At 48.5% G+C, this 144179-nt stretch overlaps 3 protein-coding genes across 5 annotated transcripts in view; 2 read left to right on the forward strand and 1 right to left on the reverse strand.

The window, feature by feature from the left end:
* Positions 1-11849: 11849 nt before the first annotated feature.
* LOC121271110 lies at positions 11850-22940 on the forward strand. Of its 2 annotated transcripts, none has more exons than XM_041176874.1 (3): positions 11850-11962; positions 21739-21898; positions 22042-22940. In XM_041176874.1, exons 1-3 carry the CDS (start codon positions 11903-11905, stop codon positions 22881-22883), a joined length of 1062 nt encoding a protein of 353 aa, XP_041032808.1. In that variant the 5' UTR covers positions 11850-11902; the 3' UTR covers positions 22884-22940. The 2 variants fall into 2 exon arrangements, with proteins under 2 accessions (XP_041032808.1, XP_041032807.1); XM_041176873.1 differs by having other exon boundaries at positions 11852-12133.
* Positions 22941-27213: 4273 nt separating this feature from the next.
* On the reverse strand, positions 27214-108011 carry LOC121271096 (tectonic-3-like). Of its 2 annotated transcripts, XM_041176839.1 has the most exons (15): positions 107546-108011; positions 106547-106667; positions 99034-99149; positions 95120-95238; positions 90107-90136; positions 87704-87809; positions 81358-81476; positions 80716-80742; positions 76328-76408; positions 65942-66067; positions 58846-58937; positions 57129-57230; positions 54311-54467; positions 52567-52704; positions 27214-30929 (listed from the first exon to the last, which is right to left on the reverse strand). In XM_041176839.1, exons 1-15 carry the CDS (start codon positions 108006-108008, stop codon positions 30711-30713), a joined length of 2016 nt encoding a protein of 671 aa, XP_041032773.1. In that variant the 5' UTR covers positions 108009-108011; the 3' UTR covers positions 27214-30710. The 2 variants fall into 2 exon arrangements, with proteins under 2 accessions (XP_041032773.1, XP_041032774.1); XM_041176840.1 differs by lacking the exons at positions 87704-87809; positions 95120-95238.
* A 34957-nt stretch (positions 108012-142968) lies between these two features.
* Positions 142969-144179, forward strand: part of LOC121271090 — a 4470-nt gene continuing 3259 nt past the window's right edge. Inside the window, exon 1 of the mRNA XM_041176833.1 lies at positions 142969-143234. Coding sequence (XP_041032767.1) covers positions 143004-143234 — 231 coding nt within the window. The 5' untranslated portion in view covers positions 142969-143003. The remainder of the gene's footprint in view (positions 143235-144179) is intronic.

A 144179-nucleotide genomic window follows, 5' to 3' on the forward strand; every position in this document is an offset into this window, starting at 1 on the left:
GGAGATTACCAAGATCAAGTGGATTGATAGCAGCTACCAATTGTCTGACTGCTTCAGGAAAAGAGGAGTGAACTCCAGGGAGTTATTGGAGATGCTCAAATGTCTTTTCCTCGTAAGACAAAAAAAAGGGATATTCTTTCGTGTGGACATTTTATATGTGCTTTTTTTTAAGGTGGATTTATTGAATGGAAAAATATATCAATAATTGTGTTATGGAAAAGAAAGTCCATCTTTTTTTTGATAAACTTAAGGGTTACTTTCATCTTCAGAGGGGAATCTGTTGGGGGAGGAAACAGTTAACTCAAGTTCAATTGGTACTTTTCAGATAACTAGCTAAGTACCCATTTCAATGTATAAAAAAGAAAACAGGTGAGACAAGTTCTTGGTAGAGTTTCATGGACCAAAAATCATGGAAAAAGCCAGTCCTAGTCTTTATCTTTATTTCAAGCAGGTATTGTGACTTTATCAGAGTGCAGCCTGCTCCCTGGTTGGCTCCAGAACGTGCTGACCTAAGAAATTATCCCTAAAACATTCTATGAATTCGTCATCTATGCTACCTTTGCCAAGCTGGTTGTTCCCGTCTATATATAGAATAACCACCCCCCCTCCCCCCACCCACCCCATGATAATCGTCGTATCGTTCTGGCAAGCTCCCACTATTTCTTCTTTGATACCCTGTCCTACCATGTGATTACTCCCACAAACAACTTCTTGCTTTTATTATTTCTCATCTCTCCTCAAACCGCATCTATACCCTGGTTTCCGGCACTTAGGCCATCCCTATTGTGCTAATTTATATTGTTTTTAATTAATATGTCTTCCTTAATCAATTAACTTGACTCACATGTGAGTGATGAAGCCTAATAGAGGAATTAACTGTAACTTTATTATCCTATGCATTAGTTGTCACGTTGTCTACATATATATATATATAAAATAAAACATTCATTCATAGGACGTGGGCATCGCTGGAGAATCTGGTAGTGAGTTACCTTCTCGAACTGCTGCAGCCAAGTGGTGTCCATATACCCATGGTTGTGTTGGGAAAGGAGTTCCAAGACTTTGAACCAGGGTCATGAAAAGGGGAGGGCATAGAGGTAGAGGATATTGTTACTTATCACTTATCATGCCAAGCCTGAATGCTGTCTAGGACCGCTGCATGCGGGCATGGACTGCTTCACATTCTGAGGAGTTGCAAATAGTACGGAACACCGTGCAATCGATATTGACCATCTCCACTACTGGCCTTATGGTGGAGGGAAGGTCATTGAGTAAGCAGCTGAAGTTGCTTGGACCGAGGACAAGACCCTGAGGGACACCTCCAGTGATGCCCTGGGGCTGAGAAAATTGGCGTCCAACAACTAGAAGCAGCTTCCTTGTACTAGGGATGACACCAGCACCCAACACCACCCCCCCCAACCTCCGAATCACATTGACTCCAGTTTTGCTTGGGCTCCTCAATGCCGCACTTTCAAATTCTCCCTTGATGTCAAAGATGGTCACTCTCGCCTCACCTGTGGAACTCAACTCTTGAAATCCATATTCAAACCAAGGCTGTAATGAGGTCAGGAGCCAATGGCCTGATGGAACCCAAACAGAGCATCGTCCATACACCACTCCTTCAGCCACATCTTTAGCTCCCTAATCTTATCCCTTTGCCAATTTGCATGTGGGTAAGGGGATAATCGAGAGATTACAATGCTCCTGTACGAGCTGTTCTAGCTACCTGCCACCAGACTCTCTCCGAATGCTCACAGATAACAAGTACATCATACCTGTTGGTTAGGGTCAGTTTCCTCAGATTCTTATTCCTTACCTTGCATGGGTTGCCTCTAACCTGTGCATTGTTGGTCACACCAACTCCAGCCTGGACCTGCATCTCTCTATGAGGTGTGACTGAGTGCGGAATAAACTGTCCAGATGTTGCTCCCCATCTCTTATGGGGAGTCAGAATCTGCCTCTCACAGTCCAGCTCAACAACTGAGCCAGAGAAACTCAGATGGCAACACCTACTGGAGACATGCTCGTTTAGGAAGCTGTGCTGGTCACAAATTTCCACATACATCAGGTCAGACATAAAACTTGATTTGTCATTTTTTTAGTTTACATTATTATATTATTTCCATCAAATTCATTGTGTTATTTCTTTTTCTATTTGCCCAAGTATTAAGGCAGAAATTTTAAACGCACATTCTCTAAAGTTTACATGAACCACTTTGAGTATTGAAGGTAAAAGAGAAACACCTCCTTTCCACTCTGTACTGAATTCCCACTCTCACCAAATTCCCAACGTGTAAACTCTCTTCACACTGCACTCTTCTCACAACCACACTTGTGTGTTTACTTTGTGCATTTTCCCTTAGTCACAACAGCTCTCTCCCCATCTCTCCCCTCCTCTCTTCCCCTCTCCATTTCCCTTTTCCCCTCTCTCCCTTCCAGCCCCCCGAATTCCCTCTCAACCTCACTCCCCTCCCCCAATCGATCCATGTTCTCTACCTCACCCCAACCCCTTCACTCCTTCTCTCTCCACCCACCTCAATCTCTCTCTCCCCCACCACATTCTCAAAACCTCTCGCCCTCTCTCCCCCCACTCGCCTCTTCTTTTCTCTCCCAACCCCAATCCCTCCCTCTCTCCCCAGCCCCTCCTTCCCCCCTCTCTCTCAGCACCATTGTCCCACTCATTGTCCCCACCATCCTCTCTCCCTCTCTCTTCTCACCATGTTCTCCCTTCCTCCCTCTCGCCCCCACCTCCTCATCCGTCCCTGTCTCCACCCTCTCACCCCCACCCCCTCCCTCACACTCGCAAACACCCCGCTCACTCCCCACCCCATCTCTCTCCCCACCACCTCCCTTCCCCACCCCAGCCATCTTTCTCCCTACCCCATCCCTCTTTCCCTGCCCTATCCCGCCTCACCAGCCCCTCCCTCTCTTTCTCTCTCCATCCCCTTCTATTCTCTTTCTCCCTCCTCACACCTGCCTTTCACTCTCTCTCCCCAACCCACTCTATTCCTCTCCACAGGCCCTTCCCTCTTTCTCTAGATCTCTCCTACCCTCACCCTCTGTCTCTCTCCCTGTGCCTCTCACACAGACGTCTCCCTCGCTCTTGTCACCCTGTCCCTCCATCTCTCCTGCCACCCTATCCCTCCCTCTCTCCATCTATCTCTTCACTCCCTCACTATCTGCCCCTCTTTCTCTCTACCACCACTCCCTTCCCACTCTCCCCACTCCCTTTCCTTTCTCTCCCCCACTTACCACACCCTCCCCCTTCTTCCCATCGCCTTCCTCTCTCTCTACACCCCTCCCTCTCTCTCTTTCTTTCTTCCCACTTCCCAAACACCTTCTCCCTCTCTCTCTTTCCTTCTCTCCCATTTCTCCCTCTCTCTCTTTTTCTCACAGCCCTCCCTCACTCTCTCTCCCACCCTTTCACGTTCCTGCTTGCTCTGACACCATCTCTCCCTCTCTCCCCACTGGCATCCCACTTTCTCTCTCCAACCCTGCCTCTCTTTCGCTCCCCAATGCCTCTCCCTCTCTCCCCAACCTGACTTTCACTGTCTCCCCACCCACATCCTCTCTCTCTCCCAACCCCTTATTCACTCTCCCTCTCTCCCCACACCCCTCCCCATCCCTCTCTCTCTCTCCGACCGACTCCCTCTCTCTCTCCACACACTTCCTCCATTTCTCTCTCCACACTACATCTTTCTCACTCGCCCTCTCCCCCAACCATCCTGCTCTCCCTTTCTCCCCACACCCTCCCTCTCTCTCCACCTACCCCTTCTCCCTCTGTACTCAACTCCCTCTGGCTTCCTCTCTACCCAACTCCCAAACTCTTAATCACTCTCCCACCCCTTTGCTCTCCCTCTGCTAACCCTCCCTCCCACTCTAACTACTCCATCAGCTCTACCTTTCCTCAACCACTCACTCTCTTACCAGCCCCTCCTTCTGCCAACCCTCCTTCCCTCTCTACCCACCCCTCCCACCTTATCTCTCCCCAACCCCTCTCTACCTCTCTGTCCACCCCCAACCCCTCTCACCTCATTCCCCTCCCTCCCTCTCTCTATCCCCCTTCTCTCTCCCCTCATCCTCTCTCACCACTCTCCTTCCCTTTCTCTTCCCTAGCCCTTGCACTCTTTACACCCCCTCCCTCTCTCCACCCCTCCTCCTCTCCCATCCACCTCTCCCCCCAACTCTCCTCCTTATCTCTATTTCCGCACTCCCTCCCTATCTCTCACCACACCTCCACCCTTTTTCATCATACCCTCCCTCTCTTTCTACCCTTTTCTCTCCCGTCTGCACCACTCCGTCACCCCACTCCATCTCTCTCTCTCCGCACTGCATCCCTCTTTCTCCTCACCAATCTCTCTATCTCCCAGAACCTCTCTCCACCCTTTACCCCTGTCTCTCGCTTACCACCTTTCCCTTTCTCCTGTTTTCTTGATACACTCCTCCCTCCATCTCTCTCTCCTCACCCCCTCCCTCAGTACCCCCACTTTCTCTTTCTCTCTCTCTTTCCCCCACAACCTTCCTCTCACTCACCACTCAAACTCTTTCTCTCGCCCCACACCCTTCCCATCTCTCTCTTTTTCCTCTCTCGCACCCCCACCCTCTCTTGCCAACCCCTTCCCCTTGCTCTCCCTCTCTACGGCCCCCACACCCCAGCCCTGGCCACACTCCTTCTTCTATTTCCCAACTACTCCCCTTCTCTCTACAGTGATAGGCGCAGGCTTGGCGGGCTGAAGGGCCTGTTCCTATGCTGTACTTTTCTTTGTTCTTGTACCTCCAACTGTTGCCCTTTCTCCCCACCCTGCTCTCTCTTTCACGTCATTCTCTCCCTCGGTCTCCACCCTTCCCTGTCTTCTCTCTATCCACCCTCCTGTCCCACTCTGTCTCTCTAACTCCCCCACTTCATTTTCCCTGCTCACACACCCCTTTTCTCTTTCTCTGCACATGCTCCCTCTCACAACCCCCCCCAGTCTCTTCCCGGACTCCTCCCTCTCTCGCTCCCACCCTGTCCATGCCGTGGTCTCTCTCACCCATTCCTCCTTCTCTCACTCTCTCTCTCCTCCAACCCCCTCATCTCTCTCTCCCCAACCCTTCCACTCTCTCTCTCCATCCCTCCCGCTCTTTCATGAGCCCCTGCCTCACGACACACCCCACCCTACATCTCCTTCTCTCTGCACCCCCTCCGGCTCTCTCCATCCCCACCCCATGCCCTAACAACCCCACTCCCTCTTACTCTCTACCCTCTCCCTTGCTTGCCACACTCCACCCTCCATCTCCCTCACTCTCCAACCTCTCCTCTCTCTCTCCACAACTTCACTCCCTTTCTGTCCATCCTTTCCCTTGCTCTCCACCACCTCCTGCTGTCTACCCCTCACTCCACCCCTTTCCCTCTCTCTCTCTCCCCCATCTTTATATCTCACTCACCCACTGTCCTCTCCCTCCCCTTCACTGTCCCCACCCTTCTTTCTCTCCCCACTCTCTGCCTTGTCCCACCCCTCCTCTCTCTCCCACCCCTTCTCCCTTCACAATCCCTCTCTCTTCCCAAACCCCTCCTTCTCCATTCTACCCTCTTCATCCCTTCCCACCACCCTCCCTCTCACTCCCCCTCCCCAACCCCCTCACTCCCTCTCCATCTGTCAACCTTCCCTCCATCCCTCTCTACCCACTGCTTCCACCATATATCTCGTCACACCCCTCCATCTCTTCTGTCCCCACACCCTCCCTCTTCCACTACTCTCTGCCCATTCTCCCCACCCCCCATATATCTCCCCAAAAGCACACTCTCCCCAACCGCTTTCTCCCCACTCCTTTCTCTCCCTACTGCCCTCCCTCTCTGTATCTCTCCCCGTCCCTTCATTCTTTCTCCCCACCCATCTCTCTGACTACACCCCTGCCCTCTCTCCCCACTCACACCCTCTTTCCCTCCACCCTCTGTCTCGCTCACCAGCCCTCTCCCTCTCTCTACCCTCTCTCTCTCCACCCCTTCACTTTCACTTCCCTGCCTTTTCTTTCTCTACCCCCACTCCCTCTCTACTCTTCCCAAACCCTCCCCTCTCTCTCCACCCCATTCTCTCTCGCCCATCCCTTCCCTCTGTCTCCACCCTCCTCTCCCACTCTCCCCACATCCACCCTCTCTCTCTCTCCCTACTTCCTCCATCCCTTCCCACGCTCTCTCTCCACTCTCCTCACTCTCTCTCTAACCCCTCTCTATCACTCTCTCTCGACTCCTAACTCCACCCTCTCTCTCCATTCTCTTCCCTGTCTCCCCACCCCACTCCTCTCTCAGCTCACACTGTCCCACTCTCTCTCCACCCCCTCTCCCTATCTTTCCCCACACCCGTCTCTCCCTCCTTATCTCTCTCTGGAGTCTTTCCCTCTCTCTCCCCATCCCGTCTCCCTCTCTGCTCACCCACTCGCTCTTTCTCTCCCAAACCTTTTTTCTCTCCTGCTCAGATCCCACCCACACCCTCTCCCTCTCTCTCTCCCTTCACACACCCACCATCCTCTTGCTCTCCACCCTCTTTCACTCTCTGCCCACTCACCTACCTCTCCCCACCATGACCCCTATCTCAGCCATGTCCCTCTCTCTCCCTACTCAACTCACTCCCTCTCCCTAGTCAACACAATCCCTCTCCCCAACCAACTCCTTCTCTCTCCCCACCCAACTCCCTCTTTCTCTCCACCACAACCCCTTCTCTCTCTGCCAACACCGTCCCGCCCCCTCATTCTCCACCCCCTCCCCGTCTCTCTCCTCCCGCTCATTCTCTCTACCCCCTCCCTCCCTCTCTCCACCCCATTCCTATCTGTCTATCCCCACTGATCTCCCAGTTTCTCCCATCCCCCCTCCCCATTCCACTTCCCTCTCTCCCCTAACCCTCCTTCTTTCCACCTTCTCTCTCTCTCTCCACTCTCTCCCCACTCCCTTCCTTCTCTCCGCACATCCACTTGCCTCTCCCCATCCCTGTCTTTCCCCACCCCTCTGCCCCCACTCTCCTCTTCCTCTCACCCCCACACCTTCTCTCTCCTCCCCAACTCTTCCCTCTCTCCCCTCACACGTGTCTCTCTCTCTCCCCACCCTGTCTCTCTCCCTCTCCACCCTCTTCTCTCTGCCCTATACCCCCTCCCTTTCTTCCCACTCCCTCTCACACAACCCTCACTCTCACTCTTTCCAACTCCATCACTCTCTCTCCATTCCACCCCTCCCTGTCACTCCGTCTCACTCCCCACCCCGCTCCCCCTTCTCATTTCATCACTTTCTCCACTACCCTCCCAATGTCCCCACTCAATCCCTCTCTCCCCACACTCTCTTTCAATCCACCTCCCCGCAACTCCCCCACCTCTCCCTCCCCCCACCATCCACCTTCTCTCTCTCGGCACCCTGTCCCTCTCTCTGCTCATCCCCTCCCCCTCTCTGCCCACCCCCTCGCTCTCTCTTTCTCTCTCCACTCCCATTTCTCTCCCTCTTAGTCCCCAACCACTCCTTCACCCTCTACCCACCCCCTCCCTCACTCTCTCCACCTTCCCTACCTCTTTTGCCCCAACTCCTTCCCTCTCTCCCCCACCACATCCCTCTCTCTCCCCAACCCCCTCCCTGCCCCACACCCCCTCACAAATCTGCACTTCCCTCCCTCTTTCGCCCCACACCCCACTATCTCACCCACCCCCACACCTCTCCTCCTCTTTCTGCCTCCCACACTACTCCCTCTTCCTCTCCCCCTCCCTCCCTCTCCCCCACCTGTCTCTTCCTCTCCCCCACACCCCCTCTCTCTCCCCCACACTCTCCCTCTCACCCACACCTTCTCTCCCCATACCCTCCTTCTCACCCCCACACCCTCCCTCTCACCCACACCCTCCCTCTCACCCACACCCTCCCTCTCTATCCCCCCACCCACTTTCCCTCTCTCTCCCCAATCCCTCCCTCTCTCTCCCCCACACCCTCTCCCACCCACTCTCCTCTATCATCCCCTCTCCCTCTCTCTCCCACCTTCTCCCTCTCCCAGCCCCTCCCAAACCCTCTCCCACCCCTTCTCCCTCTCTTCCTACCCCATCCCCTCCCTCCTCTCTCCCCCAACACCTCTCCCTCTCTCCCCTCCCCACCCTCCCTCTCTCCACCCCTCCCTATCTGTCTATCCATCCCCACTGATCTCCCAGTCTCTCCCATCCCCCCTCCCCATTCCACTTCCCCCTCTCCCCTAACCCTCCCTCTCTCCACCCTTTCTCTCTCTCTCCACTTTCTCCCCACTCTCTTCCTTCTCTCCACACATCCCCTTCTTTCTCTCCACACATCCCCTTGCCTCACCCCATCCCTGTCTTTCCCCCACCCCTCTCTCTTCCCCCACCCTCCTCGTCCTCTCTATCCTCTACACCTTCTCTCTCTCCGTCCCAAATCTTCTCTCCCTCCTCACACCTCTCTGTCTCTCTCCCTCCCCACCCCATCTTTCTCTCACTCTCCCCACTCTCTTCTCTCTCTCCCTCTCTCATCCCCTTACCCCCCTCATTTTCTTCCCATTCCACAACCCTCACTCACACTCTCTCTCCTACCCCACCGCTCTCTCTCCATTCCACCCCTACCTGCCTCTCCATCTCTCTCCCCATCCCGCTCCCCGTTCTCCTCTCATCTCTCTCCCCAATACCCTCCCAATCTCCCCACCCAGTCCCTCTCTCCCTACACTCTCTTTCCATCAACCAATCTCCCCATCTCTTCCTTCCCCTCTCTCTCTCCACACTCCCTCCCCCCTCCAGCTTCTCTCTTTCTCTCTGCATCCTGTACCTCTCTCTGCTCATCCCCTCCCCCTCTCCGCCTATGTCCTCACTCTCTCTCTCTGCAGCACCACTTCTCTCCCACTTAGTCCCCTCCCACTCCCTCACAATGTACTCAGCCCCTCCCTCACTCTCTCCACCCTCTCTACCTCTTTCGCCCCAACTCCTTCCCTCTCTCCGCCATCACATCCCTCTCTCCCCAACACCCTCCCCATACCCCCCCTGCCGCATCCCCACACTTCTCTCCCTATTTCACCAACCCACTCCTCCTCCTCTCTCGCCCACCACATCCCTCCACCTCTCTCACCTCCCACACCCATCTACCTCACCCAACCCCACACCCCTCCTCCTCTCTCCCTCTTTCCCCACCCCTCTACCTCTCTGCCCCAACCCTCTCCCCATCCCTCTACCTCTCCCAGCCAACTGTCTCTCTCCATCTCCCCCACCCCCATCCCTATCCATCTCCACTCTCTCCATTCCTACCCCCTTCCTGTCTCTGCCTCACTCTCTCCATCCCTCTCTCTTCTCCGTCCCGCTTTTGCACTCTCTCCATCCCCCTCTCTCCACACCGTCCCTCTCTCTGTTCACCCCCTTCTCTCTCTCTCCACTTCCATTTATCTCCCTCTTAATCCCCTCCCGCTCCCTCTCCCCCTCCGTCCCCAGCCCCCTCTATCCCCTATCCCCCAACACCCTCGACTTCTCTCTCTCCCCCGCACCCTTCCCCCTCTTTAACCCAAACCCCTCCCCTTCTCTCACCTGCACACCCCTCCCCACCACACCGTCGCCCTCTCTCTCCCCCTCCCCTTCTGCCTCTCACTCCTCACTCTGTCTCTCTCTTGCTTCCCCCCCCTCTGTATCTCTCCCTCCTCCACCCATTCTCTCTATCTCTATCCTCCAGCCTTTCTCTTTGTCTATCTCATCTCCTCCACCCTCCCTCTCTCTGTCCATCTCTCTCTCCTCCACTGTCTATCTCTCCCTCCTCCAGCCCTCTCTCTCTATCTCTCTCCTCCAGCCCTCTCTCTGTCTATCACTCCCTCCTCCACCATCTCTCTGTCCATCTCTCTCCTCCACCCTCTCTCTGTCTATCACTCCCTCCTCCACCATCTCTCTGTCCATCTCTCTCCTCCACCCTCTCTCTGTCTATCTCTCCCTCCTCCACCCTCTCTCTCAGTCGATCTCTCCCTTCTCCACTGTCTCTCTCTCTTCCACCCTCTCTCTGTCTATCTCACTTTCCTCCACCCTCCCTCTCTCTATCTCCCTCTCCTCCAGCCCTCTCTATCTCCCTCTCGTCCAGCCCTCCCTATCTCCCTCTCGTCCAGCCCTCCCTCTCTGTCTCCCTCTCCTCCAGCCCTCCCTCTCTGTCTATCTCTCTCTCCGCCAGCCCTCCCTCTCTATCTCCCTCTCTTCTCCAGCCCCTGCTCTATCTCTCTCCTCCAGCCCTCTCTCTCTATCTCTTTTCCAGCCGTCTCTCTCGTTCTATCACTCTCTACTCCAGCCCCCTCCATCTCTCCCTCCTCCACCCTCTCTCTCTCTATCTCTCTCATCTCCACCCTCTCTCTCTATCTCTCTCCTCCACCCTCTCTGTCTATCTCTCTCTCCTCCACCCTCTCTGTCTGTCTATCTCTCTCTCCTCCACCCTCTCTGTCTGTCTATCTCTCTCTCCTCCACCCTCTCTGTCTGTCTATCTCTCTCTCCTCCACCCTCTGTCTGTCTATCTCTCTCTCCTCCACCCTCTCTGTCTGTCTATCTCTCTCCTCCACCCTCTCTCCCTCTCCTCCAGCCCTGTCTATCTCTCTATCCTCAAAACTTATTTCTCCTCCAGCCCTCTCTCTCTCCAGCCGCCCTCTCTGTCTATCTCTCTCCTCAAGACCTATCTCTCCTCCACCATCTCTCTCTCTCTCCTCCACCCTCTCTCCCTGTCTATATCCCTCTCTCCTCCACCCTGTCTGTCCATTTCTCTCTCCTCCATCCTCTCTGTCTGTCTATCTCTTTCTCCTCCATCCTCTCTGTCTGTCTATCTCTTTCTCCTCCATCCTCTCTGTCTGTCTATCTCTTTCTCCTCCATCCTCTCTGTCTGTCTATCTCTTTCTCCTCCATCCTCTCTGTCTGTCTATCTCTCTCTCCTCCACCCTTTCTCTCTGCCTATCTCTCTCTCTCGTCCACCCTCTCTCTGTCTAGCTCTCTCTCTCCTCCAGCACTGCCTCTTCCCCCACCACCTGATCTGTCTCCTCCAACACCCTTTCTCTGCCCTCAACCCCTTCGCTTTCCCAGCACCCTCCCTTTCTCTCACTCCCAGCACCCCCTCTCTATCACCACCCCCTCTCTCTCACCCCCCAACTCTCTCTCTTGCTCCCCTCTCTCTCTCTCACCCTTCCGCTCTCTAACCTGCACCCTCATCTTTCTCTCCCACACACCTCTCGCTGAGCCCTCTCTCTCTCTCACCCCGAAACCCCTCTTTCTCTTCCGCACCCCTCTCTCTCCAACAACCCCCTCACCTCCCCAGTACCTTACCGCCCTCTCTCTCCCCTACCCCCCTCTATCCCCTACCCCCCCACTGTCCCCTACCTCTCTCCCCCTCACCCCCCTTCTCCCTTCCCCACCCTCTATCTCCAACCCCTCCCTCACCCTCTCTCACCATCACCTTCCCACACTTTCCCTTTTTTCCTTCCCCGACCCCAAAATGAGATTGCTCCCGATCCCAGCTACAGGAACCTATGGGGACTGGGGCAGGGGTGCGGGTTGAAGGCTCCGAATCTCATCCGATAACTCCCGCTCCCGAATTCCCTCCGTGTCCCGAGTCGCCCCATCTCGGCGGGGAGAAGGCAGCCGATCCGCTGCGGCTGTCAATTTCACGGCGGGCGGGCGGGACGTGGGCGGGTCCGTGCCGCTCGCGCCGTCGCTCATTGGCTGCGCCCGTCCTGACGTGTGGCCTTTGTGCCTGATTGGCCGGCACGCGGCGAGCCTCCGGCTGGCAGCGGCCAATGGCAAGCGGCGCTGTGGGCGCCGCGTTCGGCACGCCGGCCTGGGGAAGGCGGGAGTTCCGGCCGGATCAATTTCCGGCGCGCCCCACGCCCATTTCAAGCGCGATCTTAACGCCGCTGCAGGTATTGTCTTGGAACCCGGGCCGAGTGAAGGGGCGGGGATGGTGGAACCCAGGGCTCCCCGCTTCAGTGATGCTGCACTCAAGGTGCTGGTGGAGCAGGTGAGAGCCCACAAGGAGGTCCTTTTCCCCTCGGATGGCAGGAAGATGCCCAGGCAGACCCTGCGCCAGGCCTGGAGGGAGGTGGCACTCTATGTCAACCTCAAAAGTATCACCCCCAGAACCTGGCTGCAGTGCCGCAAGAAGTTCAACGACCTCACCCGCACGGCCAGGGTGAGTACGATGTGCGGCAGGCGCTGTGCCGTCAATTTTAACTCGACGCACTGGAATCACATGGGAAAATGTGAACTTGTCCACTTTGGCAGGAAGAATTAAGTGAGTGCAGAACTCTTGAGGTACTGAGGGATCCGGGTGTTCTGGTGCATGAATCACAAAAAGCTAGTATGCAGGTACAGCAACTGATTAGGAAGGCAAATGTCATTCATTGCTAGGCGAATGCAATATAAAAGTTGGGATGTGTTGCCAACGGAGGGTTACCTTATGAGGCGAGGTTGGATCTGTATCCATTGGAGTTTAGAAGAATGAGAGTGATCTTATTGAAACATGAAGAGCTTGAGGGGACTTGACAGGGTGGATGCTGAAAGGATGTTTCCCCTTGTGGGGACAAGTTTTAAAAATAAGGGGTCTCCCGTTTAAGATGGAGATGAAGAAAATGTCTTTCTCTCAGAGGGTCACGAGTCTGTGGAACTCTCTTTCCCAGAAAGTAGTGGAGGCAGGATCATTGAATATTTTTAAGGCAGAATTAGATAGATTCTTGAGTGACAAAGGAGTCAAAGGCTATAAGGGGTCGACAGGAAAGTGAAATTGAGGTTACAATCAGATCAGCCATGATCTTATTGAATGGTGGAGCAGGCTAGAGGGGCCGAGTGGCCTACTCATGCTCCTAATTCATATATCCGTATGCTACAGTACTGATGGAGACCAATTGGCCATCGGGTTTGCCCCGGCTCTCCGAGCAAGCAATCCATTCCCCTGCCTTCTCCCCGTAAACCTGCACACTCTTCCCTTTTCAGATAACTGTCTTTTGAATTCCCTTTTGAATGTCTCGATCGAACCTGCCTCCACCACAATCCCAGGCAGTGCATTCCAGACAACCACTCGCTGTGCATTAAAGTTATTTTCAGTTTTGCTTCTCTTGCCGATTACTATAAATCTGTGCCCTCTCATTCTAAATCCTCTCATGCATGGGAACAGTTTCCCCCTATCTACTCTGTCCAGATCCCTCGAGATTTTGAATCTCTATCAAATCTCCTCTCAGCCTTCTTTTCTCCAAGGAGAACTGTCCTAACTGCTCCAATCTATCGTCATAACTGAAGTTCTTAAATCCTGGAACCATTCTTGTGACTAGCTTCTGTGCTCTCTCCAATGCATTCACATGCACTAACAGAATGACATTGAAAAGATAGCACAGAATCAGACAACCCGCCCCAATAAGGCCATGCTGGCATCTCACACCACTTGATCCTCCTTTCAGTGTATCCTCCTCTAACCTCTATTTCCTTTTCCATCATTTGTTTACTGCGCTTCCCCTTAAATGTGTCTATACAATTTGCTTCGACCTCTCCTTGTGGCCATGAGTTCCACATTCTCACCACCATCTGGGTTTCTTCTGAACTCCCCCCTGGGTTTCTCAGTGACTACATTGATGGCGTCTCATCTTGCTCTTTCCCATAAGTGGAAACCCTCTCATGTATCTACTCTGTCAAAAATGGTCACAATTTTAAACACTTCTTATAGGTCACTTCTCAGCCTTTGCTTTTCAAGAGAGAAGAGATCCAAGCCTATGCATTGTTTCCCAATACCTATAACCTTGTAGCCCTGCTATCATCTTGTAAATTCTGTTTGTACCTTTTCCAGTGTCTCTAGACTGTTAACGGAATCCAAGCTGGTTAGTGAAGCCTAGACCAAGACACACAGCTTTTCTTTATCGAGAGTTTATAGACTTGTTTGGTCTCCAGCTCTCCTCCATTCCATGTTGTGTCCCAATTATCCCCTATTTATATCCTCTTTCAAATCAATAAAACAAACTAGTTAATTAATTAATTAAAAGCTCCTTCAAGGGGTGTCCCCTATTTATCGACTCTTTTTAGGGAAACAAAATATCCTCCTTTAATATGCACTTGAAGACAATTCATGCTCATCACCTGTTTCGCTTAACTTTAACAATGTAATTGATATCATATGAACAAACCTTAATGTAATAACAAACCTCAACCATGTAATTGACATGAACAAACTTTAACAATGTAATTGACCATACATACAGACACGCGAATTAGGAGCAGGAGGAGGTCTCAGCTTCTTGAGCCTCTCTGCCATTCAATAAGATCATGGCTGATCTGATGGTAACCTCCTCCTACCCCATTGCTTACCAAGAAACTGTGTACCTCTGCCTTAAAATGATTCCAAGACTCTGCTTCCACCGCCTTTTCAGGAAGAGTTCCAAAGACTTGCAACCTTCAGAGAAAAAGATTCTCCTCGTCTCTGTTAAATGAGTGACTCATTTTTAATCAGTGACCCCTAGTTCTAGATTCTGCCACAAGAGGAAACATCCTCTCCACATAAGACATTGACATGTACACTTTCTATAATATAGAGAGCAGAACTGTACACAGAGCTCCCAAGTACGGCCTAACCAAGCTAGCATGTTCAAGGCTAAAGGTAGGAAGCAGGTCTTCACATATAGGGCAGTGAAATTTAGAACACTCTCCCTGCCCACAGAAATCGGTTAAGGCTGAGGGTCAATTCAATATTTCAAAACTGAGATTGATAGATTATCGTTGGGCAAAGGTATTGAGGGTTACGGAACAGAGGCAGGTAGATAGACTTAAGATACAGATCAGCCTTGATCTAGTTGAATGGCGGACAGACTTGAGGGGCCGTTGAGGGGCTCCTATAAGAACTCCCCATCCTCACTCATAGGAACAGGAGTAGGTCACATAAACCCTCGAGCCCATTCTGGCATTCACCTAGATCAAGGCTAATCGGCGACCTAACTCCATTTACTCATTTATCCCTTAGACATTTGTTAACCAAATATGTCATCGATCTCAGTTTTAAAACTAACAATTAATCTAGCTTCAACTGACCTTTGCAGAAGAGTTCTACCAACCTTTGCATGAAGAGGTATTTCTTAATATCTTTCCTCAAATAGTCTAGCTCTAATTTTTTAGATCATACTCCCCAACCAGGAGAAATAGTTTAGAACCATAGAAAAGGTACAGCACAGAAGGAGGCCATTCAGCCCATCTTGTCCATGCCAGCCTGAGGACACCCAGGTACCCTTTCTAATCCCACCTTCCTGCACCCGGCCCATCGCATTGCAGCTTACAGCACTTTAGGTGCAGATCCAGGTACTTTTTAAAAGAGTTTAGAGTTTCTGCCTCTACCACCAACTTGGGCAGCGAATTCCAGACACTCACTACCCTGTGTGTAAAAAACTTCTTCCTCGTGTTTCTCTATCTACCCTACATGTTCCCCTTTAATATCTTGAAAACTTTGATCAAATCAACTGGAACCTTCTAAATTCCAGAAAATACATTTGTGAAATCTCTCCACGTAATTTAACCCTTGACACCTAGGTATCATTCTGGTAAATCTACTGCACTCCCTCAGAGGCCAATATATCCTTCTCAGCGTGTGGTGACCTGGACTTCCGACATTACTCCAGATGTCTTTATGAAGGCACCTTTGTGATAATTTTGTGTACTTGTCCACAGCATTTGAATGATCTGTGTACCTGGCACTATAGACTTTTTGAACTTTTAGCTTTTCACTATTAAAAAAAACTGTTCTACCCTTTGAAGGTCAAAAGTGGATGATCTCACATTTACTTACAAGGAAATCCGTTTGCTACAGTTTTGCCAATGCACTCAATCGACCAATATCTCTTTTTCATGTTAAAGCTTCCATCTATAATGCTTACACTGCCCTCCTATATTTGGTTATGTAGTCCATCCTGTAGGTTGTCAATAAATGCAGTGAACATTTGAAGTCCAAGAAAGATCTTTGTGGGCACACATTCTGCTAGTTAGATTACCTGCCCATTATCCCTATCAACCCTCTCCTGTCACTCAGCCAGTTTCCTGAACAGGTCAATAATTTGCCTTCAATTCGATGAGCATCACTATTAGTTAACCGACTCTGCTGAGAGGCTTTATGAAAATGCCTTTTCTCGATCTGTATACATAACGTCCACAGACATTTCCCTGAGGGGTCTTGACAGGGTGGATGGGGAGAGGATGTCTCCGCTCGTGGGAGAATCTAGTTTAAAAATAAGGGTTTGCCCATGCAAAACGTTGACGAGGTGAATTTTTTTCTCTCATGAGGGTCGTGAGTCTTTGGAACTCTTCCTGAAAAAGCAGTGGAAGCGCAGTCTTTGAATACTTTTAAGGCAGAGATGGTAGATACTCGGTAAGCAAGGGGGGGCAATAGGTTATCGGAGGTAGGCGGGATGCAGGTTTGAGGGTACTATCAGATCAGCCATGATCTTATTAAATGGCAGAGCAGGCTCGAAGGGCCACATGGCCTACTCCTGCTCCTGGTTCATATTTTTGTATGTCTTTTACTTTAGTCATCTCTTCAAAAAAAAATTCAGGTTTATCAAACATGATAGAAACTTTACAAATCCATGCTAGCTCTTTCTAATCAGCTGAAAATTTTCAAGGTGCTTAATCACCCTGTCCATAATTATAGCCTCTCATTAACAGATGGGGAGATGGGGTTATGGAGAGACAGTAGCATAGTGGTAATGTCACTGGACTAATAACAGAGACCCAGGCTAATGCTCAGGAGGCTTGGGTTCAAATCCCACACGGCAGCTGGTGGAATTTAAATGCAGTTAATAAATGAGGAATATAAAGCTGCTTTCAGTAATGGTGACCTGGAAACTCTCATCCACTGTCATAAAAACCCATCTGGTTCACTCATCTCCTCCAGGGAAGGAAATTTTCTGTCCTTACTTGGTCTGGCTTACATGTGACTCCTGACCCACAGCGATGTGGTTGACTCTTTACTGCCCTCTGAAATGGCTGAGCAAGCCACTCAGTTCAAGGTGCAACAAATTGAAAGAGCTTTGGAAGGTTATAGTTAGAGCATCTGCAATGTCCTCACCAACATCCTTCAATTAGCACTCTTTTGTGCTGTTATTTTGTAAACATTAATTTGGGCGAGTCCCAAACATGTGGCTCATTAGTCATTGCTAAATATAATAATGCATGCCTCCTGGTTGACTCTGAGACCTACTGCTGAGGAAAACTACCTGAACACACTCCAAATCCACTACCTTTCTGATGTGAAACAAAAACAGAATTACCTGGAAAAACTCAGCAGGTCTGCTGCCAGACCTGCTGAGTTTTTCCAGGTAATTCTGTTTTTGTTTTGGATTTCCAGTATCCGCAGTTTTTTTTGTTTTTTACCTTTCTGATGTGTACTGGTTTGCTTATCTCAATCCATTTCAAAGTAAAATGCCCTATTAAAACCATTGGGCCATTGCTACATGCTTATCCAATCTCCCACTACAGTCTTAGATCATTTTTCCAATGCTTAATTCTACCTATAACCTCGCCATTGCCTGCTTACTGCACATTACAAGCATCTCATCATCAAAGTGATTTCATCCTTAATGCTTAATCCCACTCATCCTCCTCGACCATATTCCCTCTCTTTCCTGGAGTCCCTTAAACTTGGAATGTTTAGTTCCCATGTCCCGACTGTCTTGACATTCTCTGTAATGGCTATTTTGTTTCAAAGTGAATTTGAGCCTATAATTTATTCAATTTGTTCCTCATGCCCTGTGCCTTTATTTGGGCCACACACCCTACTCTTCTAATGGCTTTCTCACACACTTATTTTCTCTCTCTCCTGGTTTAATTACTTTACATCTTTTACTTTACCTGTAGCATCTACTGCACCAGCTCTGATGGCACCATCTCTTCTTCCCCTTTGTTTGTTTTCAGTTCATTATTTATGCTGCCTTTTCCCACTGGACTCTCCACCCACTTACCAATTTGAAGACCTTGTGATGACTCAATTGACTCTTTCCACTCAGACTCTGGTCCCAGCCCAGTTACAGTGGAGCCTGCCCCAGTGGTACAAGTGACATCCTGTTCCATTGCAATGGAACCCCTTCTTCAAACGCCATTCCTTCAGCCACCTGCTTCCCTCCCTAATCTGCTTATCCCTTTGCCAATTTGCATGCGGCTCAGGCAATAATCCAAAGATTATAACCTTTAAGACCCGATCTTTAACGGAGCTCCTCATTCCTGTATTTTCTGAATGGGATCATTTGCCAACTCTTCCTTGTGTTGTTGGTCCTAACATGGATCAATCACAATCACTATCACTAGATTCTGTCCTCCTTTTCCAATGCCCTTTCGAGTCAGCTCAAAATTGTTTCTCACCTTGGCCCCAAAAAGAACATAAGAAATAGGAGCTGGAATAGGCCATTCAGCCCTTTGAGCCCACTCTGCCATTTAATGATATCATGGCTCATGATCTACTTCTACAGCATTTTCCTGCACTATCCCTAAATCCCTTGATGTGTTTAATATGTAGAAATTGATCAATCTCTGTCTTGAACATCCTCAATGACTGAGCGTCCACAGCCCCCTGGGGCAGAGAATTCCAAAGATTCACCACCCTCGGTGAAGAAATTCCTCCACACCTCAGTCCTAAATGTCCTGCCCCTTCCTCTGACATTGTGTCCTCTGGTTCTAGACACCCCTAGCCAAGGGAAACATCCTTCCTGCATCTACCCTGTCGAGCCTGTAAGAATTTTATAAGTTTGAATGAGATCTCCTCTCATTCTTCTAAACTCCAGAGAATAAAGGCCCAATCTAGTTAATCTTTCCTCACAGGACAACCCCTCCATCCCAGGAATTAATTTGGTGAACCTTCGTTGCACTCCATCTATGGCAAGTATATCTTTCCTTAGGTAAGATCATCAAACAATACTCCAGGTGAGGTCCCAGCAAGGCTCTACATCATTGCAGTAAGACATCTTTAGTCCTATGCTAAAACCATCTTGTAATAAAGACCAACATACTATTTGCCTTCTTGACTGCTTGCTGCACCTGCAGGTTAGCTTTCAGTAGCTCGTGAACAAGGACACCCAGGTCCCTTTGAAATACAATACTTCCCAGCCTCTCACCATTTGAGAAATACTGTGCCTTTCTGTTGTTCCTACCAAAGTGGATAACCTTACCTTGTATTTCATCTGCTAATTTTTGCCCACTTGATTAGCCTCTCCAAATCCCCTTGAAGCGTCTTTGCCTCCTCCTCAGAACTCTCAATTCCACCTGGTTTTGTGTCATCTGCAAACTTAGAAATATTACCTTTAATCCTCACATCTGAATCATTGAGAGAAAGACAGCAGACCGTGTGGATTAAGCTTGGGGGAACACTGTGGCATAGTGGTAGTATCATTGGACTGGTAATCCAGAGGCCCAAACTAATGCTCTGGGGCGATGGGTTCAAATCTCACTGTGGCATTTAAATTCAATTGGTAACTAGCATTCAATATTGTAAAAACCCATCTGGTTCACCAATGTCCTTTAGGGAAGGAAATCTGTTGTCCTTAACAAGAACAGAATTACCTGGAAAATCTCAGCAGGTCTGGCAGCATCGGCGGAGAAGAAAAGAGTTGACGTTTCGAGTCCTCATGACCCTTCGACAAAACTCACCTTGCTTCTGTCACCCTAGTTCTGTCGAAGGGTCATGAGGACTCGAAACGTCAACTCTTTTCTTCACCGCCGATGCTGCCAGACCTGCTGAGTTTTTCCAGGTAATTCTGTTCTTGTTTTGGATTTCCAGCATCCGCAGTTTTTTTATTTTTGTTTTTATCTCTGTTGTCCTTACCTGGCCTTGGCCAAAGTGTGATGCCAGAACCACAGTAATGTGGCTGACTCTGTAATGGTCCAGCAAGCCACTCAGTTCATGGGCAATTAGGGATGAGCAACAAACACATCCCACAAAGGAAAAAAAAGGGCTGCTTCCAAAGATCCCATTTATCCTCTTGATAATTAAATCTGTTACAACTACCACATTACACTTCTGCTCCATTTCCCTTTGGACATCCTCCTGTTCTAGTTGTCCCTCCGCCAGTCTTTCTCCAAATGCTCACAGATAACAAATACATCATATCTGTTGGATAGGGTCAGTTTCCTCACATTCTTATTCCCTACCTTGCCTGGGTTCTCTTGAACCTGTCCTCTGTTGGCCAAACCGACTCCCGCCTGGACCTGCACCTCTCTATGAGGCGTGACCGAGTGTGGAATAAACTGTCCAGATATTGCCCCCCATCCCTTGTGGGGAGTCAAAGTCTCCCTCTCATCCTCTCAACAACACAGGGCCAGAGAAGCTCGAGAGATGGAAACATCTACTGGAGACGTGTTCGCTTAGGAAATTGTGCTGATCACAAACTCCCCACATACTTCAGATTAGACGCAGAACTCGCTTTGTCATTTCTTAATTTACATTATTCTATTATTTCTATCGAATTACTTAAGTTTTATTTCTCTTTTTCTATTCGCCCCAAGTATTAAGGCAGAAATTTTAAACGCATATTCTCTAAAGTTTACATGAACCACTTTGAGTATTGAAGGTAAAAGAGAAACACCTCCTTTCCACTCTGTACTGAATTCCCACTCTCACCAAATTCCCAATGTGTAAACTCTCTTCACACTGCACTCTTCTCACAACCACACAGTGTTCGCTTTGTGCATTTTCCTTTAGTCACAACAGCTCTCTCCCCTTCTCTATGCTCCCCTCTCCCCAATCCACCTCTCTGCTCTCCTCCACCCTGCTCCCCTCTGCCGCCCTCTCCCCCTCTACGTTCCCATCTGCTCTCTGCCCTACTTTCCCCTTCTCTCCCTGTCTTCTCACCATCTTTGCCCCCCTCTCATCCTCCTCTCCCCTTTCTCCCCCTTTTCCTCTTCTCTGTCCCACCCTCTGCACCGCTCTCCAGTTTCACTGCCCCCTCTCCCTTCTCCACCCCTCCCTCTCCGCACCCCTCTTCCCTTCTCCACCCCTCTCTCAGCACACCCCTCTTTTCCCTTCTCCACCCCTCCCTCTCCACACCCCTCTTTTCCCTTCTCCACCCCTCCCTCTCCACACCCCTCTTCCCCCTTCTCCACCCCTCCCTCTCCGCACCCCTCTTCCCCCTTCTCCACCCCTCCCTCTCCGCACCCCTCTTCCCCCTTCTCCACCCCTCCCTCTCCGCACCCCTCTTCCCCCTTCTCCACCCCTCCCCATCGCCTTCTCCCCCTTCTCTCGCTACGAGCACCTTCTCTGCCTCCACTTCCCAGTCTCCCTCTCAGCCCTCGCTTCCACACTCTGCCCCCTCCCTCTCAACATTCGCTCCTCCCCTTCCCTCCCTCTCCACCCCCCTTCCCTCCCTCTCCACCCCCCTCCCCTTTCCCCCTCACTCTCCACCCCTCCCTCGCTCTTACCACTCTCTGCTCCATTTACACCGCCTACTCTCTCACCAATTTCTCCCCCCCCACCCTGAGTGTTCACTCTGTACATTTTTCCTTCAGTCACAGCCACACCTCATACCCACCCCCCCGCCTCCTTTATCTAACTGCGCTCATTTGCTGTCGAGTGCCTCACAACAAACAGAAGGAGCTTTGACCTGGTAACGACTAGAAAGCTTTTCACTATTCTGCTAAAGGCTTTCACAGGTCAGCCTCCGACTGCTTTCTGCACCAGGCCTTGCTGTTGCTACTCACACCTTGCTGCGGTCTGCCCTAGATGGAGCTGTGCCTCACACGACCCCTGACAGCAGCCAGGGCACTAACTCAGTCCCGTTCTTTCTGCAGGACAAGTTGGCCCAGAAACCAAGGAATCCGCTCAGCGGTGGCGAACGGCCAGCCTCCATTCAAGCCCCAACCCAGATGGAGCAGGAAGCACTGGACATCGTCGAGATCTACAGCAGGCGTTGCATCGAGAACGGCGAGGCTGGAGGCCAAGTACCACAGGGTGTCTTCCAATTTCTCTTTATGCGCTCACTTCTTTGTTAAGACGTCACCCAGGCAGCACGGCCATCCCAGAGCTGCTCTGTGCCACTGTCGCTTCGCCTTGCCGGTGCTCGCTGACCTTTGTCCCTCTCCCTTTCGTTCCAGGTCTGTCCCATTACCTGGGCCTCACCGGGCAGGAGTTGGAGGAGCACCACCTTTTGGAAGATGCCCCCTCACCGGCTCTGTCCTTCCAGTACGCCGGCAGGGAAATCAGCCTGGCCGACAGCAGAGACAGCGAGCTTGAAGGACCCACACAAGGTGAACTATTCAGCAGTAGTGAGCAGGAGCTGAGCATACTGGAGAGGACAGTGCAGGACACAGATGGCCATAGGGCAGGCTCAGACTCGAGCTATGCTGAGGAACACAGAGATGCAGATTTGAGTGGCCCGGCCTTTAAAAGAAAGATTTTCCATGTGCATCATCAGCTGCTGGAGGCTTTGGACAGCCTGTCTCGGAGCTGCCTTACCTTGTCCGAGAGCGTCGAAGACTCTGCTTCCATACTTTGTGGCGTTCTGCCGCAGGGCATCAGCACCCTGCAGTCCACCATGGAGCACGTGGTGAGCTCGGTGGACGCGGCGGTGAGGCCCTCCACCCAGGAGCCGGTGGCACCAGCGCTGGCATCGTTGATCGAGGCTCAAACCGGTGCCATCGAGGCTCTGGCCTGCACCATCTCCTCCGGCCTGGAAAGGCTGGGGACGCGCATCGACCGGGGCTTCGGCCGGGTCACCGACCTCCTGCAGTCCGCCGTGCCGCGGCCGGCCGGCGGCAGTGCTGGCTCACCACCGGGTGGCGCCACGGGAGGGGCACGCGCCACCCTCCCTCCGGACACCGGCACGCCGGCCCCCTCGCCGCACGGCCAAGCGCCCTCTGCCCTGGAGGCAGCAGTGATACTGCGCTCGGAGGTGAGGTCCCCTCGTGCCCGGGCCCTTCGGGATCGCTCGCTATGAGCATCTGACCCGCCCAGAGTGAGTCACGGTCACCACCTATTGAAGACACTGGGGAAGGGAGGTTGGAGGGGGTGAGGGGAGGGCGGGGAAGAATCACCTTGTAGAATAATAAACACTAGAATAGTAAAAAGAACACTTATCAGAAACGCAGCTGGGTGATGATGTTGGTTCATGGTATTTGTATAAATCAATAAAGTGTTACCCTGTTTGCAATTCTGATTTTATCTGCTGGGTGGCTGTATTGGAACTAAGGGTATTGCAATGAGAGGTGTCATGGACACCAGCGATTGACAAGCTCCCACACGATGGGCTGGTCAGTAAATTAAATGCTCCGGGGATCCAGGGCAAAGTGGCACATTGGACCCAAAATTGGCTCAGTGGCTAAGGAAAGAAAGGGTTATGGTTAGCAAGTGTTTTGGCGACCGGATGTCTGTTTCTGGTGGAGTTCTGCAGGGCTCAGTACTGGGTCCTTTGTTGCGTCTATGTAAATATCACGGATTTAAGACTGATTGTAGGGTGTCTGACTAAGATGTTTGCTGATGATATCAAAATTAGCCACGTGCTTTGATAAGGAAGAAGCAAGCTGTCGACTGCAAGGAAGATATCAGTGGACTGGTCAGACTGAATTTCATTTGTCACTTTTCTGCCAATCAGAAGTGAGAGATAATAGAGGGAGATATCCAGAAATGAGATGAGAAACTTTTTCGCTCAGAGGGCTGTGCAGCTTTGGAACTCTCTTGCCTCAGAAGGCAGTGGAGGTTGGGGGGTCATTGAATATTTTTAAGACGGAGGTAGATTGATTCTTGTTAGGCGAGGAAGTCAAAGGTTATCAGGGGTAGATGAGAATGTGGAATTCTAAACACATAGAGAGCAGCCGTGATCTTATTGAATGACGGAGCAGGCCCGAGGGGCCGAATGGCCTACTCCTGCTCCTATTTTGTATATACGTTCGAATCATTGATTGTGGTTAAAAAAAAACCCCACCTGGTTAGTTAATGACCCTTAGGGAAGGACATCTGCCATCCTTACCTTGAAGGGTCAGGGAGTTGGGTTGTTTGTGGAGGTTATCAGTTTGGGACTTGGGCAAGGAATCCCTCCTTGGCCTCATCTGTTGCCCCAAGTGTCGGAGCGTATGCACCAATGACAGTGGCGTGCTGATTTCTCGCTCAGCTGAAGCAGGCAGTTATGAGGCGCTTGCGTACCCCATGGGGGAGTCGCTGAGGCATCAGACAAGCTTGTGGCGAAGGTCACCTTGTGAAGGGCGCGTTCCTAGCCTGTGCGTGACTCTTTTTTTTTTGAATGCCAACCACTACATGGTCTTGACAGAGTGGCTGCCTCATTGCAGTGGCAAAGAGTGGGGTGAGGAGGGGGCCTCCAAGACAATTGAAGGCCAGACCCTGTCGAGAGACATTAGCACGGTCTGTGCCTTAATTACAACAATGGGGTTGGCTCTTAACTTCCCTCTGAAGTGGCCTGGAAAGTTCCACTACCTTCTCAATGCTGGCTTTGCTAGTGATGCCCATTTCTTATCAATGCACAGTAAAAGATTAGAAAATTTCCATTGTCACTTCATTTAAGGATAGGAGAGAAAAACTGGGAAATAATAAGCTATTAGTCTGAAAGCAGTTGTACGCAAATTAATAGAACCTATTATTGACAGAGTGATTGAATATTTGGACAAACTTGAGCTGATGAGTATGGATTTGTAAAGGCTAAGTCATGTCTTAACCATTTGATTTTTATTTTTTTGGGGGGGGAGCTAAGTAACAGTGCGCGTGTGTGAGTCTATGGATGTTATTGTCTGAACTTCCAGAATACAGAATTGGAGGCAATCCACTTACATAAACAAACAGTTAGCAGGAAGCAGACAGAAAGGGATACTGGACATGTACTCAAATTGTCCGGGTGTAACTAGCTCCCCACCGAGACTATGCCGGAGCTGCAGCTTTTCACGACAGGAGCAGTAGGCCATTCAGCCCCTCGAGTCTGCTCCACCAAGATCGTGGCTGATCTGATTGTACCCTCAGCTCCACATTCCACCAACCCCCGATAACCTTTCACCCCTTTGCTTATCAAGAAACTAACTGCCTCTACCTTAAAAGTATTTAAAGAATCTGCTTCCACCACCTTTTGAGGATGAATTCCAAAAGCTCATAACCTTCTGAGAGAAAAAATTTCTCCTCATCTCTGTATTAAGTAGGCGACCCCTTATTTTTAAACCGTGACCCCTAGTTCTAGATTCTCGCAGAGGAAACATCCTCTCCGCATCCACCCTGTTAGGACCCCTCAGGATCTTATATGTTTCAATCGAGTCGCCTCTTACTCTTCCAAACTCCAGCAGATACAAGTCTAGCCTGTCCAACCTTCCCTCATAATACCAGGAATGGGCAGGTTGTCTTCATCTAGTAAAACTTCCTCGGATGAAGGAATAGGGAGCCGTAAGTTTGTTTATGATGCTAAGTGATGCAGATTGAAGTAGAATGTTTCACCCGATGAGATAGCTGGAGCGCTTGCAGCTCACCCTGAAGATCCAGAAATGGCCCCGGATGGATTTGGCGGTCGTCCTAATGACTGCTGCATCAGATTAAAGGTTTCCGGCGGGAATCTCCAATCTCGTGGCTTTGATCTTTGGTCACCGGATCATTAGTGAATTTGTCGAGGTAGAAGCAGGCCATTGGGCCCGACATGTCTGTGCTGGCCAGTGTTTAGTCTCCATACAGGTCTCCCCTCGCCTTACTTTCTTATTATTTTCATGGGAACGTGAGCATCTCTGGCAAGGTCAGTATTCCTTCCCCATCCCTAATTGCCCCTTGAACTGTGGGTCAGGAGTCACATGTAGGCCAGACTCGCCTAGAGGCCTTGAGTGAAGCAGATGGGTTTTTACAACAATCGGCGATAACTCCACGGTCACCGTCACTGATGCCAGCTTTCAAGTCCAAATTTGATGAAGTGAATTTAAATTCCACCAGCTGCCATGGTGGGATTTGAACCCATTTTCCTGGAGCATTCGTCTGGGCCTCAACTAGTCCAGCGACATTACCACTACTCGGCAGTCTTTCCTTAAAGCTTCATCTCAACGTATCAGGATATCCTTCACTTGCTTTATCCTTCAAGCACTTACTTAGCTTCCCCTTGAATGCATCTATCCTTTCCATCTGCATCTCACCTTGTGGTAGCGACGTCCCAATCTCCCCACTCTCAGGGTAGAGAGGTTGAATTCCTTATCAGGTTGGTTAGTTGTGTTGGTGGCTCCTTCTTTTCACCTCCCTCACGTTTTCACGACATCTACCCCATCGAATCTTTTAATAATCTTAAAAACTCCTATCAGGTGAGCCCACAGCCTTCTCCTTTCAAGAGAAAGGAGCCTCAGCCAGTCCGGTCCTGACAGGATCAGCCAATGCTCGACTCCGAGATGATCCTGAGACACCAGTGGGGCATTCGACCCAAGGACTCAGAACCAATTCCTTAACTCGGCCTCAGGGTATGGGTGTCCCTGGCAATCCTGCTCTTGATTTTCCATCCTCTACTTATCCCTTGGAAAAGCGGTGATGCATTTATGAAAAAGAAAAATCACAGAGAATTATTACAGATCTTACACCAAGGCTTTCATTCCAGTAACAGGGTGAACCTGAGAGCTACTGGAATCCATGCGACTTTCCCTCAAACAGAATTTGCAGTAAAAAAACACAACATACCTGTCAACAGTACAATTAAAGTGTCATATTTATTTACAAAGATTCATATGTGAATAAGTAGGAAAGTGCACAGACCTACCCAGTTACAGGAAAGGTATGGGCCGGGCTGGTTATAAATCAATGCAGATGGAGTGGGCCTTGGCGCAGGGATACTGAAGGGGTTCATCTTCTGACAATTCCCCTTTCCAAGGAAGATGCCAACTGGACCCCAGTGAATGAGGAAGTGGCTGCTGGGTATGGGATTTGAGGATTCAAAGCCCCTAAAGAGACCAGCAAGAAGAGGCTATTGATTGGGACAGGAAAGGTGAGGGAGCAAAACCCAAAGACCCAACACAGAAACAAAAAGCTCCTCCCCTACTCCCAGTGCAGGGACAGTGACAGCTCCTCCCTACTCCCAGTGCAGGGACAGTATGAGCTCCTCCCCTAATCCCAGTGCAGGGACAGTGACAGCTCCTCCCTACTCCCAGTGCAGGCACAGTGTGAGCTTCTCCCCTAATCCCAGTGCAGGGACAGTGACAGCTCCTCCCCAACTCCCAGTGCAGGGACAGTGTGAGCTCCTCCCCTACTCCCAGTGCAGGGACAGTGTGAGCTCCTCCCCTAATCCCAGTGCAGGGACAGTGTGAGCTCCTCCCCTAATCCCAGTGCAGGGACAGTGACAGCTCCTCCCCTAATCCCAGTGCAGGCACAGTGTGAGCTTCTCCCTAATCCCAGTGCAGGGACAGTGACAGCTCCTCCCCTAATCCCAGTGCAGGAGCAGTGTGAGCTCCTCCCCAATTCCCAGTGCAGGGACAGTGTGAGCTCCTCCCCTACTCCCAGTGCAGGGACAGTGTGAGCTCCTCCCCTAATCCCAGTGCAGGGACAGTGTGAGCTCCTCCCCTAATCCCAGTGCAGGGACAGTGACAGCTCCTCCCCTAATCCCAGTGCAGGGACAGTGTGAGCTTCTCCCCTAATCCCAGTGCAGGGACAGTGTGAGCTCCTCCCCTAATCCCAGCGCAGGGACAGTGTGAGCTCCTCCCCTAATCCCAGTGCAGGGACAGTGTGAGCTCCTCCCCTACTCCCAGTGCAGGGACAGTGTGAGCTCCTCCCCTAATCCCAGTGCAGGGACAGTGTGAGCTCTTCCCCTACTCCCGGCGCAAAGACAGTGAGAGCTCCTCCCCTAATGCCAGTGCAGGGACAGTGTGAGCTCCTCCCTTAATCCCAGTGCAGGAGCAGTGAGAGCTCCTCCCCTAATCCCAGTGCAGGGACAGTGACAGCTCCTCCCCTAATCCCAGTGCAGGGACAGTGACAGCTCCTCCCCTAATCCCAGTGCAGGGACAGTGACAGCTCCTCCCCTAATCCCAGTGCAGGGACAGTGTGAGCTCCTCCCCTAATCCCAGTGCAGGAGCAGTGACAGCTCCTCCCCTTATCCCAGTGCAGGGACAGTGAGAGCTCCTCTTCTAATCCCAGTGCAGGAGCAGTGGGAGCTCCTCCCCTAATCCCAGTGCAGGAGCAGTGGGAGCTCCTCCCCTAATCCCAGTGCAGGAGCAGTGGGAGCTCCTCCCCTACTCCCAGTGCAGGCACAGTGTGAGCTTCTCCCCTAATCCCAGTGCAGGGACAGTGACAGCTCCTCCCCAACTCCCAGTGCAGGGACAGTGTGAGCTCCTCCCCAACTCCCAGTGCAGGGACAGTGTGAGCTCCTCCCCTAATCCCAGTGCAGGGACAGTGTGAGCTCCTCCCCTAATCCCAGTGCAGGGACAGTGACAGCTCCTCCCCTAATCCCAGTGCAGGGACTGTGTGAGCTTCTCCCCTAATCCCAGTGCAGGGACAGTGTGAGCTCCTCCCCTAATCCCAGCGCAGGGACAGTGTGAGCTCCTCCCCTAATCCCAGTGCAGGGACAGTGTGAGCTCCTCCCCTACTCCCAGTGCAGGGACAGTGTGAGCTCCTCCCCTAATCCCAGTGCAGGGACAGTGTGAGCTCTTCCCCTACTCCCGGCGCAAAGACAGTGAGAGCTCCTCCCCTAATCCCAGTGCAGGGACAGTGTGAGCTCCTCCCTTAATCCCAGTGCAGGAGCAGTGAGAGCTCCTCCCCTAATCCCAGTGCAGGGACAGTGACAGCTCCTCCCCTAATCCCAGTGCAGGGACAGTGACAGCTCCTCCCCTAATCCCAGTGCAGGGACAGTGACAGCTCCTCCCCTAATCCCAGTGCAGGGACAGTGTGAGCTCCTCCCCTAATCCCAGTGCAGGAGCAGTGTGAGCTCCTCCCCTAATCCCAGTGCAGGGACAGTGAGAGCTCCTCTTCTAATCCCAGTGCAGGGACAGTGTGAGCTTCTCCCCTATTCCCAGTGCAGGGACAGTGACAGCTCCTCCCCTTATCCCAGTGCAGGGACAGTGAGAGCTCCTCTTCTAATCCCAGTGCAGGAGCAGTGGGAGCTCCTCCCCTAATCCCAGTGCAGAAGCAGTGGGAGCTCCTCCCGTAATCCCAGTGCAGGGACAGTGACAGCTCCTCCCCTAATCCCAGTGCAGGGACAGTGTGAGCTCCTCCCCTAATCCCAGTGCAGGGACAGTGTGAGCTCCTCCCCTAATCCCAGTGCAGGGACAGTGAGAGCTCCTCTTCTAATCCCAGTGCAGGGACAGTGTGAGCTTCTCCCCTATTCCCAGTGCAGGGACAGTGACAGCTCCTCCCCTTATCCCAGTGCAGGGACAGTGAGAGCTCCTCTTCTAATCCCAGTGCAGAAGCAGTGGGAGCTCCTCCCCTAATCCCAGTGCAGAAGCAGTGGGAGCTCCTCCCCTAATCCCAGTGCAGGGACAGTGACAGCTCCTCCCCTAATCCCAGTGCAGAAGCAGTGGGAGCTCCTCCCCTAATCATAGTGCAGGGACAGTGACAGCTCCTCCCCTAATCCCAGTGCAGGAGCAGTGGGAGCTCCTCCCCTAATCATAGTGCAGGGACAGTGGGAGCTCCTCCCCTAATCCCAGTGCAGAAGCAGTGGGAGCTCCTCCCCTAATCCCAGTGCAGGAGCAGTGGGAGCTCCTCCCCTAATCATAGTGCAGGGACAGTGGGAGCTCCTCCCCTAATCCCAGTGCAGGAGCAGTGGGAGCTCCTCCCCTAATCCCAGTGCAGGAGCAGTGGGAGCTCCTCCCCTAATCCCAGTGCAGGAGCAGTGGGAGCTCCTCCCCTAATCCCAGTGCAGGGACAGTGACAGCTCCTCCCCTAATCATAGTGCAGGGACAGTGAGAGCTCCTCCCCTAATCCCAGTGCAGGAGCAGTGGGAGCTCCTCCCCTAATCCCAGTGCAGGAGCAGTGGGAGCTCCTCCCCTAATCCCAGTGCAGGAGCAGTGGGAGCTCCTCCCCTAATCATAGTGCAGGGACAGTGGGAGCTCCTCCCCTAATCCCAGTGCAGGAGCAGTGGGAGCTCCTCCCCTAATCCCAGTGCAGGAGCAGTGGGAGCTCCTCCCCTAATCCCAGTGCAGGAGCAGTGGGAGCTTCTCCCCTAATCATAGTGCAGGGACAGTGGGAGCTCCTCCCCTAATCCCAGTGCAGGAGCAGTGGGAGCTCCTCCCCTAATCATAGTGCAGGGACAGTGGGAGCTCCTCCCCTAATCCCAGTGCAGGAGCAGTGGGAGCTCCTCCCCTAATCATAGTGCAGGGACAGTGAGAGCTCCTCCCCTAATCCCAGTGCAGGAGCAGTGGGAGCTCCTCCCCTAATCCCAGTGCAGGAGCAGTGGGAGCTCCTCCCCTAATCCCAGTGCAGGAGCAGTGGGAGCTCCTCCCCTAATCCCAGTGCAGGAGCAGTGGGAGCTCCTCCCCTAATCCCAGTGCAGGAGCAGTGGGAGCTTCTCCCCTAATCCCAGCGCAGGAGCAGTGGGAGCTCCTCCCCTAATCCCAGTGCAGGAGCAGTGGGAGCTCCTCCCCTAATCATAGTGCAGGGACAGTGGGAGCTCCTCCCCTAATCCCAGTGCAGGAGCAGTGGGAGCTCCTCCCCTAATCATAGTGCAGGGACAGTGGGAGCTCCTCCCCTAATCCCAGTGCAGGAGCAGTGGGAGCTTCTCCCCTAATCATAGTGCTATTCCCTCAGTACCAACAACCTTCACGTTAAAATCCTGCTCCCACCAGTGTTGAAGAGATCTCAATTTTTGATGGATCTGACTGGTGGAGACTCATCGCTGATTCAGGAAGCCTGTCAAAAGGACACTGCAGAAAGTACCCATTCTCGATCCTGCAGACACACCAACTCCACTGCTGATGACCTTGAAGGGATAGAAGAAATCGAAGGGAAGCTTCTGTTCAGCGGTCGGCTGGTCTCTGGGCGCTGGTGGGTATCGGGTGGTCTCAATGAAGGTGACGGAGGTTTTCAGAGATACTCTGCCAGTTGAACACTTTAGAGAAATGACCAAAGATTAGCAACAGATGCAGAATTAATCTCCCATCAAACACTCCTAGAACAGGTACAGCATGGGGTTAGACACAGAGTAAAGCTCCCTCTACACCGTCCCCATCAAACACTCCCAGGACAGGTAGAGCACGGGGTTAGATACAGAGTAAAGCTCCCTCTACACTGTCCCCATCAAACACTCCAGGACAGGTACAGCACGGGGTTAGATACAGAGTAAAGCTCCCTCTACACTGTACCCATCAAACACTCCCAGGACAGGTACAGCACGGGATTAGATACAGAGTAAAGCTACCTCTATACTGTCCCCATCAAACACTCCCAGGACAGGTAGAGCACTGGGTTAGATACGGAGTAAAGCTCCCTCTACACCGTCCCCATCAAACACTCCCAGGACAGGTACAGCACGGGGTTAGACACAGAGTAAAGCTCCCTCTACACTGTCCCCTTCAAACACTCCCAGGACAGGTACAGCACGGGGTTAGATACAGAGTAAAGCTCCCTCTACACCGTCCCCATCAAACACTCACAGGACAGGTGCTGCCATCAAGTGCTTATTACAATTATCAGGTCAGCCTTCGAGATTCAGTGCTGGAGCCGCTTCTGTTTACTATCTGTATAAATGATTAGAGGGGGTGTCGCTGTCGCTGTCACTGTCCCTGCACTGGAGCTGAAATGGATATTATTCCGAACGGGGATGTGGCAGATAGAATTCAATATCAAAAGTGCACAGTGATTCATGTTGGTAATAAAAAAAGAGCAGTGGTTATACTATGACTGGAAGTAGACTTGGAGCTGTGGGGGAGCAGAGGGAGCTGTGGGGGGAGCAGAAGGATTTGTGGGGGGAGCAGAACGATTGGGGGGGTAAAACAGGCTTGCTGGACATTACAGGTGGTGTTTCAGGGTGAGCAGGCTGAGAGAGAAGCTGGTTGAAATCTAGGTTTCATCATAAACTGCATGGAATATATTTTAAAAGCAGGTAATAATGAGCCTAAATTAAAACTTGAGGAGCCCTCAGTTGGAGGACTGTGTGCAGTATTGGCTGCACACTATAGGAAGGATACCAAGGCTTCGGAGAGGATACAGCACTGATTACCGACCATACTGCTCAGTGCGAGGGAAGGTACAAGGTGTAGAGCAGGCCAAGTGAAACTTTTCCCCACAGAGAGTTGTGAATTCACTTCTCGGGTTCAGGGTTGAGAGAGGAAGTCCGTGAATGGCCAAGATCAGATTGGACAGAGGATAAGGGAAGGAGGCCATTCGGCCCCTCTAGCTTGTCCCACCATTCAGTGAGATGATGGCTGATCTGTGTCTGACACACCTTGCTTCCTTAACCCTTAATAAACTTATTTAACAAAAAATCTACCGGTTGTGACATTTTTAATTGACCCCCCCAGTCTCAGCAGCTCTTTGGGGAGTTCCAGATCTGCACTGCTGCCTTTGTATCCAACAGGTCGCTGTGGTGCGTCCAGTGTGTGGGTGAAGAGAGTTAGCGTGCTTTCCACTTTTGTGTGCTAGTTTGCTTCTCACTTTCAGCCCAGACCACTGGCAAAGCGAGAGAAAGAAAGAGCTCTCCCAGGCAGGACACAGCCTCTCCCCTCAGCAGGCCCTCAGCTGTGACTCCTCGTGGCAACACGAGGAAATTGGATCCCTCACGGCCCCAGGCTGAATCTTCAAGGAGGTTTGCCAACCACCCCCCCACCCCCCACCAGACTTGCAGTGGGTAAGCCTATCGGCATGAGGAAATGCCCTGGCATTCACCAACCAATGATGGGCTAACAGCTTCACTGCCTTGTGGATACCTTGGGGCTGCTGAAGGCATCTTACCCTGACTGGTAAGATGCTGTCCCCCGCTCACAGTCCATCTGCTTCAATGGGTGTTTGGAGTTTAGTGTCTGATCAACAAGGGGATGGAATCCATCACATCAAAGAAACAAACACAAAGGTGCCAACACTTTTAATTGGCTAGCTGCAACATCAGGACCATGCATACAGGATGGACATATGACTTGCAGCCAGGTGAACATGTGTGCGGGACAGCTGTGATCGACATGGAGCTGGATGGGCTGAACACTGACGTTACATTCTCACAACACATCAGGCTCGCCAAGAACGGAGCATTGAAAGAAAAACATTATACGTTCATCTGGCAAGGGAAGAGTTCACAGGATTCTGATACAGATCACTCCCCTGTGACAGCGCTGACTCTGATACAGATCACTCCCCTGTGACAGCGCTGAATCTGAAACAGATCACTCCCCTGTGACAGCGCTGAATCTGATACAGATCACTCCCCTGTGACAGCACTGAATCTGAAACAGATCACTCCCCTGTGACAGCGCTGAATCTGATACAGATCACTCCCCTGTGACAGCGCTGAATCTGATACAGATCACTCCCCTGTGACAGCACTGAATCTGAAACAGATCACTCCCCTGTGACAGTGCTGAATCTGATACAGATCACTCCCCTGTGACAGCACTGAATCTGATACAGATCACTCCCCGGTGACAGTGCTGAATCTGATACAGATCACTCCCCTGTGACAGCACTGAATCTGATACAGATCACTCCCCAGTGACAGCTCTGACTCTGATACAGATCACTCCCCTGTGACAGCGCTGAATCTGACACAGATCACTCCCCAGTGACAGCGCTAAATCTGATACAGATCACTCCCCTGTGACAGTGCTGACTCTGATACAGATCACTCCCCTGTGACAGCGCTGAATCTGATACAGATCACTCCCCGGTGACAGCGCTGACTCTGATACAAATCACTCCCCGTTGACAGCGCTGACTCTAATACAGATCACTCCCCGGTGACAGCGCTGACTCTGATACAGATCACTCCCCTGTGACAGCGCTGACTCTAATACAGATCACTCCCCGTTGACAGCGCTGAATCTGATACAGATCACTCCCCAGCGACAGCGCTGACTCTGATACAGATCACTCCTCTGTGACAGCGCTGACTCTGATACAGAGCACTCCCCTGTGACAGCGCTGACTCTGATACAGATCACTCCCGTGACAGTGCTGACTCTGATACAGTTCACTCCTCTGTGACAGCGCTGACTCTGATACAGATCACCCCTCTGTGACAGCACTGACTCTGATACAGATCACTCCCCTGTGACAGCACTGATTCTGATACAGGTCATTCCCCTGTAACAGCACTGAATCTGATACAAATCACTCCCCTGTGACAGCGCTGAATCTGATACAGACCACTCACCTGTGACAGCGCTGAATCTGATACAGATCACTCCCCTGTGACAGCGCTGAATCTGATACAGACCACTCACCTGTGACAGCGCTGAATCTGATACAGATCACTCCCCTGTGACAGCGCTGACTCTGATACAAATCACTCCCCGGTGACAGCGCTGACCGTGATAGAGATCATTCTGCGGTGACAGCACCGGATCACCCTGAATCAATTCAAATTCCAGAACCTGGATCAACCTTAATCAATTCACATTGCACAAACTGGATCATCCTTAATCAATTCACATTGCACAAACTGGTAATCTTGATACAATTCACATTCCAGAAACTGGATCATCCTGAAACAATTCATATTGCACAAACGGGATAATCCTGATACAATTCATGTTCCACAATCTGCATCACCCGGATACAATTTACATTGCACATCCTGAAACACCATAATACTATTTACATTCAACAAACTGCATCACCCTGAATCCATTGACATTCCACCAACTGGATCATCCTGAATCAATTCAAAAGGCACAAACTGGTAATCTTGATACAAGTCACATTCCAGAAACCGGATCATCCTGAAACAATTCATATTGCACAAACGGAATCATCCTGATACAATTCATGTTCCACAAACTCAATCACCCTGAAACAAATTCACATTCCAAAAACTGGATCATCCTGATTCAATTCACATTCCAGGACCTGGATCATCCTGAATCAACTCACATTCGACAAACTGGATTACACTAAATCAATTAAAATTCCATAAACTGGATCACGCTGAATCAATTCACATTCCACAAACTGGATAATCCTGATACAAATCATGTTCCACAAACTCAATCACCCTGAAACAATTTACATTCCAAAAACTGGATGATCCTGATTCAATTCACATTCCAGGACCTGGATCATCCCGCATCAATTCACATTCGACAATCTGGATTACATTGAATCAATTAAAAGTCCACAAACTGGATCACGCTGAATCAATTCACATTGCACAAACTGGATCATCCTCAATCAAATCATATTGCTCAAGCTCAATCATCCCGAATCAATCCACATTGTATGAAGTGATTCATTCTGAATCAATTCACATTACACAACCTGGATCATCCCCAATTAATTCACAATCCACAAACACAAACACCCTGAAACAATTCACATTGCACAAACTGGATCATTCTGAATCTATTCATATTCCAAAAATTGGATCAACTCAATCCAATTCACATTCAAAAAATGAGATCTTCCTGAATCAACTCACATTGCACAAAATGGATCATCCTGAATCAATTCACCTTCCATGAACTGGAAAGTCCTGAATCAATTCCATAAACTGATTCATCCTGAATAAAATCTGATCCCACAAGCTGGATCATCCTGATACAATTCACATTCGACAAACAGCATCACCCGGATATGATTTACACTGCACAACCTGAAACACCATAATACTATTTACATTCAACCAACTGGATCACCCTGAATCCATTCACATTGCACAAACTGGATCATCCTGATACAATTCACATTCCAAAACCTCAATCAACATGATCCAATTAACATTGCACAAACTGGATCATCTTGATTCAGCTCCCATTCCACAAACTGGAACATCCTGAATCAAGTCACATCCCATAAAGTGGATCATCCTGATACAATACACATTGCACAACCTGAAACAACTGATACAATTCAAATTGCACAAACTGGATCACCCTGAATCAATTCACATTCCACAAACTGGATCACCCTGAATCAATTCACTTTGCACAAACTGGATCATCCTGAATCAATTCACATTCCGCAAACTGGATCACCCTGAATCAACTCACATTCCACAAACTGGATCACCCTGAATCAATTCACTTTGCACAAACTGGATCATCCTGAATCAATTCACATTCCGCAAACTGGATCACCCTGAATCAACTCACAATCCACAAATTGGATCACCCTGAATCAATTCACTTTGCACAAACAGGATCATCCTGAATCAATCCACATTCCAAAAACTGGATCAACTCAATCCAATTCACATTCCACAAACAAGATCATCCTGAATCAATTTACATTGCACAAAATTGATCACCCTGAATCAATTCACTTTGCACAAACAGGATCATCCTGAATCAATCCACATTCCAAAAACTGGATCAACTCAATCCAATTCACATTCCACAAACAAGATCATCCTGAATCAATTTACATTGCACAAAATTGATCATCCTGAATCAATTCACCTCCCACAAACTGGATCAACCTGAATAAAATCTGATTCCACAAACTGGATCATCCTGATACAATTCTCATTGCACAAACTCAATCTTCCTGAATCAATTCACATTCCACAAACTCAATCACTCTGAAACAATTTACATTCCAAAAACTGGATCAACTTGTTACAATTCACATTCCACAAACTGGATCATCCTGATGCAATTCACATTCCAGGACCTGGATCATCCTGAATCAACTCACATTCGACAAACTGGATTACACTTAATTAACTTTCCACAAACTGTATCAGGCGGAATCAATTCCCATTCTACATACTGGATCATCCTCAATCAAATCATGTTGCAAGAAGTGGATCATCCTGATCCAAATCACATTCCACAAACTGGATCACTCGGATACAATTCACGTTTCACAAACTGAATCTTCCTGAATCAATTCACATTCAGAACCTGGATCATCCTGCATCAATTCACATTTGACAAACTGGATTACACTGAATCAATTAGAAGTCCACAAACTGCATCACGCTGAATCAATTCACATTGCACATACTGGATCATCCTGAATAAATTCACATTCCACAAACTGAATCTTCCTGAATCAATTCACATTCTACAAACTTGATCATCATGATTCAATTCACATTCCACAAACTGGATCCTTCTGCATCAATTCACATTGCATAAGCTCGATCATCCCGAATCAATCCACATTGTATAAAGTGGATCATTCTGAATCAATTCACATTACACAACCTAGGTCATCCCCAATTAATTCACATTCCACAAACAATTCACATGGCACAAACTGGATAATTCTGAATCAATTCACATTCCAAAAACTGGATCAACTCAATTCAATTCACATTCCACAAACGAGATCATCCTGAATCAATTCACATTGCACAAATAGGGTCATCCTGAATCAATTCACCATGCACAAACTGGATCTTCCTAAATAAAATCTGATTCCACAAACTGGATCATCCTGAATCCATTCACATTGCACAAACTGGATCATCCTTAATCAATTCACATTGCACAAACTGGATCATCCTGAATCCATTCACATTGCACAAACTGGATCATCCTGAACCAATTCAAAATGCACAAACTGCTAATCTCTTTACAATTCACATTCCAGAAACTGGATCATCCTGAATTAATTCACATTGCATAAGCGGGATCATCCTGAATCAATTAACATTCATTATTTGGATAATCCTGATACAATTCATGTGCCACAGAGTGGATCACCCTAAAACAATTCGAATTGCACAAATTGGATCATCCTGATACAATTCACATTCCAAAAACTGGATCAACTTGATCCAATTCACATTCCACAAACAAGATCATCCTGAATCAACTCACATTGCACGAAGTGGATCATCCTGAATCAATTCCCATTCCACAGACTCGAATATCCTGAATCAATTCACCTTCCAAAAACTGGATCATCCTGATATAATTCTCATTGCACAAACTGGTTCATCCTAAATCAATTCACATTCCAAAAACTGAATCATCTCCAATTAATTCACATTCCACAAACTCAATCACTCTGAAACAATTTACATTCCAAAAACTGGATCATCCTGATGCAATTCACATTCCAGGACCTGGATCATCCTGATGCAATTCACATTCCAGGACCTGGATCATCCTGATGCAATTCACATTCAACAAACTGGATTACACTGAATCCATTAAAATTCCACAAACTGGATCACACAGAATCAATTCCCATTCCACACACCGGATCATCCGCAATCAAATCACGTCGCAAGAAGTGGATCATCATGATAAAATCACATTCCACAAACTGGATCACCCTGAAAAAAATTCACATTCCAAAAACTGGATCACCCACATACAATTCACGTTTCACAAATTGAATCTTCCTGAATCAATTCACATTCCAGAACCTGGATCATCCTGCATCAATTCACATTCGACAAACTGGATCATCCTGAATAAATTCACATTCCACAAACTTGATCATCCTGATTCAATTCACATCGCACAAGTACCATCATCCCAAATCAATCCACATTGTATAAAGTGGATCATTCTGAATCAATTCACATTACACAACCTGGATCATCCACATTACACAACCTGGATCATCCACAATTAATTCAATTCCACAAACTGGATCATTCTGCATCAACTCACATCGCAGAAGCTCGAACACCCGAATTAATCCACATTGTGTAAAGTGGATCACCCTGAATCAATTCACGTTCCATAAACTGGATCATCCCCAATTAATTCACATTCCACAAACAATTCACATGGCACAAACTGGATCATTCTGAATCAATTCACATTCCAAAAAACTGGATCAACTCAATCCAATTCACATTCCACAAACGAGATCATCCTGAATCAATTCACATTGCAAAAAATGGGTCACCCTGAATCCATTCATATTGCACAAACTGGATCATCCTGAATCAGTTCATACTGCACAAACATGATCATCATGAATCCATTCATATTGCACAAACATGATAATCATGAATCAATTCACATTGCACAAACATGATCATCATGAATCCATTCACAAACTGGATCATCCTGAATCAATTCCCATTCCACAAACTGGATCATCCTGAATCAATTCACATTGCGCAAACTGGATCATCCTGAATCAATTCACATTGCACAAACTGGATCAACCTGAATCAGTTCACACTGCACAAACATGATCATCATGAATCCATTCATATTGCACAAACATGATCATCATGAATCAATTCACATTGCACAAACATGATCATCATGAATCCATTCACAAACTGGATCATCCTGAATCAATTTATATCGCACAAACTGGATCATCCTGAATCAATTCACATTGCACAAACATGATCATCATGAATCAATTCACATTGCACAAACATGATCATCATGAATCAATTCACAAACTGGATCATCCTGAATCAATTTATATTGCACAAACTGGATCATCCTGAATCAATTCACATTGCACAAACATGATCATCATGAATCAATTCACATTGCACAAACATGATCATCATGAATCCATTCACAAACTGGATCATCCTGAATCAATTTATATTGCACAAACTGGATCATCCTGAATCAATTCACATTGCACAAACATGATCATCATGAATCAATTCACATTGCACAAACATGATCATCATGAATCCGTTCATATTGCACAAAGTGGATCATCCTGAATCAATTTACATTGCACAAACTGGATCATCCTGAATCAATTTACATTGCACAAACTGGATCATCCTGAATCAATTCAAAATGCACAAACTGCTAATCTCATTACAATTCACATTCCAGAAACTGGATCATCCTTAATCAATACACATTGCATAAGCGGGATCATCCTGAATCAATTAACATTCCTTATTTGGACAATCCTGATACAATTCATGTTCCACAGAGTGGATCACCCTAAAAAAATTTGAACTGCACAAATTGCATCATCCTGAAACAATTTACATTCCAAAAACTGGATCATCCTGAATCAATTCACATTGCACAAACTGGATCATCCTGAATCAATTCCCATTCCACAAACTGGATCATCCTGAATCAATTCACATTGCACAAACAGGATCATCCTGAATCAATTCCCATTCCGCAAACTGGATCATCCTGAATCAATTCCCATTCCACAAACTGGATCAGCCTGAATCAATTCACATTGTGCAAACTGGATCATCCTGAATCAATTCACATTGCACAAACTGGATCATCCTGAATCAGTTCACACTGCACAAACATGATCATCATGAATCCATTCATATTGCACAAACATGATCATCATGAATCAATTCACATTGCACAAACATGATCATCATGAATCCATTCACAAACTGGATCATCCTGAATCAATTTATATTGCACAAGCTGGATCATCCTGAATCAATTCACATTGCACAAACATGATCATCATGAATCAATTCACATTGCACAAACATGATCATCATGAATCCATTCACAAACTGGATCATCCTGAATCAATACACATTGCATAAGCGGGATCATCCTGAATCAATTAACATTCCTTATTTGGACAATCCTGATACAATTCATGTTCCACAGAGTGGATCACCCTAAAAAAATTTGAACTGCACAAATTGCATCATCCTGAAACAATTTACATTCCAAAAACTGGATCATCCTGAATCAATTCACATTGCACAAACTGGATCATCCTGAATCAATTCCCATTCCACAAACTGGATCATCCTGAATCAATTCACATTGCACAAACAGGATCATCCTGAATCAATTCCCATTCCGCAAACTGGATCATCCTGAATCAATTCACATTGCGCAAACTGGATCATCCTGAATCAATTCCCATTGCACAAACTGGATCATCCTGAATCAATTCCCATTCCACAAACTGGATCATCCTGAATCAATTCACATTGCACAAACTGGATCATCCTGAATCAATTCACATTCCACAAACTGGATCATCCTGAATCAATTCCCATTGCACAAACTGGATTATCCTGAATCAATTCCCATTCCACAAACTGGATCATCCTGAATCAATTCACATTGCGCAAACTGGATCATCCTGAATCAATTCACATTCCACAAACTGGATCAACCTGAATCAATTCCCATTCCACAAACTAGATCATCCTGAATCAATTCACCTTCCAAAAACTGGATAATCCTGAATAAAATCTGATTCCACAAACTGGATCATCCTGATACAATTCTCATTGCACAAACTGGTTCGTCCTGAACCAATTCATGTTTCAAAAACTGAATCATCTCCAATTAATTCACATTCCACAAACTCAATCACCCTGAAACAGTTTAAATTCCAAAAACTGGATAAACTTATCATCCTGCATCAATTCACCTCCCACAAACTGGATCATCCTGAATCAATTCACATTCCAAAAACTGGATCAACTCAATCCAATTCACATTCCGCAAACAAGATCATCCTGAATGAAATTACTTTGCACAAATCCATTCATATTGCACAAACATGATCATCATGAATCAATTCACATTCCACAAACTGAAACATCCTGATACAATTCACATTCCACAAACTGGATCATCCTCATACAATTCACATTCCACAAATTGGATCACCCAGATACAATTCACGTTTCAGAAACTGAATCAACCTGATTCAATTCACATTCGACAAACTGGATTATACTGAATCAAAACAAATTGCACAACCTGGATCATCCTGAATCAATTCACATTGCACAAACTGGATCAACTCAATCCAATTCACTTTCCACAAACAAGATCATCCTGAATCAATTTACATTCCACAAACTGTATAACCCTGATGCAATTTACATTCGACAAACTGCATCACCTGGATACAATTTACACTGCACAACCTGAAACACCATAATACTATTTACATTCAACAAACTGGATCATCCTGAATCCACTCACATTGCACAAACTGGAACATCCTGATCCAAATTACATTCCACAAACTGGAACACCCGGATACAATTCACATTTCACAAACTGAATCTTCGTAAATCAATTGACATGGCACAAACGAGATCATCCTGAATCAATTCACATTGCACAAACTGGATCATCCTGATTCAGTTCATGTTGCACAAACCAGATCAGCATAATTCAATTAGCATTCCCCAATTGGATAATCTTGATACAGTTCATGTTCCACAAACTGGATCACCCTGAAACAATTCAAATTGCACAAATTGGATCATCCTGATACAATTCACATTCCAAAAACTGGATCAACTCGATCCAATTCACATTCCAAAAAGAAATCATCCTGAATCAATTAACATCTCACAAAATGGATCACCCCCAATTAATTCAAATTCCACAGACTCGATCATCCTGAATCAATTCACATTCCAAAACTGGATCATCTTGAATAAAATCTGATTCTACAAACGGGATCTCCTGAATCAATTCATATTCCAAAAACTGAATCATCTCCAATTAATTCACATTCCACAAACTCAATCACCCTGAAACAAGTTACATTCCAAAAACTGGATCAACTTGTTACAATTCACATTCCACAAATGGGATCATCCTGAATCAATACATGTTGCACAAACTGGATCGTCCTGATGCAATTCACATTCCAGAACATGGATCATCCTGAATCAACTCATATTCGACAAACTAGATTACACTGAATTAATTAAAATTCCACAAAATGGATCACGCTGAATCAATTCCCATTTAACGTACTGGACCATCCTCAATCAAATCAGATTGCAAGAAGTGGATCATCCTGAATAAAATCACATTCCACAAACTAGATCACCCTGAAAAAATTCACATTCGACAAACTGGATCACCCTGAAAAAATTCACATTCCATAAACTGGATCATCCTGATTCAATTCACATTGCACAAACTGGATCATTCTGCATCAACTCACATCGCACAAGCACGATCATCCCAAATCAATCCACATAGTATATAGTGGATCATTCTGAATCAATTCACATTACACAACCTGGATCACCCACAATTAATTCAATTCCACAAACGGGATCACCCTGAATCAAATCACATTCCAAAAACTGGACCAAGTTGATCCAATTCATATTCCACAAACTGGATTATCCTGATTCAGTTCATGTTGCAAAATCCAGATCATCCTGAATCAATTAACATTCCCCAAATTGGATAATCCTGATACAATTCAAATTCCACAAACTGGATCACCCTGAAGCAATTCACATTCCACAAACTGGATGATCCCCAATTAATTCACATTCCACAAACTCAAACACCCTGAACCAATTCATATTGCATAAACCGGATCAACTCGATCCAATTCACATTCCACAAATGAGATCATCCTGAATCAATTCACATTGCACAACCTGGATCATCCTGAATCAATTCACATTCCACAAACTGGATCATTCCCAATTAATTCACATTCCACAAACTGGATCATTCCCAATTAATTCATATTGCACAACCTGGATCATCCTGAATCAATTCACATTCCACAAACTGGATCATTCCCAATTAATTCACATTCCACAAACTGGATCATTCCCAATTAATTCAATTGCCCAACCAAGATCATCCTGAATCAATTCACATTCCACAAACTGGATCATTCCCGATTAATTCACATTCCACAAACTTGATCATCCTGAATAAAATCTGATTCTACAAACTGGATCATCATGAAGCAATTCACATTGCACAAACTGGATCAACTCGATCCAAATCACATTCCACAAACAGGACCACCCTGAATCAATTTACATTCCACAAATTGTATAACCCTGATACAATTCACATTCGACAAACTGCATCACCCGGATACAATTTACACTGCACAACCTGAAACAAAATGCACAAACTGGTAATCTTTATACAATTCAAATTCCACAAACTGCATCATCCTGAAGCAATTCACATTCCACAGACTGTATAACCCTATACAATTCACATCCGACAAACTGCATCATCCGGACACAACTTACACTGCACAACCTGAAACACCATAATAATATTTACATTCAACAAACTGGATCATCCTGAATCAATTCACATTCCACAAACTGAATGATCCCAAATTAATTCACATTCCACAAATTCGATCATTCTGAATCAATTCAAAATGCACAAACTGATAATCTTGATACAATTCACATTCCAGAAACTGGATCATCCTGAATCAATTCACATTCCACAAACTGGATCATCCCCAATTAATTCACATCCCACAGATTTGATCATCCTGAATCAATTCACCTTCCAAAAACTGGATCATCCTGAATCAATTCATATTCCACAAAATGGATCATCCCCAATTAATTCACATTCCACAAACTGGATCATCCTGAATCAATTCCTATTCCACAAACTGAATCATCCTGATACAATTCACATTCCACAAACTGGATCATCCTGATACAATTCACATTCCACAAACTGGATCATCCTGATACAATTCACATTCCACAAACTGGATCATCCTGATACAATTCACATTCCACAAACTGGATCACCCGCATATAATTCACGTTTCAGAAACTGAATCATCCAACAAATTGGATTACACTGAATCAGTTAATATTCCCCAAATTGGATAATGCTGAATCAATTCACATTACACAACCTGGATAATCCCCAATTAATTCACAATCCACAAACTGGATCACCATGAAACAATTCACATTCCAAAAACTGGACCAACTTGATACAGTTCACATTCCCAAACTGAAACATCCTGAATCAAGTCACATCCCATAAAGAGGATCATCCTGATACAATACACATTACACAACTTGAAACAACTAGATACAATTCAAATTGCACAAAACTGGATCATCCTGAATCAATTCATATTCCACAGACTGGATCATCCTGAATCAATTCACATTCCACAAACTGGATCATCCTGAATCAATTCACATTTCACAAACTGGATCACCCGGATACAATTCACATTTCACAAACTGAATCCTCCTAAATCAATTGACATTCCAGAACCAGGATCATCCTGCATTAATTCACATTCGATAAACTAGATTACACTGAATCAATTAAACTTCCACAAACTGCATCACGCTGAATCAAATCACATTCCACAAACTGGATCATCCTGATTCAGTTCATGATACAAAATTGGATCATCCTGAAACAATTCACATTCCCAAACTGAAACATCCTGAATCAAGTCACATCCCATAAAGTGGATCATCCTGAAGCAATTCACATTGCACAAACAGGATCAACTCAAGCCAATTCACATTCCACAAATGAGATCATCCTGAATGAATTCACCTGCCACAACCTGGATCATCCTGAATAAAATCTGCTTCCTCAAAGTGGATCATCCTGAATCAATTCACATTGCACAAACTGGATCAACATGATCCAATTCACATTCCACAAACTGGATCATCCTGAATCAATTTACATTCCACAAATTGTATAACCCTGATACAATTCACATTCAACAAACTGCATCACCCAGATACAATTTACACTGCACAACCTGAAACACCATAACACTATTTACATTCAACAAACTGGATCATCATGAATCAATTCACATTCCACAAACTGGATCATCCTGAATCAATTCAAAATGTACAAACTGGTAATCTTGATACAATTTGCATTCCAGAAACTGGATCATCCTGAATCAATTCACATTTCACAAACTGGATCACCCGGATACAATTCACATTCCACAAACTGAATCTTCCTAAATCAATTGACATTCCAGTACCTGGATCATCCTGCATCAGTTCACATTTGACAAACTGGATTACACTGAATCAATTAAAATTTCACAAACTGCATCACGCTGAATCAATTCACATTCCACAAACTGGATCATCCTGAATCAATTCAAAATGCACAAACTGGTAATCTTGACACATTGCACATTCCAGAAACTGGATCACGCTGAATCAATTCACATTCCACAAACTGAATCATCCTGATTCAATTCACATTCTACAAACTGAATCATCCTGATTCAATTCACATTACACAACCTGGATCATCCCCAATTAATTCACATTCCACAAACTGGACCAACTTGATCCAAGTCACATTCTACGAACTGGATCATCCTGATTCAGTTCATGATACACAAACGGGATCATCCTGAATCAATTAACATTCCCCAAATTGGATCATCCTGATACAATTCACCTTCCCAAACTGAAACATCCTGAGTCGTCACATCCCATAAAATCGATCACCTGATGCAATACACATAGCACAACCTGAAACAACTAGATACAATTCAAATTGCACAAACTGGATCATCCTGAATCAATTCATATTCCACAAACTGGATCATCCTGAATTAATTCACATTCCACAAACTGGATGATCCCCAATTAATTCACTTTCCACAAACTCAAACATCCCGAAGCAATTCACATTCCACAAACTGGATCAACTCGATCTAATTCAAAATCCACAAATGAGATCATCCTGAATCAATTCACCTTCCACAAACTGGATCATTCACAATTAATTCACCTTCCACAAACTGGATCACCCTGTATCAATTCACGTTGCATAAACTGGATCATCCTGAATCAATTCACATTCCACAACATGGATCACCTTGATACAATTCACACTCCACAAAGTGGAGCATCCTGATTCAATTCACATTCCAAACACTGGATCACCTTGAATCAATTAACATTGCGTAAACTGGATCATCCTGAAACAATTTACATTCCACAAACTGGATCACTCTGAATCAAATAACATTGCACAAACTGTATCATCCTGAATCAATTCACCTTCCACAAACTGGATGATCCCGATACAATCCACATTCCATAATCTGGAAAATACAGATTCAATGCACATTCCATAATCTGGAACATCCAGATACAACTCACATTCCACAAACTGGATCATCCTGAATCAATTTATGGTCCACAAACTGGATCATCCTGAATCAACTCACATTCCAAAAACTGGATCATCCTGATACAATTCACATTCCACAAACTGGATCATCCTGAATCAACTCACATTCCAAAAACTGGATCACCCTGATACAATTCACATTCCACAAACAGGGTCATTCTAAAAAAATTCACATTCCACAAACTAGAACGTCCTGAATCAATTCACATTCCAAAAACTAGAACATCGTCATACAGTTCACAATCCACAAATTGGATCATCCTAATACAATTCACATTGCATAAGCTGGATCATCTTGAATCAATTCACATTTCACAAACTGGATCATCTTGAATCAATTCACATTGCACAAACTGGATCACCAAGATACAATTTACATTGCACAAACTGGATCATCCTGAATCAATTCACATTGCACAAACTGGATCATCTTGAATCAATTCACATTGCACAAACTGGATCACCAAGATACAATTCACATTGCACAAACTGGATCATCCTGAATCAATTCATATTGCACAAATTGGATCATCCTGAATCAATTCACATTGCACAAACTGGATCACCAAGATACAATTCACATTGCACAAACTGGATCATCTTGAATCAATTCACATCGCACAAACTGGATCACCAAGATACAATTCACATTGCACAAACTGGATCATCCTGAATCAATTCACATTGCACAAACTGGATCATCCTGAATCAATTCACATTGCACAAACTGGATCACCAAGATACAATTCACATTGCACAAACTGGATCATCCTGAATCAATTCACATTGCACAAACTGGATCACCAAGATACAATTCACATTGCACAAACTGGACCATCCTGAATCAATTTATGGTCCACAAACTGGATCATCCTGAATCAACTCACATTTCAAAAACTGGATCATCCTGATACAATTCACATTCCACAAACTGGATCAGCCTGAATCAACTCACATTCCAAAAACTGGAACATCCTCACACAATTCACATTCCACAAACTGGATCATCCTGAATCAATTCACATTGCACAAGCTGGATCACCTTGAATCAATTAACATTGCGTAAACTGGATCATCCTGAAACAATTTACGTTCCACAAACTGGATCACTCTGAATCAAATAACATTGCACAAACTCAATCATCCTGAATCAATTCACCTTCCACAAACTGGATGATCCCGATACAATTCACATTCCATAATCTGGAAAATACAGATTCTATGCACATTCCATAATCTGGAACATCCAGATACAACTCACATTCCACAAACTGGATCATCCTGAATCAATTTATGGTCCACAAACTGGATCATCCTGAATCAACTCACATTCCAAAAACTGGATCATCCTGATACAATTCACATTCCACAAACTGGATCAGCCTGAATCAACTCACATTCCAAAAACCGGAACATCCTCATACAATTCACATACCACAAATTGGATCATCCTGATACAATTCACATTACACAAACTGGATCACCCTGATACAATTCAAATCACACAAACTGTATCATCAGAATCCATTCACCTTCCACAAACTGGATCACCCTGATTCAATCCACATTCCGCAAACTGGATCACGCTGACTCAATTGTCATTCACAATCTAGCTCATCCTGATTCAATTCATATTCTACAAACTGGCTCATGAAGAATCGATTCACATTCCACAAATTGGCTCCAAGTAGAACATGTTGCATAGAAAATGGCCATTTGGCCCAACCAGTCAATGCTGGTATTTATGTTCCACCCGAGTCCACTCTCTTCTTCATCCCTGTGTACCTATCCCCTACTCCGTCAACTGCTTGTCTAACTTGTCCTTAAACACATCTATACTTCATGCTTCAATTGCTCCCTGTGGTAGTGATTTCTACATTCTCATAACTCTGTGGCAGAAGATGATTCTGCTGATCTCCCTATTAGCTTTCTTTCTGACTATATTATTATATTGACAGCCTCTAGTTACATTCTTCCCCACAACAGAAAACAGTCTCTTAGCATCCACACTCTCACAATCTCCATCATTTTAAAGGCTTCTGTTAGGTAACCCCCTCGGCCTTCCTTTTCCAAGAAAGAAGAGACCCAGTTTGTAAATTCCTTCCTGATGTGTATACCAATGGCATTTCTGGTATCATCCTAGTAAATCTCCTCTGCACCCTCCCCAGTGCCTCTGTACCCTTTTTATAAAAATATGCCAACCAGAACTGCACACAGTATTCTTAAGTGTGGTCCAACCAAGGTCCAATACAGATTGGCCTAACTCTTAGAATCTTCAATTCTATTCCACTAGAAATAAAGCCTATTGCCTGGTCTGAATTGTTTATGGTCTTGTTAACCTGTGGCACAGCTTTCAGTGATTGGTGTATTTGCACTCTGGAGATCGCTTTGTTCCTCTGCCTCACCTAGACTTGCACCTTCCGAGTAATAAGTGACCCCTCTATTCTTCGTACCAACATGTACTACCTCACATTTATTTGTCCCAAAGACAAAGAAGATCAAGTTGATAAAGCAATACTTTCCCTTTAAATTCCATTGTTCATTATTCTATTCATTATTACATGTTTCTATCCTGGATGTTCTTCCATTCTCTCCTTCAGCAGAGATTCCATTGTTTTTCCCAGCACCATATTAAGCTGACTGGTCGCTACTTCCCTGGACATGTACTGTACCCCTTCTTAAATATAACGAGTACATTAGCTATCTGACAGTCCTCTGGTACTGACCTTAATGCACATCTTCAACACCTGACCTGTTCGCAGTCGCAGTTCAGTCCCGCCAACCTCCTTTTCCCACTCCAACACTGCCCATCCCTCCCACCTCCCTCAACAGGTTGAGGGACCACAAACTGTGGCTTTACAAAGCCGTGCAAGTTCATTTCCCTTGCAAAGCAAAGGGAAGGAAAGCTTTGCACTGCAGCTCACTAAGGCACACTCCAAACCTGCAGCTCCTACCAACTGGGAGAACAGCAGCAGTAGATGTATGGGAACAACACCTGTAAGTTCCCTTCCAAGCCACACACCATCCTTACTGGGAAATATATCACCATTCCTTCACTGTCGCTGGGTCAAGATCCTGGAGTTCCCTCCCTAACAGCACTGGTCCTATAGAGAGTGAATCTGAGGAATTGATATTGTAAAGTTGGGAGTTGGCAGATGAATTAAACAGGTTTTTTGCTTCTGTCTTCACTATAGAGGACACAAGTAACATCCCGGAAACAGCTGTAAATCAGGAAACGGAAGGGAGGGGGGAACTCGGGAAGTGGTATTGAGGAAATTATTGGGGCTGCAGGCTGACAAATCCCCAGGTCTGGATGGAGTTCACCCTAAGGTCTTGAAAGAAGTAGCTAGTGAGATAGTTGATGCACTGGTTTTAATTTTCCAAAATTCCCCAGATTCGGGGAAGGTTCCATTAGATTGGAAAATAGCAAATATAACTCCATTATTCAAAAAGGGAGGGGGTCAGAAAGCAGAAAAGTATAGGCCAGTTAGCCTAACATCTGTCATAGGGAAAATATTAGAAGCTATTATAAAAGATGTTATAGCAGGGCACTTAGAAAAATCAAGGCAATCAGGCAGAGTCAACATGGTTTTGTAATAGGAAACCAAGTTTAACCAATTTATTGGAGTTCTTTGAAGGAGTCACATGTGCTGTGGACAAAGGGGAACCGGTGGATGTTCTGAACTTAGATGTCCAGAAGGCATTTCCAGAAGTGCCACATCAAAGGTTATTTCAGAAAATCAAAGCTCACGGTGTAGGGGATAACATATTGGGATGGATAGAAGATTGGCTGGCTAACAGGAAGCAGAGAGTTGGCATAAATGGGTATTTTTCTGATTGGCAGGATGTGACAAGTGGTGTGCCACAGGGATCAGTGCTGGAGCCTCAACTTTTTACAATTTATATCAATGACTTGGACGAAGGAACTAAACTTGCTGATGACACAAAGATAGGTAGGAAAGTCAATAGTGAAGAGGGTGCAAGGAGGCTACAAAGCGACATACAAAGATTAAGTGAGTGGGCAAAGATTTAGCAAATGGAGTATAATATGGGCAAATGTGAAATTCGTCATTTTGGCAAGCAAGAATAAAAAAGCTTATTATCTAAATGGAGAGAGATTGCAGAGCTCTGAGATTCAGAGGGATCTGGGTGTCTTAGTGCATGAATCAGGTACAGCAGGTAATTAGGAAAGCTAATAGAAAGTTATCATTTATTGTGAGGGGAATTGATTACAAAAGTAGGGAGGTTATGTTTCAGTTGTACAGGGCATTGATAAGACCACATCTGGAGTATTCTGTACAGTACTGGCCTCCTTATTTAAAGAAAGAAGTAAATGCGGTAGCAGTTCAGAGAAGGTTTACTAGAGTAATACCAGGAATGGGCCGGTTGTCTTATGGAGGAAAGGCTGGACAGGTTAGGCTTGTATCCACTGGAATTTGGTAGAGTAAGAGGCGACTTGATTGAAACCTTTAAGATTCTGAGGGGTCTTGACGGGGTGGATGTGAAGAGGATGTTTTCTCTTGTGGGAGAATCTAGAACCAGGGGCCACTGTTTAAAAATTAGGGGTCGTTCATTTAAGACAGAGATGAGGAGAGATTTTTTCTCTCAGAGTTGCAATTCTTTGGAACTTTCCTCCTCAAAAGGCAGTGGAAGCAAAGTCTTTGAATACATTTAAGGCAGAGCTAGATAGACTCTTGATTAACAAGGCGGGGTGAAAGGTTATCAGGGGTAGGCAGGAATGTGGGGTTGAGGTTACTTTCAGATCAGCCATGATCTTATTGAATGGTGCAGCAGGCTCGAGGGGCCAAGTGGCCGACTCCTGCTCCGAATCTGTTTGTTTGTAGGTACCAACAGCGCACGGACTGCTGCGGTTCAAGAAGGCAACTCACGGCCACCTTCTCAAGAGCAATTGGGTATTGGCAATAAATGCTGGCCTAGCCAGAGACGCCCACACCCCATGAAAGAATGATCCAATTCCCTTCTAGGAACATAGGGCTTAGAAGTAGGGGGCTGCCACTTGGCCCTTTGAGCCTGCTCTGCCGTTCAATAAGATCACGGCTGATCCGGTTGTAACCTCCACTCCACTTTCCTGGCTGCGCACACCCTCCCACCCCTGTAACCCTCAACTCCCTTGTCTATCATCCCAGGAATGAGTCGAGTGAACCTTCTCTGAACAGGGTTGTAACACAGTTATATCTGTTTCTCAAAAAGGGAGACCAAAACTGTACACAGTGCTCCAGCTGTGGTCTAACCAAGACCCTGTACAGCTGCAATAAAACTTCCCTCCTCTTCTCCTTGCAATCAAGTCATAACTGAATCAGTTTCAGGAAATTGACTCCAGATCATATTTTGGGGGATAAAAATCTCTATTTCGTTACTGGTTCTCCTGCCATTTACCTTAACTCTGTGTCCTCTAGTTATTGACTCTCCCTTCCAGAGGAAACAAGTTTACCTGATTTTCACCAACCAATCCGCTCAGAATTTACAGCAACTCTCTCAAATCCTCCCTTGACCTTCTCTGTTCTCAGGGAAACAACTGCAGCTTCTCTAGTCCCTCCATACAACTGAACGCTCTCATCCCTGGTATCATTGGAGTAAATCTTTGCCTCCTTTCCGAGGCTTTCTAAAGCGTGCTGCCCAGAGCAGGACACAATTACCTAGCTGGGGCTAAACCACTGATTTCTAAAGGTTTAGCATCAATTACTCAGCTGCTTCTGAATTTACCTGCACGTCCTGCCTCTGGTACTGGAAGCGGGCCCCGAGCAATGCCGCCTGGGGATTGGCGAGGGGGCCCAGCATGGCCCACAGGATCTGCATCTCTAGCATGTTGGACAGGTTGCAACTGGTCTCACAGGTCACGTTCTGCAAAGGGGAAACGGTGCAGTTAGTACCTCAGCGCAACAAAACTATGCATGAGGGCAACTGGAAGGGGAACTCATCCCCGAGGCTCCACCCTCGAGACCTCGCGTGAATGGTAGCTTTGTTCTCAGCTGCCCCTTTAAATATGGCAGCCCCTGCTAGGCCCTTTGACCCTCAGGTCTCTGCCCTTAGAACAACAGTCTCACTGTCAGGAGAGGAAGCCTGAAAGCTCAAAACCCCGTTGTAGGGGCAACATCAACATCAGAGGCTTTAGGGCTTCTCTTTGAACTCCTCCTCATCATGGACACCCAGTCATTCTCTCCCTTATTCTTTTCGTCTTTAGAAATGCCACAATCCTTCTCTCCTTCCTCCAGAAACATCTTGATTCTTCCACCTGCTCCCTGGGAATAGCCCAATCTATCATTATCCTTCCCCCAGGAATGACCCAACCCATCACTATCCCTCTCCCGGGAGTAGCCCAACCCATCAATATCCCTCTCCCGGGAGTAGCCCAACCCCATCAATATCCTTCTCCCAGGAGTAGCCCAACCCCATCAATATCCCTCTCCCGGGAATAGCCCAACCCCATCAATATCCCTCTCCCGGGAACAGCCCAACCCCATCAATATCCCTCTCCCAGGAATGAACCAACCCATCAATATCCCTCTCCCAGGAATGAACCAACCCATCAATATCCTTCTCCCAGGAGTAGCCCAACCCATCAATATCCCTCTCCCAGGAGTAGCCCAACCAATCAATATCCCTCTCCCAGTAGTAGCCCAACTCATCATTATCTCTCTCCCAGGAATAGCCAACCCATCACTATCCCTTTCCCAGGAATAGCCAACCCATCACGATCCCTCTCCCAAGAATAGCCCAGCTCATTATTATCTCTCTCTCGGGAATAGCCCAACCCATTATTATTTCCATTTCCTGGGAATGGTATGGCACCCAGTCCCCCAGAAAGGATCTGACCCTTAATCCCAGGAACGAGCCAACCCCTCACCTGCTTCATCGATCTGGCAATGTTCCAACCATTTCTTGTATACCCACACGCCCCCACCCCCCAAAACCGGGAATGATCCAACCCTTCCCCCTGCCTGGCAATGGTCCAACTCTTCTCCCCGAGAATGAGCTGTTTGCCCGCTGGAATGATCCAACCCTTCCCCTCTTCCTCAGAATTATCCGATCCTCCCCCGGGAATGATCTGACCCTTCTCCCTCTCCAGCAATGATCCCACCCTTCCTCCTCAGAATGATCCAACCCTTCATCCCTGCCCAGAAATAATCCGACCCATCTCCCAGGGAATGCTCCAACCCTTTCTAACTCCTTCTCTGGGAATGATTCAGCCCTTTCTACCCCTCTCTCTGGGAATGATCCAATTCTTCTCCTGGGGAATGATCTGACTGTTTGACCCTCTCCCCAGGATTAATGCAACCCTTTTCCCATCGCCCCTCAGTACTGATCCACTCCTTTTCCCATTTCCCCAGGCTTTTACTCCCGGGAATGATCTACTCCTCTCCCTCCCCCATGACCCGGCAAATGGACAAGCATCACTAGGGAATTTGGAGGGTGGAGGATGGTGGGGGGAGGTGGCGGAGGAGTTTACCAAGGCCTCAGGCATAAGGTTGATGATCCGGGTCAGACTCTCCAGATTTCTACTGCTGGCGTTCCCCAGGATGCCGAGGGAGTCAGGGGGGTTGTTTCCCAGGAGGAGCAGGTTGATGTGTGTTTGGAGTTTACTGCATGTCAGCCCAGGGCTGAACCTGAAAATTGAAACAGAAACAATTTGCCAACAGTTAATTTTTTTTCTTTCATGGGTTGCAGACGACACTGGACCAGCATTTACTGCCCATCCCTACTTGTCCTTGAGAAGGTGGTGCTGAGCTGCCTTCTTTGCTGTTGTAGTCCATGTGGTGAAGGTACACCCACAGGGCTGTTAGGGAGGGAGTTCCAGGATTTTGACCCAGTGACAGTGAAGGAACGGCCGATATATTTCCAAGTCAGGATTGTGAGTGGCTTGGAGGGGAACGTCCAAATGGTGGCGTTCTTGTGTGTCTGATGCCAATGTCCTTCTAGGTGGTAGAAGCCATGGGTTTGGAAGGTGCTGTCAAAGGAGCCTTGGTGAGTTGTTGCGGTGCATCTTGTAGATGGTACACACACTCCTGCTACTGTGCATTGGTGGCAGAGGGAGTGAATGCTGGTGGATGGGGTGCCAATCAAGCGGGGCTGCTTTGTCCTGGATGGTGTCGACCTTGTGTGTTGTTGGAGCTGCACTCACCCAGGCAAGTGGGGAGTGTTCCATCACACTCCGGACTTGTGCCTTGTGGATGGTAGACAGGCTTTGGGGAGTTGGGAGGGGAGTTCATTTATTATGAATTACTGTTATTAATTCATTCTCAGGATATGGGCATCACTGGCAAAGCCAACAGTTATTGCCCACTTCCAGTTACCACATAAAGCTGGTGTTGTGCCGCCCTCTTGGAATGCGCCCTCTTGATTGGCAGAGCTTTAGAATATAAAAGTAAGGATATAAGGTTGGAGTGGTATAAAACACTGGTGAGGCCACAACTAGAGTATTGTGTGCAGTTCTGGTCACCACATCACAGGAAGGATGTAATAGCTCTGGAGAGAGTGCAGAGGAGGTTTACAAGAATGTTGCCAGGGTTAGAAAAGTGTGGCTACGAGGAGAGATTGGACAGGTTGGGGTTATTTTCCTTAGGACAAAGAAGGCTGAGGGGTGACTTGACTGAGGTGTACAAAATTATGAGGGGAATAGATAGAACGGACAGGATAAAATTGTTTCCCTTGGTGGAGAATTCTAGAACAGGGGACATCGATTCAGGATAAGTGGCAGAAGGTGTAGGCGGAACAAGAGGAAGAACATTTTTACCCAGAGGGTAGTGGGTGTTTGGAATTCGCTGCCCAAGTTGGTGGTAGAGGCAGAAACTTTCAACTCTTTTAAAAAGTACCTGGATCTGAACCTAAAGTGCTGTAAGCTAAAAGGCTATGGGCCGAGAGCAGGAAGGTGGGATTAGAAAGGGCACCTGGGTGTCCTCGGGCTGGCATGGACAAGATGGGCCGAATGGCCTCCTTCTGTGCTGTAACTTTTCTATGGTCCTATGGTTCTTGTGTGTCGTTGGGTCACTTCATAGGGGCAGTCAAGAGTCAGCAAAGTAGGCGTAGGACTGCAGTGACATATAACAATAACACATGTGGGGCTTTGGTTCAAGCCTGCCCTGAGGCTGCAGCCCCGCTCCTCAAAAAGGACACATTAGCCCATGGAGGGGGAAAAATCTGCCAGAATACTATCGAAAAGAATCACAATGCACAGACAAGACTTGTATCAGCATCGATTACAGAAGGTCAAGGGACATTCCAATTGAGGTATTTGTGATGATTAAAGGATGTGACAGGGGAAATAGAGAGAAACTCTTTCCTCTGATGAGGGGTTCCAGAACAAAGGGGCAGAACCTTAAAATTACGGCTGGGTGATTTGAGCTGAAGTCAGCAGATGCTTCTTCACACAAGAGGGTAATGGAAATCCACAACTACCTCCCCCCTCAAAAACAAAGCTGTTGTGACTGGGGTACAACTGAACATTTCAAAGCTAAGACAGATCGATTTTTTTTCCCCATAGGTCAGGGTTTTAAGGGTTATGGAACACAAGCAGAGAGACGGTGTTGCGATATACGTCAGCCATGGGCTACCTGGGTGGCTGGGACAGGTTCAAGAGGCTGAATGGCCTCCTCTATTCCAATGTTTCTAAACACCACCAACTTGCATTTACATTGTGCTTTTCATGTCGTGAATCATCCCAAGATGCAACGGGCAACACCAGGAGCGTAACGCGGCAAAATCTGACAGCGGATTGCACAAGGTGACATGAGGTGAAGTGACCAGAAACTTGTTCAGAGAGGTAGCTTTAAGGGGCATCCCGAAGGAGAGGTGGAGAGCCGGAGTGGCAGAGGGATGAGGGAGGGCAGATAGGGCAGAGTTGGTAACGGTGTGCGAGTGGGACAAGAAAAACACGATCTGGCTACGATTAGTTAAGAATGGAACCGGGCGAATACAGTCTGACCCAGCTGGGTGATAGTGGAGAATCGTTGGAGGATGGTGTGGTCAAACAGGTCAAAGGCTGCAGAAAGGTCAACAAGGACAAGGTGGGGGGGGGGGTCCTTTACCTTTGTCACATGGGATGTCATTTGCGACTGATTGGTTTGGTGCGGCGGCAGGCATGGAAACCTGACTGGAGGGTTTCACGTTTGGAGCTCCGAGAAAGATGAACGTAGATTTGCGAGGCAACAAAATGTTCGAGGATTTTGAAGAGGAAAGAGAGGTTAGGTACTGGGTGGTAGTTTGCAAGAATGTAGGACAAGAGTTTGATTCTGAGAGGAGGGAGTGAACACCAATGCCTGAGCTCTCACCTGTAGAAACAGCCAGACCTCATTTGGTGCTGGAACAGTACGGGGCTCCTATCCAGCTGAGAACAGGATCCATCGCCAGTGCTCTTCAGGACAGTCAGGCTAGTGCAATAAATGGTCAAGGATCCTCAAAGAGTATTCAAACCTACCAATCGCCTCGCTCCTCATTGACAAGAGGATGCACAATGCACAACCCTCACTGGCTCAGAGGAACTGAGGTAGCGTGGACACAGTTCACAACTTGGCAACAGCCCAGTCTCCTCTCTGTCAACCCAACACAGTGTCCAGCCCCCAGGGGATAAAATGAGAACTGATCCAGCCCAATGTCCACCCCCAGGGGATAAAGTGAGAACTGCTGCAGCCCAGCGTCCAGACATAGGAACATAGAAACTAGTAGCAGGAGGAGGCCATTCGGCCCTTCGAGCCTGCTCCACCATTCATTATGATCATGGCTGATCATCCAACTCAATAGCCTGCTCCCGCTTTCTCCCCATATCCTTTGAACCCTTTCGCCCCAAGAGCTATATCTAACTCGTTCTTGAAAGCATACAATGTTTTGGTCTCAACTGCTTTCTGTGGTAACAAATTCCAGACAGAAGGGAAACAGTTAGAACTGGCTCAGCCCAGTATCCAGTCCCCAAGGGGTTACACTAAGAACTGGCCAAGCCCAGTGGCCAGTCCCCAGGGGATACAGCAAGAACTGGACCAGCCCAGTGGCCGGTCCCCAGGGAATACAGAGAGAACAGACGCATCCCAATATTCAGTCCCCAGGGAGTTAAGTGGGAACTGGACCAGCCCAGTCCCTGAAGGGTCATGAGGACTCGAAACGTCAACTCTTTTCTTCTCCGCCGATGCTGCCAGACCTGCTGAGTTTTTCCAGGTAATTCTGTTTTTGTTTGAGAACTGGACCAGCCCAGTCCCCAGTCGAGACAGTGAGAACTGGACCAGCCCAGTCCCCAGTCGAGACAGTGAGAACTGGACCAGCCCAGTCCCCAGTCGATACAGTGAGAACTGGACCAGCCCAGTCCCCAGTCGATACAGTGAGAACTGGACCAGCCCAGTCCCCAGTCGATACAGTGAGAACTGGACCAGCCCAGTCCCCAGTCGATACAATGAGAACTGGACCAGCCCAGTCCCCAGTCGATACAGTGAGAACTGGACCAGCCCAGTCCCCAGTCGAGACAGTGAGAACTGGACCAGCCCAGTCCCCAGTCGATACAGTGAGAACTGGACCAGCCCAGTCCCCAGTCGATACAGTGAGAACTGGACCAGCCCAGTCCCCAGTCGATACAATGAGAACTGGACCAGCCCAGTCCCCAGTCGATACAGTGAGAACTGGACCAGCCCAGTCCCCAGTCGATACAGTGAGAACTGGACCAGCCCAGTCTCCAGTCGATACAGTGAGAACTGGACCAGCCCAGTCCCCAGTCGATACAGTAAGAACTGGACCAGCCCAGTCCCCAGTCGAGACAGTGAGAACTGGACCAGCCCAGTCCCCAGTCGATACAGTGAGAACTGGACCAGCCCAGTCCCCAGTCGATACAGTGAGAACTGGACCAGCCCAGTCCCCAGTCGATACAATGAGAACTGGACCAGCCTAGTGCCCAGAGGATAGTGAGAACTGGCCCTGTCCAGTGCCTAGTGGCTCCACACTGCCAATAGCAGGAATCTTAACTCCAGCATTTTCCAGTCCTCAGCCCCGCAGAATGTTAAAGGATATGCAGCTGCTTCACCGTTAAAGGCCAGAATGGGTTTCCCTCTCAGGTATCCGGGATTCCCACTCCGTCTCTTGGCTGTACCATTGGCTGGGCCCTGAACACAAATGGAAAACATGACAGTTCAGCCCCATGGCAAATTACATCTGCCCAGGTCTGCCAGATACTACTCAGGATTAAACCAAGCAAAATGTAACAGCACGGATCTGTAATACTGCCAGCACTGTACTGTAACAGCATGGATCTGTAATACCGCCAACACTGAGCTGTAACAGCATGGATCTGTAATACCGCCAGCACTGTACTGTAACAGCATGGATCTGTAATACTGCCAGCACTGAGCTGTAACAGCATGGATCTGTAATACCGCCAGCACTGTAATGTAACAGCATGGATCAGTAATACCACCAGCACTGAACTGTAACAGCACGGATCTGTAATACTGCCAGCACTGAACTGTAACAGCACGGATCTGTAATACTGCTAGCACTGAACTGTAACAGCATGGATCTGTAATACCACCAGCACTGAACTGTAACACCATGGATCGGTAATACCACCAGCACTGAACTGTAACAGCATGGATCGGTAATACCACCAGCACTGAACAGTAACAGCATGGATCAATAATACCACCAGCACTGAACTGTAACAGCATGGATCTGCAACACTGCCAGCACTGAACTGTAACAGCATGGATCTGTAATACCACCAGCACTGAACTGTAACAGCATGGATCTGTAATACCACCAGCACTGAACTGTGACAGCACGGATCTGTAATACCACCAGCACTGAACTGTAACAGCACGGATCAGTAATACCACCAGCACTGAACTGTAACAGCATGGATCTGTAATACCGCCAGCACTGAGCTGTAACAGCATGGATCTGTAATACCACCAGCACTGAACTGTGACAGCACGGATCTGTAATACCACCAGCACTGAACTGTAACAGCATGGATCAATAATACCACCAGCACTGAACTGTGACAGCACGGATCTGTAATACCACCAGCACTGAACTGTAACAGCATGGATCTGTAATACCACCAGCACTGAACTGTGACAGCACGGATCTGTAATACCACCAGCACTGAATTGTAACAGCATGGATCAATAATACCACCAGCACTGAACTGTAACAGCATGGATCTGTAATACCGCCAGCACTGAGCTGTAACAGCATGGATCTGTAATACCACCAGCACTGAACTGTGACAGCACGGATCTGTAATACCACCAGCACTGAACTGTAACAGCATGGATCAATAATACCACCAGCACTGAACTGTGACAGCACAGATCTGTAATACCGCCAGCACTGAGCTGTAACAGCATGGATCTGTAATACCACCAGCACTGAACTGTGACAGCACGGATCTGTAATACCACCAGCACTGAATTGTAACAGCATGGATCAATAATACCACCAGCACTGAACTGTGACAGCACGGATCTGTAATACCACCAGCACTGAACTGTAACAGCACGGATCAGTAATACCACCAGCACTGAACTGTAACAGCATGGATCTGTAATACCGCCAGCACTGAGCTGTAACAGCACGGATCTGTAATATGCCAACAGTGTAAGACTGTACCACACTGCACTGTAACAGGAAACCTGTGCAGACTGTTCCCCACTGCACTGTAACTGAAGACCCGTTCAGACTATACCTCAGTATAGTGTAATGGGAGACCCGTTCAGACTATACCTCAGTATAGTGTAATGGGAGACCCGTTCAGACTATACCTCAGTATACTGTAATGGGAGACCCGTTCAGACTACTCCTCACTGTACTGTAACAGGAGACCCGTTCAGACTATACCTCAGTATAGTGTAATGGGAGACCCGTTCAGACTATACCTCAGTATACTGTAATGGGAGACCTGTTCAGACTACTCCTCACTGTACTGTAACAGGAGACCCGTTCAGACTATACTCAGTATACTGTAATGGGAGACCCATTCAGACTATACCTCAGTATAGTGTAATGGGAGACCCGTTCAGACTATACCTCAGTATACTGTAATGGGAGACCCGTCCAGACTATTCCTCACTGTACTGTAACAGGAGATCCGTTCAGACTATACCTCAGTATAGTGTAATGGGAGACCCGTTCAGACTATACCTCATTATAGTGTAATGGGAGACCCGTTCAGACTATACCTCAGTATACTGTAATGGGAGACCCGTCCAGACTATTCCTCACTGTACTGTAACAGGAGACCCATTCAGACTATACTTCAGTATACTGTAATGGGAGACCCATTCAGACTATACCTCAGTATACTGTAACGGGAGACCCGTTCAGATTATACCTCAGTATACTGTAATGGGGGACCCTTTGAGACTATACCCCAGTATACTGTAATGGGAGACCCGTTCAGACTATACCTCAGTATACTTTAACAGGAGACCCGTTCAGTCTATACCTCAGTATTCTGTAACGGGAGATCCATTCAGACTATACCTCAATATACTGTAATGGGGGACCCGTTCAGACTATTCCTCACTGTACTGTAACAGGAGACCAGTTCAGACTATACCTCAGTATACTGTAATGGGAGACCCATTCAGACTATACCTTAGTATACTGTAATGGGAGACCCGTTCAGACTATTCCTCAGTATACTGTAATGGGAGACCCGTTCAGACTATACCTCAGTATACTGTAATGGGAGACCCGTTCAGACTATTCCTCACTGCACTGTAACAGGAGACCCATTCAGACCATACCTTAGTATACTGTAATGGGAGACCCGTTCAGACTATACCTCAGTATACTGTAATGGGAGACCCGTTCAGACAATACCTCAGTATACTGTAATGGGAGACCCGTTCAGACTATACCTCAGTATACTGTAATGGGAGACCCGTTCAGACTATACCTCAGTATACTGTAATGGGAGACCCATACTGACTGTTCCTCACTGCAGTACAGAATTACAGAATTGTTGCAGTACAAGAGGAAGCTCTGTGTCTGCACCAGCTCTCCGAATGAGCTATTAACCTAATGCCATTCCTCCACCTCATAATCCTGCACATTATTTCTGTTCAGATAACAGTCTAATTCCCTTTTGCATGCTTCGATTGAAATGTCTCCCCCACACTCTCCAGCAGTGTATTCCAGATCCTAACTACTCGCTGTGTGAAAAGGTTTTCCTCGCATCTCCATTGCTTCTTTTGCCAATCATTTTAAACTTGTGCCCTCACATTCTCGATCCTTCAACCAATGAGAATAATTTCTCCCCATCTGTTCTGCCCAGACTCCTCATGATTTTGAATAACTCTATCAAATCATGTCTGAGCCTTAAGATAAAAGCAAAATACTGTGGCTGCTGGAAATCTGAAACTAAAACAGAACATGCTGGAAATACTCAGCAGATCTAACAGCATCTGTGGAGAGAGAAACAAGAGTTAATGTTTGAAGTCCATATGACTCTTCTTCAGAGCTTTGAGACCTTCGAGAGTTTCTTCAGAAGGGTGGAGACCCATGCAGACTGTTTCTCACTGTATTATAACAGGAGACCCATGCAGACTGTTCCTCACTGTATTATAACAGGAGACCCATGCAGACTGTTTCTCACTGTATTATAACAGGAGACCCATGCAGACTGTTTCTCACTGTATTATAACAGGAGACCCATGCAGACTGTTTCTCACTGTACTATAACAGGAGACCCACGCAGATTGTTCCTCACTGTACTATAACAGGAGACCCACGCAGACTGTTCCTCACTGTACTATAACAGGAGACCCATGCAGACTGTCACTCACTGTACTATAACAGGAGACCCACGCAGACTGTCACTCACTATACTATAACAGGAGACCCACGCAGACTGTCACTCACTGTACTATAACAGGAGACCCATGCAGACTGTCACTCACTGTACTATAACAGGAGACCCATGCAGACTGTTTCTCACTGTATTATAACAGGAGACCCATGCAGACTGTTCCTCGCTGTATTATAACAGGAGACCCATGCAGACTGCCACTCACTGTACTATAACAGGAGACCCATGCAGACTGTTCCTCACTGTATTATAACAGGAGACCCATGCAGACTGTTTCTCACTGTACTATAACAGGAGACCCACGCGGACTGTTCCTCACTATTATAACAGGAGACCCATGCAGACTGTTTCTCACCGTACTATAACAGGAGACCCAAGCAGACTGTTTCTCACTGTACTATAACAGGAGACCCATGCGGACTGTTTCTCACTGTACTGCAACGTAAGACAGACCCCTGTTCAGTTTACCTCACTTGTGCTGTAACAGTACACTCTTGTAACCCATACCTCCCTGTACTCAAACATGATATTATTGATTTATATGAGGAAATTAAATATAATATCTCCAAATTTGCAGATGACACAAAGCTGGGTGGGAGGGGGAGCTATGAGGAGGATGCAGAGATGCTTCAGTGTGATTTGGACAAGCTGAGTGAGTGGGCAAATGCATGGCAGATGCAGTATTTTGTGGGTAATTATGAGGTTATCCATTTTGGTAGCAAAAACAGGAAGGCAGATTATTATCTGAATGGCTATAAATTGAGAGAGGGGAATGCATAACAAGACCTGGGTGTCCTCGTACACCAGTTGCTGAAGGTAAGCATGCAGGTACAGCAGGCGGTAAAGAAGGCAAATGGTATGTTGACCTTCATAGCCAGAGGATTCGAGTACAGGAGCAGGGATGTCTTGCTGCAATTATACAGGGCCTTGGTGAGACCACACCTGGAATATTGTGTGCAGTTTTGGTCTCCTTATCTGAGGAAGAATGTTCTTGCTATAGAGGGAGTGCAGTGAAGGTTTACCCGACTGATTCCTGGGATGGTGGGACTGACATATGGGGAGAGATTGATTCAGTTAGGATTATAGTCTCTGGAGTTCAGAAGAAATGAGGGGGGATCTCATAGAAGACTATAAAATTCTAACAGGACCAGACAGGGTAGCTGCAGGAAGGATGTTCCAGGTGGTGGGGGAGTCCAGAACCAGGGTTAACAGTCTGAATATATGGGGTAGACCATTTAAGACTGAGATGAGGAGAAATTTCTTCACCCAGAGAGAGGTGAGCCTGTGGATTTCGTTACCACAGAAAGTAGTTGAGGCCAAAACATTGTATGCTTTCAAGAAGGAGTTAGATATAGCTCTTGGGGTGAAAGGGATCAAAGGGTACAGGGAGAAAGCGGGAGCAGGTTATTGAGTTGGATGATCAGCCATGATCATAATGAATGGCGGAGCAGGCTCGAAGGGCCGAATGGCCTCCTCCTGCTCCTAGTTTCTATATTTCTAGGTCAGCCATGTAGACTTTCCCATACTGAATTGTCACAGGAGATCCATGCAGATTGCTCCTCACTACTGCAATGGGAGTCTCTTATGCCCTGTACCTCACTACTGTAACAGGAGATCCATGTAAGGTGTCCATCACTGTACTATAACAGGAAATTCCTGTACACTGTACTATAACAGGAGATCCCTGTACACTGTACTATAACAGGAGACCCCTGAACAATATACCTCAATGTACCATAATGTGAACCATGTAGAAGGTCCCGCACTGTATTGTAATGGGAGTTCATTGCTATGTTCCTCTCTGCATCATAACATGAGACCGGTGCAGACTGTACTGCTGTGTGCTGCAACAGGAGCCCCATGCAGGCTGTTCCTCACTGTATTGTAACAGCAGGTGCTTATGCAATGTCCCTCAATATAATGTAACAGGAGACCCAGGCAAAATGAACAGCAATGTACCAAAACAGGAGACCCCGGTACACATGACCTCACTGTAATATAACAGGGGACCCTGGCAGAGTGAACCGTACTGTACTGTAACAGCAGAATCCTGTGTACTGTCCCTCACTGTGATATAACAGGAGACCCGTGTACACATGACCTCACTGTAATATAACTTGAGACAACTGTACACAGTGCATCACTGCAACAACTAGAAGGCTATTCTACACTGTCCCTGACTAATAACTTGGGAGACCCCTCCACACTGTCCCTCCCTGTAATAACTCAGAGACCGCTCTACAGTGTCACTAACTGTAATAACTAGGAGACCCCTCTACGCTGTCCCATGCTAATAACTTGGGAGGCCCCTCTACACTGCTCCTCACTATAATAACTGGGAGATCCCTCTACACGGACAATAATAGCTAGATGAACCCCCTACGCTGTCCTTCACTGAAATTACTAAGAAACCCCTCTACATTGTCACTCACTGTAATAACTGGGAGACCCCTCTACACTGTCACTCACTAATAACTGGGAGTTCTCTCTACACTGTCACTCACTGTAATAACTGGGAGACCCCTCTACACTGTTCCTCCCTATAATAACTGGGATACCCCTCTGCATTGCCCCTCACTAATAACTGGAAGACCCCTCTCCACTGTCCCTCACTGTAATAACTAGGAGACCCCTCTACACGGTCCATCACTGTAATAACTAGGAGACCCTTCTAAACAGTCTCTCACTGTAATAAGTAGGAGACCCCTCTACACGGTCAGTCAGTAATAACTGGGAGGCCCCACTACAGTGTCCCTCACTGTAATAACTAGGAGACTCCTCTACGCAGTCCCTCACTGTAATAATTAGGAGACCCCTCTAAACAGTACCCCACTGTAATAACTTGGAGACCCCTTCACACTGTCCCTCACTGTAATAACTAGGAGACCCCTCTACACAGTCCCTCACTGTAATAACTAGGAGGCCCCTCTACACGGTCCATCACTGTAAAAACTAGGAGACCCCTCTACACAGTCCCTCACTGTAATAACTAGGAGACCCCTCTACATGGTCAGTCACTGTAATAACCATGAGACCCCTCCACACTGTCCCTCACTGTAATAACTAGGAGATCCCTCTATTCAGTCCCTCACTAATAACTAGGACACTCCTCAACACTAACTCACTAATAACTAGGAGACCCCTCTATGCAGTACCTCACTAATAACTAGGATGCTCCTCTACACGGTCCCTCACTAATAACTAGGAGACCCCTCTACAGTGTCCCCCACTGTTCTGAAGCAATTTGTCACTCTTTACATTTTGATTTCTGGATGAGTTGGCTCGGGAACTTACCCTGACGAAGAAAGTGTGAAACGTCTGCTGGATCTTGGTGGTGGACAAAGGGACATCAATAACAACAAAGTTCACACTGGCTCCAACGATGCCCTCGGCCCCTTTCCATTTAATGCGATAGGTCACCTGGTAGAAACAGCACATTTCAGCAATCTGGGCTGCAGTATAGCAACAGCAGCTCACAGTCATAAAGATCTTTACTGCAGTAAAACACCCCAAAGCATTTCACAAGAAACTTCTTGGAGAATAATGGACAATGAGCCAGAGAAAGAGACATTAGGACATTCGGTGCCAAAAAATATTGTTCAAAGGGAGAGGTTTAAGGAAGCATCTTAGGGGAGGAAAGAGAACAAGTGGTCACAGTCTCAGGATACGGGGTAGGCCATTTAGGATCGAGGTGAGGAGAAGCTCTTTCAATGAGAGTGCGGTGAACCTGTGGAATTCTCTACCACAGAGGCCAAGTCACTGAATATATTTAGGAGAAACCAGATAGATTTCTGGACTCTAAAGGTATCAAGGGGTATGGGGAGAGAGCAGGAGTAGGGCTTTGAGACAGAGGATCAGCCTCAGGTCAATAGAGATGCAGTGGGTCATATTTAACAGGATATTTCAGAATGCACAGAATAGATAGATTCCAACAAGTAAGAAAAAGTCCAAGGGGCGGACACACACCATCCGTGGTTAACTACAAAGGTTAAAGATAGTATCAAACTTAAAGAAAAAGCATATAATTGTGCAAAGGCAGATGGAAGGCCAGAAGATTGGGCAGAATATAAAAGACAAAGAACGACTAAAAGACTAATAAGGAGGGAAAAATTAAGAGTATGAGAGAAAGCTAGCCAGAAATATAAAAATAGATAGTAAGAGTATTTATAAACATTTAAAAAGAGTTAACAAAGTGAGCATTGGTCCTATAGAAAATGAGTCTGGAGAATTGATAATGGAAAACAAGGAGATGGCAGATGGATTGAACAGGTATTTTGCATCAGTTTTTACTATAGAGAATGCAACTAACATCCCAGAAGCACTTATAAACCAGGAAATGGAAGTGGAGAAGGAAGTCAGGACAATTACAGTCACCAGAGAAGTGGTACTGAGTAAATTGTTGGAGCTGCAGGCTGACAAGAGTCTGGGTCTTGATGGACTCCATCCTAGGGTCTTAAAAGAAGTGTCTAGTGAGATAGTTGGTGTATTGGTTTTAATTTTCCAAAACTCCCTAGATTTGGGGAAGGTCCCAGTAGATTGGAAGATAGCAACTGTAACTCTGTTATTCCAAAAAGGGAGGGAGACAGAAAGTGGGAAACTACAGGTCAGTTAGCTTAACACCTGTCATAGGGAAAATGTTAGATGCTATTATTAAAGAAGTTACAGCAGGGCACTTGGATAAGCTCAAGGTCATGAGGTAGAGTCAATATGGTTTTGTGCAAGGGAAATCAAGTTTAACCAACTTATTGGAGTTCTTTGAGGGAGTAACATGTGCTGTGGATAAAGGGGAACTGGTGGATGTACTGTACTTAATTTGCAGAAGGTATTTGATAAGATGCCACATCAAAGGTTATTGCAGAAAATAAAAGCTCATGGTATAGGGGGTAACACTGGCATGGATGGAAGATTGGCTGGCTAGCAGGAAGCAGAGAATAGGCATAAATGGGTATTTTTCAGGTTGGCAAGATGTAACGAGCGGTGTGCCATAGGGATCAGTGCTGGGACCTCAACTGTTTACAATTTATATAAATTACTTGAATGAAGGGCTTGAAGGGATGGTTGCCAAATTTGCTGATGACACAAAGATAGTTGCTGCCTGGGCTGGAGGGTCTGAGCTATGAGGAAGAAACGGATAGGCTGGGGTTGTTTCCCTTGGAGCAACTAAGGTTGAGGGGGGGACCTGATAGAGGTGTATAAGGTAATTAGGGGCATAGATAGGGTGGATAGGAAGGTACTTTTTCCATTAGTAGAGAGGTCAATAACCAGGGGGAATAGGTTTAAGTTAAGAGGTAGAAGGCTAAGAGGGAATTAGGAAGAAATGTTTTCACCCCGAGGGTGTGGGAGTCTGGAACTCACTGCTTGCAAGGGCAGTTGAGTCAGAAACTCTTGTAACGTTTAAGAAGTATTTAGATATTCACTTGCGTTGCCATAGCCTCCAGGGCTATGGGCCAAGTGCTAGAAAATGAGATTAGTGTAGTCAGATCTTTGTTGATCAACGTGGACATGATGGGCTGAATGGCCTCCTCCTGTTCTGTAGACGACTATGAGAGATAGGAAAGTAAGTTGTGAAGAGGGCATAAGGAGGCAACAAACAAATATAGATAGGTTAAGTGAGTGGGTAAAGATCTGGCAGATGAAGTATAACGTGGGAAAATGTGAAACTGTCCATTTTGGCAGGAAGAGTAAAAAAATGCATATTAGCTAAATGGTGAGAGAGATTGCAGAGCTCTGAGGTGCAGAGGGATCTGGGTGTCCTAATGCATGAACCATGAAAGGCTAGTATGCAGGTACAGCAAGTAATTAAGAAGGCTAATAGAATGTTATCATTTATTGTGAGGGGAACTGAATACAAAAGTAGTGAAGATATGCCTTAGTTGTACGGGGCACTAGTGAGACCACATCTGGAGTACTGGGTGCAGTATTGGTCACCTTATTTAAGGGAGGATGTAGATGTGTTGGATGCAGTTCAGAGAAGGTTTACCAGACCAATACCTGAAATGGATGGGTTGTCGTATGAGGAAAGGTTGGACAGAGTAGGCTTGTATCAGCTGCAGTTTAGAAGAGTGAGAGGCGACTTGATTGAAACATATAAGATCCTGAGGGGTCTGACAGGGTGGATGTGGAGACTCAGGAGTCTGCAGATGGAAAGGATGGAGAGTCATGAGTCTCTTACTGAAAAGGTGTTGGAAGCAGAGCCTATGGATATTTTTAAGGCAGCGGTAGATAGATTCTTGGTAAGCAAGGGGGTGGTAGGTTATTGGCGGTAGGTGGGGTGCAGATTTCAGGTTACTATCAATCAGCCATGATCTTATTAAATGGCGGCACAGCCTCAAGGGATTGAATGGCCTACTCCTGTTCATACGTTCGTATGTAGTCCTGCCAATTGTGCTGAATTGGTGATGCATCCCTTTTGAAAGCCTCTTGGGAATTTTCTTTCAGATAGTATTGACGCAGCATTCCTTTTTTTAATTCATTCATAGGATGTGCCGTTGCTGGCAAGGCTGGCATTTATTGCCCATTCCTAATTGCCCTTGAGAAGGTGGTGGTGAGCTGCCTGTGAACCACTGCAGTCTATGTGTAGTCCCGCTAGTGAGGGAGTTCCAGGATTTTGACCCAGCAACAGTGAAGGAAAGTCAATATATTTCCAAGTCAAGATAGTGAGTGGCTTGGAGGGGACCTTCCAAGTGGTGATATTCCCATGTGCCTGTTGCCCTTGTTCTTCTAGATGGTAATGGTCATGTATTTGGAAGGTGCTGTCTAAGCAGACTTGGCGAGTTCCTGAAGTGCATTTTGTAGATTGTACACATTGCTCCCACTCTGCCCCGGTGATGGAGAGAGTGAATGCTTGTGGATGGGCTGCCAATCAAGCGAGGTGCTTTGTCCTGGATGGTGTCCAGTTTCTTGAGTGTTGTTGGAGCTGCACTCATCCAGGCAAGTGGGGAGTATTCCATCACACTCCTGACTTGTGCCTTGCACATGGTGGACAGGCTTTGGGAGTCAGGAGGTGAGTTACTCATCGCAGGATTCCTAGCCTCTGACCTGCTGTTGTAGCCATAGTACTTATATGGCTGGTCCTGTTCAGTTTCTGGTCAATGTTAACACCCAGGATGTTGATAGTGGGGGATTCAGCGATGGTAATGCTATTGAATGTCAAGGGGAGATGATGATATTCCTCTCTTGTTGGAGATGATCATTGCCTGGTACTTATGTGGTGCAAATGTTACTTGCCACTTGTTAATCCAAGACTGGATATTGTCCAGGTTTTGCTGCATTTGGACATGGACTGCTTCGGCATCTGAGGAGTCACGAATGGTGCTGAACATTGTGCAATCATCAGCGAAAATCCCCATTTCTAACATTATGATGGAAAGAAGGTCATTGGTGAAGCAGCTGAAGATGGTTGAGCCGAGGACACCAATCTGAGGAACCCCTGCAATGACCCCTTGGAGCTGAGATGACTGACCTCCAACAACCATCTTCCTGTGCGCTAGATATGACACCAACCAGTGCAGAGTTTTCCCCCTGATTCCAGTTTTGTTAGGGCTCCTTGATGCCACACTTGGTCAAATGCTGCCTTGGTGTCAAGAGCACTGACTACCACCTCAACTTAATACATGGATCACAGGTAAGGAAATGGGGTTAGGGGAGGGGAAATTACATCCTTATATCTAGATGCTCGTTCTGTGAGACATTAATACCTTTTAAAGGCATGACCTAATTCACCGAATGAAGCAAAGCTGTCTTACTCCCACAGACCCCCACCCCGATACCTCTGAAAAAAAGATTTGCATTTATATAGCTTTTTTCATGACCACTGGGTGTGCCAAATTGCTTTCCAGCCAATGAAGTACTTTCTTGAAGTGTAGTCACTGTTATAACGTAGAAAACAGGACAGTCAATTTGCACGCAGCAAACTCCCACAAGCAGCAATGTGATAATCAGTTCTTTTTTCTGATGTTGCTTGAGGGGTAAATATTGGCCAGGTCACTGGGCTCTTCTCCAAAAGAGCGCCATGGGATCTTTTACGTATGGCACATCGGACGGTGCAGTGCTCCCTCAGTACGACACCAGAGTATCAGCTTTGATTTTGGCCCTCGTGCTCTGGAGTGGGACCTGAACCTGGAAACCTGAGACTCAGAGGCAGGTATGCTACCAACTGAGCCACAGCTGACACTCAAAGCTGTTCAGTTCAACTCTGCATCTATGGAATGCCACTAATCAGACGTGGAAAAATTGTCGTGGGGGGTGGGGGGGTCGATTCTGGCTGCTCTGCTGACTATGTAACATCTGGTTTCAGTTAGCATTGATGAACAGTCTTGGAGGGCGCTCACTGCCTCTCGAATCTGGACATGATGTTTGGCAGGGGAGGAGCCATGAGACAAGAGTGGGATGGCAGCCACTCTCACAGAACCCAACAGCTTCCATCTTACTGAAATTAGCCAGCAAATTTGGATCAATGTAAGAGTTCCTTCTCGCCTTGCCGGGCCTCTATTGGAGCAAGTCAGCACAGAGTCAGTGGCAATAATAATAATAGATAAAAACAAAAAACTGCGGATGCTGGAAATCCAAAACAAAAACAAAAACAGAAATACCTGGAAAAACTCAGCAGGTCTGGCAGCATCGGCGGAGTAGAGTACAGTTGACGGTTCTGTTGAAGGGTCATGAGGACTCAAAACATCAACTGTACTCTTCTCCGCCGATGCTGTCAGACCTGCTGAGCTTTTTCAGGTACTTCTGTTTCTGTTTTTATAACAGAGTCAGTGGCAGCTTGCCCAGTGCACAATGTACACCATTAGCTTTTAGATCAGACTTGATTAACAGTCTAATAGAATGATGCATTTGCCCATTTGCTGAGTAGTTTTCATTAGCTAAAAACCCAGATGTCTGTGTTTTGGGAGATTTCCTTGACAGATATTAACAATTTAGACTTGAGCATGCAGAGCACAATTTCAAAATTTGCAGATGACACAAGCCGTGAGGAGGATAGTGTCAAATTTCATAAGGACAGAGACAGACTGGTGGAATGGGCAGAAACGTGTCAGGTGAAATTTAATGCAGAGAAGTGTGAAGCGATTCATTTTGTTAGGAAGAACGAGGAGCGGCTATAAAAAAAAGGGGCACAATTCTGAAGGGGGGGATAGAAGTAGAGAGGCCTGGGGGTAATAACGCAAAAAATCATTGAAGGTGGCAGGGCAGGTTGACAAAACAGCTAATAAAGCATATATACCGGGCTATATAAATATGGGCATAGAGTATCAAAACAAGGTACTCAATGCTAACTGAAACCAGATGTTACATAGTCAGCAGTGCAGCCAGAATCGACCCACCCCCACTCCCCAATCCCATACAGGATCCCGGGCTATATAAGTATGGGCTTAGAGTACCAAAACAAGGAGGTTATGATAAAGCTGCTTAAAACGCTAGTTTGGCCTCACCTAGAGTATTGTGTCTCGTTCTGGGCACCACACTTTAGAATGGGTGTGAAGGAATTAGAGAGGGTGCAGAATAGATTCACAAGAATGGCTCCACAGATGAGGAATATCAGTTACGTGGATAAACTGGAGAAGCTGGGGCCATTCACCTTCGAGAAGAAAAGGTTAAAGAGGCTTGATAGACATATTCAAAATCATGAGGGGTCTGGACAGAGTGGATAGGGAGAAACTGTTCCCATTTGGTGGAAGGATCAAAAACCAGGGGGCACAGATTGAAGTGATTGACAAAAGAAGCAACAGTGACATCAGCAAACACTTCTATTCTTACACTGAGTGGTTAGCATCTGGAATGCACTGTCTGAGAATCTGGCGGAGGAAGATTCAATCAAGGCTTTCAAAGGAGAATTGAATAATTAACTCTAAACAAAGAAAAATTGCAGAGCTACAGGTAAAAGGGGTTGGAACGGCAATAAATGAGTTGCTCTTGCAGAGAGCCAGCATGGAACGATAGGCGGAGTGGCCTTATTTTGTGCTGTAACTATTCTATGGTCCTACAATGCGTATGGAGAAGTCAAACAAGGCAAGGGAATACACAATAAATGGTTGGATTCTGAGAAGCGTAGGGGAGCAGAGGAACGTTAGAGTGTACGCTCACAGATCCCTTAAGGTAGCAGGACAGGTAGATAAGGTGGTCAAAGAAGGCATACAGGAATGCTTTCCTTTACTGACCGATGCCAAGAGTATAAGCTTGGGAATTCGAAGCAGTGAGGGAGGAGGTGCAGTTCTGATGTTTCACAAAAAATGAGCGGTCCGAGAGAGAGACAGTTGGAGACCAGAAACGTGAGAACTGAAGCCCAAAAGTATTAATTCACTCAGCAGGCTAGGTGAGTTTTACATATAATTGGGAACAGTAGTTTAAAATGATACTAGGGAGATATCAGTATTGGATTTAATTTATATCTTAATTAGTTAAACCACTTAATGTAACTACAGATAATCGTTGAGTGATACTTCTAAAGCTAAATTGTTAAATGGAACACAGTAAAGACGACAGGACGGGTTATGAGTTGCAGCAGTAGCATGTGGGCGCTGGTGTGTGACTCACAGCAGCCACATCTACAGTCGGTGTCTGTAGATTGAGGAGCTTCAGCTCAGAGTTAATGAGCTGGAGACAGCTTTGGACACTGCGATGCATCAGGGAGGGAGGGGGAAAGTTACCAGGGCAATTTGTTCCAGGAGGCAGTCACACCCTTTAGGCGAGATACTTCGAATCTGGTCCGTGGTTGGGGACAGGAGAGCATCACTGAGAGTGAGGCAGGGATGGGGATCCAGACGTTAGCACTGGAGCAGCCTCAGTCCTTGCAATTGCCCCGACAGGTTCGATATTCTTGCAGAATGTGTGGATGAGAGCAGGGGCTGCAGGGAGCATGAACAAACAGAGCAGAGCACTGTGGTGAGGGGGGCCACTGAACAGGTGCTGTGAAAAGGAATGCAGTTGTAGTACGGGACTGTATTGCTAGGGGGAAGAGATTTGTTCTCTGCAGTCGAGAGGGGTCCAGAAGGCTGCATTGCCTGCCCAGTGCCAGCGTGAAGGACAAGGCCTCAAGGGTGGAGGGGAACTTGGAGTGGGAGGGGCAGGATCCAATTGTCATGGTCCATGTGGGTGCCAAGGACATAGGTGGAATAAGGAAGAGGGTCTACTGAGGGAGTATGAGCAGTTAGGAGTTAAATGAAAAAGCAGAACTCCAAAGGTAATAATTTCTGGACTACTACCTGAGCCACGAGTAAATTGGCATAGAGTAAATAAATTCAGAGATTTGCATGTGTGTGATCAAAGACTGGTATGGAAAAAATGCGTTTCCACTCTTGAGGCACTGGCACCAACGCTGGGGAAAGAGGGAGCTGTGCCACTGGGACAGCTTCACCCAAACTGCGTTGGGAGCTAATTGCTGGTGAATCATTTAACTAGGACTGTAGAGAGGGTTTTAAACTAAATAGTGTGAGCGGAGGGTCAGGGTTCATGTGAGAGAAGATTTGGGAAAGTTAAAGAGCAAGGATAAAGCAAAGGTGCAGGGTAGTGAGGTAGTGATGTGGGTAGTGATAACCAGAGTGTGACAGGATGGGCAATGACAAGGATATGAAGACAGAGTTGGGTAAAATGGACTGGGAAAATAGGTTGTCAGCGTCAAATCTTTTAAAACTGTACTTGTATTTTAAAGTATGGAAAGACATTGCATTATCTGGATATTTGGATTCTGACCTGGAATTATTTTTTTTTTAAAAGATCATAAGTTCACCTTGGAACTGTCAAAAAAACATGCCTTTTCCAAAGAATCACCTGACCGGCATGGTACTTGAAGGGGAAGAGCTGTTTGTTTTGAGCTGCAATCACTTTAATTGATGGGGGGAAAAACTGGTAAAGGCAAAGGCAAGTGGTTTGCTGTAAATCACATGGCAGAGTCTAGCTTTAAGTTATGAGCCTGTTGTTTGTGAACTCAGTCTTTTGGGGAATGAACTAAGAGAAGGCCAACTACCCTAAGTGGCTCTCTCCCTACTTGGCCTGAAATTCCATGTGTGGCTATCAGCCCACAGCCAGAGAATTCTCACCTGCGGATAACCTGTCTGCATTTGGACCTGAAAGGCTGGGACAAAGAGGATTGGTCCGGCCCTATTCACCTCCATTCCCTAGCTCTTTTGGAAAGAACGTCCTGACAACCAAGGTGACGAGGGGGGGGAAACCAGATTAAAAGCATCAGAACCCTGCAAACTTTATCCTTTTCTTACAAAGTTTTCCCAACCATCCACCTCTCCTGAGACTTCTTGTGTGTCTTGTTTATCTGTGTGCGTGTGCGCGGGTGTGTGTGTGCTGGGAATTTTTTAAAGGGTTAGATAGTTATACTTCCATATTACAATTATGTATTAACTAGTTATTGCAACAGATTGAAAATGTTTTGTTTTACAACAAATCAATCATTCTGAGTTCGTCGGAAGAAGCCTGGCTAAAGTCTCTTTTATTCTGGGCAATAGTGGTGAAGGTAAATGACTAGCCATTTTGGTCAGTGACTTAAACTTTTAAACTGATGGTACAACCTGCGCAGTAGTGGGGCTCGATCAACAGCACACTCTTCCCAAAGTTAGAAGAGATGCAATGGCAGGCATTGAAGGAAACATTTCATAGCCCTCAGCCCATTGAGGAAAAAAGACTCTACCGAAAGGGTGCACCTTCTGTGACTAATTAAGGAAGTTAAATGCAGTATCAAATTGATACAAAAGGCAAACAAACGCTGTGAATATTAGTGGTAGCCTGAAGACTGGGAAAGTTTTCGAAACCAGAAAAGGATGACTAAACAAATAATAAAGAGGGTAAAATTGAAGTATGAGAGAAAACTAGTAAGGCATATAAAAACAGGAAGTGAAAGCTTCGACAAGCATACAAAGAGGAAAAGGGTAGCTAAGGTGAGTACTGGTCCCTTAGAGGATAAGGCCTTCTTCATCAAACGGCCAGCTTGGTGCTGCAGAATGAATTGGTGTGTAGGCCCCTTGTTGGACAATTGGAACTTTGGAAATCAGTATCCTGACATGTTCAGTCAGCTTTCACTCTAAACAGAAGTACTGAGGGGAAAGGAACTTGAAATTGGTAGAACAAAACTAAAGAATGCTGCAGAGTGTTCATTGCTTGCAATCAATTTTGAAAAGGGGCTGCAGGAGTGAGACTCATTCCAAATAAACTACCTCATGCCAAGTAGTTAGAGTTTTCATTTTGGAAAGGGAGTACAGAGATTTATTTATAATAAATTAACAAAAACATCTTAATTATAGACTCCAAGTCAAGAGAGTTAACAGATGGCATATATATTTCACACACATATATATATATATATATATATACACACACACACATATATAAAGAATATACGAGCTATTTATATACACACATGTAAAGTCTTTAACAAAAACAGAATTACCTGGAAAAACTCAGCAGGTCCGGCAGCATCGGCGGAGAAGAAAAGAGCCGACGTTTCGAGTCCTCATGAGCCTTCGACAGAACAAGTCTTTGATATTTTTCCTACCTTATCAACTAAAGGAAACCTTAAAAAATTCAACACAAATAAAGGAGATAATGTAACTTTGTGACTGTATCTTCGAATAAAGGAGTACAAATGATAAAGGAGCGGCTGAAAAAGTAGCCCCGATAATCTGCACCTAAATTCTGCATTCCCCGTGTCTTTCCCAGTGTTTGTTCCCTTACCTCTGACACCACGTTCATACATTTGTTATCCCGCACAAACGGTGAGTATGCATCTTCTCCATTTTCAGGAATAATTTTCACCTGTAACACAAGAACCACCAGAAAGTGAAAGATACACTCGATCCACTCACTTCCCCATGCCGTGCTGAGCGTTCAGACACAAACTTAGGCAAAATGAGAACGGAGCACAAAATACAACACAGGTTAGGAACAGAGCAAAGCTCCCTCAACTGTCCCCATCAAACACTCCCAGGACAGGTACAGCACGGGGTTAGATACAGAGTAAAGCTCCCTCAACTGTCCCCATCTAACACTCCCAGGACAGGTAGAGCACAAGGTTAGATAAAGAGTAAAGCTCCCTCCACACCGTCCCCATCAAATACTCCCAGGACAGGTACAGCACGGGGTTAGACACAGCGTAAATCTTCCTCTACACCGTCCTCATCAAACACTCCCAGGACAGGTACAACATGGGGTTAGATACAGAGTAAAGCTCCCTCTACACTGTCCCCAACAAACATTCCCAGGACAGGTACAGCGCAGGGTTAGATACAGAGTAAATCTCGCCCCACAATCTCATCAAACACTCCCAGGACAGGTACAGCACGGAGTTACATAAAGAGTAAAGCTCCCTCTACACTGTCCCATCAAACACTCGCAGAGCAGGTATAGCACAGGGTTAGATACAGAGTAAAGTTCTCTCGATGCTGACCCCATCAAACACTCCCAGGACAGGTACAGCATAGGGTCAGATACAGAGAAAAGCTCCCTCTACACTGTCCCCATCAAACACTCACAAGACAGGTACAGCAGGGGATTAGGTACAGAGTAAAGCTCTGTCTACACTGTTACATTAAACAGGCCCAGGGCAGGTACACCATGGTGTAGACACATTGGTAAAGCTCCTCTATGCTCCATCTAACATGGACAGTGATAGCAACATAGTGGTAATGTTACTGGACTGAGTCATCCAGATGCAGCTAGTGGAAGTTAAATGAATTAACTCAATCTGTCCAGAATAAATGCTACTCTCACTCATAATGGCCATGTGCCTGCTGCATAATTGTAAAAACCCACTGGGTTCACTAATGCATTTCAGGGAGGAAATCTGCCAACCATACCCAGTCTGGCTTATATGTGAACGCAGACCCAAAGTACTTATGGGTGACTCACCACCACCACTGGACCAGCCAGATAAATACTGAGGCTGCAAGAGCAGGTCAGAGGCTAGGAATCCTGCGACGAGTAACTCACCTCTTGACTCCCCAAAGCCTGTCCACCATCTACGAGGCACTAGTCAGGAGTGTGATGGAATACTCCCCACTTCCCTGGACGAGTGCAGCTCCCACGACACTCAAGAAGCTTGACACCGTCCAAGACAAAGCAGCCCGTTTGATTGGCACCACATCCTCAAACATTCACTCCCTCCACCACCGATACACAATAGCAGCAGTGTGTGTGCCATCTACAAGATGCACTGCAGCAACTCACCAAAGGCTTCTTCGACAGCACCTTCCAAACCCTCAATCACAGGCAGCGAGCGCGAGACAGGCAGCGAGCGCGAGACAGGCAGCGAGCGCGAGACAGGCAGCGAGCGCGAGACAGGCAGCGAGCGCAAGACAGGCAGCGAGCGCGAGACAGGCAGAGTGAGCGAGACAGGCAGCGAAACAGAGAGAGAGAGAGAAAAAAAAAATCCTCATCTCCGTCATAATTGGGAGACCCCTTATTTTTAACTTCTGTCTCCTAGTTTCTGGTCTCTGCCACCAAAGGGAAACATCCTATCATCATCCACCGTCAAGCCCCCTCAGGATCTTCTTTATTTCAAAAAGATCACCTCCCAGTTTTCTGCACAGTTACACACTCAACCGGTTCAACTTCAGAAGTTTTGACAGTCCGTTGCTGAAATGACTTTACCCTGCTTGGATTAACTGCAGATCCACTGACTTTCCAAAAACAATTGCATTATCATGCTCCATTTCCAGTTTCATTTATGCCTTTTTTTCAACGGAACAAGTACTTAACAGCAAAGGTTTCTAACTAGAAATATTAGTACTAATGAAGTGGCTTACTTCAACTATTGTGCATGGAATCACCACACTTTTCAGTGACCTCAATGTGCTGTCACCCTGGAACCTCAAACAGGTAGAACATTAATACTCTCCCACCTTACGTCAATCTTCACCACTGAGTGAATCTAGATAACATTTAAACCAATCTGTTCCACACACTGTTGAGGTGCAACCACTGTGTAACACCACACAGTTAAATGAAACCACAACTCATACTTTTATCACTGGACTGTAGCTTCTTGTGACTGGTACAATTCCTTCAGACTGAACATTATTACCACTTTCGGCCTCCAAATTCTGTGTCATGTGTCATTTTATAGAATCCTGCTGTACCGCTTTGAGCAGTTCATCGCATAATGGTATTTTGAGGACAAACTGAAAAAAAAACCAGCTAACTGTTTTCCAAGTCTCCCTGTGATTCATTCTCCCACTATTGCCGCTCCGAATCCGGTTTGCTGTTGTGGCATCCAGATCTGCTGAAAGTGCTTTAATCCTCATTCTTTCTGTCTGCCATTCTTCCTATGGACTGACGCGTGCATCCAGAATGTCAGTGATCTTGCGATGCCTCAACCATTCAGTGCTTCATTCTTTGTGACACCACGGAATGTGCCATTTGTGCCATCAAGGCTGCTGGAAAAGACTGCTTCCCCGGGAACTTATTTCAAGGCAGGAGACATCTGCTCCTAATGGTATAGCTTCCAGCCTCACAGCCTCCCAACCCATCGGCTGTGTCATATTACAATTTACACTTGCTTTTATCCATTCTTCACAAAAACTTAGATTTTTATTATTTGTTCATGGGATGTGGGCAGCATTTATTCTCTATCCCTAACTGCCCTTGTTTAAGAGTCAACCACATTGCTGTGGGTCTGGAGTCACATGTAGGCCAGGTGAGGTAAGGACATTACTGAACCAGGTGGGTTTTTACGACAATGGTTTCATGGCCATCATTAGACATTTAATTCCAGATTTCTACTGGATTCAAATTTTACCATCTGCCATGGTGGGATTTGAACCCTGGATCTCTGGAATACCAGTCCAGTGACAATACCACCATGCCACCGCCTCTCCTTCTGTCTTTAAAAAAAAAATCACTCTTTCATTTCAACATGTATATCCTTATCATATTTTGCACATTTTCAAACGTTCCCCCATTTCCCTACTTTTCTGTTCACCGGGAGCATTTTTACATTCAATGTTGCACTTTTTCCACTGCCACACACTTTCGCCCAATTGTCACGGTGGCTTCACGCTTTTTCACTCTTTAAATTCACACCCTTTTCACACATTTTTCATAATTTCAAATGTTGATGTTTCCCTCACTTTACTGCTAATTGGAAACACTTTCACACACATGATGCAGGAACTTCACTCGCGCACTTTTGACCCTATTTTTCACAGTTCTTTCACACTGATCCACTCTTTTAAATTTACCAGGCATTTTCCGCACATGTCGCACATTGTTACACATTTCCAGGACACACAGCTTGCACTTCTTTCACTCCTGCAGTTTTGACCATTTCTTCACAATCCTTTTACACCTTTGCGATCTTTGAATTTATCTTTTTTTCCCCCCCAATCATTTTTCACATTGTCAAATTTCCACTGTTTCTTCATATTTTTTCACTCTTTAATTTTACCATGCATATTTTATCACATTTTCAAACTCTTTCACACTTTCCTGTTCAGTAGAAGCATTTTTATGCACATGTTGCACTTTTACACTTCCACAATCTTTGATCCAATTTTTCCAGTTGTTCCACACTTTTTCACTCAAATTTAGCAAGCATTTTTCTCACAATTTGTACATTTTCAAATTTGCAGATGTTTCCTGACTTCATTGCTCACTCAAAGGTATTTTACACACATTTTGCACTTATTGACCCTTTTCACTGTTCCTTCACACCTTTTTACTCCATGAATTTACTAAGCATTTGTTCTCACATTTTAGACATTTCCAAATGTTCACAGATTTTCCTGACTCTTTTGCTCATTTTGCACTTTGTGACAGACAGAGGGAGAGTGAGTGTTCCAGGGAAAGAGAGATAAGGAAAGAGAGAGATAGGGAAATGGAAAGACAGAGGTAGGGAAAGGGGGAGGGAGAGAGAGGGAGAGAGAGAGAGAGAGAGATGTGAGAAGGGGAGAGAGACAGCAAAAGAGAAAAAGAGAAGTGGAGTGAGAGAGATGGAGCAAAAGCAAGATGAGGCAAGAGTGAGAAGGGGAGAGAGATGTGAGATGGGGAAAAACAGAGTCAGCGATAGACAGAGACAATGTAAAGATGGAGATTAGAACTGCAATCTTTTAACAGAGCAGCCTTACCCTTTCCTGAATGGTAATATTCGGCACCTGTAAGACAATAGAAAATGATGATACCGAGATAAATCTCAGGACTACAGTCAAAACCCAAAGCACCCCCTGCAACATCCTGATGGGGTTTGAACTTCCCTATAAACATCAGCTCAGCTAAAACTCTGCTGCCTGCATCGTAACTCGCACATAGTCCTGATCAGCCACCGACCATGCACTGCCCCATGTTAGCTTCCTAACTGGATTTAATTATTCAAATCAACATTTTCTGATCCCTCCACGCTTCACCCTCCCTATCTCAGTAATCTCATTCAACCCGACATCCCACCACAATGTCCCCGACCTCCAAAACTGGAGAGTGGGTATGCCCGATTTTCATTGTACCAGCATTAGCAGCTGTGCCTTCAGCTGCCTGGGCTCCAAACTCTGGAATTCTCTCCCTGAACCTTGGGCAGCCTCTATTCTCCTTGAAGGACCTCCTTAGAACATGTCTTTTCAAACAGACCTGTCCAGGCAGCCATTCAAATGATTTGCTGCCAAAATCTGTTTGATAACAATCCTGAGAAGTGCCTTAGGAAGTTTTACTATGTTAAAGGCGCTATATAAATGCAAGTGGGTTGTTATTGAGGAAAAGTAATATAACCTCTTCCTTACCGATGACAGGTCAAAGTTGTTAAAGTATGATTCTGCATTCAGTGCAGGCAGCATATGGCAAGTGGCATTCAGATCTCCAACACTCCGGGTACACCTGGAACTATGGTCCTGCAGGTAACCTAGACAAATATTTAAACAGCAACATTTTTCAATCTCACGTGAATTTATGACCCCAGCCGGTGTTAACTGCTGCGCAAACCAAATCCCAGAGGGAAACTTGGCTCACAGGCCATAGCCCTTTTTTTTGTATTCCAAAAGCAAGAAGATGACATACCGATCTCAGCAGTAAGAGGTCCTGTAACACTTCAGGGGTTTTGAAAATTAAAAGCAAAAGCTTTATTAACAGGAATAAAAGAGAACTTAAGCACACATGATTATAATCGCACAATTAAGGTTAGTCTTACAAAACATTCCTCAAAAAGACTCTCTACTTGGTCAGACCCACAAGTAAACACCTCCAGGAAACACTACTTAATACGTGTTAACTATAAAGAAATCCAGTAATATTACACAAGGTAAACTGCTGTAGCTTCAATAAAAGCATACTATATGACCTCTACCCTCAGCCACTCTGCGGTAGAATTCATTTCAGAATAAAACTGCTTGTTGCAGCCCAAGGTTTTTCTGGCTTGACTGCATGGTTGATTCAAACTGCACCTCCTCCCAGCCCAGAGCTAACAACACCCAGCTTAGCTCCTGCTATCACTATACTAAGCTCTCCACAGTAATTCTAAAATACCCTTTTTTCCCCCGATTCCATTGTTCTTGCACCTTTTTGAAACTCAATTCCTTCCAAATATAAAATCTTTTATGTCTCTATCTTGTCTTTGCTTTTGGGTCAATGAAAAATAATACCCCACTACTGTTTACCTAACAAACTCCTGCAAGATGCAAAACGTTTCTTTGCACCTCTGACTCCCCTTTGATAGTCAAACAAACTCTCAATTTATCTAAATATTAGACCTATCCTATTTTCTTGTGCCTCAAGTTAAAACCTTATCCTTTTCATGCCTTAAACTCACCCCCAGACAACATGACTCCTATTAATCTCTGCCCAGCTTAATTAAATCACTCATACACATACACACACACACACACACACACACACACACACACAGACACACAGACACAGCCTTCTTTAGAGAATAACACAATATTCCCCAAAAATATTTTTTAAAATCACATCCATTCTCACATCATCAAGAAATAGCTGAAGGCACTAGATACCACAAAGGCTATGGGCCCTGCCAATTCTGGCAATAGCACTGAAACCTTGTGCTCCATAATTAGCGACGCCCTGAGCCAAGCTGTTCCAGTACAGCTACAAGACTGGTATCTACCCATTCATGTGGAAAACTGCCCTATCTTAAAAAGCAGGACAAATAGAACCCGACTAAGTGCCGCCCTATCAGTCTACTCTCAATCATCAGAAATGTGATGGAAGGGGTCATTGACAGTGCTATCCAGTGGCACTTACAGCGCAATAACCGACTCAATGATACTCGGTTTGGGTTCTGCCAGGGGCTCTCAAATCTGAACTCATTACAGCTTTGGTGCAAATCTGGATCAAAGGCTGAACTCAAGAGGTGAGGTGAGAGTGACTGCCCTTAACATCAAGGCTGCATTTGACCCAAGTGTAGCAACAAGCAGCTCTAGCAGAAGTGAAGTCAATGAAAATTGGGGAAAACATTCACTGCTCATACCTAGCACAAAGGAAGGTGGCTGTTGTTGTTGAAGATCAATCATCGCAGTCCCAGGACACAGTTCCTCAGGGTAGTATCCTAGGCCCAAACATCTTCAGTTGCTTCATCAATGACCTTCCCTCCATCATAAGGTCAAAAGTGGGGATGTTCGCTGATAAGTGCACAATGTTCAGTGCCAATCACGACTCCTCTTATATTGAAGCGGTTTGTGTCCATATGCAGCAAGACATCCACAACATTCAGGTTCTGTCGAAGAGTCATGAGGACTCGAAACGTCAACTCTTTTCTTCTCCGCCGATGCTGCCAGACCTGCTGAGTTTTTCCAGGTAATTCTGTTTTTGTTTTGGATTTCCAGCATCCGCAGTTTGTTTGTATTTATTCAGGCTTGGGTTGAGAAGTGGCAAGTAATATTCATGCCACACAACTGCTGGACCATGTCCAACAAGAGATAATCTAACCATCTCCTGTAGCTCAGAGGCTTGGAATTCAACAGGGAGTAATGCACCTCTTGACTCTCCAAAGCCTATCCACTATCTACAAAGCAAGAGTTAGGAGTGCGATGGAATACTCTCCACTTGCCTGGATGAGTGCAGCTCCACAAGTACTCAAGAAACTCATCACCATCCAAGGTAAGCAGCCAACTTTGTTGGCACACCATCCACCACCTTTAACATTTCTTCCCTCCACTACCGACGCACAGTGGCAACAGTGTGTACCACCTACAAGATGTAGTGCAACAATTCACCAAGGCTCCTTCGGCAGCACCTTCCAAACCTGCAACCTCTACCAACTAGAAGGACAAGGGCAGCAGATGCATGGGAACACCGCCATCTTCAATTTCCCCTCCAAGCTACACACCATCCTGACTTGGAACTATATCGCCGTTCCTTCGCTGTCACTGGGTCAAAATCCTGGAACTCCCTTTCTAACACCACTGAGTGTACCTACATCACATTGACTGCAACAGTTCAAGGAGGTGGCTCACCAGCATCCTCTCAGGGACAGTTAGGGGTGGGCCACATCCTGTGAAAGAATACCAAAAAAGTTGCACAGTCCCATCAAAGATCGACCTCACAGGTTAGATGCAAAGTATAGCTCCTTCTACACTGTCTCATCAAACTCTTCCAAGTGATACAGTTACGAGGTTTATAAGATCATTATATTTTGGGACTGTAACTTTAAATTTAGTGAAAAATTATGGGGGTCTTGTGACCTGTTCTGAAGTCTGTCTGATAGCAAGGCCTGGGCAGTTTGATTGTTAAAGATCAAAGGAAGGCTCAGATTTTTTTATTGGGAGGAAGGTGAAAGATATTTACACTTGGAGTCAATGACAGCAGCTTGTGTGTTAACTGCAGAGACTGCAAGTCTCCAAAGTCCAAAAAAAGTGTTGAGATTGCCAGGTAGTAAACAACTACCCTGTAAACTGTCCATTTACTTTCAGGATGAAAGAGAGTTGGGGTCAAGAATAACTAATCAGCGTTTCTACCTAGATGCAAGGCTAATGTTTTTCATGTTCGACAGGGGAGAATGCGGAGGAAGCCATTTTGAGATCAGGTTACAGGCTTCCCACAAATCAACAAATATCAGAAACAGAGGGTAATTTTACGTGGTAAGCAAAGAGAAGAGGCTGCTTGGCTTCGTGGACTACTACCACAACCAGATGCAGGAGGGAGACGGCCTCTGGTCGAAAAGGCCCACCCTGCAGCCATCTAAGGATTCTGGGAGATGGGTCCTGGCATTGTCCGGAGAAGAAGAATCGTTGGAATAGGTTCTACTGCTGGTGGTGGATTTAAGAAACTCTCCAAAAATGGAGAAAAGCACCTGGAAACAGTTGCTCGAAGGAACAACTGGGCAAAACGGGGATGCAGAATCCCATTGAAAGCTGGGACCGTTCGCTAATAGGACTGTAAATTTGTGGAGAGTGGGATGTGTGGTGAGTATAAAAGGGGAATGTATCCCACCAGCTATTAAGAAAAAATAGTTTTTAGTCAATAATATATTGGTAGTCATCTCTTACAGAAACTGTTTTAAAAAATGAAATATTGAAGCTTAATTTTTTCAGCTATAACTGGAAGTTCAAATTTCTTTTTAGAAGTTATCAGTCTCCATAGAGGCTATAACACAGGGTTGGTACAGCATGGGTGAAGTGCAGAGTTTAGAAACATGGTTTAGAAACAGAACGAAGCACAGAGAGCTAGGGCATGGAGTGTAACCACAGATTGCAAAGGTAATTAAGTGCATTGTGAGCAGAGTGGGAGGTTTAAAATATGAGGAGAGTACGAATTTGTTACAGGGGGAGGCTGCCCTTGTTCTTCTAGGTTGTAGTGATCGTGGATTTGCAAAGTGCTGTCGAAAGAGCCTTGATGAGTTGCTGCAGTGCATTTTGTAGATGGTATACACTGCTGCCACTGTGTGTCAGTGGTGGAGGGACTAAACGCTTAAGGTGGTGGGTGGATGGGGTGCCGATCAAGTGGGTTGGTTTGTCCTGGTTGGTGTGAAGCTTCTTGAGTGTTGTTGGCACTGTACTCATCCAGACAAGTGGATCACACTCCTGACTTGTGCTTGTAGATGGTGGACAGGCTTTAGGGAGTCAGGTGAGTTACTCGCCACCGAATTCCCAGCCTCTGACCTGCTCCTGTAGCTACAGCTTTTATAAGGCTGGTCCAGTTCAGTTTCTGGTCAATGGTAACCCCTCCCACCACCGCCAGAATGTTGATGGTGAGGATTCAGCAATTGTAATGCCATTGAATGTCAAGGGGAGATGGTTGGGTTCTCTTTTGTTGGAGATGGTCATTGCCTGGCACTTGTGTAGTGTCAGCGTTACTTGCCACTAATCAGCCCAAGTTAGAATATTGTCCAGGTCTTGCTGCATGTGGACATGGACTGCTTCAGAATCTGAGGAGTTGTGAATGGTGCTGAACATTGTGCAATCATCAGCAACCATCCCCACTTCTGACTTTACAATGGAGGACAGGTCTTTGATGAAGCAGCTGAAGATGGTTAGGCCTAGGACACTACCCTGAGGAACTCCTGCAGTGATGTCCTGGAGCTGAGATGACTGACCTCCAACAACCACAACCATCTTCCTTTGTGCTAGATATGACTCCAACCAGCGGAGAGATTTCCCCCTGATTCCCGTTGACTCCAGTTTTGCTAGGGCTCCTTGATACCACACTCAGTCAAATGCTGCCTTGATATCAAAGGCAGTCACTCTCACCTCACCCCTGGAGTTCAGCTCTTTTGCCCATGTTTGAACCAAGGCTGTAATGAGTGGCCCTGGTGGAGCCCAAACTGAGCGTCAGTGAGCAGTTTATTGCTGTGTAATTGCCGCTTGATAGCACTGCCGATGATCCCTTACATCACTTTGTTGGAGATCGTCAGTAGGCTGATGGGACGGTAATTGGCCAATTTGGCGTCTTTCAGGAAGAGAGTGGGTGATTTAAATACTGTGAGTGAGTCGGCAGCAACAGCACGGTTTACCGGGAGAAAAAGAGCAGGGGTTTAAATACTTTGTGAAATTGCTAAGATTCAGGGGTGATTTGATCAACGTTATCAAGATATCAATAGGAACAAATCAGACAGATAGAGAATCCTATTGCTGCTAGTTGGGGAGTCCAGGTCTTGACTGCATAGATGAAACATTTGAACCTGATCCTTCAGGAATTCATTTTAAAAACACATTTGCAGGCAAAAAGTGGCTCCAGTTTGGAACTCTCTTCAGCAAGTGGCGACTGATGACAGATCAACTGTGAACTTCAAAACTGAGGTTGAAAGACTTTTTTTTAAAATCAAAAGTAATGAGAGATATTTTGGGGGAAAACATGTGTGAAGGTGCTTGGATGCAGATCAGCCACAATCTCATTGAACGGTGAAACAGATTTGAATCAGTAAATAGCCTACTCCTGTTCCCGTGTGTCAATGTGTGTGTGTGGGTGTATGTGCATGTGTGTCTGTGTCTCTCATGTATCTCTCTGATTATGACAGCTTTTGACTGAGGGGATACATAATTTATAAACTATAAATGAAAATGAAAAGCTAGAAGCAGTGAGAGTCCAAAGAGACTTGGGTGGGGGCGGTTCATAGATTTTAGCAGAATCTGGACTCAAAGGGTTAGATCACAAGTTGAGATGACAAACTCAGGGTTGTATTCGCTGGAATTTAGAAGGATCAGGGGTGATCTGATCAAAGTTGTATAGGTGTTAAGGGGAACTGATGGGGGATTAGTTTGAAACTCCTCACAAATGTAACATTAGTGCTTTAAACATGAGAGACACATAGGTGCAGAGGCACTGAGACACACAGCACATGACAGGAGAGACTGATCTTATCAAATACCGTTTGGAGATCCAAATACTCTCCTGTCACACTCTGTCCCTTGGTCACTGTGTATATGTGCACACATGCGTGTGTGAGCACGTGCATGCGCAGGCATGTGGTCTGTACATGAATCCTGTGATTTACTGTTTGATAATCTCAGTGCTCTGCATTTCCTTCCCTTTGTTAGAACAAGGCAGGTTCACAGCTGCAACAAGATGGGACATGGATCACAAAACGCAAGATGATCATTTGGAACAGGTCTGGGAGGGGAAAACCACCACCCTTTTGAACGGTGCAGATGGTGGGGGCGGGGGGTGGGTTGGTACCTGCCGGGTTCCTGTCGGTGCACTCCCCTCCTGTCAGTGCCGTCGGCTGCCTGAGAACTCCAACCATAAAGGGATGTCGAAATAACGTCATGATCGGGTCCCCAACCTGGACAGGAGCAAGGAAAAGGTGAGAGGTGAAGGACAGGGATTGAACAATCAGGCACTTCCGCCCTATCCCCCTCCCAACACAGCAGGTTCAACAAGTAAGAGGGTGAGTGGAATGTTGGCCTTTATTGCAAGGGAGATGGAATATAAAAGTAGGGGAGTCTTGCTACAACTGCACATCACATTTAGTGAACCTCCACCTAGGGTACTGTGTACAGTTTTAGTCTCCTTCCTTAAGAAGGGATATACTTACATTGGAAGTAGGTCTGAGCAGATTCACTCAGCTGATCCCTGGGATGCAGGGGTTGCTTTATGAGGAAAGGTTGATCAGGTTGGGCCTAGACTCATTGGAGTTTAGGAGAATGAGGGGTGATTTTACTGAAAAACGTTAAGTTCTGAGGGGTGCTTGACAGGGTAGATGCTGAGAGGATGTCTCCGCTCATGGGAGAGTCTAGAACCAAGGGGCACATTTAAAAATAAGGGGTCTTCCATTTAAGCCAGAGATAGGGAGGAATTCTCTCTCTCAGAGGGTTGGTAGTGTTTGGAATTCTCTTCCCCAGAGGGCAGTGGAGGCTGGGTCATTAAGTATATTCAAGGCTGAGTTACACAGTTTTTTGATCGCCAAGGGAGTCAAGGGTTACGGACAGGAGGCTGGAGAGTGCAGTGAAAGCCACAATCAGGTCAGCCGTGATCTTACTGAGTGGTGGAGCTGGCGCAAGGCGTTGCCCCTATTTCTTATATTCTTACATCCTGCTGAGTCTGACCATTCACACTGTCACCCAAATCTGAAGCTTCCGCGTTTGAGCCCATAATCTCACTTTGACGCTCCTCATGGCAGCACTGAGAGACAGTCCAGTGACCAACGTTGGAAGGAGAGCGGGGTGGGGCGAGGAGGGTGGGTGGGGGGGGGGGGGGGAGGGGTGGGTGGCTGGGGGAGAGATCTTCCTGGTGTCCTGACCACTATTTACCCCTCAACCGCCATCAGTTCAAAGAATAAACTGATGGTCTGGTCATTGTCACAATGTTGGTGGTGGGATCTTGCTGTGCATGAAACAGTTGTCACAAGTCCAACACTGTGACAGTGACTACACTTCAAAAGTATGACACTGGCTCTGAAGTGTTTTAGGACGGCTGGAGGCTGTGAAAGGTTCTCTATAAGCCAGAGGTTGTCCTTTCTTGCAGAGTGTTATCATGGCGATGGCACCAACAGGAGGGTGGTTTGGGCAAACCGCATGAACTGGCAGGCTTTTGGGCACCAAGAGAGGAGCCAAAGCCCCGCATGCCACCCACCGACCAGCCCCACCCCACCCCGTCTGATAGGGGAAGAAGGGAAGAGGGGCGGGGGGGGGGGGTGTAATAAAACAGAGGCCTGCTTCCTTCCAACACCACCCCCCCCCACCCCCACCACCACTACCGGCACCAACCGTAAAGGTATTAAGCCAGCCGGCCGCCTGGACTGTGGAATTTCGCCATGCTCGGACTGGCTGGTCTCCGCCTTGCCCACCTTGCCATAGTGATCACGCCTGCCAAGGAATTTTAATTGGTCAGTCGCAAAGGGCCCAGCTTGTCCTGAGCGCAGGAAAGGGGCCAGAGAAAGGCTGGTTCCATCCATTCCTCCCACTCCCTGTACCCCACCACACTGTCCCCTAGCTCTAGTCTTTGCCAAAAGGGGAAACATCCGTTCAGCAGCCGCCCTGTCATGTCCTCTCAGGGGCAACATGCTTCATTAAACTTGCCTTTCATTCCCCTAAACGCCAATAGATATAGGTCCAACCTTTACTCACAGGGTAACCCCCTCATCCCAGGAATCAGGCGAGTGAACCTTCTCTGAACTGCTTCTACTGAGCTTATATCCTTTCTGAAATAAGGAGGCCTCAGACTGTGCACAGTCCGAATGTGGTCTCACCAATGCCCTATATAACTGTCACAAAGCATCCCGACAATATATCCATTCCCTTGCAATTAACGCTGATATTCCTTTTGCCTTCCTAGTCACTTGCTGTACCTGCTCACTAACTTTTTGTGATTCATGTGCCAGGACACCCAGCAACCTCTGTACCTCCGAGTTCTACAGCCTCTCCCCATTTAACTATGAGCGCTGGAATACAAAGGGTGGAAGTTATGCTACAGCTGGACAGGACTTGAGCCCTTCAGAAAGGTCGCTGTCAGATCTGACGCCCCAAACCTCAAGGAGGATAGAATGGCTCCGGAGCGGGGGCAGCGCAGACTTCCCGGAACTGCACCGAGGTTTAAGGATGTTACCGACACGAATGATCCCATCGCAAATTTTCAATTTACCTGATAGACCTCTCTGGATAGTGTTAAGACCTGTATGGAGAGGACAGAAAAGATTGTGACAATTAGACACCAACTGTAAGGCGCACTTATTCGTTTGAGAGGTCAACGCTGACATTGGGGAATGGGAGTCCTGTACGTTTGCATGGAGAGGCTTACGCCCTCTGTAAACCTGAGCTCACCACTCCACTCCAGCCCTGCAATGATCTTCCCTGAGCTCAAGTCTCTCCGTGGCCACACCTCTCTACCCCTGTTGTCTCCTCCAACTCGAGCTCTGTAACCTCCTCCAGCTCTCCAACCCTGCGTTCTTCCAAGTCTGGCCTCTTACACATCAGCAACTTAACTGCCCCGCGATTGGCAGCCACAATTTCGGGTGCCTCGACCTAAGCCCTGGAATTTCCCCACAAAAACCTCTCTGCTTCTGTCTCCTTTCAAAGGTGGCCCCTAAATCCGACCCCTTAAACTAAGCTTTTGCTCGACCCTCCTTGCATGTTTCAGCCTCCAATCCTAAGAGCTCAGAAAAGCTTGTATTAACATCACTGAAGCAGGTTATTCGGTCCTTATCACTTTGTGGGATCTTGCTGTGCAGAAATTGGCTGCCGTGTTTCTAAAATTTCAACAATGACGACACTTCAATATCATTGGCAGGTGATTTAAGGCGTCCTGTGGCTGTCAAAGAAGCTTCAACAACGCAAGTCTTTTCCTTATTCCAACACGGATTCCTTAACATTCCCACGGACGTGGGGCTGCGGTTTAGTGTGTGTCCCAGGTTAAACATGTCAGAGAGAGGGCCTCTCAGCACCTTGCAAATTTAGTCACTGCGGGGTGTACAACTGCTGTTTTTCACACAACCTGATCCCACAGCCAGCAATGGGATAATCAATCTGTTTCAGTGAGTTTTATTGACAGAGCAGTGCTCTCTACATACAGCACAGAAGTTGCAAGTGGATTCAGTGCTCTTGTCTCTCAAGTTTCCGATGTGACAGATCACAGTCAAGGGGACAGTGTGTGTCAGTTTGGATCGGACTCACCTGATGTGGTCAACATCCCAGAAAAGCCCATCCATCTCTGAAAGACACCTCTCAAACCCCGAAACTCCCCTCCTCTCACCCGCATCCGCTCACCCCTAAACTTCCCTCCTCTCACCCACATCTGCTCACCCCCAAACTCCCCTCCGCTCACCCCTAAACTCGCCTCCGCTCACCCCTAAACTCGCCTCCGCTCACCCCTAAACTCGCCTCCGCTCAGCCCCGGACTCCCCTCCGCTCACTCCCAGACTCCCCTCCGCTCACTCCCAGACTCCCCTCCGCTCACCCCCAAACTCCACTCCGCTCACCCCTAAACTCCCCTCCGCTCACCCCTAAACTCCCCTCCGCTCACCCCCAGACTCCCCTCCGCTCACCCCCAGACTCCCCTCCGCTCACCCCTAAACTCCCCTCCGCTCACCCCCAAACTCCCCTCCGCTCACCTCCAAACTCCCCTCCGCTCACCCCCAAACTCCCCTCCGCTCACCCCTAAACTCCCCTCCGCTCACCCCTAAACTCTCCTCCGCTCACCCTAAACTCCCCTCCGCTCACCCCCAGACTCCCCTCCGCTCACCCCTAAACTCCCCTCCGCTCACCCCCAGACTCCCCTCCGCTCACCCCCAGACTCCCCTCCGCTCACCCACAGACTCCCCTCCGCTCACCCCCAAACTCCCCTCCGCTCACCCCCAAACTCCCCTCCGCTCACCCCCAAACTCCCCTCCGCTCACCCCCAAACTCCCCTCCGCTCACCCCCAAACTCCCCTCCGCTCACCCCCAAACTCCCCTCCGCTCACTCCCAAACTCCCCTCCGCTCACCCCCAGACTCCCCTCCGCTCACCCCCAGACTCCCCTCCGCTCACCCCCAAACTCGCCTCCGCTCACCCCCAAACTCGCCTCCGCTCACCCCCAAACTCGCCTCCGCTCAGCCCCAAACTCGCCTCCGCTCACCCCCAAACTCCCCTCCGCTCACCCCCAAACTCCCCTCCGCTCACCCCCAAACTCCCCTCCGCTCACCCCCAAACTCCCCTCCGCTCACCCCTAAACTCACCTCCGCTCACCCCCAGACTCCCCTCCGCTCACCCCCAAACTCCCCTCCGCTCACCCCCAAACTCGCCTCCGCTCACCCCCAAACTCGCCTCCGCTCACCCCCAAACTCGCCTCCGCTCACCCCCAAACTTCCCTCCGCTCACCCCTAAACTCGCCTCCGCTCACCCCTAAACTCGCCTCCGCTCACCCCTAAAATCCCCTCCGCTCACCCCTAAACTCCCCTCCGCTCACCCCTAAACTCCACTCCGCTCACCCCCAGACTCCACTCCGCTCACCCCCAGACTCCACTCCGCTCACCCCCAGACTCCCCTCCGCTCACCCCTAAACTCCCCTCCGCTCACCCCTAAACTCCCCTCCGCTCACCCCTAAACTCCCCTCCGCTCACCCCCAAACTCCCCTCCGCTCACCCCCAGACTCCCCTCCGCTCACCCCCAGACTCCCCTCCGCTCACCCCCAGACTCCCCTCCGCTCACCCCCCAGACTCGCCTCCGCTCACCCCCAAACTCCCCTCCGCTCACCCCCAAACTCGCCTCCTCTCACCCCCAAACTCGCCTCCTCTCACCCCCAAACTCGCCTCCGCTCAGCCCCAAACTCGCCTCCGCTCAGCCCCAAACTCGTCTCCGCTCAGCCCCAAACTCCCCTCCGCTCACCACCAAACTCGCCTCCGCTCACCCCTAAACTCCCCTCCGCTCACCCCTAAACTCCCCTCCGCTCACCACTAAACTCCCCTCCGCTCACCACTAAACTCCCCTCCGCTCACCACTAAACTCCCCTCCGCTCACCCCCAAACTCCCCTCCGCTCAGCCCCAGACGCCCCGCCACATTCACAGCCCTAAATACCGTACACTCAGCCCTACAACACCCTCCAGTAAGCCTCTAAAACATACTCCACACAGCCCATAAGCCTAGACGGACAGGGGGCATCAGGCAACGGTGGGTGGGACGGGGCAGGGGGTCTCGGAAGGCGCGGGCTGGACAAATGTGGACAGTACAGGGCGGGGGGATTCGGGGAGCACGGACAGTACAGGGTGGGGGGATTCGGGGAGTGTGGACAGTACAGGGTGGGGGGATTCGGGGAGTGTGGACAGTACAGGGTGGGGGGATTCGGGGAGTGTGGACAGTACAGGGTGGGGGGATTCGGGGAGTGTGGACAGTACAGGGCGGGGAGATTCGGGGAGTGTGGACAGTACAGGGTGGGGGGATTCGGGGAGTGTGGACAGTACAGGGTGGGGGGATTCGGGGAGTGTGGACAGTACAGGGTGGGGGGATTCGGGGAGTGTGGACAGTACAGGGCGGGAGGATTCGGGGAGTGTGGACAGTACAGGGTGGGGGGATTCGGGGAGTGTGGACAGTACAGGGTGGGGGGATTCGGGGAGTGTGGACAGTACAGGGTGGGGGGATTCGGGGAGTGTGGACAGTACAGGGTGGGGGGATTCGGGGAGTGTGGACAGTACAGGGTGGGGGGGATTCGGGGAGTGTGGACAGTACAGGGCGGGGGGATTCGGGGAGTGTGGACAGTACAGGGCGGGGGGATTCGGGGAGCACGGACAGTACAGGGCGGGGGGATTCGGGGAGTGTGGACAGTACAGGGCGGGGAGATTCAGGGAGTGTGGACAGTACAGGGTGGGGGGATTCGGGGAGCACGGACAGTACAGGGCGGAGGGATTCGGGGAGTGTGGACAGTACAGGGCGGGGGGATTCGGGGAGTGTGGACAATACAGGGCGGGGGGATTCGGGGAGCACGGACAGTACAGGGCGGGGGGGATTCGGGGAGTGTGGACAGTACAGGGTGGGGGGATTCGGGGAGTGTGGACAGTACAGGGCGGGGGGATTCGGGGAGTGTGGACAGTACAGGGTGGGGGGATTCGGGGAGTGTGGACAGTACAGGGTGGGGGGATTCGGGGAGTGTGGACAGTACAGGGTGGGGGGGATTCGGGGAGTGTGGACAGTACAGGGCGGGGGGATTCGGGGAGTGTGGACAGTACAGGGTGGGGGGATTCGGGGAGTGTGGACAGTACAGGGTGGGGGGATTCGGGGAGTGTGGACAGTACAGGGCGGGGGGATTCGGGGAGTGTGGACAGTACAGGGTGGGGGGATTCGGGGAGCACGGACAGTACAGGGCGGGGGGATTCGGGGAGTGTGGACAGTACAGGGCGGGGGGATTCGGGGAGTGTGGACAGTACAGGGTGGGGGGATTCGGGGAGCACGGACAGTACAGGGCGGGGGGATTCGGGGAGTGTGGACAGTACAGGGCGGGGGGATTCGGGGAGTGTGGACAATACAGGGCGGGGGGATTCGGGGAGCACGGACAGTACAGGGTGGGGGGATTCGGGGAGTGTGGACAGTACAGGGTGGGGGGATTCGGGGAGTGTGGACAGTACAGGGTGGGGGGGATTCGGGGAGTGTGGACAGTACAGGGCGGGGGGATTCGGGGAGTGTGGACAGTACAGGGTGGGGGGATTCGGGGAGTGCGGACAGTACAGGGCGGGGGGATTCGGGGAGTATGGATAGTACAGGGTGGGGGGGATTCGGGGAGTGTGGCAGTACAGGGCGGGGGGATTCGGGGAGTGTGGACAGTACAGGGCGGTGGGATTCGGGGAGTATGGACAGTACAGGGCGGGGGGATTCGGGGAGTGTGGACAGTACAGGGCGGGGGGATTCGGGGAGTGTGGACAGTACAGGGTGGGGGGATTCGGGGAGCACGGACAGTACAGGGCGGGGGGATTCGGGGAGTGTGGACAGTACAGGGCGGGGGGATTCGGGGAGTGTGGACAGTACAGGGTGGGGGGATTCGGGGAGTGTGGACAGTACAGGGTGGGGGGATTCGGGGAGCACAGCTGGACGGGACAGCGGACCCCACGAGAGGAGGTGGGAATCCCCCCATGTGATCCCCTTTTGTGAAGCTCAGTATCCTAGGTTCGTCAGTGAATGGCTCCGTTCTTACCCTGCAGCTGCCTTGCTGCACCGAAGGGACACTGAAGGAGCCTCTGCCAAACTGCGAAACCAGTGATGGGAATCTCTCCCTGCTGATGGATTGCGGAGTTACAAAGTAATTTGTCTTCGCTGGAAGAAGAGACAGAAAATTTCAATCACCTTTGATTTCTGTAGAAGAGCTCCCCACCTTTGCGACAGGCACCACCCTGCCTTGCCAACTTCAGCTAAGGACAGACACAAGAAATCCAGCCATTGAAGAGCAGTGAGGAACTACTCTCTCAGATAGAGGGGTCTCAGTTATATTTAATCCTCGACTATACACTGGCTCCTCTCTCTGATACAGGGGTCTCTGTTATATTTAATCCTCGACTATACACTGGCTCCTCTCTCTGATACAGGGGTCGCTGTTATATTTAATCCTCGACTATACACTGGCTCCTTTCTATGTTAGAGGGTTTGCTGTTATATTTAATCCTCGAACATACACGGGCTCCTCTCTCTGATAGAGGGATTGCTGTTATAGTTAATCCTCGACTATACACTGGCTCCTTTCTCTGATAGAGGGTTTGCTGTTATATTTAATCCTCGAACATACACGGGCTCCTCTCTCTGATAGAGGGATTGCTGTTATATTTAATCCTCGACTATACACTGGCTCCTTTCTCTGATAGAGGGATTGCTGTTATAGTTAATCCTCGACTATACACTGGCTCCTCTCTCTGTTAGAGGGGTTGCTGTTATATTTAATCCTCGACTATACACTGGCTCCTTTCTCTGATACAGGGGTCGCTGTTATAGTTAATCCTCGACTATACACTGGCTCCTTTCTCTGATAGAGGGATTGCTGTTATAGTTAATCCTCGACTATACACTGGCTCCTTTCTCTGATAGAGGGATTGCTGTTATAGTTAATCCTCGACTATACACTGGCTCCTTTCTCTGTTAGAGGGGTCGCTGTTATATTTAATCCTCGACTATGCACTGGCTCCCCTCTCTGATCGTGGGATTGCTGTTATATTTAATCGACTATACACTGGCTCCTTTCTCTGTTAGAGGGGTCGCTGTTATATTTAATCCTCGACTATGCACTGGCTCCCCTCTCTGATCGTGGGATTGCTGTTATATTTAATCGACTATACACTGGCTCCTTTCTCTGATAGAGGTGCCGCTGTGATACTTAATCTGAGACACCCACTAAACCCTGGTCTCCCGTCCGTATGGACATTAAGAATCCTACGTTGAAATAAGGAAAAGAGCCGCATTGATGCAGCTTCTTTGACAACCACAGGACGTCTCACATCTCCTGCCAATGATAACGAAAGGTTGTCACGGTTGAATTTTTGGCAACACAGCAGCTAATTGCTGCACAGCAAAATCCCACAAACAGCAAAGTGATAAGGACCAGATAATCTGTTATAGTGATGTTGCCCGGGGGATAATCTCGGCCCCAACACTCGGGAAAGATCCTCTGTGCTACATGGAAACCATTGCGAGGTTTTTCTTTCCATCCAGCTGAGGGCACTGGATGAGCACCTCATGTGAAAACGGCACTCGAGACATTGCAGCACTCCATCGAGGCTGCCCTGGAGTGTCAAGGCCTCGATTATTGGTCCACGTCTATGGAGTGGGGAACTGAATGGACAATCTTTGTGACTTGAGAGGCAAAACTGCTAGCGGGTGACCCACAGCTGATGTGGAGAGAAGCCTGGAACCAGTACATACCGGAACCAGAAACACATTTCACATCCTGTGGGGTGGGTCGGGGGTGGGGGGGGGGAGGCACTGTATTTCCCATCCATTAACGTAAACCAGTGAGAACAAACGGGCTCTGACATGTCCAGGAGAGGTGATCAGCAATCCTTACTCCTTCAGTCAACCTGAGCTCATCCAAAGCTGCTCACACCCAAAAGGGCATCGAGTCTGGGCGTCCATGTTGCAAACCTCAGCATCGGAAGATAGCTGCCGCTGTGGAGGTTCCCGCCCTTTCGCACAGTTTGCTGGGCTTTCACGAGGGTGAAGCTGCTACCTGTGGGCCAACCCCTCACTCCCTGCTCCCTGGCACTGTTCACTCGGCCAGGATCATCCGGAAATGCCTCAGCCTTGGCTTTTTTTTCCTTTTGACTGTAAAGCATCTTTTTAAACCCCTCTCCCGTCTTCTCCACCCACAACTCCAGATGAGAGCTCATGGATTTCTTTGTGACCCGTGTTTGAAACCATCCTGTCAGCTGCCTCGACTGCTTTATTCCCTTCCTCCAGCCCACTTGGCCAAATTTCCTATAACGTTCCCCCCAACGCCCTAGCTCTGAACTCGCATCTTTCTCTTGCTTCTATTCCACCTCCAGTCATGCCCTTTCCAAGTACACCTTGTCCATGACTCATCGCCTGCTGGCTTGACCCTATTCCCACTAAACCGCTGATCATCAAACATCCCCTTCCGGTGCCCACGCTCTCTCTTTCTCTAGCAGGCCCTCAAAGTGAGGAGGACACTTGCCCACGGAGCCCGTGGCAAGAGCTTGGAGTCCGTTAACGTGGGGGAGACTGTTAAGCTGCAGCTACCACACGGTCCGAGCAGACCTGGAGACCCTGCCACTCTCACCGCCTGCCATTGGTGTGCCCAGAAGGACAATCAACCTGCTTGGCCATGTGCTCATCAAGTCCTGGATCGGGACTCGAGCTGGGGACTTGTGGCTCAAAGGCAGGGACGCTACCCGCTGCGCTACAAGATCTCCGCATGTTGTTGTGGAGAAAACCAGCCACTCTGGGGCCTGTGAGGTTCAATAAGTAACACACCTTTATTCGAGGGTACCTGGGAAAGCTCCCAAGTCTTCCAAGGGAAACTTCTCCAAGGTTTACAGTTTGCAACACCCTTTTATAATTCTTACCTCCAAGTACTACAGCTAGACTTCGTTAGCGTTTGCTAACTACAGGATGTTGTTAAACTGATACTAATCACTACAAGATCCTGCCAACAGTCACTAATAGCTGGTTATTCTAAGGCATTCTTCCTCATGAGTTTCTTTGTCCTACTCAGCGAGACAGCACTTAAAGGGCAGATGTTATCTCATCTTTTGGCTTGAACCCCTCTGCCCAGTCTGGAGTTGAATTGTCTTTATTGCTTACACAGGCTGTGAACAGTTCCAGAATGTCAAGTATCCCATCATGCCCCTTGAGTCCGCTCTAAGGTTATTAATGTTTATATATTTTCATACCAATCCTAACTGTCCCACTTCAACATTAACTGATATTTCCTAATGGGTCAATCCGTTCAGGTGATGGCCCTCTCTCCTTTAAATCCACCATCATCAGCCCTCTCCTCGAAAATAAGACAACCCTTGACCCCTCTATCCGTACAAACAACCATCCCATCTCCAGCCTCCCTTTCCTCTCCTAAATCTCGAAAATGTCATCACCCTCCCCACCTCCAAGGCCCCAAGTTCATGTCCATCCTTCCACAAACTCCTTATTTGAATCCCTCCAATCAGCTTTCCATCCCTAACACAATGCTAGACTACTAGGGTTACCAGTGACCAGAAACTGCTCTTTCCAATTACACCTGTACTCAAATCCCCTCGTGATGAAGGCCAACTCTTTGCCACTCTGAAGAATTGGCATACTGGGCTCAAAACACTATTTCTGTTTTTCCCTCTCCACAGATGCTGCCAGACCTGAGTTTTCCCAGCATTTTCTGTTCTTATTTCAGATTTCCAGTATCTGCAGTATTTTGCTTTTATCCTTGCCACTCTCTCATTTAAGACACTCTTTAAAATCTACCTTGCGCAAAGCTTCAGTCACCTGTTCTACCTCAGTGTCAAACTTTCTTTGATAATACTTCTGTGAAACGCCATGGAGGATTTCAATATTTTACAGGTGCTATATAAATGCAATGTGTTGTTGCTCTGGAACAGTGTCTTTTGTACTACTTACGGTTGTTAACGATTACACAGAAGAGAGTGTCTAAGCCATCCTTGTTGATAATAGTCCGGAAAGGGCCGTTACTGGTGAAGATCACTGATTCCTCAATGCAAACCTGGCTAATAACCCTGGAGGTGATAGAAAACAGAGCAATGGTTGGGGCAGTTGGTGAGTGGCGATGGAGCAGGATTAGTTAGTAACGAGTAACGAGAACTAAGTTAGTTAGTAACAATCAGACAGCTCCACGACAGCTCACCGACAAAGCATCGATCTCCAAAGTCATCCGCAAAACACCAGGAATAATGGATCCTTGAATCTAGGAACAGGAGGAGGAAATTCAGCCCTATCGAGCATGTTACAAGGGAACAGGAGAAGTCCATACATGCACGTGAGCATATCACACATGAAAGGAGGTGGCCATTCAGCTTCTCAAATCAGTTACAAAGGAACAGCAGGAGGCCATTCATGTCCTTAAGCCTGTTACACAGGGACAGGAGGGGGCCATTCAGCCCCTTGATTCTGTTGCACAGGAATAGAAGACGGCCATTCAGCCCCTCGACTCTGTTGCACAGGAACAGGAGATGGCCATTCAGCCCCTTAAGCCTGCGACACAGAAACAGGAGGAGGCCATTTAGCCCCTCAATTATGTTAAACAGGAACAGGGGGAAGCCATTCAGCCCCTTGATTCGGTTGCACAGGAGCAGCAGGCAGCCATTCAGCCCCTTAAGCCTGTTACACAGGGACAGGAGGCGGCCATTCAGCCCTTGCACGAGTTACACAAGAACGGAAGGAGACCATTTAGGCCCTCGAGCCTGTTACACAAGAACAGGAGGGGGCCAATCAAGTCTTTAACCTATTACAAAGGAAAACGGAGGACATTCAGCCCCTCCGTTCTGCTACACAGGAATAGGAGGAGGCCATTCAGCCACTCAATTCTGTTGCACAGGAACAGGAGGCAGCATTCAGCCCCTTAAGCCTGTTACACAGGGACAGGAGGAGGCCATTCAGCCCCTCGATTCTGTTACATAGGAACAGGAGTGCATTAAACCCTTTGAGTATGTTACATTGGTTTCTAGGTAGCAAACCAAACCCCACTACTCAAAAAATGAGTAAGAGAGAAAATATCCGTGGCCAGTTAACCTAACATTAGTAAAAGGTAAAGTACTGGAATCTGTTATTAATGATGTGGTAACAGGACACTTGGAAAATCATAACATGATTAAGCAGAGTTAACACAGATTTCTGTAAAGCATATCATGTTTGACAAATTTGAGAGTTTGCTGAGGATTTAATTCTAAGGAGAAACCAGTGGATGTAGTGTGTTTGAATTATCAAAAAGCATTTGATAAGGTGTGAGACATAAGGGGCACAAGTACAAGTTAAAAAAGTCTTACTCCAGCTATATAGGGGCTTGGTGAGGCGGGATGGGAGCATCGTGTAGGGGTTCGATCATCTTACCTAAAGACTAGCTGAGAAACATCAAATTTTGAAGGGGCTTCACAAAGCATATGCCGATGAAGCGTTTCTCCTGGTCTCACCAAGGACCTGTACGACTGGAACATCACTTGCCTACTTTTATGTTCCTTTCCATTTACAATAAAGGACAACATTCAATTTACCCTGTACTGAGACTGAGCCCTGTACAACACCAAGGACTGGAAAGTAAGAACACAGACCCCTGTACAATACCCACCAGTAGAATGGAAGAACACTGACCCCTGCACAGTACCCTGCACTGAATTATAATGACATCAACCCTGTACAATACCCAGCGCTGGGCTGTAAGGACACTGACCCCAGTACGTTACCCAGCACTGGACTGTGTGGACACTTACCCCTGTACAATACAGAGCACTGGACTGTATGAACACTGACCCCTGTACAGTACCCTGCACTAAATTATAATGACATGAACCCTGTATAATACCCAGCACTGGGCTGTAAGGACACTGACCCCAGTACAATACCCAGCACTGGACTGAAAGGACACTGACCCCTGTACAATACTCAGCACTGGACTGAAAGGACATTGACCCCTGTACAATACCCAGCACTGGACTGAAAAGACCTTGACCCCTGTACAATACCCAGCACTGGACTGTACAGACACTGACTCCTGTACAATACCCAGCACTGGACTGTACGGACACTGACCCCTGTACAATACCCAGCACTGGACTGTACGGACACTGACTCCTGTACAATACCCAGCTCTGGACCGTACAGACACTGACCCCTGTACAATACCCAGCACTGGACTGTACAGACACTGACCCCTGTACAATACCCAGCACTGGACTGTACGGACACTGACTCCTGTACAATACCCAGCTCTGGACTGTGCAGACACTGACCCCTGTACAATACCCAGCACTGGACTGAAAGGACACTGACCCCTGTACAATATACAGCACTGGACTGAAAGGACACTGACCCCTGTACAATATACAGCACTGGACTGTACAGACACTGACCCCTGTACAATATACAGCACTGAACTGAAAGGACACTGACACCTGTACAATACCCAGCACTGGACTGTATGGACACTGACCCCTGTACAATACCCAACACTGGACTGTAAGGACACTGACTCCTGTGTGATGACCAGCAATGGATTCAGTGGACACTGACCCCTGTAGGATGCCCAGCACTGGACCATAAGAACACTGACTCCTATACAATGCACAGCACTGGCCTGAAAGGACACTGACCCCTGTACCATACCTAGCACTGGACTGTAAGGAGACTGATCCCTGTATGATGCCCAGCATTGGAGTGTTAGGTCACTGACCTCCGTACGATACCCAGCAGTGGATTCTCAGCAAACCAACACTGTACAATACCCAGCACTGGACCCGAAGAACACTGAGCCACATACAATATCCAGCGCTGGACTGCAAGGACACTGACAACTGTACAATGCTCAGCACTCGGTTGTAAGGACACTGACACTGTACAATACCCAGCACTGGACTGCAAGGACGTTGACCCCTGTACAATACCCAGCACAGGACTGAGATAACTGATCCCTGTACAATGCCCAGCACTGGACACCTGTGCAATATACAGCACTGGACTATAAGGACACTGACCCCTGTGCAATACCCAGCTCTGGACTGCAAGGTTATTGACCCCTGGTCAATACCCAGCTCTGGACTGTAAGCACATTGACCCCTGTACAATGCTGAGGGCAGGACAGCAAGGAGACTGACCACCGTACAATAAACAGCACAGGACTGAAATGACACTGATCCCTTTACAATACCCTGCACTGGACTGTAAGGACACTGACACCTGTACAATATAGAACACTGAACTGCAAGAACATTGACCCTTGTACAGTACCCAGGACAGGACTAGAAGGACACTGGCCAATGTATAATAACCTGCACTGCACTATAAGGACACTGACACCTGTACAATATACAACACTGGACTGTAAGGACACTGACACCTGTACAATATACAGCACTGGACTGTAAGGACACTGACACCTGTACAATATACAGCACTGGACTGTAAGGACACTGACACCTGTACAATATACAGCACTGGACTGTAAGGACACTGACACTTGTACAATATATAGCACTGGACTGTAAGGACACTGACACCTATACAATATACAGCACTGGATTATAAGGACACTGACATCTGTACAATACTCTGCATTGGACTGTAAGGACACTGAGACCTATACAATATACAGTACTGGACTGTAAGGACACTGACATCTGTACAATATACAGCACTGGACTGTAAGGACACTGACATCTGTACAATATACAGCATTGGACTGTAAGGACACTGACATCTGTACAATATACAGCACTGGACTGTAAGGACACTGACACCTGTACAAGACACAGCACTGGACTGCAAGGACACTGACACCTGCACAATACACAGCACTGGACTGTAAGGACACTGACACCTGTACAATACCCAGCACTGGACTGTAAGGACACTGACACCTATACAATATACAGCACTGGACTGTAAGGACACTGACACCTATACAATATACAGCACTGGACTGTAAGGACACTGACACTTGTACAATATACAGCACTGGACTATAAGGACACTGACACCTGTACAATATACAACACTGGACTGTAAGGACACTGACATCTGTACAATATACAGCACTGGACTGTAAGGACACTGACATCTGTACAATATACAGCACTGGACTGTAAGGACACTGACACTTGTACAATACCCAGCACTGGACTGTAAGGACACTGACATCTGTACAATATACAGCACTGGACTGTAAGGGCACTGACACCTGTACAATATACAGCACTGGTCTGTAAGGACACTGACATCTGTACAATATACAGCACTGGTCTGTAAGGACACTATTCCTGTACAATATACAGCACTGGCCTATAAGGACACTGACACCTGTACAATATAAAGCAATGGCCCCATTACAATGCCCAACACTGGATTCTCAGAAGACTGACCCTTGTGGAATACCCAGCACTGGGATGCAAAGACACTGACCCCTGTATAATACAGACCACTGCATTTTCAGGCCACTGACCCCTGTACAATACCCAGCACTGGACCGCATAGACACTGAACTCTGTACAATACAAAGCACTGGACTGCAAGAATAGTGACCTCTGTAGAATAGACAGCACTGCAATGCCAGGACACTTACTATACCCAGCACTGGACTGTAAGGACACTGACCCCGTACAATGCCCAACACTGTGCTGTAAGGACACAGACACCTGCACAATGCCTATTGTAACTGGACTGTAAGGCACTGATCCCTGTACGATGTGCAGCACTGGACAGTAATAACACCATAAGTTTCTGCCTGGGCCACTCAGCTCCAGAACTCATTACAGCCATGGTCCAAACATGAATGAAAAAACGGAGAGCCATGTGATTATAGTGAACGAGCTTGGCAGCAAGGCAGCATTTGATCAAGGAGCCCCAGCAAAACTGAAGTCAATGATAATCAGGTTGGGGCAGGGGATGGGGGGGGTGGGGGGATCATCCCCTCTAGTTGGAGTCATAATTGTCACAAAGCCAGATGCTTATGGTTGTTGGAGGCCAAGTAACTCAGATCCAGGACATCACTGCAGGAGTTGAATCTAAGGCCCAACATTTTTAGCTGCTTGTTCAGTGACCTTCCGTGACCAAGTTAAGGTGAGAAATGGGATGATTGCTGATGACTGCACAACATTCAGTGCCATTCATGCTCTGAAACTGAAGCAGTCCGTGCCTTCTTGCAGCAAGACCCGGAGAGCATCCAGGCTTGGGTGGATAAGCGGCGAGTAACATTCGCACCACACAAGTGCCAGGGCAATGCCCAGCTGCAGCAAGACAGAATCGATTTGAATGGCAGTGCAGGCTCAGGAGGCTGAATAGTCTACTCCCAGTCACACATGCCCAGCTTGTATCTGTGCTGAATGCAGAAAAGATTTCCTCTGCTGACGAGTCTGGAACAAGGGGATAGCCTGAAATTTGGAGTTAGTCCATGGAGGAGTGAATTCAGGAAGCATAAAAGCATAGAGGAAATCTGGAACCTTCTCCCTCAAAAAGGCTGTGGATCCTGGAGGCCAATTGGAGCTTGCAAGACTAAGATCAATAAGACTCTTACTGGATAATCTTATGGCGCGCAGCCATAATACTGCATTTTTTTTTTTTAGAAGAACTGGTCTGAAGGTAACATTTTTAAAAAAAACATTGGATTGAGTTTAAAGACTGATTTCAAAACGGCTCCGGGCTACCAGATATGATTGAAATCCACAATTCTCTTTCCTTTACCTACCGGGGAGGCCAGGCGGAATTCTAAACTGCTCCCAATCCTCAGGTCTTTTGTTTTTTCCGGCCAATTTGTATGCCTCTTCCTTGGATCTAATACTATCTCTAATTTCCCTTGTAAGCCATGGTTTGGCCACCTTTCCTGTTTTACTTTTGCACCAGACAGGAATAAACAATTGTTATAGTTCACCAATACGCTCTTTGAATGTTTGCCATTGCCTATCCACCATCATCCCTTTAAGTAACGTTTCCCAATCCATCATAGCCAACTCGCGCCTCATACCATCGCAGTTTCCTTTATTAAAATTCAGGACCCACGTCTCAGAATTAACTACGTCACTCTCCATCTTGATGAGGACAATTTGAGAAACGCCTCTGCATGTCCCCCATCTGATTCCATTTACCAAGCTACCTGTGAAAGCAACCTCTGGCAATTCAACAGTGGGAGCCATCGCAGGTGCAGAGACAACTCTACGACCTCGAGAACTTCCCTTCAGGCAACGCAATATCTCAACTTCAAAACATATCAGACCTGCAAGACTGAACTGATCCAAATTTTATAAGTATCATCGTGTTCGTTAGAAAGGAACATAACACAGACGCACATACGGAGGGAAGACGGGTAAATGGAATTGGGCTCCAGATTAATCATGATCTAATATAATGGTGGAATAACCTTGAGGGACTCAATGGCCTCCTCCTGTGTCTAAGTTGCTGAGGGGATGAAGATCAAGATGAATCGTGGCAAGAGCCATGAGTGCGGTTAAAAAGCATCTCCTCCCTCCCCACTGCCCCTAACGGTTTTGTAAAACAACTTGATTTCTGTCACACTTTGAATAAAATAAAATGTCCATGGACCCTTCACAGGAACAGCAATCAACACCGAGGCGTTTAAGGGGATAACAGCAGGCATCACCTAATGCTTGGCCAAAGAACTAGGTTTGCAGGTGCACCTTAAAAAGAGGAGAGGTTCGGGGAGGGAATTCAAGCACTTCTGGCCTGGGCAGCTGAAAGCATAGCAGCCAACAATGAAGCAAAGGAAACTGTGGATGTGAAAGAGGTGAAAACTGGAAGAGCGCAAAGACTTCTGAGGGTGGTAGGGCTGGAGGAGGTGACAGAGGGAGAGAGGGGCCCTGGCGGGATCTGAGCTGGGGGACTGAGAATTGTACAGCTGGAGGAGGTGACAGAGGTTGTGCAAGGCAAAGCCAAAGGAGTACTTGAAGGAGGGTAAGAAGTGGAAGGGGAGATGGTGGCCGAGTGGCAGTGTCACTGGATGAGTAATCCAGGGGCCCAGACTCAGGCTCTCGGGACATGGGTTCAAATCCCAGCACGGCAACTGGCGAAATTCAAGTTCCGTTAATAAATCTGAAATGCAAAGCTAGTCTCAGTGATGGTGGCCATGAAACTATCATCCATTGTTGTACAAATCCATCTGGCTCACTAATGCCCTTCAGGGGAGGAAATCTGGCCTCCTGACCTGGTCTGGCCTACATGTGACCCACAGCAACGTGGTTGACTCTGAAATGGCCTTTCAGTTCACGGGTAAATACAGATGGGCACCAAATGCTAGCCTTGCCAACAATGCTCACATCCCATGAAAGAATTAAAAAAGGTTACAGATATAAGGAGATATGAAGGACCAAGGAGGGATCTGAGCATGAGGAAGAAAATGCTAAAATCAAGGCATTTGTTGGACCAGTACCGCCATAGTAACACAACAAAGGGCACTTACGGCACACTGCCAGGCAGGCAAGAAGAGAAGGCATCAACGTCTGCAGAGGAGCAGTCAGGGTCACAGCAGCACTTGAGTTCACAGGCTCCTCCCATCAAGTCACAGGTACAAATGGGAACAGCTGGAGGGAGGCAGAGAGAGAGAGAGATCTTATTAAGAGCCGGGATGATCCCAAGGAACACCTCCCTCCCTCGTCTGAAGGAATCCACAATCCGTAGTTTCTTCGTATACCCCAAATCAATCTGGAAATTAAAAAGAGAATCAAAAAAATAGAGGGAGGTGAGTCAAATTGTTTAACAGAGCAAGTTATGATGATTTGGGATACTCGGTCTGTAAGAGGGGAGCAGGAGCAGGCAGAATCAAATATAAATACTTGAAGCTGAAAACTTTGCAGGTGAAGGGAGGGGCAGCAGGGGAGCAGGAATAATTTAGATGGCTCTTTCAGAGAAACTGAGAGAGATGGGCTGAATGGCCTCTTCTTCTGCTATATTGTGTAAACTTTGGGCTGTGCCTCACGTTCGGCTTGATGGGACTTACAATGACTGAACAAACTCGCACACCAGCGCTACGAGGCTAGAAATTCAAAGCAACTGCAGGAGGCCTGAAGTAACTCCCTAGTCAGTCCTCTTCTCTGTCATCGCTCGCCTCTCCTTCACTCCCCCAAGCCCCAACTCCCTCTCCTGAATCAGAAATCGCTAGACATCTGGTCAGGCTTCCGGAATAAGGGGCCAAGGTGGGGATGAAGAATCTGTGTCACAGATCAGACATGACCTCAGTGAATTACGAAACAGGCTCGAGGAGGGTTGGATGGCCTCCGCCTGTTCCTGTATTACAGGTTCAAGGGGCTGAATGGCCTCCTCCTGTACCTGTGTGACAGACTCAAGGGGCTGAATGGCCTGTTCCTGTGTAACATGCTCGAGGGGCTGAGTGGGCTCCTCCTGTTCCTGTGAGACAGGTTCGAGGGGCTGAGTGACCTCCTGCTGCTATCCCACAGCTTACCTGACGTCAGAATTTTTGGTGTCGGATCCCCGGGCTCGAGGGTCCCGGGCTCGGGGGTCCCGGGTTGGAGGGTCTCGGACTCGGGGGACCCGGTCTGGGGGGTCCCGGGCTGGGGGGACCCGGGTTGGAGGGTCTCCGACTCGGGGGACCCGGGTTGGGGGGTCTCGGACTCGGGGGACCCGGGTTGGGGGGTCCCAGGTTGGGGGGACCCGGGCTCGAGGGTCCCGGACTGGGGGGTCCCGGGTTGGGGGGACCCGGGCTCGAGGGTCCCGGACTGGGGGGACCCGGGTTGGGGGCTCTCGGACTCGGGGGTCGCGGGTTCAGGTGTCCCGGCCCCGGGGGTCCCGGCTCCAGTCCCGGTCCTCAGGCCTCCCTCCGCCGCTGCCCAGTAGGCCCAGAGCAGCGCGGCCAAGGCCCAGCTCAGAGCCCGGCCGCCCCGCGCCTCACAAACCGCCATCAGCATCCGGGAAACACACCCGTTACCCGGGAAACCGTGGGGCGGCAGTGACGTCATCACGTACTGTGATGGGGGGGTAGAATGAGAGATGGGGGGGAATGAGATGGGGGGAGAGAGAGATTTGGGGGTGAGAGAGAGATTTGGGGGGAGGATGAGAGATTGAGGGGGAATGGGAGATTTTGGGGGGGGTATAAGATTGGGGGAGGAATGAGATGGGGGGGAATGAGATTGGGGGAGGAATGAGAGATTTGGGGGGGAATGAGATGGGGGGAGAGAGATTTGGGGGGGAATGAGATGGGAATGAGAGATTTGGGGGGGGAAGAGAGATTTGGGGGAGAATGAGATGGGGGGAATGAGATGGGGGAGAGAGATGGGGGAGAGAGATTTGGGGGGGAATGAGAGATTTAGGGGAGAATGAGATGGGGGGAGAGAGAGAGATGGGGGGAATGAGAGATGGGGCGGGGAATGAGAGTTGAGGGGGAATGAGAGATTGGGGGGGAATGAGAGATGAGGAGGGGAATGAGAGATGGGAATGGGAGAGGGGGGATAGAGGAAGGGAGGGAGTGGGGGGAATGAGAGAGTGGGCAGATAGAGGGAGGGAGGGGGGAATTAGAGAGAGAGGGTGGGGAATGAGATAGAGGGGGGAATGAGATAGAGGGGGGAATGAGATAGAGGGGGGAGAGAGAGATGGGGGGAGAGAGAGATGGGGGGAGAGAGAGATGGGGGGAGAGAGAGATGGGGGGAGAGAGATTTGGGGGGGAATGAGAGATTTGGGGGAGAATGAGATGGGGGGAATGAGAGATTTGTGGGGGGAATGAGAGATTTGGGGGGGGAATGAGATTGGGGGGAGAGAGAGATGGGGGGAGAGAGATTTGGGGAGGGAATGAGATGAGGAGAATGAGAGATTTGGGGGGGAATGAGATGGGGGAGAGAGATTTGGGGGGGGAATGAGATGGGGGAGAGAGATTTGGGGGGGAATGAGAGATTTATGGGGAATGAGAGATTGGGGGGGAATGAGATGGGGGGTGAATGAGATGGGGGGGATGAGAGATGGGGTGAGAAAAAGATTTGGGGGGGATTGAGAGATTTGGGGGGGAATGAGATGGGGGGAGAGAGAGATGGGGGGAGAGAGAGATGGGGGGAGAGAGAGATGGGGGGAGAGAGAGATGGGGGGAGAGAGAGATGGGGGGGAATGAGAGATTTGGGGGGGAATGAGAGATTTGGGGGGGAATGAGAGATTTGGGGGGGAATGAGAGATTTGGGGGGGAATGAGAGATTTGGGGGGGAATGAGAGATTTGGGGAGGAATGAGAGATTTGGGGGGGAATGAGATGGGGGGTGAATGAGATGGGGGGAATGAGAGATTTGGGGGGAGAGAGAGATTTGGGGGCATTGAGAGATTTGGGGGGGAATGAGATGCGGGGGAATGAGAGATGGGGGGGAATGAGAGATGGGGGGAGAGAGAGATGGGAAGGGGAATGAGAGATTTGTGGGGGGAATATGAGATGGGGGAATGAGATGGGGAATGAGATGGGGGGGCAATGAGAGTCGGGCGGGAGAGAGATTTGGTGGGGAATGAGAGATTGGGGGGAATGAGAGATTTGGGGACAGGAATGAGAGATGGGGGGGAATGGGAGATGGGGGGAATGGGAGATGGGGGGGAATGGGAGATGGGGGGGAATGAGAGATGGGGGGAATGAGAGATGGGGGGGAATGAGAGATGGGGGGGAATGAGAGATGGGGGGAATGAGAGATGGGGGGAATGAGAGATGGGGGGGAATGAGAGATGGGGTGGGGGGGAATGAGAGATGGGGTGGGGGGGAATGAGAGATGGGGTGGGGGGGAATGAGAGATGGGGTGGGGGGGAATGAGAGATGGGGTGGGGGGGAATGAGAGATGGGGTGGGGGGGAATGAGAGATGGGGTGGGGGGGAATGAGAGATGGGGTGGGGGGGAATGAGAGATGGGGTGGGGGGGAATGAGAGATGGGGTGGGGGGGAATGAGAGATGGGGTGGGGGGGAATGAGAGATGGGGTGGGGGGGAATGAGAGATGGGGTGGGGGGGAATGAGAGATGGGGTGGGGGGGAATGAGAGATAGGGGTGGGGAGGAATGAGAGATGGTGGGGGGGAATGAGAGATGGGGCGGGGAATGAGAGATGGGGGGAATGAGAGATTAGGAGGGGAATGAGAGATGGGAATGGGAGAGGGGGGATAGAGGGAGGGAGGGAGTGGGGGGAATGAGAGAGTGGGCAGATTGAGGGAGGGAGGGGGGAATGAGAGAGAGAGGGTGGGGAATGAGATAGAGGGGGGAATGAGATAGAGGGGGGAATGAGAGATGGGGGAGAGAGAGATGGGGGGAGAGAGATGGGGGGAGATAGATTTGGGGGGGAATGAGAGATTTGGGGGGGAATGAGAGATTTGGGGGGGAATGAGAGATTTGGGGGGAATGAGAGATTGGGGGGGATGAGATGGGGGGAGGGAGAGATTTGGGGGGGATTGAGAGATTTGGGGGGGATTGAGAGATTTGGGGGGGAATGAGAGATGGGGGGAATGAGAGATGGGGGAGAAAGAGATGGGGAGGGGAATGAGAGATTTGTGGGGGGCATATGAGATGGGGGGAATGAGAGATGGGGAATGAGATGGGGGGGGATGAGATGGGGGGAATGAGATGGGGGGGTAATGAGATGGGGGGAATGAGATGGGAGAGAGATTTGGGGGGGGGAATGAGATGGGGGGAGAGAGAGATGTGGGGAGAGAGATTTGGGGGGAATGAGATTGGGGGGGAATGAGTGATTTGGGGGGAATGAGATGGCGGGAATGAGAGATTTGGGGGGGAATGAGATGGGAAGGAGAGAGAGATGGGGGAGAGAGAGATTTGGGGGGGAATGAGATGGGGAGGAGAGAGAGATGGGGAGGAGAGAGAGATGGGGGGGAGAGAGATTTGGGGGGGAATGAGATTGGGGGGAATGAGATGGGGGGGATGAGAGATTTGGAGGGGGAATGAGAGATTTGGAGGGGGAATGAGAGATTTGGAGGGGGAATGAGAGATTTGGAGGGGGAATGAGAGATTGGGGGGAATGAGATGGGGGGGATGAGAGATTTGGGGGGGAATGAGATTGGGGGGAGAGAGAGATGGGGGGAGAGAGATTTGGGGAGGGAATGAGATGGGGAGAATGAGAGATTTGGGGGGGGGGATGAGATGGGGGAGAGAGATTTGGGGGGGAATGAGAGATTTGTGGGGAATGAGAGATTGGGGGGGGAATGTGATGGGGGGTGAATGAGATGGGGGGGATGAGAGATGGGGTGAGAAAAAGATTGGGGGGGATTGAGAGATTTGGGGGGGAATGAGATGGGGGGAGAGAGAGATGGGGGGAATGAGAGATGAGGAGGGGAATGAGAGATGGGAATGGGAGAGGGGGGATAGAGGGAGGGAGGGAGTGGGGTGAATGAGAGAGTGGGCAGATTGAGGGAGGGGGGAATGAGAGAGAGAGGGTGGGGAATGAGATAGAGGGGGGAATGAGATAGAGGGGGGAATGAGATAGAGGGGGGAATGAGATAGAGGGGGGAATGAGATAGAGGGGGGAATGAGAAATGGGGGAGAGAGAGATGGGGGGAGAGAGATTTGGGGGGGAATGAGAGATTGGGGGGGGATGAGAGATTGGGGGGGGATGAGATGGGGGGTGAATGAGATGGGGGGAATGAGATTTGGGGGGGATTGAGAGATTTGGGGGGGATTGAGAGATTTGGGGGGGGATTGAGAGATGGGGGGAATGAGAGATGGGGAAGAGAGAGATGGGGGAGAGAGAGATGGGGAGGGGAATGAGAGATTTGTGGGGGGAATATGAGATGGGGGGGAATGAGATGGGGGGGAATGAGATGGGGGGGGAATGAGATGGGGGGGAATGAGATGGGGGGGCAATGAGAGTCGGGCGGGAGAGAGATTTGGTGGGGAATGAGAGATTGGGGGGAATGAGAGATTGGGGGGAATGAGATATTTGGGGGCGGGAATGAGATGGGTGGGGAATGGGAGATGGGGGGGAATGGGAGATGGGGGGGAATGAGAGATGGGGGGAATGAGAGATGGGGTGGGGGGGGATGAGAGATGGGGGTGGGGAGGAATGCGAGATGGTGGGGGGGAATGAGAGATGGGGCGGGGAATGAGAGTTGGGGGGGAATGAGAGATTGAGGGGGGAATGAGAGATGAGGAGGGGAATGAGAGATGGGAATGGGAGAGGGGGGATAGAGGGAGGGAGGGAGTGGGGGGAATGAGAGAGTGGGCAGATTGAGGGAGGGAGGGGGGAATGAGAGAGAGAGGGTGGGGAATGAGATAGAGGGGGGAATGAGATAGAGGGGGGAATGAGATAGAGGGGGGAATGAGATAGAGGGGGGAGAGAGAGATGGGGGAGAGAGAGATGGGGGAGAGAGAGATGGGGGGAGAGAGATTTGGGGGGAATGAGAGATTTGGGGGGGAATGAGAGATTTGGGGGGAATGAGAGATTGGGGGGGATGAGATGGGGGGTGAATGAGATGGGGGAATGAGAGATGGGGGGGAGGGAGAGATTGGGGGGGGATTGAGAGATTTGGGGGGGAATGAGATGGGAATGAGAGATGGGGGGAGGGAGAGATTGGGGGGGGATTGAGAGATTTGGGGGGGAATGAGATTGGGGGAATGAGAGATGGGGGAGAGAGAGATGGGGAGGGGAATGAGAGATTTGTGGGGGGAATATGAGATGGGGGGGAATGAGAGATGGGGAATGAGATGGGGGGGGAATGAGATGGGGGGGCAATGAGAGTCGGGCGGGAGAGAGATTTGGTGGGGAATGAGAGATTGGGGGGAATGAGAGATTTGGGGTGGGGAATGGGAGATGGGGGGGAATGGGAGATGGGGGGGAATGAGAGATGGGGGTGGGGGGGAATGGGAGATGGGGGGGAATGAGAGATGGGGGTGGGGAGGAATGAGAGATGGGGGTGGGGGGGAATGAGAGATGGGGGTGGGGAGAAATGAGAGATGGGGGTGGGGGGGAATGAGAGATGGGACGGGGAATGAGAGATGGGGGGGAATGAGAGATTGGGGGGGAATGAGAGATGAGGAGGGGAATGAGAGATGGGAATGGGAGAGGGGGGATAGAGGGAGGGAGGGAGTGGGGGGAATGAGAGAGTGGGCAGATTGAGGGAGGGAGGGGGGAATGAGAGAGAGAGAGGGTGGGGAATGAGATAGAGGGGGGAATGAGATAGAGGGGGGAATGAGAGATGGGGGTAGAGAGATTTGGGGGGGGAATGAGAGATTTGGGGGGGGAATGAGAGATTTGGGGGGGGAATGAGAGATTTGGGGGGGAATGAGAGATTTGGGGGAATGAGAGATTGGGGGGGAATGTGATGGGGGGTGAATGAGATGGGGTGGAATGAGAGATGGGGGGGAGGGAGAGATTTGGTGGGGATTGAGAGATTTGGGGGGGAATGAGATGGGGGGAATGAGAGATGGGGGAGAGAGAGATGGGGAGGGGAATGAGAGATTTGTGGGGGGGAATATGAGATGGGGGGAATATGAGATGGGGGGAATATGAGATGCGGGGGGAATGAGATCGGGGGGAATGAGATCGGGGGAATGAGATCGGGGGGAATGAGATGGGGGAATGAGATGGGGGAATGAGATGGGGAATGAGATGGGGGGGAAAGAGATGGCGGGGCAATGAGAGTCGGGCGGGAGAGAGATTTGGTGGGGAATGAGAGATTGGGGGGAATGAGAGATTGGGGGGAATGAGAGATTGGGGGGAATGAGAGATTGGGGGGAATGAGAGATTGGGGGGAATGAGAGATTGGGGGGAATGAGAGATTTGGGGGGCAGGAATGAGATGGGGGGGAATGAGATGGGGGGGAATGAGATGGGTGGGGAATGAGATGGGGGGGAATGGGAGATGGGGGGAATGGGAGATGGGGGGGAATGGGAGATGGGGGGGAATGGGAGATGGGGGGGAATGGGAGATGGGGGGGAATGGGAGATGGGGGGGAATCGGAGATGGGGGGAAATGGGAGATGGGGGTGAATGAGAGATGGGGGTGGGGGGGAATGAGAGATGGTGGGGGGGAATGAGAGATGGGGCGGGGAATGAGAGATGGGGCGGGGAATGAGAGATGGGGGGGAATGAGAGATTGAGGGGGAATGAGAGATGAGGAGGGGAATGAGAGATGGGAATGGGAGAGGGGGGATAGAGGGAGGGAGGGAGGGAGTGGGGGGAATGAGAGAGTGGGCAGATTGAGGGAGGGAGGGGGTAATGAGAGAGAGAGGGTGGGGAATGAGATAGAGTGGGGAAAGAGAGAGAGAGGGTGAATGAGAGAGAGGGAGGGAATGAGAGAGAGAGGGAGGGAATGAGAGAGAGAGGGAGGGAATGAGAGAGAGAGGGAGGGAATGAGAGAGAGAGGGAGGGAATGAGAGAGAGGGGGGAATGAGAGAGGGGGAATGAGATAGTCAAGGAGAGAGGAACAGGGGGAAAGGGAGAGAGCAAGAGAGAGAGAAGAGGAGAGAGAAATAGAGAAGAGGAGAGACAGAGAGGAGAAGAAAATGAAGCGGAGAGAGAAGAGAAGAGAGAAACAGAGAGAAGAGGAGAGAAAAATAGAGAGAGAGAAGAGGAGACAGAAATAAAGCGAGAGAGATGATAGAGAAACAGAAAGAAGAGAGAGAAATAGAGAGAGAAACAGAGAAGAGGAGGGAGAAATCAAAAGAGAGAGAAGAGGAGATAACAAATAAGAGAGAGACAGAAAATGAGAGAGAAATGGAACGACAGAGATGAGGAGAGAGAAACAAAGAAGAGAGAGAAATGTGAAGGGGAGAGAGAAATAAAGATAAGGGGAAGAAATAGGGAGAAGAGGAGGGAGAGAAATAGAGAGAGAAAAGGAGACAGCAATGGAGAGAAGAGGAGGGAGAAGTAGAGAGTGCAGGAGGGAGAGAAGAAGATAGAAGTGGAGAGAGGGAAGGGGAGAGAAGAAGAGGGAGAAATAGAAGAGGAGGGAGAGATATATAGAGAGAGAAGAGGAGAGAGAAATAGAGAGAAGAGGGGAGAGAAATAGAGAGAGAGAAGAGGGGAGAGAAATAGAGAGAGATAGAGAAAAGAGAAATGGAAGGGGGAGAGAAATAGAGAGAAGAGGAGGGAGAATAGTGAGAAGAGGAGGGAGAAATAGAGGGAAGGAGATAGGATAGTGAGAGAGATGGAGGAGGGAGAGAGAAATAGAGAAAGAGGAGGGGGCATAGAGAGAGAAAGAGAAGAGAAAAAAGAGGGAGGGAAAGAAATAGAGCGGAGAGAGAGGAGGAGGAGTGAGAAATAGAGAGAGTGTGGGGAAAAATAGAGAGGGGGAGTGAGAAATAGAGGGGAGCAAGAGAAATAGAGAGAGAGGAGGAGAGAAAAATAGAGAGAAGAGGAGAGAGAAATAGAGAGAGAGAAGTTTGCAATAGTGAGAAACAGAAAAGGGGGGACACAAATCAAGAGACAGAAGAGGAGAGAGAAATCGAGAGAGAAGAGGAGAGAGAAATTTTGGGAGAGAAGAGGGGAGAGAAATAGAGAGTGAAAAGAGGAGAGAGAAATGGAGAGAGGGAAGAGGGGAGAGAAATAAAAAGGAGGAGGGATAGCAAGAGAGAAAGAGGAGGGAGAGATAAAGAGAGAGAAGAGGGGGAATAGTGAGAGACAGAAGAGAAAAAAGAGGGAGGGAGAGAAATAGACAGCAGAGAGAGAGGGGAAGAGGAATGAGAAATGGAGAGCATGGGGAAAAATAGAGAGGGGGAGTGAGAAATAGAGAGGGGAGTGAGAGCAATAGAGAGAGAAGAGGACAGAAAATTAGAAGAGAGCGAAATAGGGAGAGAGAGAGGAGAGATAAACAGAAGAGGGCAGAGAAATAAGGAGTGACAGAGAACAGGAGAGATAAATCAAGAGAGAGAAGAGGAGAGAGAAGAGGAGAGAGAAATGGAGAGAGAGATATATAGAGAGAGAAAAAGAGAGGGGAATAGAGATAATGGGAGAGAGAAATAGAGAGAAAGAGAGAAGAGGAGAGAAGTAGAAAGAGGGAAGGGGAGAGAGAAATAGAAGAGGAGAGAGAGAAATAGAGGGGGAGAGGGAGAAATATAGAGAGGGGGAAGAAAGATAGTGGGTAGAGAGAGAGAGAAATAGAGGGGGAGAGAGAAATAGAAGGGGGAGAGAAAGTGAGAGAGAGGGAATTAGAGGGGGGAGATGAGAGAAATAGAGGGGAGAGATAGAGGGGGAGAGAGAAATAGAGGGGAAGAGAGAGAAATAGAGGGGAAGAGAGATAGAGGAGTGGAGAGGGAGATAGAGGAGAGTGCGATAGAGGGGAGAGAGAAATGGAGGGGGAGGAGGAGAGAGAGAGACAAATGGAGAGACAGAAGAGGAGAGAGAAATAGAGAGAAGAGGGAAAAATAGAGAGAAGGGGAGGGAGAAATAGAAGAAGAGGGAGAGAAATAGAGAGAGGAGGAGGGATAGAGGGAGACAGAGGAGAGAGAACTAGAGGGGGGAGAGAGAAATGGAGAGAGTGGGAGAGAGATAGGGGGAGAGAGATATAGAGAGGGGGAGAGAGAGAGATGTGGGGGGAGAGAGAAATAAAGGGGGAGAGAGAGAGATAGATAGAGGGGGAGTCAGAAATAGAGGGGAAGAGAGATACAGGAAGGGAGAGGGAAATAGAGGGGGAGAGGGAGAGATACGGGAAGAGAGATTGAAATAGAGGGGTGAGAGAGGGAGAACTAGATGGGGAGCGAGAGAGAAATAGAGTGGGAGAGAAAAAGTGGGGTAGAGAGATAAAGGAGGAAAGAGAGAGATGGGGAGGGGGAGAGAGAGAAAACCAGGGGGAGAGAGAGAGAGAGAGAGAAATAGAGGGGGAGAGAAAATAGAAAGAGAGACAGAGAGAAATAGAGGGGGAGGGATATAGGGGGAGGGGGAAGAGAGATAGAAATAGAGGGGGAGAAAGAGATACAGGGGAGAGAGTGAGAGAAATAGAGGGAGAGGGAGAGAGAAATAGAGAGGGAGAGATAAAGAGGGGGAGAGAGATAGAGTGGGTGAGAGAGATACGGGGAGAGAACTGGAAATAGAGGGAAGAGAGTGACAGATAGAGGAGGAGAGAAATGGAGAGAGAGAGAAAAATATGGGGGGGAGAGTGATAGAAATAGAGAGGGAGAGAGAAAAAATTGAGGGAGAAAGAGAGAGACAAAGGGGGAGGAAGACAGAAATAGAGAGGGAGAGAGATACGGGAAAAGATATAGGAATAGAGTGGGAGAGAGAGATACGGGGAGAGATATAGAAATAGAGGAGGAGAGATATAGAAATAGAGGGGGAGAGAGAGAGAAATAGAGGGGGAGAGAGTGAAATAGAAGGGAAGAGAGATAGTGAGGGAGAGAGAGAAATGGAGGGTGAGAGAGATGGGGGAGACAGAAAGCGAGAGAAATAGAAAAGGAGAAAAATAGAGGGGGGAGAGAGAGAAATAGAGGGGGGAGAGAAATCGAGAGGGAGAGAAATAGAGGGGGAAAGAGAGAAATAGAGGGGGAGAGGGATGGAGGGAGAGAGAGAAATAGAGAAGGAGAGAGAGGAATAGTGGGGGAGATAGAGAGGAATAGACGGGATGAGTGAAGAATACGGGGGGAGAGAGAAATTAGAGGGGAGGGAGCGAGAGAGAGAAATTGAGAGGGGGTGAGAGAGAAATAGAGGGAGACAGGATAGGAAAGGGAGAGAAAGAGAGATGGAGGGAGAGAACGAGATAAAAAGAGAGGGTGAAGAGGAATGGTGAGGGAGAGAAAGGGAGAGACAGAGCAGACACAGTGCATATAGCATTGAAAACAGAACAGATGAACTGATAGTGCTAATAGAAATAAATAAGCACAATCTGATAGCCATTACGGAGACATGGCTGCAGGATGACATCGATTGGGACCTGTATGTTGAAGGGTACATGACATTTAGGAAGGACAGGAAGCTTGGAAAAGGTGGAGGTGTGGCTTTCTTAAATAAGAATGGCATTTGCACAATAGAGAGGAATGACCTACCTTCAGGAAACCAGGAAGTAGAAGCAATTTGGGTAGAGATGAAAAATGCAAGAAGTGGTGTAAAGGCTCCCTAACAGTAACCATACGGTAGCACAGGTTATTAAGGAGGAAATAATGGGAGCTTGTCAGAAAGGTACGTTGATGATCATCGGGGATTTTAATCTACATATAAAGCGGAAAAATCAACTGGGATGAGGAATTCATAGAATGTTTTCAGGATAATTTCTTGGAACAGCATGTTTTGGCATTCACCAGAGAGCAGGCTATACTGGACCTGGTATTATTCAACAAGATAGGATTAATCGCAGTGGTGATAATATGATTGAGTTTTACATTCAATTTGAGGGAGAGAAGAGTGGGTCTAAGACTAGAGTATTTTAAACTTAAATGAGGGCAAATATGAGGGCACAAAGGCAGAACTAGCTAGAATGAACTGGCAAATTATGTTAAGGGATAGATCCATAAAGATGCAATGGCAGAGATTTAGGAGGATATTTTGGAATCCACAGAACAGATACTTTCCAATGTGAGAGAAGAATTCCAAGGGGAGGACCCACCATCCGCGGTTAACTAAAGAAGTTACAGATATTATCAAACTTAAAGAAAAAGCATGTAATTGCACAAAGACGGGTGACAGGTCAGAAGATTGGACAGAATATAAAAAAAACAGCAAAGAATGACTGAAGGATTGATAAGGAAGGAAAAATCAGAGTACGAGAGAAAGTTAGCTAGTAAGAGTTTCTATAGATACTTGAAAAGCAAGTTAACAAAGTGAGTCTGGGAACTAATAATGGAAAATAAGGAGATGCAGATGAATTGAACAGGTATTTTGCATCAGTCATCCCTACAGAGGATTCAACTAACATCCCAGAAATAGCTGTAAATCAGGAAATGGAAGAGGGAGGAACTCAAGAAAATTACAGTCGCCAGGGCAGTGATGCTGAGCAAATTGTTGGAGCTTTGTGCTGACAGCCTAGGATCTTGAAAGAAGCGGCTAATGAGCTGGTTGATGCTTTGGTTTTAATTTTCCAAAATTCCCTAGATTGGGGGAAGGTCCCATTAGATTGGAAAATAGCGAATGCAACTTCTTTATTCAAAAGGTGAATGAGACAGAAAGCAGGAAACTATAGGCCAGTTAGCTTAACGTAAGTCATAGGGAAAATATTCGAAGCTATTATTAAAGAGATTATGGCAGGGCACTTGGAAAAATTAAAGGCAGAGTTAACATGGTTTTGTGAAAGGAAAATCATGTTTCGCCAATTTATTGGAGTTCTTTGAGGAAGTAACATGTGCTGTGGATAAAGGGGAACTGGTGGATGTGCTGTACTTAGATTTCCAGACGACAGTCAATAAGGTGCCACTTCAAGGATTATTGTGAAAAATAAGAAGTCATGGTATAGGGGATAACATATTGGCATGGATAGAAGATTGGCTAGCTAACAGAAAACGGAGGGTAAGCATAAAAGGTCTTTTTCGGGTTGGCAAGATATAACAAGTGGTTTGTCACAGGGAGTAGTGTTGGGACCTCAGCTGTTTGCAATTTATATAAATGATTTGGATGAAGGGACTAAAGGCATGGTTGCTAAATTTGCTGATTACACAAAGATAGAGGGGAAATAAGATGTGAAGGCTACAAAGGGTTAATTCAGTGGGCAACGATCTGGCAAATGGAGTAAAATGTGGGCACATGTTGAAATTGTCCATTTTGACAGCAAAAATAAAAAACGAAGCAGATTATCTACACGGTGAGAGATTGCAGAGCTCTTGAGATGCAGAGGGATCTGGGTGTTCTAATGCATGAATTGCAAAAATTCCGTCTGGAGATACAGCAAGTAATTAGGAAAGCTAATGGAATGTTGTTTATTGTGAGGGGAATTGAATATGAAATTATGGGGTTTATGCTTTAGTTATGTGGGGCATTGATGAGGCCACATCTGGAGTACTATGTACAGTACTGGTCTCCTTATTTAAGGAAGGATGTAAATGCATTGGAAGCAGTTTAGAACAGGTTTACTAGATTGACACCTGAAATGGGTGGGCTGTCCTATGAGGAAAGATTGGACAGACTAGGCTTGCATCCAATGGAGTTTAGAATAGTAAGAGGCAACTTGATTGAAAAATATAAGATCCTGAGGGGTGTTGACAGGGTGGATGTGAAGTGGATGCTTCCTCTTGTGGGAGAACCTAGAACGAGGGGAGAGAAATAGAGAGCAGAGGGAGAAATAGAGAGGAGGAGAGAAATAGAGATGGGGGGAGATAGGGAGATGTGTGGAGAGTAAGAGATGTAGGGGGATAGAGAGATGGGAGAGAGAGATGAGGTGAGAGGGAGAGAAATAGAGAGGGGGAGAGGGAGGTGGAGAGAAGCAGACACAGGGAGAGACAGAGAAGGAGACAGGTGAGCCACAGGACAGACAAAGAAAGGGAGAGACACAAAGAAAGAGACAGAGAGATGGTTCAGACATAGAGATAGAGGCAAAAATACAGAGAGAATGACAGAGATAGGGAGAGACAGACGCAGAGGGGGAGAGAGAGATAGGGAGAGACAGAAAGAGAGACAGGGAGAGAGGCAGAGAGAAAGTGGCAGTGCGACAGAGAGGGAGACTCAGAGTGAGGTAAACGGAGAGAGGGAGAGAGAAAGATTGAGAAATGGAGAGGGAAAGAAATGGAGAGAAAGTGAACTAGAAAGAGAAAGAGAGACAGGTAGAAAGAGAAAGACCATGTGAGAGAAGGAGAGCATGAGAAATAGAAAGACAGAGAGAAAGATAGAGTGAGAGATCAGAGCAAGAAAGAGAAATAGAGAGGGGGAGAGTGAAATGGAGTGAGAGAAGGAAAGATGAGAGGGATCAGAGAGAGGAAGAGAGAGACACAGGGAGAGAGACAGAGAGAAAGAGACAGGTGAGACACAGTTGAGACACAGGATAGACATAGAGGGAGAGACAAGGTGGAATTTAATGTGGACAGGATGTCACAGCCCTGTAAAGTCAATGGAGTTTTGAACAGCTTGCCGCATTTTACTGCCCCACCCCCATCAGTACAGGCTGTAAAATTGCGCCCACAGAGAGAGGGACAGACATAGAGAGCGACTGAAAAATACTGAGAGAATGACAACGAGAGAGAGGGATAGGGAGAGACAGAGACAAAGAGACTGCGAGAGAGACCAAGAGAGGGGGGTAGAAAGAAACAGAGAGGGTGGGAAAGAGAGATACTGAGTGACAGAGAGATGAGAGACAGAGAGAAAGATAGGGAGAGAAAGAGACAGGGAGGGAAGGAGAGAGAGAGAGAAAGAAAGGAAGAGACCATTATCCTTGTCTGCAATTGGAATCCCGTGGGCGATTTTTAACATCTTATTATGGTAGCAAGGAATGACAATGTTTAATGTCCTGCAGTTCAATCCTCATTATAAGGCCTCTGGGGAGGTCCCCACTTGCTCAGCAAAGCATCATTCTTGACATAATGACACTCAGGGCGCTTTTCAGCCTCTACATCAGAGCATACATCAGATGGTCCAGAGGAAGTTCACGAGAATGATCCCAGGAATGAAAGGTTTAACATATGAGGAACGTTTGAGGACTCTGGGTCTATACTCGATGGAGTTTAGAAGGATGAGGGGGGATCTGATTGAAACTTACAGAATACTGAAAGGCCTGGATAGAGTGGACATGGGGAAGATGTTTCCATTAGTAGGAGAGACTAGGACCCGAGGGCACAGCCTCAGAGTAAAGGGAAGACCTTTTAGAACAGAGATGAGGAGAAACTTCTTTAGCCAGAGAGTGGTGAATCTATGGAATTCATTGCCACAGAAGGCTGTGGAGGCCAGGTCATTGAGTGTATTTAAGACTGAGATGGATAGGTTCTTGATTGGTAAGGGGATCAAAGGTTACGGGGAGAAGGCGGGAGAATGGGGTTGAGAAACTTATCAGCCATGATTGAATGGCGGAGCAGACTCGATGGGCCGAATGGCCTAATTTCTGCTCCTCTGTCTTATCGTCTTACACCATCTGAGACAAGCTTCTCAAGTCAGGGACTGCTGTAATGTCTCAACAAAGGAAGCTCCTATTAAAACAATCCATCATGGTTAGACTCGGAGCCTTTGACACCAACGTCCCCATCCAAGTCTGAAACAAAGCTTCGGTCAACCAAACATCCTACCTGCCCTGCACAACAACTGGATTCACGTCATCTTCTTCAGCCCTATGAGTCTGGGTCCTCGTCACAACACAATCCAGGAATAGCCCAGGAATTTCTTCCTGCAAAACCTCAGTCTCAGCAGCCGAAGCCGGCTCACCCAGAATTGTTTGAGGTGCCAATACCCCATCCCAGCACAATCACTTCCTAGCAAATAATCCACACCTTCAATATGGAAACAATGAATGATGCCACTGGCAGTGACAAAGGGCCAGTGAGAAAGTCACATTTTAAATCAACCCAGTACAAAGGAACTGATAAATAATTTCCAGCATTACCCCGAATTAAGACTTGTGCATGCATTCAGCGAACTACCTGGAGGATGATTGCCAACAACAGTAACTGTGTTAAAAGCAAACTACTGCGGATGCTGAAAATCTGAAACAAAAACAAAAATACCTGGAAAAACTCAGCAGGTCTGACAGCATCGGCGGAGAGGAACACAGTTAACGTTTCGAGTCCGTATGACTCTTCATCAGAACATTAACTGTGTCGTCCCTGTGCCTCGAGTGATAATAATTGACTTGCCTGCCTCATTGTGGGGACACATTACCCTCAAACAGAAAACATTGTAGCTTTCTGTAATCTGATTCACTCGATCAGTGAACAAGGAAGAAACAGCATGCCGGTGGTAAACTTTACCCACTGAGGCAGTATTTCCTGGGGGACACTATCCGACCATTCTAATGCAATGGGGCTTGATTTTCCACTTCCAACACAATCTTCACACATCCTGTATTATGACAAAAGCAGCATCATGTCAGTCTCCTCGAACCAAACTTGTCCTCCAGACTTTGGATTTTACTAAGAACAAAGCAAAATACTGCAGATGCGGGAAAACCGAAATAAAAACAAAAAAATGCTGGAAAATCTCAGCCGCTTTGAGAGGGAGATGGGGAGGTGATGGTGTAATGTTATTGTTACTGGACTAGTAATCCAGGAGAGCCAGCATAATACTCTGGAGGCCTGGGTTCAAATCCCACTATGGCATGATGGAATTTAAATTTCAATAAAAATCTGGATCATGAAACTGTTATCAATTGTTGTTAAAAACCCACCTGGCTCACTAATGTCCTTTAGGAAAGTAAATCTGCTGTCCTTATCTGGCCTGGCTACATGTGACTTGTAATGTGCCTTTAAGTGATTGCAGCATGACATCACCAGAAGGAAGTGTGTCATGCCATCCAGCTTTAGTTTCACTTTTGCTTAGAGCACACACACACACAGCTCTGCAGCTCTGATGCCTTCTAACTTTATGCTCATGTACATCCATTCCCATCTCCTTAGTCTCACTAAATGAACTCACGTTTACCCAATCCCCTATGAATGATCGGTGTCTTTATTTCATTATAACACACTTGCTTTCAATTGTTTTTAATATTAATTAATTCACAGAATCACAGAATCACACAGTGCAGAAGAGGCCCTTCGGCCCATCGAGTCTGCACCGACACGTGAGAAACACCTGACCTATCTACCTAACCCCATTTACCAGCACTTGGCCCATAGCCTTGAATGTTATGATGTGCCAAGTGCTCATCCGGGTACTTTTTAAAGGATGTGAGACAACCCACCTCCACCACCCTCCCAGGCAGCGCATTCCAGACCCTCACCACCCTCTGGGTAAAAAGGTTTTTTCCTCACATCCCCCTAAACCTCCTGCCCCTCACCTTGAACTTATGTCCCCTCATGACTGACCCTTCAACTAAGGGGAACAGCTGCTCCCTATCCACCCTGTCCATGCCCCTCATAATCTTGTACACCTCGATCAGGTCGTCCCTCAGTCTTCTCTGCTCCAATTGAATAATTGATATCACTGGATATTTTACAGCACTCTTGAACTGATCTCTGTATTTGAATTGGGTTACTCCATAAATAAATGCATTTCTGCAACAACTTAAACTCAGCAGCATGTATCCGATTCTCTCAAAGGTACACTGCTGATTGTTGTAATATTTGGGATCTATTGCTGCAATGCTGTAATACAAGAAATTTATAACATATGGTGACCACAGAAGTATGAAGCTGCTGGATATGGTGAACAGTAAAATCACAGACTTTCTTCTGCTGTCCATCTCTGGGTCACTGTGTTTCTCTTCCTTGCTCTGACCCTTCAACCCCTTACGGATTGCACTTGCCACTAAAATGGATCTGACTGTCAGAGCATTGAGGAGCACAATTAAAATGAATGGGAGTAATGGTGTTAACACCTTATCAAACCAATCAAAAGCCACCAACCTGGGCTCAGTATAATAGCTTGGCTTTATGTTACAAAACCAGGGTACATTGTCAATTATCACTCCAGGTTCCCGTGTAAAGTAGACGGGTATGTTTTTGAAACAGAACAGAATGCAGGTCATTGTGAGAATCACAGCTGAAGTTTTCATGGTGCAATATTTCATTTTCAGCTTCTGGCAACAAATGGCCACAAATCGGTCAGAGGAGAAAGTGACGGTGAACCAGACTGAACAGTCTGAAGCCACACAAACCAGGAAACTGACAACAGTACACACAGGGGTGATGTGCAGGAAAGATCACTGGAAATAATAAAGATTCATCTGATACAATATGACATCAGTGATAATGATCAGTAGGTCCACTGTTGCCATGGCCACCAGGTAGCGAGTGGTGCAGCTGGAGAGCTGCACTTTCCCAGGGACAGGATCACAATCGCCACCAAACAAATTGTACAAGAAAGGAGGGAAAATGGGCTAAAAATTACAGATCACACATTCTCTGCTTTGAGTCCTGACAGTAAGGGCTTGATTTTAGCACACATAATCGACCAGTCAGGCAAGAAGATTCAAATTTTAAAAATCTCAATCACAGTCCTATCATGCCTACTGTCACGCTTAATGGAACAGTCAGTGGATAGTGAGTGGGTGGGGTGAGGGGGCGGAGTGGTGGTGGGGGAGAGTCTAGGAGACTGACAGCAAAAAGCTTCCAAAATGGCGAGTTGACACTTTCAATACCTTAGTGTGGCCGGCAGAATCAGAATGAACATGTTTTAGGGGCTTAATTGTGGCTGACTTGCTTTCATCCACCTCAGGAATGCCGGCAGCTGAATGGAGGCCAGGACAGCTTCAGACAGAAGGTAAGTGTCTTTGCAGCACTCCAGTGAGGTAGAACTCCAGGAGTGCTCCTCCCAGCAGCACCCCCCACTGTCCCACACAGCGCTATTCCCCAAAGCACAACCCGGCTGAGTCCCAAGGCAGAAAATAATGGGACATCCTATATTAGACTGACAATCTCATTGGGGATCAGCTCCATATTTAGATTAGGCACACATTTCCTGCCGGCCAAATCTTAACTACCACTATCTTTTTCTCACATGGTATGTGTTGGTCGTGGAGGATGGTTACCTCAGAGTCACTGGGAGTGCAGGAGGTGTGGGCTGGTTCTTGGGGAGTGGACCTCCTATCTGTACTCACCTAGCAGTCTAGTCTGCACTTGTAGTGTCTCCCCATCTCTCTCCATCACATTCTGGGCACCTGGAAGTCTTCTCTCCTGAAAATTGTCTGTTTTTCAATGCACTCTCCCCTTTTGTTAAACTGCTGCAACCATTCACGGTCCCAGGATGAAGCATGACCCCCCACATTTGGGAATCATATCTCCCATATAAAAGACCCTCACAGTGGAACCCAAGATCCAGAATTGGATATCCTCTGGGCATAAATGCCCTGGTTTAGGGGACTGAGACCCACCTGTACCCCCCCAACCCCCCTCCAAGATCTGGGATTATTGTCCTCCCATGTTCACAGGTTAGGAACATGTCCCTACCAAAGAGGATTGGGGATTGGAAAATTCTCCCCTAAACCTGCCACCCTGCCCCACAACCTGGGATCGGAGGACAAAACTCACGGTCTCACATCCGAACCCCCACCGCCACCCCATGCCCCCTGTGAATTTCCCAACCTGAGCACCCGGAGCAAAGGGAAAAAGCGGAGGAGGACAGGGGAATGCAAGGGAAAATGGGTGGCAGCCCAAGGTGAACAGGACCATTACTGAACATGAAGATGGGCCCAAAGGGACCGTGAATGGTTGCAGCAGTTTAACAAAAGGGGAGAGTGCATTGAAAAACAGACAATTTTCAGAAGAGAAGACTTCCAGGTGCCCAGAATGTGATGGAGAGAGATGGGGAGACACTACAAGTGCAGACTAGACTGCTAGGTGAGTACAGATAGGAGGTCCACTCCCCAAGAACCAGCCCACACTTGCTGCACTCCCAGTGACTCTGAGGTAACCATCCTCCACGACCAACACATACCATGTGAGAAAAAGACAGTGGTAGTTAAGATTTGGCCGGCAGGAAATGTGTGCCTAATCTAAATATGGAGCTGATCCCCAATGAGATTGTCAGTCTAACTGTGCAGGAACTGAGGCTACCTTTTCAATTCCAGATTATTAACCAAATTTAAGCTCCAGCAGCTGCCATGGTGGGATTTGAACCCTTCTCTCCAGGACATTAACCTAGGCCTCTGGAGTCCTGGTCCAATGACATTACCACTATTCCAACATCTCGCCCCTATTTGGGAAGAGGACTGGAAAATGGTGTTCAGGCAGACGATCAGCCATGATTTAGTTGAATCATGGAGGAATCGAGGGGCTGAATGGCCTACTTCTGTTTCTGTGTTCCTAACTGTAAAGGCTACTGTGGTTGAAGGTGAGGACAAGGGAAAATTTACCATGGTTTTGGCATGTGGATGGAAGAGATTAACCACAAGACCATTGGAAATGAATTAATATCGTGAAGGGCCTTGTCAAGCAGACCAGAGGGACAACCTCAGCACAGGAAAATGATGGAATTTCTGAAACACTGGAGTGGAATTCCATCCAAACCCAGATCCAGAAGCAATTATTTACAATATGTATGAATAACTTGGATGAGGGAAGTGAATGTACTATCATCAAGTTTGCAGATGAAACAAAAAGAGGTGGGAAGGCAAGTGGTGAGGCTGACACACGGAGTGTACAGAGGGATAGAGACAGTTTAAGTGAGTGGGCAAAAACTTGGCAGATGGAATATAATGTGGGAAAATGTGAGGTTATGCACTTTGGCAGGAAGAATAGAGAAGCTGAATATTATTTAATTGGAGAAAGACTGCAGAAAGCTGCAGCACAGAGGGATTGGGGAGTCCTCGTGCATGAATCACAAAAAGCTAACATACAAGATCAACAGGTAATAGGGAAAGCATTGATAATCTAGTGGCATCTGTGTCTCCTCAGTGGTAGTGGCAGAACAAAAGACATGCACGGGAGGAGGAGATCCCTTGGCATGTCCACACCTCAGTCACTGCAGTGTTGGCATCATTAGATAGCAGCTAAGGCTTCAAGTCTTCTCTTGTGTCGCTCTTGTTCCTAATTGGACTCTCAGTTCCCAGAGTGACCAAGCAGAGATCATGGTCAGCGATTCATGAGGCAAGTGTGAATGCGGGACTCATCCTCACTGGGGAGTGGGTGGACATCCCCTGAGATGAGAGAAGATGGCATTGAGGGCTAGCAAAGATGTGGCCATATGCCCTCACTTAACTTTACTCTTTCTGCAACCTGTCAGCCATTAACGTAGCACGGGCACATCTCCCACGTCTTCCATCCTCCATGGCATGATCACGCTCATACCAACCTTCAGCAGCCTCCGGAGGTTCTCAGGCCTCCGGATCTTCATCCTCTGCTGAGCTCACATCCTCCTCTGGTTCACCTTCTGGCAGGGGGTCATCTATTTGCATAGCCAGATTGTGAAGGGTGCAGCACACTGTGATGATGTGGGAAACCCTGTCGGGAGTGGTATTGGAGTGAGCCACCTGAGTGGTCCATGCATCTGAAACCCACCTTCAGAAGCCCTATGTGCTTCCGGTGATCACACACCAGTTGTGCACTGGTGGAATTAAAGCCCTTGCGGTTTATAAACATTAGGATCTGCTGCCATGGAGCCCGTATAGCCACATGGGTGCAGCCTATTGCCCCCTGCATGCTTGGGAAGCCTGAGATGTGGCGAAGCTGGTGAATCTCACACCTGGCTATCATCATCCAGAGCAAACCTGACATAATGATGGGCCTCCCTGTAAAGGACACCTGTGACCTCCTTTATGCATCGATGTATTGCGGAGTGAGAGATGCTGTTGATCCTTGGAAAGAACCAGAGGCCAAGAAATTTAGTGCTGCGGCCACCTCCAAAGCCACTGGCAGGGGATACCCTCCAACTCCACATCTTCATGAAGAATGTGGCATATGCGATGTACCAGATCTAGGGACAAGCGGAGACGTGCATGGCATTGCCTACCACTTATTTGTAAATAGGAAACTCTTGGGACTTGGTGAGTCATCCCCATTGTCTGGGTCTCTCCTCCTGACCCTCCTGTTCATGCTGTGGCTCCACTTGACCATGTCCCTCCTGCTGGAGCTGCGTGCGGAGTCACCTCTCCCTCCTTCACCTCCTCCATTGCATTGGGACCCTGACACAGGCAGCATTGAGCCCTGGATCCATATCTGCTTTTGCCTTCTGTCTGAAAAGAAACATCGAAGACCTTAATGATTCAAAGGGCAAGAAAGTGAAATTCAGGAGATGTTTGGAATGGTAAGGGTCCATATTTCTCCTGCCCTACTTGCATGGTGGCTGATGCTGTCTTGTCCCTGAGACACTAGCACACACCTCGAGGTGACCAAGATGGCATTGCCAATAAATCACATTTTGAGCGCTGCGTGGGATACTGAGGTTTAACCGAGATGAGTGACCCAACCTAGCTCTGTGCTGCAATCTCAGATGTGGCTTATTAATGACCAATCAGTTGCTCATTGTCAATGAGTGGATGACCTTTGGCCCATTAGGAGTGTCAGTTCTAGTGAACACATGACAGGCCTTCATTGATGAAATGCCATACAGGATACAGCTGTGCCTCCTTCCCTATCACCTGCATTCCCAAATTCAACATTCCGATGCGTTACTCCTGGGATGCAGCGAGTATGATGTGAAGCCACTGAGTTCTGAGTGGCCCTTTAACAGTGTCAATGAAGCCATTGGCTCTCAGCACCTTCCATTGCAAAGGGGTCTTCCCCCTCTCTTTCTATTCAGTCTCCCGCTCACTCGGGTGGTAACAAGAGGTTAGAGGGTGATCACAGAAAGGCCCCCCTTCACCCTTCTCCCTGACTGCCATTCCACAGCCTTCCCTCACCATTGCCCCCCTTTGTGTTTGTCAACCCTACCCTCACCTCACGGTCCACCTCCAGTTAAGTGTCTCTGAAAGCGGGGGTACCACAGCGCAGTGGTGCTCTTTGGGACAGTGTAGGCAAAGAGCAGGAGCAGAGCAACCCTACAGCCCCAGGAGTGTGGCGTTCATCGCAACAAGACCGGCGCTACAGCAGGTAAGCTATGTACGTTCCACTGTCCTCAAAGTTCCCAGCGAACTGAGGTCGGACTTGCGCCCATGCTGCCCCTTCTCAAACAGGGGTTGAGTTCGGCGTAATTTCCCGCTGGCAAGATTCCTGCCAGCAGCTGTTCCAATGAGCATTCACGACAGGTCAACGAACGCAAATGCTGTTCACGCCACTAATCGGCGGGATCTCCCACTCGCCATCAACCCACCATCGGGAGAATTGCGAACTGTTCTCACGCCGACGGATTTTTGCATTGTTTTGCCTGCCGCCGGGTTCTCCGCTCCCGCCCGTCATGAAACCCGCCACGGGTGGGAAAATTCCACCCCATTTTACTAAAAAAAGAATATCGGAGATGGTGCAAATCATTATTCAAGAACGATGCCACACTGAGAGATTCTAACCATCAGAAAGACTGAACAGATAGGGACTTGTTTTAACACACGTGCAAGCTGAGGGCAGAGCTAACAGAATTCTTTAAAACAATTCCAAGGGATCATCAGGTAAATATATAGGACATTTTATTTGTACCTTTGGAGGAATCTAAAACTAGAGATCATCATTATTGACATAGTCACTAATAAATTCGATATGGAATTGGTGAGAAACTGCGCAGAGTGTGGTGAAAAATTGGAACTTATTGCCACATGCGATTATGGAGGCAAATAGTATGGATGCATTTAAAAGGAAATTAGAAAGAATATAAGGACTAAAACAGTAATGGTTAATTCTGATATTGTTAGACAAAGACTGTGGGAGGAGACTCATTTGAAACTAAAGGACTGTCATAGTTCTCTATAACTTTACCATCGATTAATTGTAATTATCAGTTGTTTCATAACATTACAGGTGTTGGAGTAATTCATTTGTTAAAACAGTGCAATATTTATTTCATGATTAATACTTTGTTTTTCTTTATTTACCAACCTAGGTCCGACCTCTGCAGTATAAAGACAACAGGTTTGTATTATTCGGTGAACATGTCTCTCCTCGCAGGGAGACAGCGGAATGAGCAGAGGCGGAAACCGATGCAGTTTTCATGTGTGCAGAGAGTGAAGTATCGATAAGAACTGGTCAGTCAAACTTCAATCAGTTTCAAAGTAGAATCATCAATAACCACAGGCCAGTCTTCATTCCGACAAATGGACAGATCAGAACAGGACAAAACTCACGACCAAGCACGACCGTGTCTGGGAGAGAGTCAGCATCAAAACAACCGAAGTGCTGACAGTGACCATGCTAGAATGAGAAAAGGTAATGATAAAGAGGATTGGAATAATCTCTGTGATGTCTCCCTGACAGTGAATTATTATCATCTTTTTTTTCATTGCTGAAGTTCAATAGGACAAAGGGTGTTATCAGTGCTTCTCACTCTGAGCTCCTATTACAGGACAACTTAAAAAAACAACTAAAATTGTTTGCTTTGCAAATTGAATACATCCTATAAACATTCAGGCAGTTCCATGGAGGGGCGGGATCAGTCCCCTCAACCAATGATTTCAAAGGAGGAGTAGCGTGTTCAACTCAAAATCGTGACCAATGCACAGCAGAATTGAAAAATGCCAAATAACCCCAATAATGCATGGCCAAACAGCACAGCCTGGCCTCTGGTTAATGATTATCACTCTGAGCCATTCAACAGTGACAAACACTCCCAGCAAAACATAGGTACTGAGGCCAGATGTCCCACTCTGGGCACTGACTCATCCCAACCAAATTCAACACTGAAAGATACTTCCAGAGATAGCTGGTCTCTGGGGCCAGGTATTCCAGTCTGCAAAGTGGACATTAGGACATGATATTTAGTGTAAACCTGATCAGTGATTGGCTGACCATATAGCCATGAAAACTCAATATAAGATACAGAGCAAAACCAGAGGCCAGCTAGCACACAGATTAATGCAACGTGGAACACCAGGAACACCAATAACAGCAACGACCATGTAATAGACTTTATGCACAATGATAAACGCTTGGAGCATGTTCCCTATGATGATCTGTTCTTTTGAGCTGCAGCCAATTTCTCCGAATTAAACTCAAAGTCTATACATTTCCAGAGTGGTTAATTTATACCCTGTAGGAACTCCATGGGGGGCTTGGAAGTTGCAACATTCATATTTCATGTATTTAACATTTGAACAAACAAATTACAACAGCCAGGTTAATTCCCAGTTGTGAGAGGGGATATTTAGGGCTGAGATTAAATTGGAAAGCTCAAACGAAGCCCTTAAATATCCGAAAAGAGGACAAATCTTGTTCCTATAGATTGCAGAAATAAAACAAACTAGCAGAGTCTGAAACCCTCAAACAAATACAGCACCAGTACCCACCCTCAAATACAGCACCTCTAACTAGCAGAGTCTGAAACCCTCAAACAAATACAGCACCAGTACCTACCCTCAAATACAGCACCTCAAACTAGCAGAGAGTCTGAAACCCTCAAACAAATACAGCACCAGTACCTACCCTCAAATACAGCACCTCAAACTAGCATAGAGTCTGAAACCTTCAAACAAATACAGCACCAGTACCTACCCTCAAATACAGCACCTCAAACTAGCATAGAGTCTGAAACCCTCAAACAAATACAGCACCAGTACCTACCCTCAAATACAGCACCTCAAACTAGCAGAGAGTCTGAAACCCTCAAACAAATACAGCACCAGTACCTACCCTCAAATACAGCACCTCAAACTAGCATTGAGTCTCAAACTCTCAAACAAATACAGCACCAGTACCTACCCTCAAATACAGCACCTCAAACTAGCATAGAGACTGAAACCCTCAAAGAAATACAGCACCAGTAACTACTCTCAAATACAACACCTCAAACTAGCATAGAGTCTCAAACTCTCAAACAAATACAGCACCAGTAATTACCCCCAAATACAGCACCTCAAACTAGCATAGAGTCTGAAACCCCCAAACAAATACAGCACCAGTAACTGCTCTCAAATACAGCACCTCAAACTAGCAGAGGGTCTGAAACCCTCAAACAAATACAGCACCACTACCTACCCTCAAATACAGGACCTCAAACTGGCATAGAGTCTCAAACCCTCAAACAAATACAGCACCAGTACCTACCCCAAAACAAATACAGCACCTCAAACTAAACCACCTAATCCAGCAGCTCAAGCTATATTAAACTCAGTCTAATACAGCGCCTCAATCAAACAAGGCAACTCAAACTCAATTCACTGAAATGTCTCCAATTGCCTTTGATGCTTTTTTAAATTGAATGTTGTTTCCGAAACTTTATTTACCACTCACGTTTAAATAACTGACCCACAATCATGAGACATATCCTTACATCTCTTTCTCTTGAATAAAAATATCAAATGTTCTTCTCTCCAATCCCCTGGCAGCTATTCTGTAACTATGGGAGATTATCACAAACTCTTCTGCTATTTCCACCCTCACTTCCTTTAACAACCATGGGTGGGAGCCAATTGGACCCAGCAACTTATCCACTCAAGGCGCAGTCAGGCTTTCCAGTACCTCCTGTCAGCCAATTGTCACCCCATCCATTATATTATCTTTACTACCTCCACTACCACTGGTCTGTTTATCAGCATCGTCTCCCTAGTAAACATCAATGTATTCATTATTCATTGGTTTAGAATGGGTAGGAGAGGGAGATGTTCCAGCAAACACATGTGAGTCCTGCTCACACATACAATCATATCTGATGGTCACGGGTGGGAAGTTATGCTTCCTGCTGGCACTCTTGGCATGGTGGGCATGGTTTCACTAGGCATAAGGTGAGGTTTTCTCTGTCTCATTGACGGCCTCTAGTGTAAATGTGCGGGGTCGAGGTTATGAAGGGTTTCTCAAGGTGGGTTTGGGCTGTATGGTGAGGCCAAGGGTTATCATGGTCATGGATTCAGCCATGTTGATGGCACTGACTTTCAGTGTGTGCTGCTGGTTTCCTCTCTTGTTGTGAATGGACATTTCCATGAAGAAGAGTGTCTTCCATATTCAAGGTTTATTATGTGGGAGATGCTCACCGGGGACTGGCTGAGGTACTTGGTGACGTTATGAAGAGTCTGTGGGAATGTACCCGGGATTAGCAGGCTGCTGGCGATGACTCCCCCCTCCTGTGATCTGACGTGGCTACACAAGCCTGGCCCCCTCAGGTGGTCTTCAATTGTCACCATCTTCCTCCTCCTCCTCCATCTCAGATCCTTCTACCTGGGCCACCTTCAGAACTGGATCCCCTGTCATATCCAAATATGACGCATGTAGACATTGTATCTTCACCTCAGGGCAAAACCAGCCTGTCCTCCTCCTCCTTACTGGTGCACGTTGCTCCAACCCATGGCCTTGTCCCCCCTGCCCTCTGACTACATGTTACTCTGATCTCCTGTCTCTGTGGCGCGACTGTGGGAAGGTCCTACCCCCATTTTGTGCCACCTTTAGTACGAAGCGCACACGTCCACTAATCTGGAATATTCTTCGTCCTCCAACCCGAGTCACGAGGGGCAAAAATATCAGCCCTCCCCCAAGGCCCCAACCTCCAGCTCCACTCGCTGTCAGCCACTCACTCGCGTTTGATTTTCTTGCAGGGCGGTGACGCTTGGTTCAAAATTTTAAAGGTTTCCAAAGGGGTATCTGAGCCCTCCAAAGGACTCAGGCAAAGTTTAGACCTTGACCTCAAAATCGTGAAGCCCACCAGTCATTTCCTAAGAACCCTTCGACGAAAATCACGTCTACCTGGGGTGGGGGGCGGCTGCGCTTTGATCTGTGCTGCCTCCGGGAAATGCACAAACTGCATCCCTGACCCAGTTGCACCCCCCCATCCCCCCACCCCACCTATGGGTGTGCACTGGGTTCGGAGGTCAAGCCATCGGGATTCAGACCTCTGCTGCCATTTTGGACAAGGTGAGGAGCACTTCCAACTGCACGAAAACTTGGGCCTCAGGCTGTGGGCACAACTGGCTGCCCCACTCCTGCCCGCTGATTGGCCGGCAGTCCTTCGAGGCGAGACCTTCTCCTGACCGAGCGGCATAAGTAACGGGAACCGGAGGAGACCATTCGGCCCCTCGAGCCCGTTGAAGTGCCATCTCCAGCCCATTAACCCCACCTCGAAGGCAACAAATGGCTGCGGGGAAGCATTTGCCACCTGACAAATCCTGCTCAGTGGATGTTTTCTGGGAGGAGCAGAGGTAATTTTCAACATGAAATTCGCATGCCAATTACACCTTCCCCAAAAGGAAACTGCCCAGTCAAGTAATGTCCTGTTGTGGAAAAAACAAATCACTCGCATGTCTGTAAGCTTTGAATAACCAAGGAATTTATTTACAAGTATATGCTGGGACAAAAAAACACACAAAAGAGTAGGAGTAGGCCACTCGGCCCCTCTCCACCATTCAATAAGCTGATGGCTGATCTGTCTGTGTTTCGAGTGCCACTTTCCCATCCACCCCCCAATAACCTTTCATTCGTTTAGATAATATCACCAACTTCGACACCTATGTGTTCTTTTGTTCTGCCGTCTGTGACATCTTTTGATGATCTGCTTCTATCACTGCTTTTGCCTACAACCACACCACCCCCCCTCCACTTCTCTCCCCCCACCCAACCCCACACCCCCACCACCTCAAACCAGCTTATATTTCAACCCTTCCTGGGATTCACCTAGTTCTGTCGAAGGGTCATGAGGACTCAAAACGTCAACTCTTTTTTTCTCCGCCGATGCTGCCAGACCTGCTGAGTTTTTCCAGGTAATTCTGTTTTTGTAACCTTTCATTCCCTTGCCTAACAAGGATCTAGCTACCTCTGCCATAAAAGTATTCAGTGACCCCACCTCTGTCACATTCTGAGGCAGAGTGTTCCAAAGTCACACAACCCCCTGAGGGAGAAAAAAATTCTTCTCATCTCTGCCCTAAAAGGGTGACCCCTAATTTTAAAACAGTGCCCCCTAGTTGTGGGCTCACCCACATGAGGAAACATCCTTTCCACAACCATCTTGTCAAGATAGTTCAGGATCTTGTATACTTCAATCAAATCGCCCCTCACTCTTCTAAACTCCAGTGGAAAATAGCTCAGTCTGTCTAACCTATCCTCTTAAGACAACTCACTCATTCCAGGTATTAAATCTGGTAAACCTCCTCTGAACTGCCTCCTTTGCATTTACATCTTTCCTTAAATAAGGAGACCAAAGCTGCACACAATATTCCAGATGTGGTCTCATCAGTGCCCTGTACAACTGAAGCATAACATCCTTATTTTTCACAGAATCACACAGTGCAGAAGAAGCCCTTCGGCCCATCGAGTCTGCACCGACACGTGAGAAACACCTGACCTACCTACCTAATCCCATTTACCACCACTTGGCCCATAGCCTTGAATGTTATGATGTGCCAAGTGCTCATCCAGGTACTTTTTAAAGGATGTGAGGCAACCCGCCTCCACCACCCTCCCAGGCAGCACATTCCAGACCCTCACCACCCTCTGGGTAAAAAAGTTTTTCCTCACATCCCCCCTAAACCTCCTGCCCCTCACCTTGAACTTATGTCCCCTCGTGACTGACCCTTCAACTAAGGGGAACAGCTGCTCCCTATCCACCCTGTCCATGCCCCTCATAATCTTGTACACCTCGATCAGGTCGCCCCTCAGTCTTCTCTGCTCCAACGAAAACAACCCAAGTCTATCCAACCTCTCTTCATAACTTCAATGTTTCATCCCAGGCAACATCCTGGTGAATCTCCTCTGCGCCCCCTCCAGTGCAATCACATCCTTCCTATAATGTGGTGACCAGAACTGCACACAGTACTCCAGCTGTGGCCTCACCAAGGTTCTATACAACTCCAACATGACCTCCCTACTTTTGTAATCTATGCCTCGATTGATAAAGGCAAGTGTCCCATATGCCTTTTTCACCACCCCACTAACATGCCCCTCCGCCTTCAGAGATCTATGGACCCACACCAAAGTCCCTTTGTTCCTCAGAACTTCCTAGTGCCATGCCGTTCATTGAATACTTCCTTGTCAAATTACTCCTTCCAAAGTGTATCACCTCACACTTCTCAGGGTTAAATTCCATCTGCCACTTATCTGCCTATTTGACCATCCCGTCTATATCTTCCTGTAGCCCAAGACACTCAACCTCACTGTTAATTACCCGGCCAATCTTTGTGTCATCCGCAACCTTACTAATCCTACCCCCGACATAGTCATGTATGTCCTTTATATAAATGACAAATATTAGGGGACCCAGCACAGATCCCTGTGGTACGCCACTGGACAATGGCTTCCAGTCACTAAAGCATTCTTCTGTCATCTCCCTCTGTCTCCTACAACTAAGCCAATTCTGAATCCACCTTATCAAATTACCCTGTATCCCATGTACATTTGCTTTCATGTTCAATTCGTCTCGTAGTAAAAGGTGGCATTCCACTAGCCTTCTTATATACCTTCATGTTAACTTTTTGTGACTCATGCACTGGAACACCTAGATTTGTCAGCACCTCAGAATCCTGCAGTCACTCTCCATTTAATACTCTTTTTTTAATTCTTCCTGACAGAGTAAACAACTTCACATTTTCCTAAATTGTACTCCATCTGCCAGATTTTTGCCCACTCCCTCAACCGATCTATGCCAGTCTGCAACCTCCCTATGACCCCTTCACAACATATTTTCCTACCTAGCATTGTGTCATGTGTCAACATATTGATGCTCAACTAGTGTTGCTGCATTAGTTGCATTTTACTGACTGGGATTGTGTTTCTTGCTATATTCCTTCATGCCTAGGGAAACTGTCATGTAGCATGTACTGCCTTTGATTCCACCCATGAACAACAGATATCCTACTGCCCTTCATTTAAGTAGCCAATCGATACAACTTGCTGATGGTGGAGTAGGTGTAGGTGCCTCACACTGAGTCTTCTCTGCTGCAGTGGAGCAGCTGCATGCCAAACCCTAAATGAAACCATTACCAAGATGCCAATCTCAAAGGCGATGCCACAATCAATAGCAAAATCGAGGGAAAATCTGAGTCCACTAATCCCCACCCTGCACTCGCCCATCCCCTTCCCCTCTATACCCCCTCCCACCCCCACTCGCCTACTAACACCCTCCCTTCCCCGCTGTGCCCCACACCTCTTCCCCCACTAGCCTCTTCCCTCCCCGCCCCCCTCCTCCCTCACTCTCCCCCTCCCCTCCCTCACTCTCCCTTTCACTCTTCCACTCCTCCCTCCCCATTGTTCTCCCCCTCACTTTCCCCCTCTTTTTTTTGCCCTGCACTCTCTCTCCCCTTCCCCCACACTCTCCTCCTTCCTCCTCCCCCCCTCAATCTCCCCTTCATTCTCCCTCCTCCCCGCTCTCATCTTCCATCCTCAATGTCCCACCCAACTCACTCTCCCCTCCTAACACCCACTCCCTCCTCTTCTCTCACTCTCCTTTCCCTGCCCTCACCCTCCCTGCTCCAACTCCCCATTCACTCCTGACTCCCCATCTCCTTCCCTCGACCCCTCCATTCCTACCCAATACCTTTCTCTCCCCACCATCTCCTCGCCCTACATACCCCTTCCCCACACCCCCGTCCAACCACTGTCCCCTCCCAACCACACACTCCCACGGCCCCCTTCCCTTGTCCACTCCCCTCCTACCCAATCCCCATTCCCTGCCCCCACTGCCCTCCCCACCAACCCCTCCACCCCATCCCCTCCCCACTCCCCTCCAACCCACTCTGCCTCCCACTTCACCCACCTCCACCCCCTCCCCTCTGTTCGCTCACCCCTTCCCCTTCTCTCTCCCACCCCAACTTCTCCACCTTCGCCCTTCCTCCACCCTCTCCCCTCCAGCTCTGTCCCCTCCATTTCACTTCCTCCCCCTCACCCTTCCCCCATCCTCCTCTCCGCCCTTATGCTGTCCACTCCCATTCCCTTCCCTAACCCCTCCCCAAGTCTCCTCCTCTCCCCCATCTTCCCTCCCACTTCCCTAATCCCTCACCATCACCTCTCACCTCTCCCATGACTGTTCCCCTCATCCCCACCAATTCCCCCTCCACCTCCCCAGCACTCGTCTCACCCTCCCTACCACTCTGCCCGCAACTGCCCCCCCCTTTGCCCCTTCTCCCACTGACCACTTTCTCTCTCCCCTACCCCAGGCTCCCCTCACTCCCTTCCTTCCTCACCCCCCCAAATCTCCACCCTCCCCCCTCCACCCCTTCCCCCCACTCATCCCACCCCCACTCCTTCCTCCTCTTTCCCCTCCCCCACCATTTCACCCCTCTCCTCCCCCTCCCTCCCCTCCCCCCACCTCCCTCCCCTTCACTCCACTCCTCTCCCCCCACTGCCTTCCTGCCACTCCCCCAAACTCCTCCCTTCCAGCCATCACTCCGCCTCCTTCTTCACTCTCCCCCCCTACTCCGCCCTCCACTTCTTCACTCCTCCACCCCTGCCCCCACTCCTCTGCCCCCAATACCATGGCCCGGCCCCCACTCCCACTGCCCCCCACTCCCACTGCACTCATCACATTCCCCACGTCTATCACCCCTCATCACTTCCCTCCTCCCAATTCCCTGTTCCCCCTAACTCCTCTCCTCAATCCATCTCTGCTCATTCCCCTCCCCTCCAATCCCTGTTCCTTTCCCTACAAAACTGCCCTGCTTCCCTCCTAGAACCCCCCCATAACCTCCTCTGCATCCTTTCCCTCCCTCTCCCCATCTCTCTGCCTTCTTCCTCCTCCCCATTCAGTCTCCCTCCCTCTCTCCCCCACCACCTTCCCACTTTTACACTCCCCCATGCCTGTTGTCCCCTCCCCGTCTCTCCCTCCCTCCCCATGTCTCCCTCCCCATCGCTCCCTCCCTCCCCATCTCTCCCTCCCCATCGCTCCCTCCCTCCCCATGTCTCCCTCCCCATCTCTCCCTCCCTCCCCATGTCTCCCTCCCCATCGCTCCCTCCCTCCCCATCTCTCCCTCCCTCCCCATCTCTCCTTCCCAACCCCTCGCCCCCCATCTCTCCCTCCCTCCCCATCTCTCCCTCCCTCCCCATCTGTCACTCCCAACCCCTCCCTCCCCCCATCTCTCCTCCCCCCATCTCTCCCTCCCCCCATCTCTCCCTCCCCCACATCTCTCCCTCCCCCACATCTCTCTCACCCCCCCATCTCTCCCTCCCCCATCTTTCCTCCCCCCCATCTCTCCCTCCCTCCTCATCTCTCCCTCCCTCCCCATCTCTCCCCCCCTCCCCATCTCTCCCCCCCTCCCTATCCTCCCCCTCGCCCCCACCCCATCTCCCCCCCTTCCCTCACCTCCCCATCTCCCCCACCCTCCCCATCTCCCTCCCCCCATCTCCCTCCTCCCAATCTCCCTCCCGCGCCCCCATCTCCCTCCCCCGGTCCCCATCTCCCTCCCTCCCAATCTCCCCATCTCCCTCCCCCCATCTCCCTCCTCCCAATCTCCCTCCCGCGCCCCCATCTCCCTCCCCCGGTCCCCATCTCCCTCCCTCCCAATCTCCCCATCTCCCTCCCCCCATCTCCCCATCTCCCTCCCCCCATGCTCCCCATCTCCCTCCCCCCATCTCCCTCCCTCCATCTCCCCATCTCCCTCCCCCCCGTCTCCCCATCTCCCTCCCCACCAATCTCCCTATCTCCCTCCCCACCAATCTCCTCATCTCCCCTCCCATCTCCCCATCTCCCTCCCCCCCGTCTCCCCATCTCCCTCCCCCCATCTCCCTCCCTCCATCTCCCCATCTCCCTCCCCCCCGTCTCCCCATCTCCCTCCCCACTAATCTCCCTATCTCCCTCCCCACCAATCTCCTCATCTCCCCTCCCATCTCCCCATCTCCCTCCCCCCGTCTCCCCATCTCCCTCCCCCCCAATCTCCCCATCTCCCATCCCATCTCCCCATCTCCCTCCCCCCCAATCTCCCCATCTCCCTCCCCCATCTCCCTCCCCCCGTCTCCCCATCTCCCTCCCCCCATCTCCCCATCTCCCTCCCCACCAATCTCCCTATCTCCCTCCCCCATCTCCCTCCCCCTCGTCTCCCCATCTCCCCCCCCATCTCCCCATCTCCCTCCCCCCCATCTCCCCATCTCCCTCCCCCCGTCTTCCCATCTCACCCCCCCATCTCCCCATCTCCCTCCCCCCCATCTCCCTATCTCCCTCCCCCCGTCTCCCCATCTCCCCCCCATCTCCCTCCCCCCCAATCTCCCTCCCCCCATCTCCCCATCTCCCTCCCCCCCATCTCCCCATCTACCCCCCCCATCTCCCTCCCCCATTTCCCCACCTCCCTCCCCCCCATCTCCCCATCTCCCTCCCCCCATCTCCCCATCTCCCCCCCCGATCTCCCCATCTCCCTCCCCCTCCCCCATCTCCCTCCTCCCCATCTCCCTCCGTTCCCATCTTCCTCCCCTCCCCCATCTCCCTCCCCCTCCCCGATCTCCCCATCTCCCTCACCCTCCCCATCTCCCTCCCCATCTGCCCACCTCCCTACCCCCCATCTCCCCCCCTCCCCCATCTGCCTCCCCCTCCCCCATCTCCCCATCTGCCTCCCCCTCCTCCATCTCCCTCCCCCTCCCCCATCTCCCCCCCATCTCCCTCCCCACATCTCCCTCCCCCTCCTCCATCACTCTCCCCCTCCCCCATCTCCCTCCCCACATCTCCCTCCCCCTCCCCACATCTCCCTCCCCCTCCTCCATCACCCTCCCCCTCCCCCTCCCCCATCTCTCCATCTCCCTTCCCCTCCATCTCCCCATCTCCCTCCCCCTCCCCATCTGCCCATCTCCCTACCCCCATCTCCCCATCTCCCTCCCTATCTTCCCCCATCTCCCTCCCCCTCCCCCCATCTCCCAATCTCCCTCCCACTCCCCATCTCCCTCCCTCCATCTCCCTCCCCCTCCCCCATCTCCCTCCCCATCCCCCTCCCCATTTCCTCCCCCCATCTCCCTCCTCCATCTCCCTCCCCCCATCTCCCCCCCACGTCTCCCCATCTCCCCACCCAATCTTCCCACCATCCCCCCATCTCTGCCCCCCATCCCCCCATCTCTCCCCCCCATCCCCCATCTCTCCCCCCATCCCCCCATCTCTCCCCCCATCTCCCTGCCATCTCCCTCATCTCCCTCCCCATTTCCTCCCCCCATCTCCCTCCCCCTCCCCCATCTCCCCCATCTCCTCCCCTCCCGCATCTCCCCCCATCTCCTCCCCTCCCCCATCTCCCCCCCACATCTACCCATCTCCCCTCCCAATCTCCCCATCTCCCCCCATCTCCGTCCCCCATCTCCCCATCTCTCCCCCCATTTCCCCATCTCTCCCCCACCATCTCCCCCTCCCCCATATCTCCCCACCCCATCTCCCCATCTATCCCCCATCTCCCCCCAACATCTCCCGATCTCCCCACCTCCCCCCCCCCCATCTCCCATCTACCCCCCCATCTCCACCCCCCACATCTCCCCATCTCCACCCCCTGCCCCCATCGCCCTCCCCCTCCCCCTTTCCCGGTCTCTCCCTTCCCGCTTCCCAAACCCCCGCCCCCGGGTCTGCCGCTTTCCTGCTCTCTGATTGGCTGCGCTCGGTCTCACGGACGGGCCGTCCCTTTCTGTGATTGGTCGGTCCCCCACGTGGTATGTGTCGGTGAGGCGGGATTTCCGGCGGATTTTGGGGCGGGATTTCTGGCCGGATTCGCGGTGCTGCGGCCGCTGTTCTTTTGTGACCCGGAGTCGGGCGGGATTTCCACCGGTTTTATCCTGGGATTTCCGGCTCGCTTGGTGTGGCGGAGTCGGGCGGGTTTGTTGCCGAGCGGGTGGAATTTGGGCGGGTTTACCGGCGAGCGGGCGGGTTTTGTGCCGAGCGGGCGGGAGTTGGGCGGGTTTACTGGCGAACGGGCGGGATTTGGGCGGGTTTTGTGCCGAGCGGGCGGGAGTTGGGCGGGTTTACTGGCGAACGGGCGGGATTTGGGCGGGTTTTGTGCCGAGCGGGCGGGAGTTGGGCGGGTTTACTGGCGAACGGGCGGGATTTGGGCGGGTTTTGTGCCGAGCGGGCGGGATTTGAGGCGGGTTTTGTGCCGAGCGGGCGGGATTTGGGCGGGTTTACCGGCGAACGGGCGGGATTTGGGCGGGTTTACCGGCGAACAGGCGGGATTTGGGCGCATTGGCTGCCGAGCGGACGGGATTTGAGGCGGGTTTGTTGCTGAGCGGGCGGAATTAGGGTGGGTTCGGTGTCAAACGAGTCGAATTTGGGGCGGATTTAGCGCCAAGCGGGCGGTATTTGGGGCGGGTTTGGCGCCAAACGGGCGGGTTTGGTGGCAAAGGGGCGGGATTTGAGGCGGGTTTGGTGCCAAGTGGGAGGGATTTGGGGGCGGGTTTGGTGCCAAGTGGGCGGGATTTGGGGGCGGGTTTGGTGCCAAGTGGGCAGGATTTGGGGGCGGGTTTGGTGTCAAACGGGCGGGATTTGGGGCGGCATTATTGGCGGGCGGTAATGCGGGAAGGCCGCACTCCCCGGTTCAGTGATGGAGCAGTGGAGGTTCTGCTGGAGAGGGTGAGGGCTCACCGGGAGATCCTGTTCCCCTGGGAGGGGAGGAATGTTCCCAGGGAGATGGTTCACCAGGCCTGGATGGATGTGGCCCTGAGTGTTAATGCCCGGAGTGAGGTACCAAAAACCTGGCTCCAGTGCAGGAAGAAGTTCAACGGGCTGACCTGGACAGCCAAGGTTAGTGCAGACCGGGCACCGAGGCAGCGAGATCGCCACAACAACACGCCGTGAGAACACTGCGGCAGCTCCACATCAATAGCTCTCCAGCATGTGCCATTATCATGCCAGTGTAACACCATCTAGCTAGCACCGTACCAATGCTGCGCCAACAACATGCCTGCATTGTGCCAACCCCCCATTACCACTGCCACATGTGCCAACACTGCCCCAAAACTGCACCAATATCACTCCCGTACTTGCCAACACCACTCCAGTACCGTGCCCACACCTTGTCAACACTGCTCCAACACCATGCTTCCATCACACCAACGTCAAGCCAGTGCTGTGGCAAAACCATGCCAATGCTTTGCCAACACCACACAAACAATATGCCAACACCAGTCCAGTACCGTGCCAACACCACATCTCAACTGCACCAACACCTCTCCAATATTGCATCAACACCACACCAAAACTGTTCCAACACCATGCCAGCACCCTGCCAACACAGCACCAATGCCATGCCAACGCTGTGTCAATACTGCGCCAACATTATGCCAACACCCTGCCAACACTGCGCCGGGATGGGCAATAAATGCTGGCCTAGCCAGCGATGCCCACACCCCATGAATGAATAAAAAAATACACCATGCCAAAGCCACTTCAACACAGTGCCCACTCCATGCCAACCCCCCCACATTAACCTGCGTTCCAGTCGTCCACGAAGTTCCCCCCCCCGCCCCAACCCTCTGTGACATCACCCCCTCAACCCTTTGCCAGGTCCTCCAACCCCAACACTCCGCAGTGTCCCCCACTCTGACCCTACGCGACACCCCGATCCCCAACCCTCTGCCACATCCCACCCCTTCAACTTCCCCACGGTATCAACCTCCCGCATCGACCCACCGTGCCTTTACCACACCAACCGTCTGCATTCCTTCTCCGCGCCAACTCTGCATGACA

Source organism: Carcharodon carcharias, chromosome 29, assembly GCF_017639515.1.
Source record: "Carcharodon carcharias isolate sCarCar2 chromosome 29, sCarCar2.pri, whole genome shotgun sequence".
Lineage (NCBI taxonomy): Eukaryota > Metazoa > Chordata > Chondrichthyes > Lamniformes > Lamnidae > Carcharodon > Carcharodon carcharias.

Excerpts from the sequence above, each read along its gene's own strand:
- LOC121271110 (XM_041176873.1), top strand. The coding sequence starts at position 11,903 with ATGGTGGAACCCAGGGCTCCCCGCTTCAGTGATGCTGCACTCAAGGTG. Across the intron at positions 12,134-21,738 it reads ACCTCACCCGCACGGCCAGG|GACAAGTTGGCCCAGAAACC; the intron begins GTGAGTACGATG and ends TTCTTTCTGCAG. Across the intron at positions 21,899-22,041 it reads TGGAGGCCAAGTACCACAGG|GTCTGTCCCATTACCTGGGC; the intron begins GTGTCTTCCAAT and ends CTTTCGTTCCAG.
- LOC121271096 (XM_041176839.1), bottom strand. The coding sequence starts at position 108,008 with ATGCTGATGGCGGTTTGTGAGGCGCGGGGCGGCCGGGCTCTGAGCTGG. Across the intron at positions 87,810-90,106 it reads TATCCAGAGAGGTCTATCAG|GTTGGGGACCCGATCATGAC; the intron begins GTAAATTGAAAA and ends GCTCCTGTCCAG. Across the intron at positions 76,409-80,715 it reads ATATTACCATTCAGGAAAGG|GTGAAAATTATTCCTGAAAA; the intron begins GTAAGGCTGCTC and ends CTTGTGTTACAG.